Source organism: Brachyistius frenatus, unplaced genomic scaffold (assembly GCF_029030835.1).
Source record: "Brachyistius frenatus isolate BFR_SWC_R1_liver_20210118 unplaced genomic scaffold, ASM2903083v1 Contig_22, whole genome shotgun sequence".
In the NCBI taxonomy this organism is placed as follows: Eukaryota; Metazoa; Chordata; class Actinopteri; family Embiotocidae; genus Brachyistius; species Brachyistius frenatus.
In genome coordinates, this window is record NW_027210621.1 from 1,957,220 (window position 1) to 2,101,398 (window position 144,179).

Sequence of the window (144,179 nt, forward strand, 5' to 3'; positions counted from 1 at the left end):
TTTCACCCTTTATGCACACAGGGAATCAAGTCTGAATGTATGCATGGGTATAAATAGAAGAATTATTGAAGTATGAATCACCCAGTAGTGGGGATTCGTGCAGCAGCAGCAGCTTCACTGACACGTCACAGTCCATCTGTCTTCTAAACATTTTGGTGAATCGATTAAAAGGAAGTCACACCCATGATTTTCTTAATGAAGGATGAGGATTAATTCACTCTGCACAGGTGCAGTTTTGACAAAACTCAAAATGGCTGTCAGCATGACTAAAATAATGTATCCTTCACCCTGTTTTTGACTTTATTTTCAAAATGTGCACAATATGGAAATAAAATGTTGATGATTTTTGAGCAAAAAAAATCAAACAAAACTACTGCTCATTCACCAGGTTTCTGCATCAGCGAAGCAAAGCCTGCAGGTAGGCGGTCAGCTCAAGTTTGCTGCACTTACATGGCACACTGTTCTGTTCCTTTTGATCCTTTCTGTCCTTAAAAGACCTTGTAATATGCATTTGCAATTTAAAGTTTCATAGCAAGGATGTAGCAGCTGTGCTTTAGTTTGTTGCACCTAATTTGGTAGAGTTGTATTTGAGAATTTTCAGAGCAGGTTCAGCAACATCAGTGTCACTGACTCTTTAATGTAAGGCTATTATGTAATCACACATTCAGTTTTCACTCCCAAATGTAACTCGGGCCTGCTGATGGTTACTTTTTGTATTTAGACGTGTCTCCTCTCCACAGAATCAAAGGTTGTTCATTTTGGCCTCACAGTCGTGAAGTTGTCACTGACTAGATCCTGGGATGTTTTTTCTGATGATGTAGTTCTGAGCTTAAGGGGTTAATCTCTGCGGTGTGTTGAAGCCGTCAGTCCTCTGCCGACTCTTTTGCTGCAACATCACTCCACCTGATGGTAATACTAGTTACTACTGCTCATAGAGCATTTCACAAGCTATGCCTTTGCTCAGCATCCACCTGTAGGCTCTGAGTTTATGTTCCTCACGGGGGAGAGATTATTATCATCACTCCACTGCTGCTCTGGTCACTCTTGTTGTGGGAAGTTATGAGGTCAGAGGCTAAATGTCAAACATTGTACATATTCTGCATTCACACAACAGTTCCTTTCAAGCTAAGTTTCCTGACTGAATTAAATTAATACATGCATTACAGTCAGCAGTTTGGAGGACGACTATGGATGAACAGAAATGATCAAGGCATAAAACAAAAACTACATGTCAATGAATCCATTGATTGGTAAATAAATAAATATATAAACAAATAAAGAAAACAAATAAAGAAATAAGAAAAAATAAAATGTGCAGTGCAGTATTTGGGAAGAAGCAAAACAAGTATATTTTCAAAGAAACATCACAGCACACTATTTTGTTGATCTCTATCTGACCCAATAGTGAAGAAAAAAAAAACGTTTTTATCATCAATATCTATGTATAAACATAGACAAGGGGAAGTGACAAAACCTCTAAAAACATGATAATGGAAATTAAAATGAAGACACTAAATTGATATTTATGTTGTCTCCAAATTGTGAACTTCTTTAAATATGCTAAAAAAACAAACAAAAAAAACATCAACAAAAAAAACAAAAAAACAAAAAACATACTGTTACTCCAAGCACCACAACGCACCACAAAGCACCACAAAGCACAATGCCCCCATTTTTAACCCATTAGAGGACCTTTGTCATCACTTCTTTTTCCCTCCCCACATTTCTGGTCTACATCTTTCAACGCTGTCAGATAAAGTGCCCAAAACATTATATAAAATAACATACCAAATGTACCGAGCTATTTTCATGGATGTTCACTTGCCTGCTTTTGTACATGCAAATCATGTACAATGCAATTTCATTTGAGAGAATTGTATTTGAAGGTACTGCTTCATTAAATATTGTCTGGAATCACTAATCTGTATGACCCTGGTGAAGACCAGTAAATCAGCAGAAATTGGTTCTGTGTAATTGTCTTGCAGCTCATGAAACAGACCTTTTTCTTTTTCTACTTCCTCAGATTATAATTTTTTTGGATCACTGCACTCCGACTGAGGCAGAGCTTTATCCTTCTCTGCTTGTAATATCTAAAGTCATATCCTATTTGCCCAAGGCATGGTTTGAGATATATGACTCCTCTGGAAATAAAACAGAACAAATATCCATAGTTTATTCCTTTATTCAGTTACAAAAGCATGATGACTTCCTTTCAGGACACCTTGGTTAGAAAAAAAAAGTTTATTTCTCAAAAGTCTGATTCCTAATAGTTGTATTCTTTTAAATATATTATATATATATATATATTAAAACCATGAGCCCATTTATTGACCTTTGTTTGAATTTTAGAACTCAGTGACATCTTTTCTAAAGTTGAAAAAAGCAAAACATATAAACAATGATAATGTCTCTGGTAAACAAACTGTGATTTCCAGTAGTAAAATACGGTGAAAAAGAAAAACAACAAAGAAATATTCACATGGTGTTGAATTTCAAGCACTTAAAAAATACCAACAGGAAATGCTTTTTGAAACTGCAACAAATTGAAATAAAATAAACTCAAAACTGGCTTTAAACAACAATAGCGTCTACAGATTATTCAACAACAGAGTGTGTGTGTGTGTGTGTGTGTGTGTGTGTGTGTGTGTGTGTGTGTGTGTGTGTGTGTGTATGTGTTACTTTTTATACTCGTTAAAGTGCCCCTTTTCTGGCACCCCAACTGTCTTTTATAATACAAACATGGAGTGTCCAGTTTTTTTTTTTGAATTTTTTTTTTACAAATCTTGTTATGGCATATAAAACATATTTCCAAATGTAAAGCCTCCACTGAAGAGTGCTGTGCTGTGTACTAATCAATACATCATCAGCAAAAAGAAGACGCATATGAAGGAGGAAAGGAAAAGTATTCACGCAGCAGGGAACTAATCCTGGTACACTGAGGCATGATTAAAAGGAGATCAAACATTTTCACTGGGGAGGAGAAAAACCCTTGTATATACATAACAGGTGGAGATATGTATGGTTTCAGTAAACTCCGACTGCCCATGTTTCTTACTTGTATGACGCTGTAGAGGACAGAGAGGTCATACATTAGATTTGGTACCATCATATTTCTTTTTAAAGCAGAAACTCAGAGGAGAATGTGGAAGCAGAGGGTGAGTGCTGCCTTTGCACAGGCGCCTGGCCTTTGCTGGGAAATGAGAGGTCAGCCAAAGTGTGTGGTACATAATCTACAGCTGACCCCTGGCATCCAACAGCAGCAGAAAAATCCCATTTCAATCAACAACCTTCTCATCTCCTTCAAGTAAAATGACACCTTTGGAACGCTGTTAGACGTGGAGATATCAACCCCTATACGACGATGATGATGTTCAATGCATTTCAGGACATTTTGTTGTCACAAATTACTATAGTTTGCCATTTTGACACACCCAGTTCTCCCACAACCTGCTTCATCTGCTTAACCTTAAGGAGTTGCTATATTTTCTTGAAAAATCTCTGACAATCCAGGTACATGAAATTGCTGTACTCTGCAGTGGAATGTGTGCGTAGGTGGAAAGAGGAAAAGTGTCGGTTTGGTAAGAGGAAAATATGTTTGTGCTGGTAAAATGCACATAATGTACAGTTAACATAGCTTCTGGCTGTGATGTGAAACACTGTTATTGGTTTTTCATTTGCAGGTTACACTTTAAAGGATTCAGCTGGCAATACTCTGTATTTTTCTTATTGGCAATAATTCCGAGGAAAGGACCAAAACCAACAATGAATTGATCTTAAAAAGCATGTATTAGCTGTGTAGTTACAGTCAGATCTACTGTAAATGTAAAAAAAAAAAACACATTAGTGAGCCACAACGTTGCACAGGTTGACAATTTTCATTCAATACCAAAAAACAATGTCATTATTGTTTTAGGGTTAAAGTAACTACTTTTACTCAAGTACCTAACATATGTTAAATATGTTATATCAAAAGCCCTATTGACCCCTGACCTCTTCCATACACAGACTTTATCCCCCTTTGTGCCCCTGGGGATGAAAACGGGCTGCTCACACATGCGTGTGCTTTTCACATATTGGCGAGGCAAAATGGGACACTGACATGATACCCTTTAGTGGACTGATGGGTGTAGTACATGCTTTGGTGTGATACTGGGCTGGCAATGTAGATTGTCTTGACTTAATACCACACCGTCAGGCTATACAGAACATACTCACAAAACAAAACTCTACATCTGTGATCTTATTTTTAAATGTGTCTTTTTAGTAGGAATCAAGGGAACTGGGGCTGAGTGTCCCAGACAGGCGGGGGATTCAAAAGTACTGTAGGCTATCAAAATGATTTATACTCCCTAGAAAATGTGCAACAGACAACATATAAGTCCAGGAAAAACATCGTTGGGTGTTAATTATTGATAACGAGACCTTTGTCAAGACTGTCTTGATAAAATTTGACTGTAAGGTGTAAAGAACAAACAGCTCAAAAATTGCATTCACATTTATTGTTTTGCATACATACGCGACTACACCTTCTGTGTACCTACATCACATGAGTGAAAAAAGCACAGACTGGAGCAAAAATACTGAGATCATCCATGTAAAATAACCGAAACCATAAAATTGTGCGTTCATGTCTCAAAATTGAGCCTTAGACTGAGGAACCCATTCATTGTTGGTATTTCCTTTCATGGGAACTGTTGACAAAAAAAAGATTCAGCATGTCTTTTGATTTTAAATCACTGTTTTGTTTTCTGTTGCTGGCCCCTGACTTAAATAAATATACTGTAAATGACCCTGCTTACTGACAACATGGTCCAAGAAATGCAGAGTACATCAATAGTCATTTTGGGTTAAAAATAGTGAAATATTTTAGGATGGAATTTTCCTTTAAGGTCTGCATGTCAAACCCAGGCAGTTTGCCCTTTTTCATCTCTGCCCTCTACAGTCCAGAGCCTGCCACTCTGATTTCTGTTTATTTGACGTGATCTGAAAGGGAGAACTTTGCGGCCGAGTGATCGCCGTAACCTTGACTTCCAATACGCACAGATGACCGCAAATCTGTCAGTCACTTCATGTGTATCAATCCCGCCTCCTCCCTGCGCAAGCCAGCAACAGCATGCCGACGTTCCTTTTATAGGCCACGCACAATCTGCAGGGAATATGCCAAACTGGATAAATTGAGAGTGAATAGCTGCGCTGCCCATACCATTAAAAGTGAACAGAGCTGAAATAAATCACAGGAGTGAGTGAAATATGAAGCAAGAGCTCTAACAATAGTTTAAGGAATATTTTCTGCAGATTATATCTAAAATTGTCAATCTTCTTCTTAAACACGTCTGCAAATAGGCTGCCTTGTATATCAATGGATATGCTATGAATGTCACAACAGTAGAATACAGTGTAAGGTCACTCAGTACTATATATAGCCACAGAATAATGTCAGTATGTTTTCTCTCTTCTCCTTCTCACAACGTTCAGGGTGAGCATCTCTGAATCTGCCCACTAACTGTTTCTGTGATCACCAAGTACAACAGAAATCTCTTTCAGTTGGCCAATCAAATGACCCCCTAGCAACATGTGTGCGGTGTACTATGTGTGTGCATTTTGTCAGAATGGTCATGTGGCACCAAGACAAGGCATGATGTGTTGAATGAGGTGTAGCAGCAATGCATGTTTGTTGTTAATGGCTGATTTAAACAGCACTAAACTTCACTTGAAAATAAGTCGAATCAAACTACTTTTGACAAAACTCTCCGCGCTATTACAACAGTGTAAACCATACACTATGTCATTAAAAATTGCCGATGCTACACAGAGCACTTTGTCCTTCCAAAATGGAGTGTAAATGTGAGAGTGAAAGAGAGCGGGACTGTCCCCCCGAAAAACAATATGAAATCATCGTAGCAGTAACAAGTGGTTTGTCCTCCTAAGACACATCTGTGCAAAGACACGTTCCATCAGCCATCAGAAAGCATCTAGGTAGGTAGCAGTGGAGATGAAGATATTGCACACGCAGACTAACGTCAAACAGCTTCGTCGAAATGGCACAGCGCAGGCGTCACACTGAAGAATAAAGTTCGTTTTTTTCCCCACATAAATGAACACTGTAAAAAAATTCAAAAACACGCCCCGCTGACGGCTTCTTTATTGCAGCACATTTCCCTTCTTTTTTTCGCTATTTCTTTTTCGAACATCCACGTATTAAAAAAATGTTGCAAGTCTCTGTTTATAGTTAGTAAGGAGCGGTTTGAGAGTTTGTTTTGGCAGTAAGAGAAGTCTTGTTCGCGTTGACAGCCAGGAGGATGGATGGGTCAAACCGGACAGCCATGACCTTTGAATTTAAGAGAGTCTCGTGCTCCTCTTCTTCTGCCCCACCCTGCCTGTCCCCTCACCTCCAGCACAGTAACGCGGTGATCACATGCCAGAGGCACCCAGTCCCATGCTGGCGGTGTGGCTCATACAGGGCAGCGTCTGAACGGTCTTGGGGAAATCGTGGGTGAGGATTCGTCCGTTCTCTCCGCCGCTCCCGTTGCCACTCATCCTGGTCAGGGTGGAGCAGCGCATGGCGTCGTTGATGGATTGCTGTCAGAAAAAAAAAGGTTACAGTGAGTTTGCAGACCATATTTCAGTCAGTCGTGCATACATGAATTGCATCCTAATCAGAACAGAAGAGGCTGATGCAACAGTTAGAGCTAGCAGCAGTTAAGAGTTGTGTTCGCTAAAAGGTCTTTCAGAGCGGTATGCTGTTTCTCTGGCCTTTACTTAATTAATATATATACACTAGAGTGTGTTTATGTTACTTTCTGAATGTGGTTCTGACACGGCAAGTATTTCAGGAGCTGAGTGAGCTGTTGGGAGTCATAGGGTGCTGGTTTTTACCCTCTTTATCAGGGTCTGAGTGATATTCACGGGTGGTAAACCACGGTGCTGGCCATTGTGCTTCTGATGTCCAAATTTGTAACAGGAGGAGCAGAGCGAAGTGTGGGCAGTAAGACGGGAGCTGAGGCCTCACTCACTGGTTTAATAGCTCCATTCTCCAGTCTAGCACAATAAAAGCCACTGGGCTCGAAAGCTGACCTAATGGGATGCTCTCGTGTGTGTGTGTGTGTGTGTGTGTGTGTGTGTGTGTGTGTGTGTGCGTGTGTGCGTGTGTGTGCGTGCACATATGTGCCTCTTCGGCGTCTGCTCGCATCACTTATTCCAAAGCTGATTAAACTGGGTGAAGGGAGTGCAATCTGGAGCAACTGGTAAGTGTTGCACAGAGATTGGAAAATTACACCGGCCTCTAATTGGAACGGTGTTGTTGTTCCTTTCAAGCCAAACAGCATAAAGACACCGCTGGACTAATAGGCTCCTCGCCAGTCTCATCAGCATACTGATCAGGTGCCTCTTCACGGGCTGATTAAAACATAAGAGATTTGCGAAGAAGATCACTCTTTGTCTTTGCCCTGCCTTGCTGCTTTTTTTTTTTTTTTTATGTTTACATGAAGAGTATATCAGTGAGCCCAGAGGGGCTTTGATGTTGGAAGAACAAATCAAAGGTTGTTTGTTGTAAATTGATCCATGAAGCAGATGACTAACAGCTACGATATCACAGCTGCTGGAGGAGAACGCTCACATCTCCCAATAAAGTATAAAGCAACAAGTTTTTATACTTTCAGATCTCTGCACATAAAAACCATTTGAGTTAGACTGTTCTAGCTTAAAGCAGTGATGGAAGACATGCGAGCCGCACCAGGCCTGCCTTATGGTATAACATATAAACGATGTTCACCACAATGGGCCCTGCGTTTGCCAGACAGTCAGCGAAAACAGAGGAAGGAGCAGGGGAGAGCTTTGCTCAGAGCGACAGAGAGATGTACCACTGTGATTCAAATTGCCTTTACACCTGTGCTGCAAAGTAAAGTTCCTGAAAGGTGTGCAAAAGATTGTAATGCGTGTCGTAATGGGATTTAACAAGAGGTGTGTGAGGAACATTTTGTAGGCTGAAATAAAAAAAAGTGAAATGTGAACTTAAGCAGCAAAGAAAATGTGCATATTAAGATATACGGATAGTATAGTAACGTGTAATGCAAAGGCAAACTAATGCCATATGCCAACAATCCTGCCACATTATCACATGGAAATGTTATTATTATTTTTTAGAACTTCAGGCATAAAGGCAACTTTAAAAATCAAGTGATTCAACAACACTGCAGAGGATCGGTGACATAAAGACGAGGGAGCGGCAGAGGTAGAGAGAGGTACAGGAGAGCGTTTGCACTGCGGTGGAAGCCGTGAGAGGCCCTACTGTGACCACGGTTAGATGGGGGGGGGGGTGGAGAGGCAGATGTTGTCATCGTTATCATCATCATCATCATCATCATCATCATCATTATCATCATCATGGCTTGATCACAGCGTTTCCTACCCCGTGGCTGTGCTCTGCTCTTATATCTTAACAGTGTTGTTGGCGTACAGGCCGTAGCTCTGCAGCTCTGTGTAGGGGGCGCTAGCACCACTGTCTAAGGCTGAGCAGTGAAAGGCCTGAGCGGCTGAGGCGGCAGCGGCTCGCGCGGTGGACACCTTCATTCGGCGCGACTCAGTCCTGGACTTGTAGCAGAACTCCACCAGGGCCACCAGCATGGCCAGGCCGAGGCCTCCGATCAGGATGTAGAAGACCCCCGCCACGTTGCTGAGGCTCAGAGCACTCGTCTTGTCCTGGTGGGAGGAGGAGGAGGAGGGAGCAGAGCCAAGGGATGAGTGTAGATAGTGGCAACAAAACATGCACATGATGTCAAATTTGATTCACACACACACACACACACACACACACACACACACACACACACACACACACACACACACACACACACACACACACACACACACACACACACACACACACTGAAACAGATACAGTGTACACATTAGCTCAACTAATTCTACACACAGATAATGTAATACAAGTAAAGTAGAAGACAAGAGGACAAGACACACATAAAAACACACAACACACCCAAAACATTAATAAAACTATATTTTAGAGGCCTCTCTCACAAAGTGGGATTTACTATGAAATCTGGATAACTTTAAACTTAACTCTGTTAAGTTAAAAAAAAAAAAAAAAACCTGTATTGAAGCTCGTCGCTAACCATGCAGACCAAACTGGGTATTTTTGTCTAGCATCGACAAAAATACTGCATCCAAATAAAAATAGAGTCCAAAGAGCACAGGATCACTCTATTAGAAATGCTAGAGTTACTTTGTTTTATGACACCTGACATATTTCAATTATTAGTATTTTTAAGATTTGTAGTTAGTGTGTCTCTCAGGGCTTCTAACATAACAGTAGGAAGCAGACAGATTTGAGAATGCGAAGGTAGGACTCAAAGGGCAGCTTTAAGGTATATGCAATTCACGATTGGCACAGACTGCTGCAAACATCATTTAATATGAATACTGGGCTGCCATTAAAACTGCTCCTTCAACATTTAGCACACTCCACGATGTGCACTGATAAAAACTACATCTTAGAGATTTGTTAATACAGCATTCACAAAGCAGCCAGTACAGCAAGTAGTACAAGCTATTTATAAAACCTACTGCTGCATGTTAACTGCAACGGAGAGTGACTGTTTATATTGATGACTCAATCTATGACTGCAGGAACAGAGAAAATGAGATAACTATGTAAAACAGTGACTGATGTCATTTATGAAAGACATCCTGTCTGAACCCTAATGACCAACAGCGACATGCCTTTTCATTAAAAAAAAAAAAGGATGTTATTTCAGTGAAAATTAGCTCCTGATGATTTATTTAAGCTACATTCTGGTCTTTTTTGGATGTAACAAATCATCTTTGTGCAGTGACCTCTCAATAACAACAGAAGCAACATTAATGATACATTTGAATGTTTGGTTTTGTCTTTTATTTGATTCATGATGTATTTTTTTTGTCTTTATAAAAAAAGAAACAAACCTACTAATTTTCCACACCTATTCCAGAATAGTTAGCATTTTAAAATGCCAGCCATGTTATTTATCCCCATTTAATAACATGAATTAAGTGTATCCTCTATGTATAGCTTTTTATATTCTAGTTTGACTTCACCTGACATTACTTTGTGCTGTGTGAAATCAAATTTCCCTGCAGAGAACAGCAGTTTCACCCAGTAAATAGCTGTTTGTTTTAAACCTGACCTTGTGCATACACACATGCTCATTGCTGTGTTGAAGCTACTTAATGTCCAGTTTTCAGTGACCAGTTAAACAGATGGACTAATGTTACATTAGCTTACTAAAACCAGATACTAATTCAAAGAATGCTCGTCTATATTGAATTTATTTTGTGAGAAAGGCCTCAGATACTGAAATCAGACACTGATCTAAACTGTTTATGACTTATTTATACATTGCTTAAAATGTTACATTTATGTCTGTATGAAGTCAAAATACTCACTCACGTGACATTTTGTGAGGGAAGGGGGACAGGTAAAGTGCAGAAACACCCCACAACACATGCATTCATGCAGCAACAGCACAAACAAGTCTTTAGTTTGACATTGCTTCGTTTAATAGGTTATCTGTCTTTGTACCTACTTCCATTTACGCCTTCTAATCTGCAATATAATGGAATCATTAAGCTTAAGACTTACATAAATCTGTCAACCTAACAGGTTTAATGAGGATATCATTTCATGGAAATGTGTTTGGGGAACGTCTTTTTGTCACGTTAGATTAATGGAGAGCTGCAGTTCTATGTTCAATTACACTTTACTGTGCCTCTACTTGCATTTGAGCTCACAGTGACGGAGGACTTTTTTTTTTTTTTTTTTAACCAACAACTGAAATTCAGAAATTTATGTGTCCATTTGTTTAAATGAATAGTTTTCAACCCCAAAAGCCAAATTACAATGAAATACATTTAGTCTGTATATGAATCATTTATTTTATGTAAATTAGTTTTTTGGTAACAGGGAAAGTGTGTCAGACTATGTGCTGTGTAGAACTGAGAATCTGCTTGATTTTGCTCCAAACACAAAGACTAATTCTTCCTCTCTGGCTGATTTTTTTTTTGTTTATCACACAGCTGAATGTGCAAAGCTTCCAACAGTTCCTTCCTCCTGGCCAAATCCTGAGAAATGTTTTAGAATAAATGTGTGTGTGTGTGTGTGTGTGTGTGTGTGTGTGTGTGTGTGTGTGTGTGTGTGTGTGTGTGTGTGTGTGTGTGTGTGTGTGTGTGTGTGTGAGAGAAAACTTGCCACTTACAGTAAAAAAACAATTAAAACAAAAGGCAACTAATGAGGTGTCTTAGCCCTTCACACAGTAAGTAACTGTTCAGAGTAGGGAGTTAGAGTTGCTTGAGAGAATTTGGGAGTTTTTTAAGCAGAGGAGGAAACTGCTGCAAAATTTAAAAAAAAGCTGAGGCTGTGAGTAATGAACAGGAGAAGAATACCATCTTCATTTTCTTACTGAACGTCGGACGAGATACCACTCTCATTTCTTATTCTAAATAGAGACATGTTTGTTTATAACAATACAGGCTTATTGTCTTAACGTCAGTGAACTGGTGTTCTAATATATCTCTCTCTCTGTAACTCTCTGCTGTGAGGCTTTAGGTGTTGAGAGAGTTCAGAGAATACTCTCAGATTGTTTGTAATGTGTTCCCTGGAGACTCACTGAGCACTTCATAGCACATGGTTTGACACCTCTGCAGTAAACCATCAGTCAGTATAAGCAAAGGGAAGGAAGGTGAACAAAATCTTGACAGGATCAGAAAGCCACACAGCGGTAGAGGTATCTGAGCTAAAGAGACTAATCTTTTCTGTCAGGGGAAACTACTTCTTGAGTCTGTAGGTAGCAGACACTGCTAATGAATGCAGTGGCAGATGTGGAGTCGAGATGGCAGATTGACTGGGTTTGCATCCATACATGGATACTGTGAGGTTAGGGAGTTGGGGCGTGATTATTATAGAGGCCAGAATGAAAAGGTTGCAGCTCAACATGTTCAAAGAGTTCAGCAAAGTCCAAGTTCCTAATGTTTTCATCTGTCTCCCTCATGTCCTTCTGGGTTTCCTATTCTTTTCCTCGGGAAGGAGTTGTGTTCGAACAATCTACTTTCTGTCATATGTATTCTACTGTTCAAACACATGGTTATTATAACACTATCTGTGTGTGTGTGTTTGGAAATATATTTTAAAAGGATTAATTCTCCCTAGACGGTAACTGTACTCCATAAATGTATAACAAAATATTGAAACAATCCTAACTAATCCACCACAGAATATTTATTTATACACTGGCAATGAACAATAAATCTCTGACAACACAAACTCATCAATGGGTATAAATAGACACCAGATACTGGCTCAAATATTAAGACAGTGTTTCTGAAATTACATTTTAAAAAGTGGAGGTCATTTCACATTAGAGAACTGGATTTTTATGTAATCTCAATTGCAGATGTTTTCTGTGAATATTGCAAGGGGCTTCTGTGCTGCAGAGTGAGCTGTATTAAGTGAGCTTGTTTTGGTGTTGTTGGGCGAGTGAGTTTATAATAATCTCTCGGTACATACTTGCTCGCATCGATCAACCCCCGAGCCTAGTTTGATGGGAGAATATGAAACTTTTGTAAAAACAAAACAAAACGCTGCCAGATAACTACATTTATAAGAAATTCAACATATGTTTGCTTAATTCCTCAGACTCAATAGCAGGGACGCAGTCTGGGGATGTCTTTTTAAAGGCACACTCAACTGGTTGTACCATCTCTCCCTCACATCCGACTGTAGTTTTGCTTATGTGGTCATTCCTGGCAGGACAATTAACAGAAAATAAAAAAAATAAAATGTATGGACATTTTTTTATATGATAAATAAAGTCCATTTTAACTGTTTCATGAATGCATGTACTGCATTTTAATGAATAATGGGTTCAAGCAAGGCTTTAGGAAATAGTTCTTAACTTTTCATATGACTGGAATACATGTGCTGAGTGAGATCTGATCTCTTTTTCCTTTTCCTTTTTTATAGTTTTCTATTGAACTATAAAACAGGCATTCTGTGTCTGTTTGTTCTCCGAAGATTCTACCTGTCATCATTAAAACTGATAGAACTGCAAAACGTGTGTGTGTCTTTTGTATTTTCTTTTCTGAAACAACAGCAGTAGCCACTAATTGTCAGTAACAATTAGATGGATGTTTCACACTTACAATCACCTAATGTCTTGTAATACGGAGCAAAAGTCTGATAGTTATTACACTGAACTGGTATAACCGAATCAGTTTATTGATTTTAGGACCCTTCTTGTACATTACGTTCTAGCATTCCCAATAGTCTTTGTATTGACATTTGCGGTAGCTGTTAAATAGGCTCAATTTAACCTGTGGAAGTTGCAAAGGTGGAGTCAGTTTTAGACATGGTAAGTCCTTATGTCTGATTTGGAAGTGATCTCCACGCTTTGTTTTCACAGAATCCAATATGGATTGTGATCGTCATAAACCTTTTGGATACATGGGTAATCTATGATGGGAGAGATATTTACACCACACTCTTCACTTAGCCCACTGACAGATATAGCCTTTTACATTACTCAGGCTATCACACCCACTTCAAAATTAGTTTGCCCTATAGTGAATTTCCTAAGGCTAAACGAATGGGCATAAAGGATGAAGATTTCCAAACAGAAGCCCACAAACTTTTTGATCAGTTCCTGATGAGAGGATATCCATGAGATGTCTTGGATCAGCCATATGCAAAGACTCATGAGAAAAAAAGATGTGAACTTTTCATCAAACATATAAACCAGTTAAGACTGTATTTCCTGTATTTTTCTTAAAACTGATGACATTTAAAAAAAAAAAAAAAAAAATTGCATCTATTGCACCTATATTTATATGTAAATGTAACAAATATGATAAATAAAGTCCATTTGCCTACTTTGTAGCTTTTAGTGTTTCTCATTTAAAAAACATTTTTCACCTAAAAACAGGTGGGAGGCTCTCTTGTGATCGTCCTCTTATATTTGGACCAATACTGTAGCACCACTAGAGCCACGTGAGGTGTATTGATCAGTGTGATAGAGGCTGAGGGTTGGACTTGGGGCTGGTCTAGGATCAGGGCAGGGCAGGGCAGGGATGTGCTGGGAGGTGCTGTGAGGTGACAGATTTGGGTTGGAGACTGACCTTTCTTCTGGAGTCCTTGCTGCCACACTCCCCTTTATCGTACCACCATTTGTTTTTCAGTTTGTCTAAGACGGCTTGCTCATTGAGTTTCAATACCGCTAGGTTTACTGGGATCCTTCCAACCATAAGGAAATAACATAAATAACATATTATACCATGTTATTTATGTTATTAATACAGAAACACAGCAGCAAATACATACACACATTAATACTTGGGCTTGCTCATAGGTAACAAAAAACCACAACAAAAACAAAACCCATCACACACACCACACGCACGTGCACACACACACACACACACACACACACACACACACACACACACACACACACACACACACACACACACACACACACACACACACACACACACACACACACACACACACACACACACACACACACAAATATGTAGCATAAATAACATTAGAAACATCAGAATCAAAGTGATAGGCATTAATACTCCATCTAGCTTGGTTGGTTTGCTCCCTAAGGCAGTAGATGTGTATTACTATATCACTTTGGGTAACCGACACACTGCTTACACTCATTTATGCAACAACAATGTTTACATTGTAAAAAGAGAATTTGAAAACGGTCAGATTTCATATCTAGATCTAAAAAAAAATCTGCAGCCACAGAATATATGCATGCAGTTTTAAAACATTACTGAGCATGGAAGACATGGCTGGTTTAATTAGCAGGCACTTATCAATTTTAAATAATTATTACTCATTTTGTTAAAGCAGGGGAAATGATACAAAATTCCCCTCTCTGTGGATTTCACATTTGTCCCCTGCAGGCCAAATAATCGCCCCCCTCAGCGGCTCTCCTTTTGCTCTTCCACCCACCACAGAGAGATTAAGTGTTGCTGGAGTGGTAGTGCTGCGTGGGCCTGCCGGTTACCCCCATCCCCACCTCACCCCCACGCCCAGTGGTGGTGGGTTACCCGCAGGGTTTATCAAACTGGCTCTGACCTTGGAGTCCCCGCCCCCGCTGCCGCACTCTCCCTTGTCGTACCACCACTTGTTTTTCAATTTGTCCAAGAGGCCCTGCTCGTTCAGTTTTAACACTGCCAGGTTTACTGGGTTTCTTGAAAATAATATAAAACGGTAGCCATTAGGAGACACTACGGGACAGATATAAAGAGATTGGTCGTATGGTGGTGGTGATTATGACAACATTGACTTACAATTAGAAATGCTTCTGCATAGAGCTACTGATATGAAGCAGGAGCACTGGCTTTAGATGCACATGTTAGTTGTATACCGGCAATGGGCTGAAATGCTGAAAGCCCATACAGTAGTAGACTCAGGTTTTACCAAGCAGAGGTCTCAGAGGGAGGCAGAGCACACACGATAAATGGAGATGCCTTGGATGCGGAAGTCTGTCTACAGATGGTAATTTCCCTTCAGATGCACCACCAAACACATCGCTATGGTAACTGGCCAGTATTCAACGCCATAACAGGATCCTGTTGAATAGAAGCTCATGTTGAGGAAGTTATAACTATCAACAGAGACAGATGTCAACAGAATCTTTGACTGTTTGAGTGCCATTTTCACTTCCATAACAAATTTACTTTTTAAACCGGCTGAAAGGAAACTGTTTGACTGACTGCAGATGGAGTCCAAAGCATCTCCCCATGGGTTGCTCTCTCTCTCTCTCTACCTCTGTGAGTGTGTGTGTATTTCCTATAGCTGACTGACTGGGGACAAAAACTCTCTCCATCCACAAATCACAGAATGGGAGAATCTGCAATCAGAAGTTAAGATTAAGGTATTTGCCAAGTTGTTTTTCTTTTTTTCTCCTCAAACCATGCCAATTCTTCTGTACAGCAACAACTTAATTTGTTGAAATTCTGCCTTTCTTACCAGCAGACAGAGAAGAGTCTTTATTCCCAACCTTGAGTGCACAACACAGCTGTATGGAACACAGGTTTCCTCAGGGCTGGTAAAACCTCTGAATTCTTTCTCAGCCCAGTGGACTCAGACAAAAAGAAAGAAGTCAAGGCTTGTGGACATGGATGGTCATTGGATAGTTTGGTAAGATGAACAGATGTCAGGGAAGCTGTACTGGATGTTAGTAGGATGGGATAAACAGGCGAACATGGGTGTGGCTGGATGTCGTACATGTAAAAAATGAGGCAGGGAGCAGAATAATCATACAGATCACCAGACCGACTGTTCTTTGAAGACATCCTGAAAAATGAAGAGTCATTTAATTATCTTTGTTTTCAAAGATTTAATTTCAATCAGGCCTGCACTGCAATATATATATCAATGTCATAAACTGTCTACAAAATATCACTCTGATATCAACGATTCTAAAAATGAATCAGTGTCAAACTGTTCCACGTCTCCAGGAAACATTATACTGTGCATTTTGAATATAAGAGAGCACAGATGTCAGACCTGTATCAGATTTAATATCGTGAGCAAAAATACCTCATATCAATGCGTCCCTTATATTCAAATATTTTCATTAACAATGCATTGCAGGTATGATTGAACTCAACTCCTTGAATACATGGGTCATTCGCTCACATCTGATTCCAGGTAAGCAGTACAATTTGAAATTTTCCTCTTAAACCATTCAAATAATCTGAATTATTCAAATTGCCAGGCTTTAAGATTGCTCATCCAATCATGAATGTTCGTTATCTATTAATGAAACTCAGTATCAGACATATGTGAATGACATCAGTGGCAACCTGAGAATAACGTACATCACTCGGCTAAAAACAAATCAACACAAAGAGAGGGCGATAATGCGGGACATCCTCAGCAATTAAACGCACCATCCCACTGCTATGTTGTAGGTCTAAACCAATCAGACGACATGACTTGGTTGCAGATTAATTTCCTCATTTGTCTTATCACAAACAGAGTACTTACTGGATGTATGAAATCAAATTTGTGTGAAATTTAAAAAAGAGCATGTGAGTAAGGCCGAGGAAACATTTCCAGTCAACAGTCTGACCTCTGGCTGTCAACCCAGGTGGAAACCCGAGTGAATTATCAGCGAGTTTGAATTAAACTTTCCCATAATGGGTTCTTTCATTACAATGAATGAGGCCTATTAGAGATAAATTAAAAGCTTCAGATGCCACCAGCTTCTGCACTCTCTCTGCAGTTGCAGGAGGAACACAAACGAGAAGTTGGTTAAGGTGTTAATGCGATGTGAAATGACAGCTGCTGCTTTTGGGACATCGATGGCACAGGGACATCCAGAATGAATGATCATTTATGACATCAATTCATCAAATACAATCTGGCAAATATAAATTCAACTCTATTGACTTCACATTTAAGATGTGAGCCCTGACAAGAGTGGGCAAGTAGCTGTATGGGATGCAATTCTTTAAGTTGTATTCCTGCTTCAGGGGCCCTGTTGGTTTGTGAGTTACATGTTGTAGGTGTATCTGTGTGTGTTTGAGATGCATCAGTTTCAAAGCTGATCAACTGAACCACAAAAGCTCATAAAGAAAGTTTAGAATGTAATCGAAGGGCAGCAGGGAAACAAGTGTTGCTTAAAGAGGAAGAAACATCTCATAGTCCCACTTCACACTTCTGCTAGTGCTCACAAGTCAGCTATCTGCATATGCACACAAACAAAAGTGGCCTTTGCTGGTGGAAATGGGCACGATCAAGTTGTAAATGTGTGTGTGATGTATGCAAACTAGAAAAAGGCTTGATGGCGACTGGAAGTAATGTTATGTCTTCTATGTCTGATAAGAATGCATTGAAAATATGAAGAACAGAAAACTGATATATATTATGTTATTATGATAAAAACATGAATGAATAAATCAAAATGCATGAAATCTCACAAAAAAAGAAAATTATCAGTCCGAGCTCATGCAGGTGTTTAAATATGAGCAAATCCTAAAATCCAAAACCATGAACAAATAAACAGGTGACAGATGATGCTCATGCACAGGCTCCAATAACAGCAATAGAAGGCTTTTATCCAGCCACGCTGCAGTGGCAGGGCTTTACCTGAGGGGGGAGCCCTTGGGCGTGGCGATTCCATAACCTTTAGAGTCCAGGTTTCCGCCCACCTTCATGGTGTCACAGGGCTTCCTCTGCTCTATGTACTCATTCATAGTGGACTCTAGCAGGTAGGCATACTTGCCCTTGGACTTCCTGACTCTCATTACACCCTCGTCTGTCGTTTTGACAAACACGGACGGGTCGGCTGCCTTCATGTACGACCACATCTTCTCAAACACGGCGATCTTTGACCTCTGACAGACAGAATGGTTAACGAGAGAGGGATGGAAAAACAGGGAATAACACAGGATCAGTTTAAATTCCTTAATCATCCTTTCTTATCCTGTATGTTAAAGTTAAAATGGTATTGCACTTAACCTGTTTTAACTGTTTATGATCGGACTCTTCTGCAAAAGCCCTTTAGTGTATTTACATTCTGTAGTACATCTTTAGTTCGCAGTTTTTATTGTTAGTGGCAGAGTTTCCAGTGACTCGCAGGAAGTGATACATGTATGTAATCAAGGATTACTATTTTTAATTTCATCTCACTGGAATCAGATTTGCTGTTTACTGCTCCCTACCATAACAGAGCTCGACTTCCCACTGTTCCCACAATGAAAGTGTTCCATGGGAGGTTTTTGTTGTGAAGCAGATGCAGGGGACGCAATGGATTGGTCACAGATGTTTGCTTGAACAATGATTGCCAGAATAAATGTGTAGATTTTTTTTCCATACCCTGAAGAACTCTTTGGTGGAGCCGGCATCCAGCGTTCCATAGGCGATCTCTGTCTGCTTGGCCAGATCCTCGGCACTCTCTATAGGAGACACCATCCTCTCCACAGTCAGGAAGGCAGCCAGGTTGGCAGTATAGGACGAGATGATGATGAGGGTGAAGAACCACCAGACGCCTCCAACAATGCGGCCTGACAGAGAGCTAAAAGCAGAAGGACAGGATGTTGTTGGTTGGTCAAAGACCATATGTCATGATCATGTATATTAGAATCAATGACATAATGGAGAGGCTTGTAAAATAAATAGCAACAGTATTTTTTCTTCGTGGTCAATTTTGCACACAATCAAGAACAGCAATCTAAAAACCGTGTGATGTTCACACCATCCAAATGACCTACATTGCATCACACTCTCTCTGCACTCACACACTCTTCGTTCCACCAGGCTTGGAGAGCTTAGTCCAATCTGCTAAGGAAAGATAACCAGTTCCACAAAGGCATCCTCAGCTTCCTGCCTGCCAAATTAATCTCACTTTAAGAAAGTTGCCAATATGTTTCATGGAAGCATGTTCATTAATTGTTGGGGATTAATAGGCAGATGAGAACACTTAGCCACTGCTCTAATTGCACCTCCCCCCCCTAAATAAAAATAAAAATAAAAAAACAACTGTGAGCAAAATCCCCTAAGTCAAATCCCCATCTTTTCGCTCTGCGCGTCTCTTCACCTCAAGAGAAGCCAGCTTGAGCAACAACAGCAGAAATCATGTTGCGTTACATATCGGTCCCCGACAAGCGCCGAGGCACAGAGTGGCAGAGCTTACGCAATGAAAATGACACAAATCTGAAACAAAAAAGGCTTTCATGATTCACCTTTGTGCCGTCAAGCCAAATGGAGCATGAACATGAAGGCGAGATTAAGTATGGAGGAAAAAAATAAAAAGAGAGAGAAGCTAAAACATAATCATTTAAGATGCTTTTCAGATGACGGCTGGATGATGAAAGAGCAGCCGTGGAGCGAGCGGAGAGCAAACACCGAATGGATGCAGAGCCTTTGAAAATCAGTCGGGAGAATGCAGAGCTGTCTGCAGGGTATGTGTGGGTGGGTGTGTGTGTGTGTGTGTGTGTGTGTGTGTGTGTGTGTGTGTGTGTGTGTGTGTGTGTGTGTGTGTGTGTGTATATTTTGACTTGTTCACTGCTCACTGCTCAAACGGGAGTGGGGAAGGTTAAGCTTTGACTGCACTGAAAAAAAGCAATGTGAATTTCCAACCGCCTCAGTGAATATTTGGTGCTGCAACAACCAGCTCGTTGATTTCCTGCGTCAAAAGTCAAAACCGCTGAAATTCTTCAAACTATCATCTTATGCACACAACATGTTCATCCTCTGACCATCTTTACATAAAATTAGTTTAGGCCTACGGTACCGGTGTCATATATTTATGTAAACATTGACCAAGAAAAAACAACCAGTTACAGAGCAGCAGCGCTCCTCAGCATCCATACATAAAGTGCAATAATCTATTCCAAATTGCCTCAAACTACTACTTAATTGCAAGATAGTCTGCTTGTGGTGAAAATAAGTTCTGTGAAAAGAGGAAGGGCAACCAAAGAACACAGACAGCATTGGGGGAGAAAGAGAGTATGAGTGTGTAATGCTTTGCTGAAACCGTGATACACGTGAGGAAGAGGTGGATAGAGAGGGGGGAGAGAAAGAGAGAGGGGGATAGAAATGGCAGAGATGAAAAGTAAACTGGATAGTACCACCAGAGGCAGACAAACTCTTTAGCTCTGACTGCTGTTGGCCTCCAGAGATGGCAGTAAACAGCTGTCTAATCTTTCCTCTTCAGTCGCCTTGTTTTCTTTGCCTCTCTCTTCCCTTCCTCCAGTTTCTTTTTTCCCTTTCCCCTCCATCCACCCAACGTCTCTGCTGTGCTCCCTGCCTGTCTCTCCGTGTGCTGGGGGGCCTGACAGGGGTTTGTTTTGGGCCAAGACAACAATAGCCTACACCTTGGCACTGACACTGATGCATTCAACTGTGCATGCACACACAACCCACACCCACACACTTAGACGTACATGTGCATACGCTGCCTTCCTGAGAACGGTGGGACTGTGTGTGTGTGTGTGTGTGTGTGTGTGTGTGTGTGAGTTTGTCTCTGCAAGAGAACAACGGGGTCACCATTTGCTGTGTGACAGGGATGAAGGGAAAGGGGCTGTGTGTGTGTGTGTGTGTGTGTGTGTGTGTGTGTGTGTGTGTGTGTGTGTGTGTGTGTGTGTGTGTGTGTGTGTGTGTGTGTGTGTGCGTCTGCTTTGGGTCTCCGGCAGCAGTTGTCCTCCCTAGTTGAGCAGAGCGACTGGCAAACACAGACCTGTTTGTCTCCGTTTGTTTCTTTTTGAACTGCCTTCCTTTGAGCCTCTTTTCCGCTCCTCATACATTATTGCGCAGCAGCCAACCTTGGTGCCTCGGTGAAACATTAACTAAGCTGTCTTATTACAGTAAGGGAAATCTTCCAAGTAGCTCTGTAATTTAAAAGTCTTGTAAAGGCAACGATTAATCAATTATTCACTTAGCCTCTTTTATTGCATTGTGCAGAAAAGGAATGTTAATGGGGACAGGAAAAGCATTAGTTCACAAGAGTGATGCAGAAAGAAATACCATGTACCTGTGTATGTATATCATTAGTGCTGAAATGAATCATTGATTAATGGGATAGCCCGTTGACAGATATATGATTTAAAAGTAATTTTTCAAGTAAACACACCAAATAATTGACAATTAAAACCTATAAAAACATTTCTGTTTTCTATCATTATTATTTGAAATCTTGGAATAAATAATAAGAAAACTCCAGAGGAGGAAACCCTCAAATATATCAAAATAAACAATACGTAATTTAGCAAGGAAAAAGTAAAAAGGCTCCTTTCACAACTTTTTTGGTCCTTCAAACCGTTTTAGTTTGCTCCGAACCAAAATAACAGATGTGAAAGGTGCCTTGGACCACAGATCAAAATTCGGTCTGCCCAAGAGAGAAGGTCTCGGTCCAGGTTAAACTGAACCATTGGTCAGCAGGCTGCCGTCATTCATTAAACAGAAGCAGAAGAAAAATAACTGAAAGAGAGATAAAAAAAAAAAAAAAAAAAAAAGAGCCGCGGCAGCACACTGGGCAAGAAGGAGACAACACATTTTTTTATTTGGTCTGATGAAGAACTGAAATAACTTGAAAAAAATGTATAAAAAGGCACAAACTCTTTATTTTCTGGGAGAAAGTACTGGTAGTAATAATAATAGTATAGTAGCAAAAAAAAAAAGAAAACGTATCTGTTCATTAATACTTCTTAAAACAAAAAAAGCGGCCTGCTGAATAATAACACACTGAAAGCAGACACACGGCCGTCTATAAACCAGTAGGTGATGGCGACAGGACATAGTCATGCAGAGTTCTCTAGTGTGCTTGCAAAATGCAACAAGAAACCAGTTTTCAGATCAAATGTATTCAATGTAACAAAAACATGAACTTTGGTTCTGATTTTTGTCCAGACTTTTAGTTGTAAAAATGCCCTCAGTATGTGGCAGGGTTTGGGCTGAATGGCATTTTCAAAAATCCGTATCAAATATGCCAACCTGAATGAATATTAACCTTTGATGAATTTAGACTTGACATTAGTCTTTTGTGTATCCCTTAAAGACATTTTGCCTTTCAAAGTGTGGGAGTAACATGAAATGAGTGGACAGAGTGGAGAGATGTCATGCAATGAAGGACAACGTCAGGACTTCGAACGCTGCAATTACTCCTTATAGCCTAATCGGCCACCAGGACACCACAAGCTTTTAGCAAGAAAACAAAAGTAATATTTTCTCCCTCGAGCTTCTGGCTTTGAATGATGGGCTCCTGCAAACAAATAATATTCTTCCAAAGTTGGAACACCTTTTTCTCTTTGTTTGTCTGTGCTACTACTTGGAAGTGGGCGGGGCTTACAGGTGAAATGTGACCTTACGTATCTACCTGCACCAATCTAAAACAAGCAGATGAGATGAGTGTTTAATGTTAAACTATTAAACTCTTACTTCATCATGAATGAAAAGTGGAAAATCACGGAAAACAACACGGATCGGTTCGGCTCAGATCTAAAGCTTCATCGTTCACTATATGATCTCCACCCACAGCTCCCTGGGAATCTGCTGTCTCACTAAACTCTCATTAGAATTCCCCTGGCTGGCCTCCTCTTTTCGATATGGTAATTAGCAATGACTAATGACTTTAGCAAGTGTAAAAAATGAGCCTGTAATGGCCACATTACAATGGATTAGGAATTACAGAGGTTTAAATGAGAAAGAAAATGGTCTCTAATTATGGTGTGATTCTAAGACAAATCAGGGATGGAAAGGGAGTTTTCTGCTACACTGCTTTTTTTTTATGCTTCTTAAAAATTTGCGAGACAGCTGTATGTTCTTAATGAATGAGCACAGCCACTCCCGACACGTCTGGACAGATAAGACATTTGATTTAGTTTGTGCGAGTCAATAGAAAAGACAAAATGTAAATGACAGAGTAAAATTGGAACATGTGAGAAAAATAGCGTCCATAAGCCAAAATGTGTACAGATACAGCAGATATACTGTGCATACAGAGAGATATACACCCATGATAAACACTTACTACACAGTGTAATAACAGAATCCTAAGTGTTAATGAGTTTATGCTGACTAATTGGCCCCTGCTGTGGTGAACTGCCAGAAACTTCCTCAGCAAACACAGCTCACTAGATGTGAAAATTATAACAGAGGTATGAAGAAAAAAAAACATCACACCAGAGCATTATTTATATCGAGGTCACATTAAAGAGCATCCACTAATCAAACACCAAGAAGATACCCAATGTGTAACTTCCCTTAAACAAAACGTTTTCACCAAAATAAAAGTCATTATCATCTAAAATATATTAGCAACCAAATCAAGGGTTACTCCTCTAGCTTTATTCTAGAAGGGTATACAGACAGCACTCATCGTTTGTATTCTCACTTGGAGTATGTTACGTTTTAAAAACAGGCCGTGATAATTGAGGCGAAAAACATAGATCACCTTATTTGTTTGTGGCACATTTGGTTAAAATTATAGCAATTGTTTTTTTCATAATTTGCTCTCGTCATGATTTGAAGTTGTGGTTCAGCAAGACTGACATTATCGCACTCATATTTTGTCCATACAGCTCATCTGTATTCTACTGCTTTAACAGCCCTCTCAGTTTGCTGACTTATATTTTGTTAATTAGCCTTTCCTCGAATATATGCCATAGCTGATGAAACTTTAGTTAAGTTATTGATTCCCCAAAGTCTCCTCAAAACAAAGGGAAAAAAAACAAACTAAACATGCATAATAATATGGGCATGCCGGGATAATTAGCAAGAATAAAGTATTTATACATGACATTACCTTTTTATGTAATTCTGCCTCCATATAGGTCACTGTGTTCCTGGAAACCACATGCATAAGGACAATTTTCCTCTGCCACAGCTCCAAAACTGAACTCAGCTCAGAGCAGACATGCCAAATTGGTTTGATGTGCAACACATGAGGCTTTTAGTGCACACTGGGCGACAGAAAACAACAGACATCTTTTTGAAAATGCACTTGTCTGATGCTTTCTGTGTGTGCAACTTTCCACCTCTTCTTTCTGTCTCTCTCTGTCTCGATATGAGGCTCTGGGGAATGACTACATGCTACGGCCAATACTGCTGCAAAGTCCTAAGGTTACCTTTATCTTTTGTTTGCCTGCACGTTTGTGTTAATGGTCTCCTCGATTGTTAGTCTAAATTATTTCAGAGCGCTTTCATCTCCAAGGCTGAACCAACACGCAAGCTTTAAGCATGGAAGTAAAAAAAAAAAAAATGATTTATTAAAGCATCTCTCCCTCCCTCTCTCTCTTCCTCTAAAGGTCAGTATTACCATGCCACTGAGTTGAAAAGAGAATATTATGATAATTTTACCACCCTGAAGCAAACACGCCGCAAACTGGTGATTATACTCATTCAGTTACAGTATAGAACATTTTGACAAAAGCATTATGATTCAAAATGCTTTGTAATTGTTTATTTTATTAAGGAGCAGCTAAGTTATAAGCTGCTTTGCAACATATGGCTCTTTTTAACCGGATATGCGTGCAAAGAAAAACAGTATAGCCCGTAGCCATTCCAAGTGTTGGTGCAGAGGAATCAATACGATTGAGATACAACTGTAATCATTGTATCTATGGCTGTACAGGTGTTTGCTGAATGATATCCTGGATGCTGTTTCAGCCTCGTGAAACCTGAGACAAGTCAGTGCTGGCAAGCAGAGAGAGTGCTCGCTACGCGCCCACACACATACCCAAAGCCTCTTAGTCACTCCAGCAAGAAAACAGGAGGCCAAACAGAGATACAGCACAACTGTTCGCTGAAAATCAATACCATCAGAACACACAAACTGAAGAGTGCATCAAATCTGTTGCTATAATAGCACAAACAGGTGACATGTATGTGCATTCAAGTGCAGTTTCACACATCAGACACTTGATATGAAGCTGCACTGCACTGCAAAAAAAAAAAAAAAAAAAAAAATCTATCTCTTTATGGTTGCCATGGTAGCACACTCTGCACTCCAAACAGTACAGCCGAGCTGAGAGAGACTTTAGTCATCTCTCTTCTCCTCTTGTCTCTCTCTATAAGGCCATCCACCTCTATAGTAGGATACGATTGCCATTACAGAGAGAAAACTCTCATTAGGTCTCCTTTCAGCTCACGGGCTCACAGACACAAGCCTGACTGATAAGCAGTTAAGCATCGCATCTTTCCAGTCAAACGACTGGCAGTGTTTACGCTGGTCCAGGTAGATTTCCCATGTGGCTGAGGGGCTTGGTGTAAAATTCACGATTGCAAGAAATATATTCATATACAGTCACAGCTTGATTACAGCAAATAACCCTCTCTGCATCTGGAAACATACACTGTGTGCCTCTGAGTGACTGATGTGACAGAATATTCGCTTCTGAGGGGATGGTGTCTTTGTCTGTGTACAAAGTGTGATACCCCAGCGAGATCCTCAGGGAGTGTGTGTGTGTGTGTGTGTGTGTGTGTGTGTGTGTGTGTGTGTGCGTGCATGTATGATCAAAAGTTGCCTTCATGCGATCTCCACATAAATAAAACATACGTTTTTCCGTGAACTAAAGTGAACCGTCTCTTTATGAATAAATCATCTCTTCCAACCAAATTTCCCCCAGCCGTTTTACAGCAGCTCGCTAACTCCACAATTATGTAACTCGGTGGAGTGTAATACGATCTAATGTCTTGTTGTTTGTGACAGTAACGACAACAATAACGCAGTGTGACACCTGACTGATCCCTCTGCAAGATCGATCATTTTCTTGATCACAAGCATTCACTAGGTTCCTCCCTGAGAGCTTAGTTAGCAACTGAACAGTCGCTACTTATCATATAACATAGCAGATACCATTACAGTCATGCTTTTATCTGTATGTCTAAAGGGAAGGGTGTGGCTGCATTTTCTCACCCGAGTGCAGCAAACTGAAAAACATTGGGTGGTGTCCATCAATAAGAGAAGAAAAGTAAAAATGATTAAAGAGTACAAATAATTATAGTGCCAAGTCACAACCTACAGAGCTGTAAAAAGTCCATATTTCTGAATTCAGTGACATTCCATTTGTTCTGGGTGCATAAATGAATGTCAAGTTGAAGACAGCTCTAAAACTGAGCCGAGTGAGACACCCTCCCACAGTAAACAGCTTTGCTGTCCTTCTGTATTTGTCAAAGTTTCATGACCAGCCAGCACTAATGCAGTTGCAAGCAGGGACCATTTCAAAAGCTCTTTATGGTGCTGGGTTCAAGGACGTCTTTTTAAAACAGCCTCTTCGCAGGATTAAAATAAGACCAGCCTATACTGTAATAAAAAAAAAAAAAAAAAAAATACTTTTTTTGTATCAAATTTCTTTTAAAAAATGGGCAGCAATGATATAGTACAGTATCTTCAATAATGAACTAAAACATGCAAAACCACTGGTTAGGTCATTAAAGTTCCATAATTCTAACTTGTACCACCGACATTGCTGAGTATAATGACAGCTGTCACAGCCAGAGCTTGTCAGCTGATTCATGGATAAAAACGCCGACTCCTGTGAAAGACCTCTGAATTCGCAGTTGATGACTGAAGTGTGATGGAAGCTAAAGTTAATGGGACCCAGGCAGAAAGCCAACATCTTCACCAGATGACGGATGGTCCATGTCGGAAACAGCACTGTTTTGCTCTGTAGTTAATCCTGTAAGCATGGTGAGGAGAATGTAAAATGAGACTGTTAAATTGTTCTATTTTATTGCCTAACATGTTTGTATGTTTTCACTTCAAGTCATCCTCAAGATCAAAAATGCAAAGCTCAACAGGTCATCTGTGCCTCATTACAGCTGGTAACATACAAATTGTTTTCCAAGTCTAAGTCCTGCCAGACATTCATGAGATGTACTAACTCCTCAGGTAAACTAAATTTATATACATGCAGACACCCTCATTTTTGCCCTCTTCTGTTTAGCACTGCAAAAAGGAAAACAAGCATCAGCGTGTGACAAACAACTCAGTTTGAGAAATACTGACCCTTCCAGGTTACCATAATACACCACATACACGATCCGTTATTGAATGATTGTGACCGCCAGCCTGAGAAATTGCTGCTGTGGCAGGCAGGGCGTGAGTGACAGAACTGATTTATTTCAGTCTACAATCATGTAACGGGAGCAGCACAGGCACTGAGGAGTGGAGACAACTCCACAGGGCAATGCTGTTCAAACACACACACACTCTCACACACACATACAGACATCACACAGACATAAACGTCTCAAAACACATTCACTGGAGGAACATCATAAACCCATGCACTTTTTCTTCAAGTTCTCTTCCAATCTGGAGCTCCCTCTTGGTAAGGTTAAGGAAATTGATTCCGGGCCATATACGACATTGTCTCCTGCTAATGGTTGCTGCTTGTCCTATACCTTTATAGCTACTCTTACATTCAGCTAAAAGTCTTGAATACCAACTGTACATTTTCTCCCTTTTACTATGTTTTGTTTCGCTGTAAAATAGTCAGTTCCTCTCATGGTGAATGGAAAAACTTTCAAATCCAGATTTACACCACTATCCTGCAGCTGCTTCACAGCTAACGTATTCCTTTGGATTTTGAGAAGAAATGCAAATTCAAAGGAATTCATTGAAACAAAGATGTCACCTTATCCTTTAAAGAACCTTGCAGTGACAGTCAAGTTTGCAACCTTGTCAACATACCCATGTGGTGTTTTTGTGTGATGCTATAAGATATATCATGACAAAACCAAGCACTCAACTCTGGGGTCGAGCATTTCCACTTTGGACCTGCAGTCGACCGATGATAGTTTCAAAAGTAAAGATTTTGACCGAGAGGATTTCATGCATCACATACCTAAGGAACCAATTCTGATAATGTGGGCTGAAGCTTTTCACATCAAGCTGCTATGCTTGAGTTGCAGGGAAGCGGCAACCAACAGTGGCGTCAACAATTGGTTTGTCAACTGCCGTTAAGAGGCCTCAAGTCTGGATTTTGGTCATCGCCATTTTGCTATTTGGAGCCTAGAAGTGACCATATTTGGATGAGCTGGGGATGTGCGAACGGTAACTCTGACTCAATTTGATTGGGAAACCGAAAAATTCCCCCTCAAAAGGCCGAGGTTTGAGGCCTACTATCAAATTATTGATAGGATAAATTTCAAATGGACTGCCAGAAAACGAATAAGAAGGAGTGACTTTAGTGAACGACACCAAATTGACTTGTGGAAAAAATGTATTGACTGTGTATTTCATGAGAGAATTTGAATGGGAGTCTGCGGCGCCAGAGCCTTTTTTGAGCTAATCCCTAGTGGCCCTCGGTGGTATTAGCCACTTTATGGCGTAAGGTTTTTTTTTTTCTTAGAAAAAACTTTTACATGAAGAGTTTGAGGTTTAATCAAGGCTAGGGTAGGGACTTTATTGCACAATTTCATGAAATCTAAGCTCAAATTCACTAATTTTAAAGGCATTAATCATGTTTTAAAATCTGTGTGGATGTGGTTAGCTATTCTGATTGTGGCTTCAGAAGCTGGACGACTGGAGTACTTTCCAAAGCCAAACAAAAACACGTATAAAAAGGTAAAAAATACACTCTTAAATCTCCCAGTTTCTATGTTATTTTGTGTGTGCAACTGTTAAGCACAAGGGGCGATTCACCAGGTGAAACAGAAGGCATCACTGAAACAACAAAATGAGAGGGGGAGCTGCTGCACTTGATACATTCTCAGGCAGAAACAACCACTGGAAGAGGCAGAGAGATCTCTAAAGGATGGAGGGCAGACAGGAGGAATGAAAAGAGGTGATGGCAGAGGAAGTAAATGGGTGGACGATCGGATGGATGGGGTGGTGTTTGCGAGTATGTGTTTGTGTACGTGTGTGTCTACGTGAGGGGGTCACTCTCAGAGTCCACCTGTCTGCAGAGATAAACACAAGGAGGGCCCAACAGCACGGACTGGGGCTTATGGGAGGACCTGACTGACAGTGCTGACATTTAGAAAGAGCACAGTAAACAAGGTCTCACAGAGAATAAATAGCAGGTGGAGCAGTGTGACTAATACACACACAATGACGTACTGTACACATTAATGCATCACTTTGATTTATGAAAACAAGCATGATTAGACACACTCTATATGAGCATATACATGCATGCATACAGAGGTGTCTGTAAACCTTGACGCTGAGGTGCCTTTAGTCTGGGCTAATCAGATACTGTCAGGCAGCAGACAAAGAAAATAGCAATAAGTGCTTGCTTTCAATAGAACCAACCCATACACACACACACACACACACACACACACACACACACACACACACACACACACACACACACACACACACACACACACACACACACACACACACACACACACACACACACACACACACACACACACATGGAGACAGAGGCAGACGGGGAAATTAAACATGCATTCTGATTAATCCAGGACAGAGTGTGTTGTTTCTTGGCCTTTTGTCTCTGATTAAATGGAGAAGCATGAGGAGTGAAGTGCTTGGAGCTGGATGCACCTCTAGAACATTTTGTTCTCACCTTTTAGTGATAAAGGCACAGTGATGAGTGGTTTACAATTGTCCTGAAATGTCAAACTTCAAGAACTTAATGTCCTTTACATGTTTTTAATTCTACAATTATTCTCACATTAAGGAAAGCATGAACAAAAAGGGTTAAAGATGTGGAACCGCAACAGGCCTTTATATAAAGACACCTTAAAAGAAAGGCAGCTTGAGTCAATTTGGTCTAAGTTATGGTGCTATAATATCCATCTCATGGAAGTGTTTCTGATCTTAATGATAGTTCTATTAAAATTCATGACACCAAAATTTGTAAAAAAAAAAAAAAAAAAAAAAGTCGAATTAAATACTTGAAAATGGGTTAAAACAGAGTACAAAAATACAGGCAAAAGGAGGAAAAAAAAAAAAAAAAGAAAGTTGAGCAAGGGCACAAGAATGATCTCAAACCTTTTTGGATTGAAACAACCAACCTCCCAGTTGCAATGGTACACTGTGCGCATGTGAAACCCTACAAAACTGAATAAGTCGTGTTGCTTTCAACTGAAAAAACACAAGCAACAACATTACATGTCCTTTTAAATCTCGCAGAAGAACTCAGCGCTTTAGGAGATCAACATGCACCTCCGTGCGTAAATGCATGCTGTGCTAACTAGAGCAACTAGGTCACCCAAATTTTCAAGGGGAAGATGTTTCCTTCAGGGCAGTGTTCAGTGGGGTGAAACATTCACTGTGTTGGTTTTCAAGACACCAAGCAGACTCCACCATGCTGAGCGCTACACCGTGTACTACTGACATGCGTTTTTTAGGTTTTTGTTTTATTGTTCTGTCATACTGACTTCCAAAAAGTGTTACACTAAGACATAAATGGACAAAAAGAGTCACCTTGAAAGGACACTAAAAGACAAAGAAAGATATTTGACTCAAGTCCTTGGCAAATAGAAGCCGTTAAAGCTCCCAACCTCATTGAATACACAAAATAAATTCTGTTCTACCAGAAAACCTATTTTAATGAGAACAGACAAAAGGGCCAGTACATGTGTGCACATCAGTGTGAGTCTCAAATTACCTCAAGCAAAAAGTGTTGCTGTTACCAGGCAGATAAAACTCAATATTTTTATTGCTGTTATGTCACATCTCTTTTTATTGATACTAACTGAACTTCAACCTAATAGTTTTTGATTAAGACAAAATGTGCTGCACAGCTGATTAATTCTGCAGTCAGGGGAAGCATCAACAGAACTGCTGCAAGCACAACAATGATCTGTTTTGTCCTTTTAGTCACAGTCAGTGAAAGGTCTTGCAACAGCTGAGATCGCTCTCCCCCAAGCGAAACAAATGCAAATACTGTACAAATATGCATGAACTCATGTGTGGTCAAGCACACATACAGTAACATTCACACAAACATATTTGTTCAGCCACAAAACGCCACAGGGAAAAAACACTTTGAGGAAGCATGGTAACATTCTCTCTCTCTATTCTTCGGTGAAGTTCAAGGTAATCAATATATTGCAGCTGCATTTCCTGCCTATAAGAGAAGAACAGAGGCCTTATTGTGCATGAAGCACAACGGAGTCTTCAGAAAACAGTAAATGTCAGGTGAGGGCCTGTGGGAGGAGGGATCCAGTACCTACTATTGTACAGCTTAGCACCAATGTGCAGCATACAGGCCTGTAGCTACATAGAGATTGTTTCCCTTCTGATATTTGTGTAAAGTAAAGTGAAAAAACATCTTGTAAATGTCACAAAATGGAAGCCAGAGTGTTACACGTTGCTATAATTAATTTAATCTTTATCCACTCATTTCACTCTCATATAGTCCATGAAATATGGAGTTACAGCTGGGACACTGTTTGCTTTGGTAAATTATGTTTGTTCAATCTGTACAATGAAATTGCTGTTATTACGCTTTTATTTTTGCAAGATATGACATGTTCAATATGTGTCATGTTTCAAGCCAAAATACAGTTTGATATTTGCTGAGATCACTTCAACCTCACTCTCAAATGCAAGTACAGAGCTGTGGTAGATGTGATATTACAGCTTTACTTGACAGAGTTTGCAGTGCACCTGATTTTAGTTTATATTTTTAATGGAGTTGTACACAGAACATTTTGACATCTGAAGCAGCTCTTTGCAAATTTCTGCTGTTTGTACTATAACATCTAACCTACCGTAGATTAAAAAACATTTTAGTATATAAAAAACTGACATAGCCTGGGTGGCCTTAGCCGAGTAGTCCCAGCTAATCTAAAAATGGGCAAAAAGGTGAACCATGGGTGGAGTTGAGGCGGGCCGGGTTGGTGAAACCGGTGTGGAGGAGTCTTTGTCTGTATGGCTCTTGCTAGCAGTCTGTGACCTGAAGGCAGTGAGCTAACCCACCTGTCAATCAAAGCAGCCCCTCCCTTAATTTTGCATAACTTGAAGTCTTGATACAATTTAAACAGGTAGGTTTAAAAAAAAAAAAAAAAAAAAAAAACAGTTTACCGGGCGGTGAACTTGTGTATTTCTGCTGTAACATTGGCCATTTTAACACGATGGTCTATGGAGATTGAATACATTTTGGAACCAGCCTCAAGTAGCCATTTGAGGAACTGTTATTGGCACTTTGGCTTCATTTTTCAGGCCTGGAGTGTGCTGCTTTACATCAGTACTGTGTTCTTCTTCCCTTCCGTTTGTTGTTTCATGGTGGTTTGACAAACAGCTTTTGTTACCGCCAACTTCTGGTGGTAATAATGCATTGCTACCAAGCGCCGATACAAATACGGGAAATAAGACAATAGTTGCATAAACTATTTGAGGTTTTACTTTTTAATAGCTATTCAAAATCCATACTTTAGAGGTGTTTTTGGTGGATTTTTAACCTCAGAACTGAACCAGACTTAATGCTAACCTATGCTAACCATCCCCTGGTTCCAGATTTATTTTTTATTGTAGGCACAAGATTCATCTTTTCATCTAACTCAAAAAATATCAAAAACAGAATTTTTTTTTTCTTCAAAATGTCATTGTTTCTGTCAAGTTGTGTAACTGCTGAGGTTGAGTGCACATTAGTATTTATGGGCACAAGCAGCTTTTCAGTTTCCCATCAAAATCTGCTTACAGTTACCCTTTGAGGCAACAGCATCAGCCTCTCCATCCTCACAGTAGTTATTACAGTATAGGTACTTCAGACACAAAGGCAGCACCAATGCACCTATATATAATGTATATATAGCTTAATTTTTTAAAGAGACAAGAAGCTCTGTGATCTAACCTGTCTCTGTTGGTTCAGACCCTACAATGATAATACTGACATTATCATCTCATCTCCTCCTGCGAGTCCCTCTGGAAAGCTCAGAAAGTCGACCTCAGTGTCTCTAATTTCAGACACTTAATGAGATTTTTAATTGCTGACCTTTTGAGAATGGTTTCATACCAGAGCTCATGAGAGCACTTGAGGGGAGCCAACACATACCACTCAATACTCACACCAGGATCCTTCATATGAGTCTTTCAAAGGGTTGAAATGTACCCACTGATAGATCAATGTGGTGACTTATCACTAAACAGATCCAGACTGACAGAGACAGACTGATAAGATTTTGATTTGAAACTTGAAAAATAATGAAGCGAGCTAAAAACAACAACTTTTTATAGTCCTAGAAATTCATGGGATGTCTTTTTTTTCCCACCACACTAATTATCTGGAGGCAGGAGAAGATAAACACAACAGTCTGCAACATGACCACATCATAAACTCCCTCTGCTGCGCTTCATCAAACTTTTACCATCGCTCTGTATGACAAGTGACTGGTACAAAACAAAATCTCACTAAACAAAGCCCAACTGAGTTGAATAAGACAACAAGACTGCGCGTTAAAGCGTTGCTGTGCCTGACAGAAATATATAATACGTAGGTGGCGCTGAGTGCCTCTTTGTACCAACAAACAAAAGCAGAGACTCCAAGGACTATGGATGCACAGCTTAAAAATGTGTGGCTTCAGTTTCTTACCGTGGTGAGATATCGCAGCCCTGCTGCATGAAAGCGCCGAGTGAAAACCAAAGGGAATTGAAGATGCCAAACTCATTGGTCTGCTCAGGACTCTGCTGGTTGGTGTTCTGCTGCGTTGGTGTCTGGCCCTGCTGCACCCCGTTGGAGGCGGCCGCTTGGGTGGGAGTCTGTGGCTCAGCTCCCTCTTCATAGTCCTCAGCGTGCCACTCGTATGGGCTGAATCGACTGACGAGGAAGAGGACAACGCTGACGCCAATGTAGGCAAACACAATGCACATCCAGATCTCGTAAGCCAGTGGGTCCAGGAATGAAAACACGCCGGGTTTGGATTTGGTGGGTTTCTTGATCATGATGGAAATACCCAGGGACATGAAGGGCTTAGAGAAATCGATAACTTCTTCACGGACCAGCGTGATAGTGAGTGGCGCCACGGCCACATCTGCTTTCTGGGAGCACAAACACAGGCAGGCATGTAAACAGTATTCTAGTATTTCAACTGTTGTTTATGTTCTACAAAGAGTACCCATGAGAAAAATACATCTGGCAAAGATCTTATACTTGAAGCCAATATGTGCAGAAATCCTATACAGTGAACCCTCGCTATAACGCGGTTCACCTTTCACGGTCTCGCTGCTTCACGGATTTGCATCGTGCATTGTGTTCTGCATTCTGATTGGCTAAACAGTCTCTCCGCTTCTTCTCTACCTGTTTGTCAATAACGTTGCGGTTTAATATGTACACGTACGTAAAACAGCTTGCCAAATTAAAAATAATCGATGGTGGCATGTCGGTTTATAAGAATCTTTTTGCCCAGAAGAAAAAAGAGCGACAACAACTACCGATAACTATGTTCTTCTCTCGAAAAACCACACCTGCACCGCCGGCTTTAGAAGAAAGAACCGCTGCAGAGCGGAGTCAGGATGCAGCGGCTCAGTCAGAAGAGCAGTGAAATACACGAGTCACTATTTGTCCTACTGTACTTTGTATTTGTTTTCATAATCATTTTTCATTTCCTCCCGTTCTAATCCAATGACTCGGGTCGCAGTGGGGCGGTGCCGATCTCAGCAATTTGAAGCCTTCAGTTCGTATTGATGATTAAAATTATTATTTTACAGTACAGTAGTTATTTGTAAAAAAAAACATTTATACAGTACTTTTATTTGTTAAACAAATGCTTGGGCCTGTAAAAAGGTTTTGTTCTTTGGTTTCAATGTATTATGGAGTATTTCATTGTATAATAATTGTAAAAAAAAAAAAGGTTACTACTTCACGGATTTCACCTATCACGGTCTCTATTTGGAACGTAACCCCCGCGATAAACGAGGGTTCACTGTAATCACAAGTTTTCCCAATACCATACTGTAAAGTTTTGTTTCTCTATTGCCAGTGAAAACTGGTCAAATTCAGTCTTTTTTATACATACCACTAACTAAAGTCTAAAATACCCAGATTATATACAGCCTGGCCCTAAATACTGCTAAATATGAGGGGTAATGAAAAGGTTCAGGAACTGATCATGTTGCACGACTGGAGCACAGCACAGTGATGTGCACTGAGGAGAGGGAAACTATGACCTTTGTGAGTACATATTTCAAGTTACATCACTAATGCAAAACCAGCACCTGAGTTACACACGTTTTTGTGACCACTGACAATTTGCAATTTTACTTTGACCTTGAGTGGATAATGCGCATTAAATTGTGTATCAAACTCAGGAAATCAGCAACAAAGACTCTTGAACTGCTTCAGAAAATCTATGGCACTGAAGCAGAGAGCTGGCTGAGGTGTTTTAAGTGGTGTTCACAATTCAAGAGGAACAAAACATTGCTGTCGGAGACTGAAGAAGGTGTGTCAGGTCAGGAGCACAACCAGGTGGATTTTCTTTGACATTTGCAGGTTTTTGCTCCTTGAATTCATCCTTCAGGGTTTGAATGTCAACACTGAGTTAGCACAAATGATCTGAACTGTGGCGTGATGGTACCCGGGTTCTCCAAACACGACACCATGCCCCCTCAAAGTGCGTTGAAAATGTATACGTTTCTTGCATTCAACAACCAATAGCTTGAGGTCTATATCTTCCCCCTGGTCCATGCACATCACCGTGTTGTGCTCTGTTCGTGTGCAACAGGAACAGTCTCAGAACTTTTTGATCCACCCTCGTAAATAGGGTTATAACAAAGCAAAAATAAATAAATACAAAATCTCATTAATTAGCCTTGTCCTGTATAGATTTAGTATTTACAACAGATTTTTTTGGTTGTTGCAGTTTTGGTGTATTTTCCAGCTTTGAATAGGGAATAATGACAGAAAGAGCTCTGCTGACTTACCCCATACACCAGCTCTCCGACCATGCCATTCCACATCTTGGTTTCAGGATCTCTGGCTCCGTACTTGCCATCTGAGACAACCTTCAGTTTGTACTGGTAGCTCACATGCTTGGCTATCTCTGCAGCCAGCTCAACGATGTAGCCCTCGTACTTATCATTCCCTACGAGCTGCTCGTGGTTCTTCTTCAGCATCACATATGGAGACTCCTGTTGGATGTGGGGAAACCATGAGTAAAAAGTGATCTCTGTTTTATCGTCAATTTTACTTCAGTTACCTCTGTTGTCAAAAATCACTGAACAGTTTCTGAAGTAATTGAGCAAGTCACTGATGTGAAAACTAAATATATGCTGATGCACACCATTTCTCCACACAGGTTGTTGGGACTATAGGAGGCTAGCTTTTATACTGTAGCAGGACAATTTGTTGAGCTAATTAAGCCAGAGACAGTGTTATGGCTTCCAATAAAGCTTTAGCATGTAGTTAAGTTTAATAATACTATCGGAGAATTTAGAATGGATGTTATGGATGCATTTTATGCTCCACCGCCATTCATCTCATCTTTTTTTTTTATATATATATATTGTTCAGCTTTGGAAATGAAAGAAGAAAAACCTTATTGGGCACAAATATAATTGTTGGTGTGAAAGGCAAAGAAGAAAAGGTAATTCTGTGAAATTACAAGACATTATTTTGGCTTTGTTGCTTGAGGGTATCGTGTGTAATTCAAACACAAAAGGTGCCTAAGTATGATCATTACGGCAGCATAGCCACATTGAAAGGAGTGTTGAAAACAAGGAGCATGCAAGGAAGCACAGTAATTGGACAAGATCATTAAAGCTGATGTGAATTGAAGATGCACCTGTCTATATATGTGTGTGTGTGTGTGTGTGTGTGTGTGTGTGTGTGTGTGTGTGTGTGTGTGTGTGTGTGTGTGTGTGTGTGTGTGTGTGTGTGTGTGTGTGTGTGTGTGAGAGCCATGTAGACAGTAGACGGTGGAGCTGACAGCGCTTTCAATCCCGGCTGACCTGTGTTCCAGGGCCAGGCTGTTCTTCTTGTTATGCTGATATTTCAACATCTCACACTGATTGACTGGCCTGAGAAATTACAGCTGACTTGACACCCGGGGGCCCCGCTTCACTTTCAGGATTTCATACACAATTTCAGTCAGCTCACTATGAATGGTCGACCAGCACTTGGAAGGCCTCAATTCCCACAAGTTGTTATGTGTGCCTGTTTATAGCTAAGGCTTTGCTGAGCTGAGCAAATCCTGCCACCGTGTTTCATCAGGATCTATGGAGGGGAGGGGGTTCCCTCTGCGTGCTACAGTTATCTGTGTTCCCTCTGCGTGCTACAGTTATCTGTGTTCCCCTGCTCTTTATGGTTGAGGTGAAGCTAATCATTGTTACACATAACCTGGGGCCCACTGCTAGACAAATGGCACCCCAGGGAGACAGCGGAGAGTAAGGTCTGGCATGCAGCACTTTCACAGAGTATGCACTTGCACCTGACAGACACACACACACGTGAGCATGTGCCCGCACGCACATAGACATAGCATGGCATATAGTGGGTCCTCCACGACTCATTCTCATTGACCTCGAACAGTTCCACTGAGATCTGCTGTCAGTCAACCAATACAGACACAGATTTATGTTCAAGAGAGTGTGCAAACACACACAAAAGTATAAAAAAAAAAATACATGGGAATAACCGTGTTTAATGAGTTCCATCATTAGTCAAATTGTTGTTTTATTCCTCTTGGATCTGACTACAAGCTATATGATTCTCTTTTATATGCTATATGCTAATCCATTTTAATTCCTGTGGAGACTGAGGGCCATTAATAACAAACTTCTAAACTAAACCATAACATTTCATTCATGGACTGGTTTTAGTGTAAATCCACAATCATGAAGACATGAAGCTTTGATGCTCCATTAAACGCGCTCTGCTTTACTCCTCCAGATGTCCAGTCTCAGTCTGTGTGCACAGGCCTGGACAGCAGGCACTGTTAAGAACTAATGCGATTTCTTCAAATTGACAAAACAACAACCTCATTAAGCAACGAATCAGAGAACAAAAGTTAAAAAAGTGTAAAAAAAACCAAAAAAAACCTCTACACTCACACCTTATCTCTTCTCTAAGGTTCCAAGACAGAAAACCAATTTATCTTCCAAGAAAAGGGGACACTGATAGGAGATTATGTCAGAGTTATTTTGGGTCTGTACTCGGGAGGCTGCAACTTTTGGATTTAAGTAAGGATTTTCACCTGCTTTTATAATTAGATGTCAGTTAGACTACAAGTTATTTTTTTTTTTCATTTTATGCAAATAAATACTGTCCACCTGTACCAGCTTAGTCCTGTCAGGCAAATTGATATGCTACTTCATCGACACCTAATGTCATGATATAAATGTACTAACTTGAATTTATACTGGATGCTTACACTATTGATTACAATATTGTTACAGTAAAATATTCATACATGTAAATATGTGTGATGGTTAGTTTGCAATTATACTATGAACCCTCAGAGTAGCAGACGTAATATCAACAATTTTGTATCACTTTAAGCTAACTGTTTTAATCATGTTTCTCTTTTAAACATCCATTCTCATTAGTTAACTATTTCAAACATTCATTCAAATATAGCTTTTAGCAAAATGTTCAACTTCTCTACTTGTTTGGTAACTACTTATGACATATTCTCATTCGCAACATGTCATATTGACAAGTTGCAGCTGTCTCAAAATGTGAATCTATTTTTTTATCCAATTTAAATTTCAGGGTTTTTATTCTTCAGATAAGTCAATCTACTCTGCATCTTTCCAGGTACCCCTTTGGAAAAGTACTGTAAAAAGGACTGTTGCATGCTGGCAGACTGTTGGTGTACTTGTAGGTCGGATGTGTTCATGCATAATTCAAACAAGATTAAAAAGGTACAAAGTATGCAAATGTATCTATTTTTTGCATATCATCTTCCTAGGCTTTTTATTACCAACTTAAATAAGATATCAATAAATTGTGTATTCTATATAGCCTCTTCAATATTAGCTGAATGGATTGTATTAAAGTAAATGTTAAGATTTATTTAGATTGAACTACTGACTATTACAGCCATTTTGCATCAATTTGTTAACACTCAAGCAATTGTGTCTGTGAAGCGTGATGTAGTGGTCCTCAGAAATGTCCTATATCTTAATTTAAGGCTTCCCATCCCATCCCATCTCATTGGTAATGTGAGTAGATTGTTGTGTTCAGTTGTTTACAAGTGTTTACATGAATGACTGCACAGACTGAAGTGTGCCAAAGTGTTTTTTCTGTTATTCTACATTGTCTCTTGGCTCCATCACCTCCACCCAGCCGTTATCTGGTGAGTAGTGAATGCCACGAAAAGGAAGCACACAGCTGAAATCGTTTATCCCATTAATCCTCACAGTGGAACTCAGCGGCACACACACTCCCTTGTTACACCTGAAGTCTGCTGCATGATGTCTCATATTGGCTTGTGTTTTTAATTTTTAATTTTATTTACACATTTCTTCGATACATTGGGTGATACCTGCGTTCACTCCAACAAAATCACATGGCAGCAGTGGTGCCCAGAGATAAAAGATATTCCTACTTGAAAAATATATTAGAAGTACAAAAAAGACTGCAGACATGAGGTATTTTGTGATATAAAATTTTCAACAAGCTGCAGACACTGAGAACATCCTGTACCTGCAGGGATATACTGTCCTTACCATCTTTGTTATCCTCCACTATATTCCAGCCAAGTTATTGTCAGCTATGCTTCTCTCTTTTGAGAAAATGTCATGATAACCTGGCTGCTCTGAGAGTTGGTCAGATTGAACCCGTGCCTCCCTCCTCTCAAACCTAACCCACAGGCCTCAGCTCCTCCAGCTCTGTTATATAGGCCAGGAGACTCAATACAACCTCGACAAGTCATGTTGAACTGCCTGGTGGTGACATCTGAACCAAATAAAGAAGGGAGAAATGAAGGACACATTAACACAGCCTCAGAAATACTGCATGTGTTCTCCAGGCCCTCCGATGTATTTCCTAACTCCAAAGCTCTGAAGCTGCAGACTTCTGTAAGTATAAAGGTCCCTTGCCTGTTTCTTATTTATCTTGACATGATATCTGAGAATGTGTTGACACTGAGCATACTTTTAAACATACAGTAAATATGTACTGAACTAACCCTGCCAGTCATCAACACACTCTGTCAGCAGGACAAAGACAAAACTCTGCACTTCTATTGTAGTTGGCCAAATAAAGTTATCCTGATTCCAATTCTGAGCAGGCACCAGTCAGACAGGGAGAAAGTTAGCAGAATATAGCTGGGAAGGGAAGGACAGGAGCGAGATACAATCACAGATGTCTGCTGAATTATTTCAGGGGAGTGAACTTTGAGGAACTCTATCATAAAAGAAAATGAAAAATGTTACCCTGACTTTCCTCTCTCAGTCTCTCCCTTCCTTTCCCAAATCCCTCAACCTATGTTTTATTTAATTATTTTATTTTACTCAGCCTTACCAAGATAGTGGTGACTATGTATGTTCTGTTCTGTAGTCCGAAAGTCTCGTTGCTGCCTCTCACGAAGCTGGCCGTGGTCACGTACTTCTCATCTTCATTCCAGTAGCCGACCTAAGACGAAGACAATGTGTCACAAAGTCGTTATTTATGTGCTAAAAGTCACATTTTGACTTGAGTGAGAAATAAAAGTGAAAATTTGAAAACTTTTACTCATATAAATAGACTTAGATAGATTTATAGACTTAAATTGAAAATGTATTCATCATATTTCTTATGACTTAGAAATACTTAAATTCAAGAGAGATCCTATTAGTTGATTGAGCACATCCTACATGGCTGCAAAACATATAATTGTAATGTAATAGGATGTGTTTTAAAAAAAATTAAGGGATGCAAACAATACAAATTAAACTTTGACTTTGATTTTGCTCCCAATCCCTTTCCATGCATCTTCACCGTCATGTACGGCTCACTGAGCTACTCCTTCTCCTCACTGTACGGCCTCTCCAGTGCACCTTATTTTACGGCCTCTCCAGTGCACCTTATTTTACCACCAGTGGGATTTCTCTTCCTGCTCCAGTTTCCCTTTTCCTATGACTTCATACCTACTCATTAATGTGTATGATAAAAATATACAATCATTAAATTTTTCCACTTCACATGACATATATAGGGTATTATGAATTTAAAAGACTTAATAACAGTGGCAGTAGTGGGGTGAATCCTTGTCACGAATTAGCTTTTCATGCTCTGAGTACATGCATGACTTATCATGTGATCACTTGAGCGCTGCTGTAAAAGGTTACTCTTACACTTCACTGTGAGTGGTAGTAGGTTGCTTGTTAAATGTGTCTTTATCTTCAGTAAATACCTTTTTTTTTTAAACTCCTAAACTGACTCCTCAGAACATTCGTAATTCTTAGTTTGATAAAGATGGCCCAGACCTGACTTGGATTTGAACTGAGTAAAGTGTAAGGTTGTAAAAGGAGCAAATAAGAAGCTTGCAGGCAGAATTAAAAAAAATGTGTTCTTGAGCACAATAATAAATAAATAATAAACATCTGAAATTGCCATCTTACCTTCTTGGGTCCAGAGGGGGCCAGCTCCATGACACTAACAGTGTAGTTAGTTCTGCGGCCTTTCTCGTTGAACTGAATGTGACCGGTTAATCCATCGATACGGACCTGTAATGAAGTCACAGATAGAGAATAAGTAACTCAGAGGCACAGACTCGTCTGGCAGATGATTAAATAATGGTTATCATGAAGCACCATATTCAAATATGCCCTCTTCTTCATGTCTGTGCTAGCAGCAAGCATTTGAATGTCACGCTTACATGCAATGCATGTTAAGCCCGCATGTGTTTGTATAGTATTCATTTGTGAAAGTCCACAGTGCCGTAGGTCCCTGAGGAGGTGAATGACAGACGGTGTGCGTGTATGTGTACAGCGTGTTTGTCTTGGCTGTGTGATGGAATTAATTGAGCGAACACGGCGTCAATCTCCAGTCTTTCTGCAGGCAGATGGCTAGATTGACTGAGCAGGCCACTGCACAGCTACTCTGCAGACAGAGCCCCAGGCTGCACACACACACACACACACACACACACACACATGCAATTATATGTATGCCCTCACAGACACAGAGCATTCATTATACCCTCCATACTTCATATTAATAGTGTTCAAGAGTAAATAAAAAAAACATACTTGACTTTTAATTTGACTTATAATTGGCAACTGTATTCAGTCTTTTTAAGAACAGAATTAAAAAAATGCAACAAAAATAATTGCCCTTGTTCCTCGATACACGTGCATGTGTCCCCGTGAGATCAAGAAGTCTCACAGCCAGTCCTGCATTTCTATTTCCATTGCCAAATATTGCATTTCTAAACTCAATTGCTGATGTCATATTCCATGATGATCACGGCTGAGTGTTATTGCCCTGCAGGTTTTGTTTACTAGCCGTGATGTCACATTTGATACTGGGGAGCTCTCCTACGACTTAATGTGAACTTTACACGACAGAATGGGACCTAATTTGTTCAGCCAGCCCCGACTCAGGAGCTGTTAGGTAATGTGCCACTCAATAATGTATGTGTGTGTGGGGGTCTATGTATGTCCGTGTGTGCGTGTTTGTGTTAGCGTGTTTCTATCCATGTGTGCAGACCTGCTGCAAGGCTCTCTGGATGTCTATGCCCTGTCCCCAGGGAGCCGGCGGGTTGGCAAGACACTCTCCAGCATTGCCTCTGCGAGAGATGTCTATCCTCTGTCTCCTCAGATTCTGGAAGGCGGTGGACATGACTTTGACCCCGTCATATGTTAGAGCACCTGTGTACTGCAAAGAAAGAGCAGATAATTCAAGCAGAAGCAAGATTGATAAAAACAAGGAGAGAGTCAAAGCAGAAATGGAGGAATTTACGGTCATTATCAGCATTTCTATGACTTCCACAAGCCTTCAAATTTTAATTCAGTTCCATTTCATGTCATGGAATATGCAGCTTGTGTTTTATAGCACATCTAAAGGCATAATTTCTATTACTTCAATTTTCACTTAATTTCTTGACCCTGCAAACACAAATGCTTGGATTTGGAATCGATCTTATCTGTCTGGACTGTATAAATCAATAATAATTCAAGAGCAGATCTGAATCAGCAAACAAAGATAATATTGGTCCACCATATTTATTCAAGGTTCCTTTCATAACTTTTCCCAATATAGTACTGACAGTCACAAACACTCTAAATCAGGGGTCTTCAACATTTTTCAGGCCAAGGACCTCCAAACTGATAGAAAGATAGAGCAGGGACCCTCTACTATATATATTGGAAAAAATAGTGTTTTATACTAAACTGGGCCTAGTGCCATGTATAAACATACCTCGTTATTGTGCATTCAATACTAAGCTATTCAAATAATCCACAGGTTCATATATTCATGTTTTTATTTTAAACATGTGCAAAGTACAGTGAGTAGGGTGGCCGTGCCACTGCCATTTATAAACATACCTTGTCTACTGATACCAATGCCAATATCAACATTGTCTGTCAATTGCATGATAATCATGCATACAAGCTATTCAAATTGACATTTTTATTTTAAAGCTGGGGACTTAATAGGCTCTCGGTCAATCATGGGGAACCTGACAAAGCCAACATGTAACATGCAGCCTTGCGATTGGCACCACAGCGATAAGGGCGGGTCCTCCTCTTTGTGTGCAGGAGGCTTGGAGAGACAGGTCCAGGCTAGTCTCACGCTGTGAGTGAACCGGTGCCCAGCTTGGGGGAGCTCCTGCGTGTCGCTGAATGTCTGCATTTCTGACTGAACGATAACATATTCTGCCTCCATTTATCCATTCACTACAATATGTTGGATTCATGTTAATGTGTATTTAAAGACATTTAAATTTGTAGAAAAAAAAATGTGGGGGGAAAAATGTGGAAAAAAATATGAAAAATTGTCTAATCAACCAAAAAATTTCACGACCCCCTGCAGTACCTCCGCGGACCCCCTAGGAGTCGCAGACCCCCTGTTGAAGACCTCTGGTCTAAATGACAAGCCCCTGGACCAACAATTTGTCATATCTTTTTATATATCATGCTCTTTCCAAATTTCAATAAAGCCAGGACACTGAGATAAAGTGAAGTGGTATTACCTTGAGTCCACTCTTGGGCACTTTAGAGTCTTTATTATCAAACTCCATCCACTGCTGGACGACGCGGCTCACACTCGGCTCGGAGTTGTTGACGAGTTGGAAGCCGGTGATGTTGGCTCCGCCTTTCCTCAGGTCTGTCAGGTCGATGTCCAGGAAACCCTGAGACAGGAAGCCAGACAGTCATGAACTGAGGTATACAGGTATGAAAACACATTTATATTTATATGAATTAAAGTAGTATTTCCTGCATGTGCACAGAACATGATTATACAGAACCTTAGGAGGAATTTACTCAAACTTCTGGCCATGGATACTGAACCATGCTTGCCAAAAAAGATCAAAAGGAGCAAGAGACACAAAGACACAAAGTCCATTAAAGCAGATTTAAGGCCAACTAGACATTACATTCCAGTTCATGATCATGATTTATAGCTAGAGCGAAAACCCTTTATGTTGATATGGAAATTGTGATGATGAATCTAGTGAAGTGATTCGCAACCAGGGATTCCGGAGGTGAAAATGGGGGTTCATGGAGGGTAATGAGACTAACCTAAAGGGGAATTAGATGAGAAGTTACCAAATGTTTAGGCTTATGACCCCTTCTAACAAATCCAAGCCAACTTGTGAGTTATTAGAGGCTTGGAGAGTTTTTAGTATCCAGTATTTAACTCCCCGAAAAAAAGGTATACAACAGAAAGAAACATAAACAACGATGAACTTTATGAAGTAAATTGGTTTGCAGTTTTACTTGGAGGGGTTATTCCATTGAAAATACTTCATTGCTGTCTTTCCCGAGGGACAAGAGTAATGAGTAAGAAAATAGAAAACCTCATTTCATGGCAGGAGCAGTCTGGAACCAATCTGTGATAGACTGAGTCCTCATAGGCTACTGTTAACAATGGTTGGATCAAAACCTTACAGGCTACTGTGAACAATGCAAAGCATGCCTCAGGCAGAGTAGAATGGAGAGAGAAGAGATTTACTGTAATGGTATCTCCTACTTGTCTTTTTTTTCTCCTGACTATTATGTGGAGAAGGCTGTTTTTCAGCGAGGGAGAAAGGCAGAGAGTGGGAAAGGCAGTTTCAGTCTCTCAGCAGGCTGCCTGTCAGCGTGGGGAGAAGAAGAGGCAGACAAGTGGGACTGGGTGGGGGTAGAGACAGAGCAGCAGAGAAGATTTGTCTGTGATTCGTCTAAGGCTTAAAAGCAAAGTTTTGACTGATGAGAAGAAAAGGTGCCTCTCTGGATTGTCCCCTTCTCACCAGGCATCTCTCTGACAACACACGGCGATTCTATCTTTTCTCTTTATTCTCGGGTCTGATGTTATTTGTTTCATGCCATTTGAAGCTCGGGCTCTCTCTTTGCCACACGTCGGTCTCAAACTCTCACTTGTTTACTTTCTTTGATCAGTCGAAACAAATGAAGACAAATAAGGAGGACCGGCTGTTAACGAGACTAAAGTTCTCTTTTTTTAAGGGTAAGGTTGACGTGCAGCAAAGAGAAGGCTAGTTCAAGCGTCAGGAAACAACGGCAAGCAGAGCGGAGGAGCGGCACCGTCTCCCTAATGTACCTGTGTGTGTTGCCAGGAGTCCATATTTCTCAGCTGAGCAGACAGAGTTGTGTCTTTTGTTCTGCTCTGTGAATGAGCTAATGCTGTGCTGTGAGCTGAGGAGGTTACTATAGAAACTAGCCTTTGCTAACACGACACGGAGGGGGGGTTCTTCCAACAGATACTGTGACCACATCTCAGTACTTTTAGCTGTGAGCTGTAAGTATATTCAAACTATGCTCTGTTGAAATCCACACACAGGAGCAGTCGTATGTACAAGTACGTGAATTAGCAGGATTCAAATAAAGGTACAAGGACACAGAAAGAGTCACATTTTGCACAAACCTTTTAATGGTCCCTTTATAAATTACTGTGGCCACTTTGTGCATCAGCTGTTATTACTGTCTGAGCCTTATCATTTAAAATTAATGTTGGCAAACTGGCCAAACAAGAGAGACTGAGCCAATCTAAAACCCACAGCAGTGAGAAATTGTTGAAGCCAGCCGCTGCATATTAATGCTGTTATTACCATACCTTCTGTTGCTGTCACTTTGCTCTTCATTTAGTTGCATTTAGTAAGTGCTGGAGTGGTCTTCTTACCATTCGCACTGAGAAAATGGCAGCAGACACGGACAGCTAATGGATATGAGCTTCCATGCATTGACTGCCTGACCTTTTTCTGTCACTGAGTCTGTACAGATTTCTGTCTCTGACTGTCGCAGGCTTCCCTTTTGTGCTACTGTACTTTCTGCAGCTACAACAGTGAAAGAATACATGATGTGGCTGATGCGTTAAATGGGAGGGAGAATACGTAAAACCAGATAGTTATGAGGCAAACACAAGTCTATTAAATTGGCAATAAAGTAGTGGAAGTCCGGAATCATGTTATAAGCTACATTTAATTGCAAATCAAGGGAAATGAGTATGTGGAGAAGTATGTAGTACATGTTTAAAATAATCTAAATAGATAAAGGAAAGGCAGTGACATCATGATGATCCCTTACCAGGTTAGCCAGAATGTAGTGGTAGCTCTTTGCATTCTTTCCTTGCTCAACAATCTGCAAGACAAGAACAGAGGAGAGAAAATAAAATGCTTGTCGCACACCAGCAGAAGGTATGTGAGTGTGAGAGGGTGAGGGGAGGGTTCTGACAGGGTCTCAGCAGTATACCAGACACAGAGCAGTGCAGTGTTTGACCTTGTGCAGGCGGAAAGTAGGTTTACAGGAAATTAGAGCAAAGGGACTGGACTTTTAACACTCTACACACCGTAAAGGAATGATTAACTTTACAAATGTCAGCTTTAAGAAAAGGAGAGTTCAGGAGACAGATAAAAACAACTTTAAGTGAGATGTCCTTCCCTCTCCTCTCCTTTGGTGATGAATGGTATTGCTGAGAGGGCTGTTTCCTTAACCAGATACCCACTGTCACAAATACCCTCCTCACATAAACCAACCACTGATGCAATTCAAATGTTTACTATATTCATAATTTTTAAACACAAACAAAGGCAAACCTGAGCTGAACATTAAAAAGGGAATAAATAGGTAGCATTGCAGAAAAAAAAAACTATTAAATGAAGACAGAAAATAAATTCAAATGGCTTAGTAGATAATTATTGAATAATTAAATAAAACATTAACTCTTTAACTGAGGTAAATTACAAGTGACATGAGTCATCAATTTGCAAATATAATAATGTATACTGTGTTATATTTGCCCCTCCCCAATGTGCCTGTTCTTTCCTGCGTTTCCAGTATATTGTTTCCCTCTAATATCTAAATAATTCATAATGCTCTACTTCCCAGGATCTCTATCAAGGGCTAACAATATAATTAAATAATGAAGTCGGTCAGTGTTGAACTGAGCACAAGCCCCTCTCCCCCCGACACGTCGTCCCTCTCCTGCATGCACTGCCGTCATTCTCTAACTGTAGGCGTCCCAGGTCAGCCAAGCTACTGAGGGTCAGCAATTAGAGAGGTGGATCGTGTCATGCCAGAACTGGTTCATCATAAGAAGGAAAACAATTTCAAAAAGAAATCCCCAACTATAGCAGGTGGTAATTGTCTAGTCTGTGTCGGCCTAAATAAAGAGCTTAGTGTAGGGTACAAGCACAACAAATGTGGCTGTGTAAATGTGTCATCACAACAGTCACAAAAAATAATGCCAAGTGGGCAGCATTAGTTTAAAGCCATGCAGAATCTAATTAATAGCCTTAACACTGTGGATTAGTTGCTGGTTTCATTCTCTCCGCTCAGGCACTGTGGAATAAACTCAGCACATTTTTAACTCTTCTTTCTCTCTGTGAGCATTTTGCCTTGTGTATACTTTTGTGGAGTGTATTTTTGTGTGTGTTGTATGTGTGTGTGTCTAACGATGCTGTAGGTCATGACAGAAGGTGGCATTTGTTATTAATGGTGACCCAAGCACAAGGCGAGTCCTGCAGCCAAGCCTCGGGTTAGGAAAAACTAGAGGGAAGAAGGGGAGACGCGCAGCAGTGCTGACACCAATGAGGGGAAACACACGCAGTGTTACGGCCACAGTGGACTGTCATATGGAAAACTTTTGGCTGTGAATTGCTTTTTAATTATGCATGCATATTTGAAGAGTCATTCAGAGTTCAGGCCCGAGAGAACAGGTCACTTTTCTTCTCTCTGGCGGAAAACCCAGTAAAACATTTCTGTGGTCGTTTCTATCACATTAAACGTTCTCCGCGGAGGCTACGGCAACATTCAGCTTGTATGAAAAGTCACCCTCGGGACACTGTCGCTGACATTATCGTAAGGCAATCTGTGTACTGTATGAGATGAACACAGGTAGTGAGTTTATAGGGCAAAAACAGGCAGAGGTGTGTTGCACTTACGTGTGTGTGTGTGTGTGTGTGTGTGTGTGTGTGTGTGTGTGTGTGTGTGTGTGTGTGTGTGTGTGTGTGTGTGTGTGTGTGTGTGTGTGTGTGTGTGTGTGTGTGTGTGTGTGTGTGTGTGTGTGTGTGTGTTTGCCATTGTTTGGGTGCGGAGGCAAGGAGCTGATGTCGGTGATTGATGGTGGCCGTCTGAATGGAGAACTTCTCAGGCTGAGCTTCAGTAAACTGGTGAGAACTGATGCAATAACCTTAACTGTAGACACTGGGCCATCAATAACATTCACACAGTGCAGCGCTAGCCTACACATACAGATGGGGACTCTGTATGTGTGTGTGTGTGTGTGTGTGTGTGTGTGTGTGTGTGTGTGTGTGTGTGTGTGTGTGTGTGTGTGTGTGTGTGTGTGTGTGTGTGTGTGTGTGTGTGTGTGTGTGTGTGTGTGTTATGAACAGAAGTTCAAGTGTGTGTGCTTAGAAACAATGTGCTAAAACAGAAAATAACTATTAAATCTGACTGGAAAACTATGAATCATATAAGTGACATCAACAAGAAAAAATAATAACATCTTGTTGATTTTTCTCCCATGAATATGCCACTCTGTCTGCTGTGAGAAAGGCAGTAATAAACCACTTTGAATTCTTAAAAATAACTGGGGTCTTGATGTCAGACAGAGCTCATTTTTACCCGGCTACCGCTGATTTAGCTGGCTGAAAGAGGACTGTCTTTAGGAGATGTTATCAACTAGTCAATTTACGTTTGCTGTTTAACATGAGCTGGTTCACACTTGAATTTGTTTTGAACAATTCTCATTTTAAAATGAGAACCTGTAAAACGGTCTCATAAGTGAACTAAATTGCGGCATTCATGATGTCATGCTAAAAGACTGCATGTCCCACGCAAAATGTCACCATTACATGAGCTGATTAGTGATGACTCATGTAGACATGGGAATAACACAAGCAGTATTGCTCTGTTGTGGTGGTAGAGCTCGTTAGTTCTAGTGTTCTACGTACCGTATAAGAGAAAGATCACAGGTTTTTCAAATTGCATTTATTCACTATTGCAATAGAAATGGGCAAATGTAACGATATTTCTAGCAGCTGTTACTCTTTGAAACGCTCCTTTAGCCAAACGTTTTTAATCACAGGCCGGTGAGGCAAACACGCAAATGTTTACACTTCACGTTACATTATTCTTACATGTTTGTTTATGTGTTCTGGCTTCAAAAGACCGCAAAAAAAAAAGACCGAACCTTAGCACTCACGTACACCACTTCATCATGTGAAGAAATCCAGAGTTTGATAGGCCTGCCGTGCTTAGTTACGGTTGCTAAGTTGTGATTAGACAATCTACGTTTGGTGGAGGGGGTTGGTGAACAGTCAGTTGTGATCCCAAGATCCTTTTCCTTTCAATGGTCCTGAGGTGAGTAAGCAATGATCCTATCACACAGCTCCAAATGCCAATGACGTTTTATTTATATTTCCTATCCTTGATGCTCCAGGAGACTAAGCACCTCAGTGGGCCGACAACCAGCCCCCCACTCTCCATCTATAGCCCCTCCTTTCTTGCTCTGCCTTTCTCATTTGTTCTTCTGATTAAAATGTGTTCAGCCTTGTCCTGAAGTGTGTGTTTTTCAGATTTGATCAATATATTTTCTGAAAAGCTATTTAAACTTAAAACATACAAACTAAATACTCAATTAATGATTAGTTTGGAAATTCAGTCATAATGCAAAATGTCCTACGTGTATTATTTGCAATTTATACATACAATACATGACGTTTTTCTACAATTGGGTTATGAGGTCACTTTAAAAAAAAAAAAGTTGGAATCACCTTATACATTGCACCATACAGGAAGTGCATACTGCACTTTCTTTACAAAAATAGAAGTAAATCGTTTTACCTTTCTGAGTATGCCTGTGAGCCTCTCAGTCTCACAATCGATGATAATCTGTCCTTCCTTCCTCTTGTCCAAATCTTGAAACACTTTTAAGAAGGAGGCCTCTGTCATGGTCTCCACATTGACTGAGGTCACGAGCCAGTTCCTCTCTGCTGCTGTGTCCAGAACCTTCTGCAGCACCGACAGGCCTGAAAAAGAGAAGACGGATAATTCATATGTTTTGGGAACTGACTAAATTGGACAACAGAAACTGTGAGGTAACTGTGTGGGAATTTACAACAAAGATTCTGCAAAGAATGACTAGTTGATTTGCATCTACTGAGAGCCAACCCTGAGACATGAGTTATGTGCTGCTTAATCTCATACTCTGTGCAGTTAAATGAGGAGCTTGAAAACAAATTAAAAGAGCATGTAAACCAAACAGAAGGTGTACAGAAACCCAAAATTCTTAAGCGTATCTGTTTAAATCTCCCGTGTAGCTTCAGTGATAAAGTGTAACGAGTGGGACAGTCCATTAAGCACACTGACACGTACAGGTGCGCTTTTCCAGCTCGCACATCGCCAAGCTAAATAATCACAGCTTTCACGCTAACAAATAATCAGAGCGTGCATCATCACAGACGACACACTCAGCCAGCTTTACATCTTCCAAGCACCAATTATAGTGGAGCTACTCAATTACACTGTCACCAATACACTGCAGAGACACAGGTGCAACATAGAGATCCTGAATGCTGACAGTAAACCAATCAGATTCCTCTTAAGCTGGCAGCTGTAGTTGTCCCACAGAGTAAATAAAGTTGTTTCATGCACAGCAGACTGGCAGCCATTCCCAAATGAATTATAGCAATTACAAAATTTAGAAATGTAAACCAATACATGATGTAGTCGTATTTGCTTTTCTCGCACAAAGCTGGCAAACACTGTTAAAGCTACACATATGCAGCATGCTTGTTTGTTCGTGTTCATACAAAAATTTTAGGAGCAAACGCGCAAAAACACACAACTGGCTTATTCACGACACCAACACAGACCCTGTCACAAAAAGAACGAGAAATGCAGTCACAGCGTCGGAGATGATTGCTTGGCCTTATTAGAATACACAGCAGCTGCTCTCCAGGCAATTCATGTTGCTCAATGGACACCAGGCCGTTAAGAAATAAAAAGATGGATGGTGTTTCACCTCCGCATATGACCACAATACAGTACATGTAAATAAACCCGACGACCAGAAACATGTGAGGATGTTCAATGGGAACAATACACAGAGGTCGGTGAAGAACCACCAGAGAGGTACACGGGGATGTGTGGCACTTTTGATGGTGTCTCTGTCTTTTCACTGTTTCTCATGAGTGAATAACTGTAGAGATATTTCATCATTGGTTGTGAACAAAACCAGTCTTCAAATTGAGTAGAACCCTGGCGTCAGTAAAGGTTTCAGCACCATGGACAGCACCATTCAATATAACCGGTTTCAAATGGAAGCAGTGCACTTATCTGCATCTTTTTACGTCTTTCTTATTTTTTGGAATGATTTTCTTTATTTCCAAACATCCTTGTATTTATTTATTTGTTAATGTGACTCTACATTATGTACATCATGTTCCAGCTTTTAGGTATACAGCTGGGCAGCTCTCAAGACGGGCTAAAATTAGTGTTTGAATCTCACTAACGGTTGGTGTTGGGTATGTTCTGTGCTGTAATTCATTCCAGAGAGATCTGAAGTGACATTACTTGACATTAATATTATCAGTGTGGCTGCACACGTATATCTTTATACCTTAAGTTGATTTTTTTTTTTTTATTATTCCTCCCATTTTGTATGTGTTTGCATAAAAAAAATAAATAAAAAAAAACCTCTTCCCTTTTCAAATATACCTGATGCACCTATATAAATCAGAGCCAGACTGACAGGGAGGCTTGTAGGACTAGCCAAGGTAGAAATTGTCCTCCAAAGACATCCTGGAAGAGAATAATATCATAATGGTATCTGGCTGTCAAAAGCACCCTTTTGGCCGGAGGCGGTACATGGAGACGTGGGCACCAGGTAATAGAGAGTAAAGAAAATAACACTTGTGAAACCATTTCCTGAATATTGTTTATGATAGGTTTAATGGGCTATCAAATTTGTTTTCCCATTCTTGGTTTTTGGAAATAAAAATGAGAGGCACTTTTATTGGGGGAGGCAGTGCTGTAAGAGAGCAAGACAGATGTTGATAGAAAAAAATAAGGGTGTGCGTGTGTGTGTGTGTGTGTGTGTGTGTGTGTGTGTGTGTGTGTGTGTGTGTGTGTGTGTGTGTGTGTGTGTGTGTGTGTGTGTGTGTGTGTGTGTGTGTGTGTGTGTGTGTGTGTAGGGGAGCGGGGGGGGTTATTAAAGCTCCTGAGATAGGAAGAACGTCGTAATATATGTGATCTATTTGTATGTCCTTGTCCAGATCAGGTCATGGATTAAAACACTGGGTACACATGAAATATAAATACACATCTGCAACTAGAAATTTCTGCACTTTTGGCCTTTTCATAGGAATTATGACAAAGATGATATGCACACACACACACACACACACACACACACACACACACACACACACACACACACACACACACACACACACACACACACACACACACACACACACACACACACACACACACACACACACAATTCCTCTCAAATAAATATGACTTTTCTTAACAGCTTAAAATAACCCTGTAGAAAGGGTGACTGCCACATAGTATCCAGGCAACAGAGGACTACTGATATGGATTCCACCACTCACTCACGCAGGGGTGACACACACACACAGCCCAACAGTTTGTGAGTGGATAATGAAGGCATCACAGAAAATTAAAAAAAATCTGAGGGACATGTGTGGCCGTTACGGACATCGTGCATCAATGGGGCTCGAGATCAGTGCGAATCTCCACTGTCACTGCTCGATAGTGAGATAAATCTGTTTATTTCAAAATATAACAAAAACAGAAGTACACAAAAGTTGCAGTAAGCCGTAACACTTTACACAATTGCTTCAAATGTATTGTATCTAAAGCATGTTTGCTTTTGGTCACACACACAAAATACACCCACCATGGTCATGCTCCAAAACCCACAACACCTGGGACAGATGGCATGGCATTATGGGAAATTTAGAGCCATTTGGCTTTAGAGGAGAGGAGGAGGAGAAAACAGGAGGCTGACAGGTGTGCTACTATATTTTTGTCTGCCTATGCAGGAGTGTCATTAAAATGTTGAAATTGAACACTACAGCACCTCACCCCCCGCCGGAAGACGACTGACAAAGGAGCTGCAGCAACAGGGGTTACTGCTGAGGACTGCTCAATGAAAAGCTCAATCATTTCTTCCATTGTGTGATTTATCTGCTAGTCAGTGCAGGTCAATGTTTCATTTCTGCGTTCCTGTCTGTGAAAAGACGGTGGTCTAAAATAAATGTTCTAACGGCTGTGTGTTGCTGCACAATGGCTTTGATTGACCTCGCTGCTGTCGCCATGGCAATATGAAGACGACAAATAGGGGCTGGCTTGATGACTGGTACTGACTGACTGTCTTCATGTGCATGCACTATCAGGAAAATGCTATTTGAAAGAGAGCCCAAGGTGAAATTTTACATGTTGCAGTCAGAAAAGAATAAAGACGATGCAGCATTTACTGTCGTTTCTGTTTGAATAATCAGCTGGAAACCATTATAGCAAATGTTTTAGAGAATAACATACATTCCAGGTGTTCTTGCCCACTTCACAGTCACATCCTTTATAATGATGTAACAACGCTTATACATACAGTATGATTTGAGGTATAATACAGGGTGAATAAGTTTCATACCTGAGTCAGAGCTGTACATGTAGACGAACTTGGTCCATCCATAGTGGTCGATGACCCCCACCAGAGCGTCCTGGAGCTCAGGCCTCAGCTGGATGACAAACTGGTTGGCCGTCTCGATGGGGAAGGATGGTGTGACGAAGCAGACGTGCAGCGCTCCGCAAAAGGACATGAGCATGTTGACTGTCTTCCTGTCATACAGGCCAATGATGGCATACACACCTTTGGAGAACTGGGAGCAAACTGCGAGGAAGAGAAACAGAGAACAAGAAGAGGAGATGTGAGGAGGAGGTGTTAGTCTCTGAGCCTTTCCAATTAGATAGTGTTAGATAGTGGACAGTGCATACAGCGCCTTTCCACCCGCGAGGTACTTGTTGCTACTCGGCAGCACATCAAATGTTTGCAGAAGAAACTATAAATTATCATGAGCATGGTAGGATTTTCAACACTAGACATTTTAAACTTTATGAGTTTAACAGCATTGACCAGCACAACGTTCACAATCAATATGCCTCACTGCACAATATTCAATAAAAATAATAATAATCTGATTTACTGTAGTTGTTCCATTTGTGCTCCACTCTTACATTATGAGTAAACGGAACATCCGAAAACTCAAGAAAATAAATGTCCGATTAATCAATAAATACAAAACTCATTAAACTGAACTGAACCAAATCAAACTAAATACAATTAGAAATGTATTGACTTCATCACATTTTTGTTTTTATTGTCATGTATCATCTGTCAGACTTTGTGAAGTCTAACTATTAAAACCTAAGTCATCCACTCCGTCGCATGTTTATGCAAAGCTGACTTGTTGGTCCATCTATAGCCCAGCCGTCTGTGTGTTTTGCCTTCAGTGAGGGGTAGAGGAGGTGAAGGTTGATGAGGGAGTAGAGAGGTTAATCAATGCATCCCCAGGGTTCCATTGACATTTTACTAGCAGCAGGAGGCGGTTACCATTTCTCATTTGCTTTTCTCCCTCAGTCTCTCCAATTTTCTTCTCTCCATTTTTCTTTCTCTCATTGCCTGCATGTCACTCTGACTTCTTTCACATCCTCTATCTTCCAATAGCTAATTTATGTTCATAGTCTTCTCTTCGGAAGGTATATCCTCTCAGCAGAGCATGCTATCTTTGCACTCGCAGGTCTGGCCTGGGCTATTTTCTGCTGTGGCGATGGGTGGGCCTTACTTATCTCCGTATTTACCAAACAGATTGAAGTCGCTGCCTGTCCCCGCACGAGGGCCAGCTTGCTGCTATGGGGAGCTGAGGGAAAGACAGAGAGAGGATGGCCCGTGCCCAAAATGCCTAACCTGTCACAGACCTGCACCCTCCAGGCAGGCACGTGTGTGTGACGGAGATAGAGGGAGTGAGAAACTGAGAGTGAGAGAAAAATCAGCGGTATCACATAAAAAACACACCCACACACACACACACACACACACACACACACACACACACACACACACACACACACACACACACACAAACACACATGCAGCCTCTACTGCTCCAAAAGCCTGGTGACTCACCCTACTTAAAGCAAGCCCTGAAATAGACATTTTGCGCCTCGCCACACTGACTCAGTAACAGAACTATCTTTCCTTCATGGTCTGCACATGCTCATGCTAGTAAATGGACACTCTCTCAACTGCTGCTTTCCACTACCACACATTATATATCCCCTTACAATTTTGTAGGACCAATTTTCAGCGGTGTGCTCCATGTTCTGCCCGGATAGAAGGTAATGAGAGCTCGTTTGACTGTTTGTGCAGGGTGCCATTACTCTGTCTTACAGCAGGTTACCATGTTTCACCGAATACGAGTCATTTCTCATACCTACAGTGCGTCCGTTTAAAAAAAAAAAAATTGAGAGAAAAAAACAAAACATTCAGCCATGTGGCACAGACCTCCTGCTCCGTGCTTGGCAAGACAACCAGGTGCACGTCGAATATGACATGAGCACAACACAGAACATCAGTGTAACTCAGCAGTGTCAGTGCAGATAGCGGTCTAGAGCAGCTGCATATTGAGAGGGTTTGTGTGTGAGCAGCTTGTTAGTCCTGCTCCACATGTGTAATGACATTGGAGGCAGGGCTGAGAGACCTAAAGTGATCTTGAAGACCCCAGCAACACCTGTCCACCCTGGCACTCCATATCTCCTCACCACAGTTACAGCTGCCATGGTGGCAGGACTGAGGTTGCCTGGGCAACGGCCTGTTTCTCTGGCAGGGATTACAGTGGCTCAGAGCTGTGAAAGGACTTTTGGAAGATGGAGTGGGAATTGTGAGTGTTTGGACATTTTGTCATAATTAGGTTTCCCCTCAAGGAATTAGCAAATTTGCAAAACTGACTCGGCTTTACAAAATCCTAAAATAATTTCTGAAATAATGGAAGATTAGCAACACAGTTCCAGTGCATCACATTTTTGTCACTCATAACAAGTAAGGGATAATACTCAACAAGTACGTTCCATGATTGTAAATGATGACGGGGAGGCTTTGAGACCAGAGAAAAAGCTGTGGTCATTTTTATTTAGAAGCTATTAATCTTTTTTTTTGTAACATAGATCACCGTAGCTCCAAAATCTTTGCAAGGAGCTCAGCTGCTGACGTCTTTACAAACAGTATAATATAGGGGCAATCGTTTAGAAAGGAAAACACCTAGGATTTCATTAAAACTTTCCAGTTATGAGTTAACACATTTTTAGTTGCCATGGTATTAACTATAATAATTTCCAAACGTCACCAACACAATTCTTCCACATACTGTATGAATACAGATGCAGGAAAGCTCATTGGAAGTGTCTGAATGAACAACAAGTTGATTTGCATTTGGTTGTGGCTGAAGAGTTTGAAGGCCGCAGGAAAAGAGAAAAAAAACAACCTCCAATCCTAAAGGGGCTGATACACACACAGCAGGAGGAGCTGTCAGAAACAACTCGTGCAACTCACGTCTTCCCTGTTCTCTGTTTCCTGTGCCCTGCAGCTGTTCCTCTGCTTAGCGTGAGCCAAATATAAAATGACAGACGTGTCTGTGCTGGCTTCACAAAGAGGGCATGTTTGTGACAGTTGCTCCAGCATATGAAGCTGTGGATGACGGGAGGGCAACTAGGGGGGTGGTAGGTGACGCTGCATCCGTCATACTGCCCATAAATGTTGAAGTTTCAAATTTGGGTTTGAAATAACATTTAACATTAAACAGAATTTTCTAAGCATCAAACAGCAGTTTTTAAGTTTCAACGGATGAAAAAAATGTAATAATATTCAACCAATGTTTGGGAATTAAACACAGCAAAGCCTTTTATTTGAATTTGTGTTCAACAAGGGACTTCTTATCAAAGTGAGTCAATTAAACAGATTTTTATATTCATTATAACATAGGTCAATATCTGACAGATGTACCGGCAAATTGATGTTTAAGTCAAAGGTGTTAAGGTGTCCTTGTTCTTGCTTTCCAGCAGCTCCATATGAGCCTGTGTATAGGACTGCAGCATTACAGAGCGCCTCCTTTGTGTGGGTGTATGTGATTCTTTTTTCAATAGCTCTGCTTTGCTTGACATGTCAGAAAAAAAATAAAAATCAATGCAGTTGAATTGAATTGTACCGAGAGCACTCAAATGTATTTTTAGGTGGCTTCACACAACCAGGTCTGCAAGAATCAATACAAAGAAGGTCTTTTGAGCAGGATGGCAGATGCAAATCAGTAACAAATATACTTTGAACTCGCAGGTTTACTGCGACCACAATTTCTGATCAGGATGTTCTCTACATTATGTGTCTCTCCACAAACACACCCACACACACAGAAGGAACACAAGTGTTCTACTATTTTCCTCCCCTGGGACTTGCATGCTATTATACTGTGCAACATTAAGGTCAGCAGTGCAGAGGGAATTTCACAGCAGCAGGAGACTGAGTTCAGCTGGAGGAAGCATAACGATTGCAGGGTTCTTGTTTAGACATTCACAAAGGTGTTTCCATTTTTTTTAAATGGACTACTGAGGACTGACCTTCCAGGTGACTCCACAAAGTAGGTCACCTGATTAAAGTTGTTCATCTTATCCACTGATCCATCGAACAAAAAAAAAAAAACTATTTTCTGTGATACTTATTGTCAAACTCCACAGCCATCCGTTTTCAAACTGTATGAAATCATGTATTTTTCCCCTGGGCATCGCAGGACAAAGGCTGTGAACAGTGAGCTGCTAAATCCAGCCCAGCTTTCCTCCACCTCAGCTTAACCAAGCTCCATGGATTCCCTGAGTCACACACCAACTTCATACAGTGAACCTCAATCCTACAACTACAGTCAGGGTCGTCCATCCAATGTCACCTTTAGACCACAAGACCACAGCTTACCAATTAATGCCTGAAGTCAAATCTCCTTTCTTTTTCCATCAATACTGGTAGAAAAGGCACCAAAACCAGGGACATTATATTAAAAGACTGCAACTAAAATGTATTTTCAATCACCAAATAGTTTCTGGATCATTCAATTATAAATTTAGTCAATAAAATGTCAGAAATTATTGAAAAATGTATTCATAATCTACCACAGCCAATTTATCAACTTCAAAGTCTTGTGGGTTTCCAGGCAGTACTCCAAAATGGACACATTTAATGTATCATGGTATAAAGGAGGTTTGAGAAAGCAAAATCAGAGAATGCTTTTGGTTCTTTAGTCATGCTAATGAAGCATCAGTGGATGGAAATGGTGACAGTGACATAAATACCTCTGCAACTCTTGTATGGACAAATATCAAATTGTGCACAGCTATTCTGGGTCTCCTGAGGATGGCCCCCTAAAATGTTGGAGTTGTCCAAGCAGTCGGGCACAATTTCCCCTTCTCATAAACAAGTACCTGTACAATTAATGACTTCCCAACCTCAGCTGAACTTTGTGTTTAGTACAAATAAGTTAATGTTAGAATTCTTACACACTTGACAAAGATGGTGCAACAGCAAACATTTTGCCTGAGTAGCATGTGCTGCCAAATAATCTGTACAGGTGACTGTATTAACTTTAGCAAGTATGAGCCTGTAGGGTTAAAGCATCAGGGAACATTGTTGCATGAGAGAGGCAACCCAAGGTGATGTCACCCAGTGGTTTGCGAACTGCTGTTTTGAGGCCATGAGTCTGGCATTTTGGCCGTTGTCATCTTGTTTTTTTTGTGCCAGAAGTGAACACATTTGGACCAGAGGATGGAGCTGGAAAGGGTCAGAGACTGACAATGCAACTACATCCAACTATAATGGCAACCTGACCGCACCCCGTCTTGTCAAGTCAGATCAGGCACCCCCTCTCTTTAAGGCCTATTATCTGACCAAATATGGGTTCTGATCAGAAGGAGTGCATTTAGCGAAAGACACCATAATGATTTCAGCCACCGTGATGTATTCAGTGAGTACATCATATGAGAAGTTGACTCTTTTTGAATGTGAGTCTATTAGAGCACGAGGTTTTAGTGGCATTGCTCTTTAAGGCACTTCCAAACTCGCCTCACTTTTCAGACACAGAAAATACATACAATTTTATAAACAGTTTATGATTGCATGTCATTTCTTGCCATCTTCCTACAGCCAGTTCTGTAATAAAGACATACACGTCACAAGGTATGCTATTGTATGTTTTCTGAATTTAGTTTAAGGCGTCTTTCTGAAAGATGAGAGAGCTGACAGGAGCAGGAATGCTGCTGTCACATCAGGCAGTAATATACACCACGTCCACAAGGGTGAAGGGTCACTCAATCAACCGCAGAGCCCTCTGAGGGGGAGATAAACACAACTGACACCAGACACTGGAAGACGCACACAGTTATCTGCCACTCAGCCACCCATGGCTAATAACTGACAGATAATGTGTGTAATAAAAACAGTGAGCATGTTGTGGTCCCTCTGGTCCCATCCATCTTCCAGAGAACTAATCAGCTGCTAATAAAAGGCCGAGCATAAGAAGTCAATAACTGGTTCAGTCACACACACACGTGCGCACATACTACACAAGTATTCAGAAGGGTGCACATGCTCCATACACCCACCTCAACAATCCTCTCAATAAAAAAAATGCCTCGCTGGTTTTGACAAGGCAGCGTCTCACACAGCTTGTGCTTGTGAAGACTCCCTTAGGTGATGGGTGGGGGTGGCCTGCTCCGCGAGCCCTCCAACATAGCATGCCTCACACAGCGCAATTAATCTCCTTCTGTGCAGAGGACAGGGACCCATGGGACCATAACGCAGCACCAACCAGGATCTGCATGAAAGCCTCCAAACATGACTTAGTAGGAGGTTTTTTTTGTTTTTTGTTTTTTTACTGTGAGACCAATTTACTCTGGGATCTCCTGCCATACATTGAAATTGCTCTTGAAAAAATGATTCATGCCCACCAATACGTCCAGTGATAACGTGTTAATGTATGGGGAAGAGATGATTTCATCCATGTTTATTCTAGCGATACCAAGGCAAGAAATGCAAAATAGGTTTTAGAGGCTTTTAGGAGGGGACTGGGTTTTGCCTCACTGCCTTCCCACGTCTGCAGAGTACCTATATGCCCCATGGAGTCTTGCGCTCCAGGGACGTGCACTTGCTACTCCCTGGTATAAACAGCTTTAGCTCCTCAAGCTCAAGTGAGATTTACTGCCTGTGCCAGAGCAATAAAAAAGTGTTTATGTCACAGGTTGTTTCTGGTGTGTGTGGCAAAAAAGAAAGATGGAAGAAAGGAAGAGAAGACAGAAGAGAAAAAGTAATGGTTGAGACAAAGATAGAAAGGAGAAAATAATGGAGAAAACTGTGAATGAAGGCTGACTGGAAGACACTGATCTCACTGGGAAATAGCAGTGATCAGAGCTGCTGACCAACCAAACAGTTCTTAGATTTTAAGTCAGAGGTTTGGATACTCATCAGAGATTAAGTGAGTTGAAAAGGGTTAAACAAATGTTAATATGGATGAACTAAAAAGCTAATTTTGGAAATGTAAGTGACGGCAGACAGAAGGCCAAGAAACGGAGGCATTAGTGCCTGAGAGGGGAGATGACAGGGAGAATGCTGGGACCAAAGAGAACAGATGCCAGCCCAGCAGTGGGAAACACAGGGACCACACAGTGAAATCTAGATCTCTTCTATTTCCTCTAAGTAATAAAACAATGGCGCCGCATCGCCTCATTAAATGGGTAATCAAGGGTGTGAGAGCACTCCCCTCCGCTCCGAACATCTCTCTCCCTCCTTGTGTCTCACTCTCTAACCCTCTCATACTAGGCTATTGTCTCGCCTCCTCACTGTTTCTCACCATGTTTCCAATCTGGTTTGCTGCAGAGTCCTGCTGCCTGCTGAATAAATGCTTACCTGGGCAACGGGTCAGAAACACAGCCCAGACCAACTCCTGTCAGGGGGTATGGAAACTCCAATTATCTCCTTAGCAATCATCCCTCCGCAATTATCTCCCCATCTGCGTATTAGTGTCGACAGGTGCATAGGGACGATCCCGCTCACACATGTTCATTTCTCTGACGGAGGAAGTGATGAAGGTGAAGGTGGATAAGCAGAGCAAGAAGATCCAAACACACAACCTGCATGCTGATTCATTAGAAACCTCTGTATAAATTAGCAACTGTCTTCAACAAATTCCAGGCGAGCTACTGGGAAATCAAAGTGTTCATTGTAGACATGAACACAATTCATGAAAATGCCATTATTTTTGTAACTTTTTTTCTTACAAGTCACCAATGCTGCACAAAGGAACAACTTCTATGGCAAATTATGTTTCTGATGAATCAATTCATTCAAAAGTGGTACAAATGTAAGAGGAAAATGAACATCAAAATCCCCCAGTCCTCAAGGTGATGAACCACCATATTCAACCAATAGTTTAAAACTAAAAGATACTCTTCAAAATAATTAAACGCAGAAACTTTAATGGTTTTAAAAGCCAGGCTCAGTAAACATTTGACACTTTTACTTTAAAAATGAATAATGTATTATTATAGTCAGTACATTTTTTGGTAGTTAACTAATTGAGCAATCATCTGGAACTAACAGTTCATGGAGTACCAGGCACCCATGGGTAATACACCCCCTATGTTAGTGTACCTATATTTATATTGAGCTATTGATCTTTGGCATGCAGTAGATCCGTTTCAAAATCAATTCAGAAAGTGTTCATGGACACAATGACTAGACACAATTCATTCAACTCAGGAGTTTGGCAGATGGGGTCTATTTTTTTAGCCTTTGAAAAAAAGAACAGCAGAACTGAACTTAATTACAATTTGTAATAAGGATAATGTTGTGGCCTAAGCTGCAAACATTAACCTTTGTGGGTAAATTACTATCTATTAGGGATGTCACAAGAACTGAGACTTGGGTGCAAGTCAATTCCGAAAACATAACAGTACATGTTTTTCTTGGGTAGTTAAAGTACCTAAGGTACCATAGATGCCAAAGGCACTGGAGACACTAGGAAGTGATAACATCTGGAATGGCAGCAGCAAGTGTAAGTGCAGCAACAGGTGCTGCAACATCTGGAAAAGTGACCCAAAATAAGTTGTGCATTAAGATATTTTGCATTTGAGTCGGATGATCAGGGACGAGTTGACCAAAAAACAGAATGCAAATGGTGTTACAGAGTATTTTGAGTGAAAGGAGGATACACCTCAAACTTATCTAATTATTACAATCAGGTGTAAGAGTTTTACGTGATAAATTTATAATAACATTACGTCATGTTACCAATACTGTTTGCATCTGTTGTAGTAATGCTTCAAGCAAAAGATTAGCTTGTGTAGGCTAATGTTGTGACAGCTCATAATATGAGTTGGGTGCTGCTTATAACATTTAGTAGGCCATCACCATTACTTTTCAGTCAAAATATAATGTTGTGCATGCACAGTTGTGTGTGTTTACAGTAAAATAAATTATTTTTTAATCAAATTTGGTATTAGGAGTCGTGGAATCTAGAATGTCTTTGGTATTGGTTTCAATTATGAATTTTTTTGTATTTTGAAATCCCGACTATCTACAGTAGTAATACTAATGCAGCACATCAATAATCATGAACTACATTGTTTTGTGGGTTTACTTTACAAAAGTCCCTTTCAGGACTGAGACATTCAGTATTGACTGGCATAGTGACTTACTTAATTATATTAACATGTTCAGTGATACTGATATTTAATTGATGATATGCCAAACCAAAATTAAATCCAGTATCACTGATGTGTAACATTATAGCCACAGAGGTTAATGCACCCACAGATACACAGGGAAAGACACCACACTATGTCAAAACCTGAGTAAACAAACTTTGATCATCTCATTATATTGCCATAATCCTAATATAGTTTGTATTTTTTTTTCCTTTTTTTTTTTTTTTTTTGCTTTTCCAACTTTGAGCAACTGTTGACAGTCTGGAGTCAAAGGAAGTAATACATTTAGTACCAGCCTTGTGTGTTACCGAAAGAGCAGTTGCACTATGTCACAATGTTTAATATGCTTGTAGGCTTTGTTCCTCATTAAAGTAAACAGAAGCTCCTGAGATGTACCGTATGACAAAAACAGGGACTTCACTTCTGTCTTTGCTGCAAAAACATGACAGCTGCCATCGCGAGGCGTGTGTCCCCGCACGCCGCAGCGCAAATCCTGGTCCTCATCCCGGAACACATTGTTCTCTAATTGCCAGCCCCAGACGTCTCAGCTCAGACCTCCACGTCCCAGTTACCGTTACCTCCAGAGACGGCAGATTTGTTTTAAATACTTGGTGAGCTTGTATGAATACAGAAGAGGATTCGGACGAGGCTTAGGAAGACAAGAAGGACAACAAATAGAAAACAGAACGGACACAGGATCTGTGTGTTCATGGGCTATAAGAGATGTGGGATACAGACGGGTTTCTTGTCTTCACAACAGAATTCCTAAACGTCAAAGCACTGGGTAAGTCATTGCGGTTACTTTTATGTGGCGAGTGGTTCATAGAAAATGGCTGTATTAGGGTGCGAGATTAAATTACATTTCTGTCTTCATTCTTCACCGTGACACGTGTGCGCATTCCCTTTGCCTTTCTTTTACAAAGCAACAAAATCACACAAAGCACACAGAAACAATCTCTGTCCGCCTTCTGCTCCACACTCTATCACTCTGCTGCTTGGGGAGCAGTTTTGGCTGATCTACATTGATTGCTATGGGCCATTCCCTTTCCTTGGCATTCTGGAGCAAAAAAAATAAAAAATCCAAGCCTTCTCATTCATCAAACCAGCACCTGCCAGATGCTTGCCCAAGAGAACTGCCGTCAGTTTCTTGTCCTTTTTTTTGTTTTTGTGTTTGTCCTCCCAATTCTTTCTGTTTTGTCCTGGACAAATAACTGCCATGTCCAAAACAGTCAGGAGGGAGCGGAGATCTGCCACTCGTATGTCTTTTTCAATAACGTATTGAACACTCGGAAATCCCTATGAACATGCAGGCACAGTGGAAGTCAGTTACCACAGCTGAACCTCAATGACTGACACAGTAGCAACACAATAAAATACAACACCCCAGAGCTGGACTGACACCGGCCACGGGGCCTAAAATTGCAGTTTAACACCCCCCTCTCTCTCTCTAACACACACACACACACACACACACACACACTCTCTCTCACACACACACACACACACACACACACACACACACACACACACACACACACACACACACACACACACACACACACACACACACACACACACACACACACATTTAATGATTTCACAGCAACTGAGGAACTCTTTTTCTGGGGTGTTGTTTTCCCCTGAAGGGGAAACAAGTGGAGCAAATGGGGTGAAAAGATAGAAATACAAAAAAAGAAAGACTTTTTTAGCTTCTCCAGGCAGACCCTATAGAAAGCGGAGTATTTTGAAGCGTTACAGTGCTTAACAGAGTCAGTTCAATTCTCTTTTTTCTGCCGGGTTATTATTACATATTTATGCTCATGAGTCCATGGAGTGATAGCTTTAGATGCGCTGCATTGAATAATACATTAAATGCATCTGCTCAAGCTCTGTCTCTTGTTAGCTATTGTGTGTGCGCAAGTGTGCGACCACGAAATTTCACAAAGCAGTCTCACATGCTCACACACATTTCTATTTGGTAGTCAGACCATGATACTACACTGATGGGGGAAACTTGAGCCAGGTACATATTGCAGTAGACGCACACCTTAGAAAACACAACATGATGGCAACTGTTTCCTCACGCATAGAGGATGGCTCCTCATCTTTGCACTGTCGGTTATTTTTATAGTTTTGTCTGACATTTTGGTTGTGATGACATCATTCTTTAGTTATTTAGCTACACTGTTACAACAAAATCTGATGGGGGTAAATAACAAAGCGGTTTGACAAGCCTATAGTTTAACTGGGATATACAAAACAGTTGTTCCAAACATGAGAGGGCGACATAGAAGGATGATTGCTGGAAGAGGAAAAAAAATCGAGAAAAAGAAAAAAATGTCCTTCTTTGGCTGAACTGGTCGTAACCCACCAACAAGATGATGAATTGACAATAAGTCACAATTAAACAATTTGTTTGCCATTTAGGAGCAGTGTGTACAATTTAGTGGTATCTAGTAGCTTCCATGGAGGCAGGCAATGTTGTGCTCCCTATGTAGATATGAAAAGCTCATTCTAAAGTAATGGTAACACAACAATCCTTAGTTTCAGGTGATTATACAGAAGTGAAGACATAACTATTAATATTATATTCCATTTGTGTCAATAGATCCTCCTAAATCCCACACAATGAACCTTGAAGGGGTCACAAGCCTAGAGGGTCGGGAACTATAAAATATTTAGCTATATTTTAAGGTACGGCTTAAAGTAAATACATGAGTCCACATGTTAAAATTGGAATCAGGCACCCAGTGTGGGTTTTCAGTTTTCCTCTGTACTTTCTTTCATAGTTTGAGTTAACTTGTTGTGTTTATAAGCTGGTCTAAAAGCTCAGGTTTCTTCCCCTGTCACGGGGGGTTCTGTAGTTGTATTAATTATCAAAAAGTGATTCCTACCATCAAATACAGTTCAACCTTGCATGACCACACTACAAACTGCAGCATCGCTATGCTCTGTGTGACTATCGATACCTCTCACCGGTTACATCGTGTCCTGGTGCTTTGCAAAATGCGGGGTGTTTGCTCCGAGGGAAAATATGACTGCAACCATATCACCAATAAACACATCCAATGACATGTAAGTATAGTTGTGTTTACACAAATATTTTTCAGTGAGCCTCACTGATATTACAGCCCATTACCAACGATACCAAGTGATTTACCAGCCCTGGACTTGACCTCTCCCTGTACACTCTCTCTTTGACATAGACCTACAGGCATCCCAACATTTGACAGTAATTCATATCTGTCCTCTAGGTGTGCGCGTAGGAAAGCGCACCCTACCCCCGCCCCCATGTGTGCTCTATTGATCGGCTGGGCAGGCCGATCGGCCGTGCAAGTGCTCAGTTCATTGATCATCGTTGCCTCATGGATCCTCTTTTACTGACCCTCAGAGACCCAAGGAAATACTGCCGTCTACATCACAGTGACAACACAAATTGTCTTTTCCATGAACACTAATTAGTCTTAATGAAAGGTTTATCATAAGGATGGCTGAACTGGACACAAAATCAAATGTAAGTTAGTGACTCGTGAAACTAAACATACATCTAATGTTAAATCCCACAGTCGGTAATGTCACATTTTATTGCTAAATGCAATATTCTGCAAACAGATTTTTATTTTTTTTTTTTTTTTTAAACCAAAAATAGGCAAAGCTTAGCCTAAATCTCCACACACGTAGGACATCAAAGAGATCGTATAGGCGTGAGCCTGCAGGGGCTTTGACATGAAGCTTGTGAATCAGTGACGTCCGTATTCTAAATCAAGTCAATAGCAGATTATGGTAATGTGATATCTAACTGAGGGGAACGGTGACTAATATTCTCTGTGTGCACACAACATCCCTGGCAGTTATTTTCAACCACTGGAAACATGTAAAATGAACCAGTCCAGCCACTGCAACCATGTACACACAGGCACATATAGAAATGGTCTATAATAAAAAAAAATAATAATAAAAAAAAAATGCTAATTCTACCACTGTTTCACTTGGTTTAGTCCACCAAAGTAAGACATAAGAGAGAAAAATGCAAATTAGTTCCAGTAACGTGCCTCACATTATGCAGAGTGTTGCCATCGTCATTACTATCCTGATGACTCCACAGGAGGGAAATAAAATGAATCACTTTGCCATAAGCCGATCATTGTTTTTATCTATTATGGTTGTTCTTATCTCTCCTCATTGTTTTCTTTTTCACCTTTGCCCTACTTCGCCCAACATCAGCCATCCGCCCTAATTCTCCTACTCTTTAGGCAGGTGCCAGTGAGTGAGTGAGTGTGTGTGTGTGTGTGTGTGTGTGTGTGTGTGTGTGTGTGTGTGTGTGTGTGTGTGTGTGTGTGTGTGTGTGTGTGTGTGTGTGTGTGTGTGTGTGTGTGTGTGTGTGTGTGTGTGTGTGTGGTAGGAGGACTTTCTTCTGGAGGAAGTGGCCAGTCATAAGAGCCAGCTGATGAGTATCACCCTCATCCGGAGCTCCATTCATCCCAGTGCACAAGGGCCTATTCACCCTGTTGCTTTTCACACTCGTGGACCCCCAAGAGCCCCGGGGACGTTCCAACACTCACACACACTTACAGAGGTGAACTGTCAGTCACTCAAGACATCCTACACAGATGCCAGAATGTGCACCCAGATGCAGACACCCACATATGCACACACACACACACACACACACACACACACACACACACACACACACACACACACACACACACACACACACACACACACACACACACACACACACACGCATGCTAAATAGAAACCCAGGAAAAGGCTGCTTTTCACATCTGACTCATTATAAACAAGCCCTGGAGGCCTTCGTTTTTCCTTACAAACATGTCTCTATAGCCTCCACATCCAAATACTCTTTTAGAACAAGTGACACACAGCAGGGAGAGGTGTCATAATCATTTTTGTCATCCCCCTCCGCCGTGAATCTTTTTGACACGCTTGTACCACAGCCCACCACCATACACATGGACTGCAGTGATGTGCGTGACATGAGCAAAAATAAAAGATGTCAAATTTGAGCATGGAAGCCTGGGAAGGGTGACTGGATAGAAAGAACACACAAAGGGGAATATGTGGATAGAGCTGACAGTGACTGGATCAAGTTAAACTTGAGTAAAATCTGAATATTGGCTGTGATTCTTGATCAAAAAATTGGTTTCAAGTAGTTTTTGGAAAACTTTAAAATAGATCAGGCTATTTGATGTTTGTGGGTATTCAAAGTATTTATTTTAAAAGGAAAATGAGATACTTTTTAATCAGCTTTTGGAAGCAAATCTACCAATTAACTTTATGAAAAGATGGAAAAGCCGTTAACAGAAAGTCGGCCATGGTGCACATTTGAGATGTTATTTAACAGTCTACAGTACATTCTGCTGTCTCTCAAGTGAATGCATGCTGTGACAGAGACATGAATGTACGCCACCACCACCACCCGCCTTCCTGCTGCCAAAGACTCCATGTTTGATCCACAGGAGAATTCCCTGCAAACACTCACCAGCAGCCGACCCTCATATTCACATCCAGAGCAGATGACAGTCTCATTTATGAGGGCATCCCGGGTGTGTTTACATTTCATTACACATCTCTGCCTGGCTCTCTGTACTAAACGGCTGAGGGGTTGGGTGGGTGATAGTTGAGGTGTCGGCTGGGAACTTCAAATATCCTCAACAGCTCGTGTTGTATTTTTTAAGACATCTCTGGAAAGGATGTCATATGGAAAGGTAGCAGCAAATAATAGATCTGCACTACACTCTGACAGTCAAGGATAAATGTCCTTTTAGTAGTGGTGTTCAGCATTCAGCAGCAGCCAACCCTGCACGTCTATAAATCTACATGAGTGCTGTTACACGTACTGCTTTTTATTTCCAATCCAATTCTGGGCTCATAACTGAATCTCATAAGAATACTACAACGACATCACATTAAGACCCTGAGTCAGAATGTCATTATGCCTGTATTTTGTGTCTGCGTCATTTTTTTTCTCACATTTGTTTATATCACTGGCTCCACGCAAACCAGTGGAAATGGAATAAAGATGAGTTTTTGGAAATGCAGCTACTGATGTCTGAAAGTAGTAATCAAACGTCTGTCGCTGCTGCGAAGTCACACACCTGGCAGAGAGACAGCCAGACCCAGTTGTCAAAGGGTATCTCCTGGAAGTGTGCGACTTTGCCATAGTGAGCGGGAGGGAGCTACAGGCACATATGGAGGAATCGAGGATTGAATGGAATGAGAAAAACACAGCTGAAAAGCCTCAAGGGCGACAAAATCTTGTCAAAATACAAAGGAGGGATAAGTGCAGGGCTAACAAAGAAGAAACAATTTCGACTGACATTTCTTTTGTAGAGCTCAGACATGCAGCTATTGTTTGTAATAACACACAATATCACCCACAGGAGAATGCTTCCTCAGTGCTTGGACCAGGGACTTTTAAACTTCCCTTTTTGACCATAAATCTTGCATGCCATTGTCAACATTTTATTATCTTCATTTTAAATGTTGCCACAAATATCCCTCACATTAATTAATGGAAGATATACGCAGGTTTGTCTCTTGTTCATAATAATAATAAAACATCTGAAAGATCAAACAGAAGTCCTGAAAGTTGAAACATTTATTTTACGTGCATACATGTGTGCGCGTGTCTTTGTAAAGGTTTTAGGGTGGGAGGGTTTAAAAAAAAAAAAAAAAAAAATTGGATTGTGCTCCGTGGCTAATTAGAAATGCATTTAGAGTCGTTTTTCCTCTTTGTTTGCATCGCGTTGAGCCCTGATCTGCGCGCTGCCTCTTTGTTTCCTACCTCAGTATAAAGACGGAAAGGCGCACTGGGATCACTGGCAGCCGTTTTAAAATCGACATAGTTGTAAAAAAAAAAAAAACTGATGTTATATGACTATATAGGAGCGCTGATGCAGTGGTTGGTGTACAATTACCGTGGCTTCCCCGGAGCGCAAATCACGCTGCATTCATGCAGAGGAAAATAGAAGTCCTTCGCGGTCCCACGCAACAGTTAATAAGATAAACTACCAACACACGATTTGCAGCAGGCCTATAAAATGTGCCATTATAGCCTACACATGCTTTTTTTTCCAACCAGAGGAGTTCCGAGTGTTCTTTACAAAGTCGATCAACAGATTGAAAGGAAGAGGAAACATGCCGAACTTGCAACATAAAAGGCAAATATAATCTGTTTCCAGTGGGATGATACTTACAGGCATATGTCATGGAGAAGCTGTTCCCCATTTTGACCATATCCACCTGCGGCACCAGTTTGGGGATGTCCTGGTGGTGAGAGAGGGCGAACCGAAAAACCTCATATTCGTGTGATTCGATCGGGAACAATCCTCCTGTTGAGCAGCAAAGAAGCAGGAGTTATTTTTGGACACACTGGACCCGAGGACAAATCAGGAAAGACAAACACAAATTAAAAAAAAAAAAAAAGACACTCAAGCTAAAGTTATAGGTTTAAGTGCTGCGACAAAAGGTGTAATGCGTTGTGCGCCATTCTCACCTATATTGATGTTACTTGGAAAACTTGAGCTTGAACCCAAGCACATCCCCAGTAAACTGGTGTAGAGGATGGTGAAGCTTCGCTGCATATTTCCTTTTGCATTGGCGAAGGGAAAAAGAGCCGGAATCCAAGCATAGGTTTGTCCGGGTGTGAAGTTAAATCCCCCGCTTCTCCTCCACTCCGATCGCCTCCCGTTAGAGCAGCATTTGCACCGACATGGATTCAACAGCGAGACAATTATCGCAATGGCGAGAGGAGGCACCTTTCTCTCTCTTCTGTTCCCTCTGTCTGCTGATGCTCTCGTCCTTGGTTGCTGCTGTATGAGACGGAGAATGACTTCAGCATTAGCCGCACTGCAAAAAATATGCCCGTCTTGAAAAGCTGTTGAGTCTTAATGACAATTTGGAAATTATTTCTGAACCCTAAAACAAGGTACCCTCCTCACACACAATACTGCGAGATGACTTCACTTGTTTTGTTGTTTAGAGGAATATTTGACTCTTTTAAAAGAAATATTTCGAAACAAGTGTCTCTGCAACAAGACTGAATATCGTGCACAATGCTCAAAAAGGAAACGACCTATCGATAAATGAAGAAACTTCCCTGCCTGTTTTTCCACTGATAACAAGAAGTGTCAATATTTCACCCTATTGAAGGATCTCACCTCTGAAAAAGAAAATGGACATTTTCACACTCATTAGCTAGATAAGGACCTGCGGGATGAATATTTTTTGCAGTGTGCACCTTCAGAGCGCACACACAGGTCCCCATAGAGACGAACGGGATTTTATGGTTAGCCGTGTATCTGGCTTCACTGCAAAACGTATCTCTATTATATGCACAGAATATCTATATTGTCTACAGCCTCTTTCATGATCATGTTTTTTTTTTTTTTTTTTGTACTTCTAGATGTGTTATTTGAAGGAAAGGGTTTTTTACCTCTGATTTTTTTTTTTAAGTGATTTTAAGGATTGGGATACATAAATATGAATAGTTTTGTAGATCTGTACGTTGTGAAACTATGACCTTATGATTCCAAAAAGTGTCTTTTAAATTGTTTAAAGGTTTACACAAAAATGTACATTTTCTTTTCTTTTGAGTTCATCTGTCTCCCTCAAAGTATATCTCAGGAACACCTCGATGGAATTTCTTGAAATATGGCACACAAGAAGGACTCAAGGATGAACTAATTTGATTCTGGTGGTCAAAAGGCAAAAGTCAAGGTTTGTGCATCCTCACAAAACACAGTGGTGGTCAAAACGTAAGAATGAATGTGCTAATTATGACTAAATGTGGCACAAATGAGTAAGATGTGGAGCATACAATGAAGTGATGCAGTTTTATATCCAAAAGGTCAAAGATTAACTTCACTATTAAATCATAATGTTCCGCAAAAACACTTTTCAGGCCATTATTCAACACTAAAACTCAGGAACAGAAGGAACGATTTTGACCATATTTCACATTTTGGTCAGATACTGAAGTGGTGACACTTATCTTGGGTGTCCACCTTGAAACTGTGGTGACTGTATAAATATGTTGTGCTGTGTGGTTGAATATGTGTGTGAAGCTTCCACGTTTCAGAATTTGTAACGTCATTGCAGCAGCAGCTATATGTTAAGCCTTTTCCACTGTGATAGCTTCAACATAGTGGTTTATCAGAGTCACTTTAAATTTCATGAAAGTTTAAACATATTATGAGTCTGGTCAGATATGGAAGTAAACTTCACTGGTTGGTGGAGGTACAGAAACGTGATGTGGTAATTCTAGTTTAAGGATGTAACATTAAAACGAGGCCAAAACATAGGCTACAGTGTTAGGCATGACTGAAGAAAAGCTATTATAGCTTTGATACAAATTCCCACATTTCTCGAGGCTATTATGAACTTCAACTATTTGAGACAATTTTTCAGATAAACATTGGCGAGCGAAATGCTCCTAAAAGTGGAAATTCAGGGCAAACTCAGTATACTGATGAAAATCATGCAAAATGACAGAAAATCTCAAGAACAGCTTCTGGTGAGGCTGTTTTCTCAACTTCCAAAATCAGAAAGTGTAATCTCTGAAGTCATCATTCCCAATATATAAAACAAATTTAAGAAATCCACAACATTGTTTTCTACTTCATTTTAGGACAGTTCTGTTTTGGCAATTTAATCACAGTTAATACACAGTATTTGCATTAAAATGGACTAAAATACAGCGGTACAACATCATAAAGACGTCATGTGTTTTAACAGAGTACAATACACTTAATACATATAAAGGCAACAGAAAAGCTGGCTATATATAGTCCAAATGAACAAATTGTAGTGTTGTCTCTATTTGCTTGTCATTGATTGACATGTTACTTTAAACTGTTCTAATACAGTATTTTAATGAAATGTGCATAAAGCAACAAAGACCAAATATAATTTGCTTGCTTTTCAAATCCACCTTTGATTTCAACTTTTGCAGTTTGCTTAGTTGGTGTGCAGGATTATAAATTAAAAACAGCTAATTGATATTACTGCACTTTGCTTTTCACCTGAGAAATGTGTCCGGAACCGCTGGGAGCTTTATGCTCATGGCTGTTTGAATTACTGGTAGGTTTTTCACTGTTGGAAGTTTTAGAAGAGAGAAAACACACTCTGGGAAATGGACTTAATATTACCAGGATTTATTCTTTAAACTGGCTGGGTTTAATATGAAATTTTACAATTCTGAGTGAGAACGAGGACTTTTGCTTTGTGTGCTTCACCCACCCTCTCACACTGTGCAGGACTGGCAAGCAGCTGATAAGTGGGGTTATGATTTAAGCCATGTATTTACAGCCAGCTAAAGCCAATTATTTCCTGGAAAAGAGGTACATCCCCCATGTTTTATACAGACTGCAAAATGAACCAACACTGGTGATATTCACGAGATTGCCTGCAAACAACTACGATGCCCTGGTGATTGTTCAGAAAATGAAGTGGTAAATGTTGCCTTTGATACTATTTGGATTAGAGCTCATTTATCACACCAAATAAGGGTATTTTCCTAAGTTCAAATCATCTCCTCTGTTATTGTTTCTATAACACGAAGGCTGGCGCCAACATATTTCACCCAGAAAATGAAATTTAGAAGATTAGAAGCTTATGAATGAATTGAAATTCCAGTGTTTCCCGTTGAGCAGAAACATTTCATATAATAAGAGAAAAACCTGTGACCGACTACCCTCTGGCTGCGCCTCACATACTTGAATGCAGGAAGTAAAAGGTTTTCTAATTTATGAATGATAGATGTCCTACAGATACAAGGATACAGATACATTTTTCTTGCCTTTGTTCAAAATTATGAGGGGTTACCTCCAACAAAAATGGCTAGGCAAGCTTTCATTACAATACTGTCTTGGCATTTTATTCTCCACATGCAGGAAGACATTTGATTCATGCATATTTTCCAGCCTGTTTCATAGTGTTTATTTCAGTGTTTCTGTGTCCTTTGTGTGCTTGTGTTTGCCTGCCGTGCCCCACGTGTAATGAATGCCATGCAGCCTTGTTTAAAATCCTGATGAATGCAAACAGAATCTTAGAATAGCATTCGTAACGATGGCTAAATATTCTATGGTGCTAAGTAGAGGAATAACAATCACAGATGCAATCTCTTGTTTTTCTAGGTTAAAAATACCCTCGCCATCAGATGTAACGGAAAGAAGGAAATGCAGTGTCTTCTTGTTCCTAAAGATGTCTTCATCACAGATCATAATGTGAGTTTCTGTCTGGGGTTTTTAATAGAAGTCTATGTGAAGAGTATAATGAGGCTAATCCGTCAAAATCCGCCATTTCCACTCCAGTTTGAGTGTGATGGAGGGGAAAAAAAAAAAAAACTCCCTGCATGTTATTCAGATAATTGAGCCCCCCTCTTGTGCTGTCAAGTGCTTGTGTACGTCAAAGTGCTGGATGCAGAACTATAAGAAGTATTTTGAAGGAGGTAATGAGGAAACAAAATATGTCAAATAGGTTCAGGAGTAGAGGTGACTTAACAAAATAATGTCAACCTGACTTAGACCGGCTCACCCGGGACCAAAGGAACGATTAACAATGAGGACAAAAACACTGGTAAGATGTTAGAAAAGCATATAGATGGATGACATGGCAGAAAAGTTTAAGTTGAGCTATGACTTTTATGACTTATTTGGTAGAATTAATGGACAACTCAAGTCAATATTTGATTAAATACAACTCTATGACTCTCATAGTAGTAAAAACAAGTATAATCAAACTCAAATGTGTGGCTCCTATAGAGTTTTTTTTTTAGGGTCTTTTTTCATTTACTTGTTTTGGTTTAATTGTCTCCATACTTTCTTCATGGGTAGCATATAGCAAACTTGTAAGCATTGTATATCATCAAGGAAGCTAAAGATGTTTTCTTCTAACATGCAAGGGAAGCAAAACAGAGCCAAAAGGCTAACAAATATTAATGTACTGTGATTACCAGGCATTTGGCCACAAACACAACTCCAAATGAATGCAATGTGGCTCCATGTTTGCTGTTTGTAAAAGGCCCCTGTATGCCAATGGTTCATTCATGAGCAAGTAGAAAGTTCTGACTGCCAAGTGGTAAAACATAGGTGTAAGAATATCTTAACAAGAAAGTGAGACATTTTTGAGAGCCAAGTGAAGGAGATTTAACAATGCTTGGCATGGCAGCGTTTGTTCTTAAAGGAAGTAATGTACTTGCTCCAAAAATTAAGGTGAAATAGCCAAACTTGGTTAGACATAGCCTACCTCGATGTGTCAAATGTTAAAAAAATGTCAGTCTATCAAAATGTGTAGAAATGTAGTGCACAAATGTAGTATACAAACCCTATGTTGGTTTATATGGATTATGACAAGGCTGTTTGCTGCTTTTCTGTATTCTGACAGCAGACATAGAGCAGATTTTCTAGGGGATGTCATGTTGCCTGTTTGTGAACCCTCTCAGCTAAAAGTGGTATGTTCCCAAATAGGAACTTTCCCAATTTCGAGCTGCCTGAATGCACGATTACACGTTAACCACAATAGCTTAATAAGCCAGGGGTAGAGGGAAGGCTGTGCACCCATCTTTTATCTTTTAATGTTTTTATGGCCCCAAGTACTCAGAACTAATCAGAACTTTAATGGATTGCATGTAAAAAAAAGAAAAGAAAATCACCTTTATCTATAACCTTAGCCATGATTTTAGTAATAGTGACATCAAACAAGCTCCCATTGCAACAGAGACCTGAATTAATGAAGCAAAACTGTCCTCATTTTGGATATTCAGTCATGTGAAAACATAAGTACATCCCATGGAAACTGTTGACTATTTTTTGCATATTTGAACAAGAAACCTCATGATTCTCTTTGAAATAGTGCATCCAAGGTGACATACTCAAACAAATGACATGTAAAATTGACATTTTATAGTCATAAAAGATCAGTTAAATGGAAAAATTAAGTATATTTATCAGACCTTCAAACCCAAAAGATTAGAATCACATTTTGGGTTCCAAGAATTGGAACCTGCCTTATTTAAACCTCGTACATCGAATGTCCGGTGTTCTCTTTGCTATGAAGTGTGTGATGTCATCATGACAAAATCGTCTCTCGGGTCTTTTGAAAAAAGGCTGCAGGTGTCTGTGAGTCTGGCAAGGAACTTAACAATATTACCAAATTAGTTGAAATATCTCTCTCACCTGTAGGGAAATTCCAGTTCATCCAGGTCTGAGTGCCCCAGCAAGTGCAGCCCAGGAGCCAACTGTTTGATGCAAAAAGAAGTCTCCAAGAACCTCAAACATTCATCACAGGATCTGCAGGTAACTCTTGCAACTGATAGTGTAAAAATGTATGTGTCTACAATCATAAAGAGACTGTAGAAAATGTACTTGCATGGGAAGTGTGCCGTGAAAAAGCCTTTGCTGTCCAAAAAGAATATTAGAGCAAAGCCAATAAACTCCAAAGCCGAGTTTGCCAAAGAATCCAGGCAAAGACTTTGGCCTTTTGCTTTTTCCACAGAATACTTTTACACCTGTTGATATTTTTGTTGAATAAATGTTTCCTTGTGGTGTTGTTCAAGTATACAAACGTTATCTGCAGGCACTGTTTCAAGGAAAATCAAATGTTCACCAATCAAAATATGCCAAAAAAAAAAAAAAAAAAAAGCCAAAAAACTCCACTTTTCATCTGGCTGTATTTTTCTGTTTAATCAGTTCAGTTGTTTTATTTTACTCATTTTTATTCTTTATATTTTTTGACAATCAATTCCACAATTTTCCTGCATGATGGTGTAAAAGTTTCTACTCAGAAAAATGTTGAATAATTATGTATTTATTATTTTTTATTTTTTTTTATTTTCCTGGTCTGAAAATAGTGAAAAATCTGAAAGTCCTAATGTTAAGACATTAACACATCCCTGCTTTGTTAACACTGGGATTTTGTTAGTAGTAACAGCAGTTAACAATATATCCAGTATTGTAAATGTCTCACTGGTAAAACATTGCACATTCTCTCTCTCTCTCTCTCTCTCTCTCTCTCTCTCTCTCTCTCTCTCTCTCTCTCTCTCTCTCTCTCTCTCTCTCTCTCTCTCTCTCTCTCTCTCTCTCTCTCTCTCTCTCTCTCTCTTCCTTTTTGTAAACATGATTCAATTTTTTAAATCTGGGTGAGTGTCTTAGCCTGGTACCAGACCAAAATTCACTTTATGAGTGGACATAATTACAATGAAAACTAAAGCTGTGAGCAATTGGCGGGCAGAGATAGGCTACTGATCTCTATGTAAATAAAGAAAGATAAAATAAGAGTCATAAAGATTTTAATTAGAAATTTTGCCAATCCTATGAGAACAAAACATGTATCAAAACAGGAAAACATGACCAACTGAGCCTGCTATTGTTTCCTAAAAAAGCACAATGTATAAAGTACGGGGTGAAAAATTGTCCTTTCTCTCAATGTGATCTAGCAGTTGTGCAGCAGTGATTGGTCTTTATGTCACACATAGAACATAGTAATGGATTATGAGGGTGTTGGATTGCTATTCGCCTTATCTCCAGACTTGATTACAGCGCCTGTTGACTGACTGACAGACACTTTGGAAGTACACCAGCCTTGGACAAATGCCTGGCATTAGCACAGAATCAATAGGAGGCAGACTGGCCTGGAATCAGTGCAACGCTTGATTTCTGCTCTGCACCTTAATTGGGATGAGTTATTGACATGTAGCTTAATTAGTTTCCCCCATAATTGATTTAGCAGGTCTGCCCCAAAAAAAGTGTGCCTTTAAGAAGTCGGAGAACTCTGGGGCTTCTGAAAATTCTTACAACTTCAAAGTTGGGCAAAAGTTGACATGCCATATGTTGAATTTTTTTTATGGGAACTTACCAAACAGCATCGTCAAATAATTTTACATGTGCCACATTTTTTAAGGCAGCCATCTTAATTCATTTCCAACTTTTAAGTGAAAAGCAAACATGATGGTCTCACCGATTCTATGCAATTTTCAAGTATTTACAAAATAACTTTTATCTAAGAAAACAAATGAATTAAAAGTAGGGTGCATACTGTCTACATGCCAGGCTATAGTAGCACAATGAACTTAGTGGAAATCGATGGATGCCAGTGCAAGGAAGAGAAGATTTAAATTTAAAAAAAATGTGTTGCAGTATTGTCGTGAGTGAGGTACATCATGGAATAACAGTAGTACGGTCCGTTAAGGCTCTCTCTAACTTAGGGCAGTTTTCAGTTACGGAATTATGGAAAGGCACTGCAGATGGTCACACTTAATATTTGTAACATTCAGCCTCACATACCGAGAGAGGCTGCTTATGCACAAAGAACCCAGTCAATCAGATAATGCCTATTATCAAACAGGCATAGAGTGCAAAGAGAAAACCATTAAGCGGCGTCAGGAATAAACATGCTCCCCCGTCTTCCCTTTTATTGCTATTCAGGTGTTCTCTCTCTCTCTCTCTCTCTCTCTCTCTCCTCGCTCTCGTATGCTACCTGCATAATTGCCTTTCCCCTCCACTGGCCGCAGGGGAAGTGGAGCTCTCACAACGTTACCGTGGTAATACTGATTGATGGAGTCGATACTCGTGCAGTTCCAGAACATCGAGCATCGCCGCACACAGACATGACAAATTCCAGGGAACAAATTATAATAGCCTGCATTATGATTAATCCCCTCTGGGGAAATATAAATATTGTGAATACCTATGAACTCGTGGAGGACATAGAGCTTTACAATAGGACAAGACTGAGGGGACTTTTGTATCCATTGTCTGACAGTACAGATGTGAGGAAGGATGACAAAGAGGGAATTCATGGCTCGGGGTGCCTCACAATGCGTGAAAAGGAAGTAAATGATCAATCAGCCGCATTTGAAATGTAGATTCTTTTTTTGTGTGTGACATGATTAGGTATTATTCTGTCTCCAAATTCTTAGAAATGATTTTCACTCTTCTCTTCCTGATTAATCACAACACACTGAGCTCGGAGGAAATGGTAGAATAGCTGTAGTTGTTATCACGGTCATGACAGTAATTCAACCTAAAGACGGTGCATCAACGTCAAAACCTAAGTGTCTGTAACACATCAGTTTACAGCTTGCTCATTTACGGTCATGATGGCTGACTGGCCGGATGTTTATCACCATCCATGAGATAAAAACACAACACGTGTCGTATATCAAGCTATAGAAAGCCAGGTCGCCGTCAGCTCATTGAATAAACACCTGTTTGTTTACATGTAAAGAAGCTCAGGAGAGAAATGTTAAATGTTAAAGCATTTGTAATTGCTGCTAAAAGACTTGTTAACGAATGTTTTGCAATGATGTTGCCTAATTACCTCATCACTGTCTGAAGATGTGCAACAGTCAAAGTTCACCAAAATACCTGCAACAGCCACCGGGTGTTTTGTGCGTTGCGGTTGCCATTCATGTGATTGTGAATTTAATGAAGAGACTTCTGTTTAACTGAACAAATTAAACTACTTGTTTTTTCCATAATTACTCTCGTGAAAAAGATAAGCGTGTCTTGTTTTTCCACATAAAACCTTTTACTCCCTCCACCATCTGTGCAAGAAACATCCACTATACACCGAGTGAAAAATAAATCACATTATTTGCTCAAGTATCTCTTTCTTTACGAGTGTTTGTTGCACATTAACTAATCGTGGCAGAGATACATTTCAGGTGAATGTGCTGAGTTGATACGTCACTGTCTCACTGTGCAACAGTTTTGAATATCCATCAATCAAAGCAAATTAGCGCATTGGCGGCTAACAGGGTCAGCTCCAATGAGATCAGGCATAATTATAAGGACAGAGCAAGAAAAATAAATGATTAACAGGACCTGGAGCTGCAAATTTTACTGGCCAGTGCGTACTAGAGAACTGCTTCATGAGTACCATTTTAGACTAATGACCGCATACAATAATTGTAATCTTGGTTACTTTGCCAGAAGGAGAAAAGGGAGAGTAAAAATAGTGTTGAAAATGTTAACATTAGTTTTTTTTTAGACAGTGGAATCTAATTATTACACACATCTGGGATCAGTGACCTGAAAATGAAGAAGGAGCATTTGCGTAGGCCTTGAAAATCCCCATTAATAAAATGAAAGGCAGAATTTAGGTGCAATCTAATTCATTTTACGATCAGGAAATCCCTATAAAACCTTTGAGCTTGTTTGAATAACCACTTCACAGCTCACACACAGACTTCAATATCATGGCTCATGTGTTTCAGTATACATTGCAGGCAGTGGAGGTGACAGCTCCTTCCCATGAAAGCAATCATGTATCACATATTTGCCCTGGGAAATCAGTGTTGGTCCAATCAATTTGGACATTTGTGTGTGTGTGTGTGTTTATCTCAGCATCTCCAGCGTTTACTGGTACAGCTGCATGAGGTACAGTGAGCTTGTTAAATCAGCAACTCTAATGATCTTAATTTCTGCTGGTACCGTCTGACTGACTTGATTCTTGCAGCGATAGCTGGAGAAAGGAGCAGAGGTGGAAAGGTCAGATGAGAAGTCATGGATGAGAGACAAAAGGAGAGTTACAAAAGCCAATAAAAAAAAACAGAACCTAGGAATTTCAACAAGTAAGACGTATAAACTCTCTCACACACTCCCCTATTCACAACAAAAATTTCTAAGTAAGCAGGGTAAACACTTTATTATTATTTGAAACATGTCAAACCATACAGAAAAAAATCACACTTGCTGGTAGCCTGTCAAACATTGAAACCTCTCTTCCGCGGTGCACATCCCTCTGCTTTGATCACAGTAGAGGGAATATTGACAGCTACAGTATTCCCCCTCAGGTGTCCTACGGTTCGGGTGGAGAGTTATGATTTAGTAGTGAGCCTGATAGATAGCGGTCTGCTATTGAATTGCTCAAGATGTGCAAATCAGACAAGTGTGATTAATGCAGGTGAACATGCCCACCGTTACTGGGTCAGCAAACCAGGTCACACACATGGACACACTACAAATACCAACACAAACATGCTGGGATGTTCACTTTCTTGTGAGTGTCACTGCTAAAGAATAAATGTTACTGGAGCTAACTGATATTTTCCTTTATCCTTTTTAATTTTTTTTTAATTTTGATTAAGAACAATGGGATAAAAGGTCCTGTAGAATGTATGTTAAAGTGTGCATGACAGCTCATGGCACTGTGCCTTCAAAAAAGACCACTCTCATTACTAATGTGGTAATGTGCATGTGCTGCTGGATGGATTTTGTTACCTTTGGACAGAGCCATGCAAGCGTGGTGTCTGCTATTTCCACTCGCACTGCCAATCAGTGGAAGCTATGCTAACTGGTGATGGCTCCAGCTTTATGTATATTTACATTAATTCCGTTACTCTGATGGCACCTGTGTTTACTGGTGGTGACAGTGAGTGTGATTTAACACTAAAGTAAACTCTTGTTGCACAGCTACTTTGTCAGAAATACAGTGCAACTAAACTTTCTTATTTCAATAAATACATCATTAATATATGCAACTGCAATCAGGTGTTACATTTCTCACGGGGCAAATAATTGTCCCTACATCAGAGGACTGTAAAATGTCCTAATTGTCTGAGGACTTGCAGGTTTGCAATCTATTGCCACATCAGCTCTTCATCTAGCAAATAAAACATTTTAGTAAGGATGACAGTTTCCTGTGACTGTTTCACAATACAAGACCCTGTGTTTCACTACTTTTAATTTATAGTAGCAGCAGTAGGAAATGTTCAGTTTGCATTAGCAGTAATTTCATATATGTATTGTACAATGCTGCATCATATCCTAGGTACTCCTGATGCACGTGAAGCCATTTCTCATTCAGCCCAGGAAGGGAAAACTCCACAATGCCAAAGTATTTAGAGAGACTGTGAAACCATAATTTCTAGGTTCCCTTCCAGGTGAAAGATCCCAAATTCACATTTGTATAATATTTTTTAAATATCGCCTTTCTCAGCAGTTTCACTGAATAATCAATATTTGAAATGATGTAGTATCACTGTTACATATTTGTGTTTTTTTTTAGCAGTCTTTAACACTTGATTTTCCATAAGCCCTTGACTTTTGAGGCCTACATGTCTCGGTAAAAGAGGAGAGTCCATGGGCGAGAGGATATTAGAAGGATGCATATTGTTTTTAGACAGAAAATATTACATGTTAAAATGGGGCTGTGGTGAATTTAATGGATATGGATGAAAAATAAATATGCCACTAATGACAGCCATAGTTTCTTCTGTGCTCACAAAGCTCTCATGATGGTTTAATTTTGTTAAAATCTGTAAGATTTCAATAGCAAGTTCTGTATTTAATGTTTATATTGGAATATGGGAAGTAATCCTCAGAATCATGCTTCCTTATTTCAGGATGATCAATATAAGAAATGCTGAATGAGAGATTTCCTGGAGTTGCAGAAGTTGGCTCGTTACTTATACTTATTACTTATACTGTCAATACAAGAAATTCCTATTACTAAAAATGCTGACCATAAATAGTATCAAAAACAACATTTTACTGAATTATATATGAGTGGTTTGATCTTGTATTTTATGGCAAGAAAGTGTATTTTCCAAAATGTCTCAGTATTCATTTAAAATAGCACAGTAACACATTATCCACACATAAATATTCAATAAAATCACTAAATATATTAATAATCATGGATTTACTTGTGTAATTCTGTGTGTTACTTGTAAGTAAGTAAATTGAGCCCTTGAATATCTAGTCCTCACACAATTCCCCTGGTTTAAACTTCAGCAAAACCAATTAAGCTCCTCCACGAGGTAACAAGTCCAGAATATTGATGTAATGTACTGCGAGATGCTGAACAGGCCACGGTAGCAGCAGTGGGAATTGTTTGGCGCAAACAACGATTAAATGTAGCTCAGTCCTTATAAAGTCACCAGAAAAGGGTTTGTGTGAAGGTTTGTGAAGGTCACAGTACATTCTGTCTGCTAAGAAATCAATTTCCTTTTGAGCTAAAATGTCCTCTGTGTTTTATTGACCCATATCTTTCAAGTCGCCAACCCTGTTCTCCGGTCACCCCCGAGTCTTAGTGCCAACAACATTGACCACTGAACGAGTATAGCCTATACATCCATTTGCATGTGCACATTCATATGAGCTGCATGCTTAAGAGTTCACCGTGAGTAGTTCTTTCATTTTGTGTGTGGATGCCCATTTGTGTGTGCATGTGTGTGTGTCAGACTGCAGACTTTGTGCCTTGCATTGAAGGACAGGGAAGGAGGGACGGGGAGCCAATCTGTTCCTCTGCAGATTAACTCTCTCATTCCAGACCCCTTTTCACTGAAACATCCACTATCTCCAGCGTCTGCCCCCACCCCCCACCCCTCTCCTCCTCCTCCTCCATCACTCTCTCCAGTACCTTCCTTACTGTTTCTGTATACTCTCTGTCTCTCTCGTTCTCCGTCAATCAGGCTACCTGCACAGGCTGCTGTGTGTTTGTGTGGGAGAGTGAGGAATCTGTAGCTGTGGAGGTGGTGCAGAGATCCATCCCCGTTTTGAGAGTATAGGCTCAACTTTGAAAAGCTGCTGTATTCAGTAGGGGACAGACTGAAACTGAGTCCCCTGGCTGAGAAAAGAGGGAAGTATGGACTGGTTTTGGCCCCGGTTGCTGTGAGAAAAACTGCTTAAATCTCCCTTCATTCACTGAATGAAAGTTAATGGGTGAGGAGAACAATGTTTCTTGTCCAATTAACCGAGCAGCCAGCCGCTTCCTGGCTACTCTGTGAGAGTGTACATGGGTTATAGGAGAGAGAGAGGGAGACGATGAGAAAGAGACAGAGAGAATAAGGACTTGTGAAGGAATGAACAACACACCGTTATGACCCCTGGGAGCTCCTCGCATCTCCTCCTCACCCCGAGTCAGGTTAGAACAAGAGAGAGGAGGAGAGAGGGAAGGGTGAAGTATGAATAGAGCAACCTTGAGTGGAAGTGGTGGTGGTAGCAGATGAAGAGAGAACGGAAACCCTGTGGGGTACTGCTACCTCACCCACACAGTGCTCTGTTTTAGGTTTTTAAGTCTGTCCTTCTGTAATTGAATTCTGTGCTGAAAACACTAAACGGGAAAGAGATAGGAAGGCTTGGACAGGTTCGGGGGAAGAGTGTTGCAGATAGTGCAATTTTCGGGGGGGGGGGGGGGGTTGGCTGATGCTGTGAAACAGTGAGGGTGCTAGCACTCTGTGTGCTTTCATTAGCACTCTAAATGCTAATGAATAAGTTCATAGCTTTGAAGATGCAGCTATGTTAAATATGCATGGGTTATCCAACACAGTACATAGAGTGTGAAAAAGGGGTGAAAGTGGAAGGGAGTGAGAGATACAGTAAAAAAATGGAACGGGGGAAAGAAGGAGGCGAGAAGAAAGGAGGAGGAAACCCTTTCTCCTTCCCTCTCATCGCATTTCCTGTCTGCTTCTCATCTCTTGTCTCCACTTTCCTTTTTTCACATCATCTCATCGTTCCTCTTTTCTATTCCTTCCTTTTCTTAATCTGTCCCTCACGTCCCCCTGCTTTCCTCTCCTTACTCTCATCTCCTCCCCTCTAAAATAATATTATTTCTCTGTTATGAAAATCAAACCTTCATCAGGGAAATACTTTAAGAAAACTGGTCAAATGTGAATCGCCACCTTAATTGTGGCAAATAAGAGTTAGCGTGAATTCTCATAGTGTTCTCATCTGCCCTGCTCCCCGCAGGAACAGATGCAGAGTCAGTCATTAGTGTTAAGTCAAAAGACATTAAGCCAAGCTGCTTGTGGTGCAGTAATGACCCTGCAGTTTGAAGCGATGACAACAGCAACAAGGGACAAATCTCTGTCGAGAACTGTTTTATTTTCTTCCTCCCTACAGGAAGGAGAAGTGTGATGTTTGGTCTGGGGAAGCATTACACAAACACACCACATTCACATCTAGACACACACTCAGCTAACACTGGTAATACAAAAACAGACAATACACAACACATTAAGAGAATCTGCATTTTCTGCACGTTTGAGGCCTCTCATACTTTGATGTTTGAACTTTACAACACAAATTGAATAAATGCATGTATAATGCAAGTTAATTGACCATTACAGTATGCTGGTCATTAACAGGTTAATGGCTTCCATTAATGCCTTCGCAAAATTGACAGGGGGAACGGAGGAGCTTCTTCAATTTGATTTCCAATTAATATGTATGAGTAGGCCTGTGAGAGAGAGATGATATGAAGACACATTATGGGAGCTGAGCAGAGGTGACAAAGCTATCTGATGGCCTGGCTTTAAGAGGAAGTGGCCGTACTATTAATGGTCGCACCACCAATACAGGAGAGAAAGGACGGAGGCAAGGTAAAACAAGTGTACCTGTGTAGCACCATTTAACAACAAAGAAATTCAAAGTAGTTTATATCAAGTTTGAATTACATATTATGTTTTGTTTTTGTGAACTTTTGTTTTTATTTTGTTATCTCAAGTATACTTCCTACAGTACAAGTTCAACAGTTACAAAGTAGGGAGGGGGGGGGGAACCCTGACGTGATAAAGTCACGTGAGAGTGGAACAAAAGAAAGTGGCACCAGAGAAGAAGCTTTTGGTGTGTCCATGGTCGCTAGTGAACAGAGCTCTGTGTCATAAAGGAGACACTCTCAGCTCTGAATAATATGATGAGTGTGCATTCAGAGTTTCAGGTGAATGATCGCAGCCTGGCCATGCCAAGCAGTTTGTAAAAGTACTAAAATTCACACAATGTGAATGAGGATTACCTCAGTTTGGATAAAAAAACATTACATACCAAAATTAATTGCTCATTCAACGCACGACCTGGCAATCATGTTAAGTGGCCCGAGCCAAAAACATCCACAATGTTGCATGACCAACAGGTGGATGCTGGGTCTGGATAATTGATACAGGCTTAATGCTGAAAATGCTCACAGAACATCCAGGAGTGACTTCTAAGTTCACTAAGTTCAGTGACGGGTGAACCACCAACCTGCTGCATTTGATAAAGTTTGAGGAGTGCAGTGGGGCCAAGAGGCTGAATGGACTGGTCATAGAAATAGAGTAAAAGAGATGAAAGAGGAGAATGAAAATTACAGCTCAGTGTAGTATAATATATAAATAAACAGCCTCAGAATTAATTAAACAAAGGGCAGAGAAAAAAATCCCCAATTTCAACAACAGCTTTTTTTTTCTTAACTTCCTGAAACTTCAGCACTGACTTTTGATCAGAAGTCCAATTATTTGTTGTTTTTATGTTTGTCTAATAAACGTTGATGTTCAATACTCCGGTTGCTTGTATATGGAGCCAATCTGGGTGTCGTACAGACACGTATTTTCCATAACCAGTGGAAACCAGTGGGAGCATTTCAATTTAAAACAGAAGAGGCCCAAAAACGGAGCCAAGGGGAGCTCCATATGTCATTTTTTAACGTTAATATGTGTGAATAGTGGATGAAAAAATAGTTCCTTTTCTTTAAATAGAATAGCTGGGGCAGAAAGTCCTACCTACTTTTCTGTCTTGGATATAATATGTTGGAGGGAAGGAGGATGTGGTGGTGGGGCTTGGTTTGACTCAGCTGCAGGAGGGACTGATTGGGGGAGTAGCTCAGGGAATGGCTTAATTAGCCCCAGCTGAATCAAATCCCTGATTTCCCCTCTCTTCTCTACATAAGAACCCCAGCAGGTCACCAGAGGGCACTACGGAGGACACTGAGTAGCAGGATGGCTGCTGGACAGACGTGCAAAGAGAGCTCGGATGCTACGCAGACGAGCACACAGAAATTGTGTATTTATATATTGTATATTTGTGGCCAGAGGAATACAATACCTTGGAAACCGTACTTCAGCTGGCTGTTGTCGTTCGTGCTGGGAGAACCCACCGATGATAGCAAGATGCCTGTCACAGAAGGCGAGGAAGGAGTAGGTAGAAATGAAGATGACGCTAAAAGCATGGCATGCAGATTTCAGGAAATACTGTACGGTGCACAAAGCTGGATAGGTGACTGCTGAAATGTGCTGATGGCAAGCATGAGAGCCGGAGAATCCAGGGAAGTTGGATGAAAGGTTTAAAAGTTGAGTGGAATTTGCATACGTAGGCAGTGGGTGCAAAATAAGACCCTACATTTCAGCATAAATCCCATGGAGTGTGTCATTTTGCTGTGGGAATACTTTGATGTCAAGAACGTAGTGCTCATTGTAACATAGTCTATGTAAATGGTAACAACACTGGAGCATCTACTTTCTGTTGCCATGCATTGATATGGATGTTAATGACCAGCTATTCGTCTACTCACAGTTGACAGCATTAAAGCACATTACTCCTCCATCTGTACCACTGCTTTCTTTATGAATTATGCTGTTTAAATGGGTTCCCTCCTTTAAAAGAGCTCTGGGCAGGGTCTGTGGAGAGGCATCTAATGGCAGCTAAATGAATTCATGCCCAGATAAGGCGTAGGCTGCAAACACAGCAAAGCAACAACAGCTGTCAGAGATAGAGAGGGAAGCAGCGAGAGAGGGAGTAACAGAAGAGGAGAGAGCAGAAAGGGACCAGAGATGGAGAGAAGTACAAAGATGTAAAAACAAATGGAGCGTGTGAGCGGAAAATGAGAAAAGCTCTGTGCTGTGCTATCCAGCTTCTCAACAAGTGAGGAGGTGTGTGGGAGCGAATAGAACAGAGAGTGACATTAGTTGTGAGAAAATCTATTGATTGCCGCAGCAGCCATTATTCTCTAAGTCAAGAGACTAAAACAAATAAAGGAGGGGGTTTGATGGATGGTATTTGATGTGAATTGGAATTTCTCCTCCCGGGGGTCATTGATTTGTGTTGGATGGTGTTCACATTTGGTCATTAATATTTTTTTTTTTTTTTTTTTTTTTTTTTACAGAAGAACAAAACAAAACATGTTTTTGAACGTGCTATCCATTTACCAGTGGCCTTTAACACTGATGCTAGAGCTACTGTCACTGTCTGTTAAGCCTAATAGGAGGGGGGAGGAGAGCAAGGCAAAAATAGAGATGAAATCCATTCATTTCTTCCTGGAAAGATGTGTACTTTTCAAAACTGCTGCTGACATGCAGTCATGCTTTAGCCCAGAGCGAGCAGAATGCTGAAGGGGGAGAGAAAGGGAGGCAGAACATGTACCAACAAATGGGGGGGGGGGATTGGCAGCTCAGTGGTGGAATGGAGGGGAGGGAAGCATTTATGTATGATGGATGAGAGGTGGAGAGGGTTGCAGACTGTCAGATGTTGCCTTTATCTCTCTTATGCGTTTTTGATAGGTAGAGTGAGGGAAGGTTGGAGGGTGGAGGGCTGAGCGATGATGGAAGGCAGCAATGGGAAATTATGGGGGGTATGGGTGATGAAGAAAAGGAGGAGGGGATGCTATCACTTGTATTACCTGGCAGAATGTTGCCAGTACCTCCGCTCATCTTTAATGAGGCCAGGAGGAGCATTATGCAGATGAGTTTTAATGGAGCATGGACAACTGCCCCGATGCAGGGTCACCAATCACCACGTCTCCTTCCTCCTCTTTGTCTTTGCATCTAACCCTCTCTTTCCCTGTCCGCCTCATCGTCCAATTTGTTTGTGCCCTTACCTTCCCCCTCTTCTTTCTAATTTTCTCCCTTACTCCCAAACCTCCCCCCATAAACACATCCTCGTGTTTGCCTCATCATCCCATTTTCCTTTTCAGAAAACGAGACTGTGTCATTGATCGTCACTTCAGACATGCTGGCTGATCAGAAGATGAATAGAGCCCTCATGATGTAAAGATGACATTCATTGCAGAAAGCATGCTTTAAACTAGCATCTGGTGAGGAGAGGGAAGGAGAAACAGAGGAAACACAAGCAATGAAGAAAGGGAAATTAAATACAGGGAGACGTGTAAGATTCTGTTGACGTCAGAATGAATTTTGAGGGCCATTCCTGAATGATGGCTCATCAAGCTTCAATCAGCGCGTCATATCTAATTGCTTTTAATTCGGTTCCTATGGAAACTGCAGTTCTTTTTTAAGCTGCTGAGGGGGGATATTTCATCACCTTTTCTCTTGGGGGTTGGTGCCACCATTACATGCACGGTTTGGATGAACACTCCTCTGCAGACAGATAAGCTCACTGGCCCTCAGAGGAAAAGCACCAGAGACCAGAAGAAGATATGCGAGCAGAGAGTGGGATAAAAGTATTTCATTTCATACACATGGAAATATCGAATGCATAACCCGCTGTCACATGAGACAACAGCGATCAGAAAAAAGAGAATGAATATGCATTTGTGTGTGGACAGACATACTGCATACGTACTTATAAACACACATTTTCACACAGAAAGACACAATTGTGTGGCAAATCCTCTTTGGTTGACAAAAAGCTGACTTTTTTTATCCAGCTGCTGCACAATAACAATTTCAGTTGCAGTTATGCATCTATCGAGGAGTCTTTCACTGGTCAGATCTTGAAGCTACAAAATAACATGATTACTGCAATAAAACTGTTTACCTCATTAAATGTTACATAATAACAGTTGGCAGGTGTAAGTCGTGGGTTTGTAAGTGCAGATGTTTTAGATTCCCCTGCCTCTCCGCAAACTCATCTTGTACATTTTTCTTTCATTTGCCTACCACAAAGCATTTTATAGTTATGGATCCATCCCCGAAAGTGATAGGATAAATGTTTACTGGTAATTTGAACATGTCTGATAAAAAGAAAAACGCTTCATTTCAAGATAAGAAATTGGAAAGAAGACTTTATTCTTAACATTTAACATTTACCCTTGTTCATCTTCAGAAGTGACAAAATCATAGTGAGTAATGTAGGTTTAATTACAATGTTCTCCCTGAAGCCCTGAAGCAATTTTTTTTTGCAAATTAATATGTCTAGTGGGGTGTAAAATGTCAGTGTGGTAGGCCCATTACAGTAATTTACAGTATGCGAGACTCATTAACAAATATATTTTGTAATTATATGTATTTTATACACAACAGCATAACATTGTGTTAACTGTAATGTAATGTTCATAGCTTTTATGTTGGCTGATATTGGTCTAGGCAGTTGTGGTCTCAGTAGAGGTGAAGAGGATCCTTGGTGGTTTTTGGGTAAACAGTGATTGTATCTGTATCCTGTTTTAGCAGTGCTCCTGGCTTAAGATTCCCTCTCCACAAATTATGCATTGCTCCCTAAATCATTTGTAGTTAACAGAGTAATGAGGCTGATACTTAGCTGGATTATGAATTTCTTAATAGAATTCTTCTCTATTTATTGCTACCTTAGTGCTTACTCGAGTTTAGTCTAGTCTAACGGTGTCAACCACCACAGAGCCTGTCAAATTCAAGAAATTTCAATAAAAGAGTTATCTAATGGTAGTTCAGTCGAGCATTCAGTCCTTTTGCAAATAAACAAAGACATACTGTACGTTGATCATTGTGGCTTGAAAAAGAAAAGCCACTTCCCTACAGACATACTTTACTATGTTGCAAAAAAACAGCATCACAGAAGCAGAAGGCAATCCCTCATTGTTGCAGCCCTCCCTGCCCTCGGACACTCCAGCCTGAGAGGGTCATTGGTCGCTGTACAGGGACGCTTCATTTAATTTGAGTCTCCCATGTGCTTTCAGTATCTAAGCCACTGAGACTAGTGACGAAGGAGGACACACAAGGGCTTTCTAGTCTGAGCCCAATTCTAGATTTCTGATTTCTTGGTATTTGCAGACACCCTTCCGTTTAGACAAGAGAACATTTCTGCTGTTTCACTTGAAATCTGGGAACTACTACATGATGATACTGATTAATGTACCCCAATAACTAATGTTTTGGTACCTAAGAAATAGGAGATGTGAAACATTTCAGGATTACTATTTGCCTTGCACCACTGGTGGACAGATACACTTTAAAATCACTTTTTGAATTTTGTCCTCTTCTTTCTATTTTAAAGTGTGTGACCACAGTGCTTTAACATATATAGCCCCTCAACCCGGAAGCCCTCATGACCAGGATAGAAGAATGAGCAATGTTCTAGATAGACACTTGGGATATGGGTGCACCTAAGCAACTTCTCTGGTTGTCAAGCACCTCCTCGATCATGATGTCATGTTGGCAGCTCACTATGAATTTACCTGACTAATTTACTCAAATACCAAATTTCAAGAACATTTCTGTACCAGTTTAATAATATAGTTGAGCTTTTAAAGCCACTGACAAGACATCAAAACCCCCTCATTGCTGGGATGACAGAATTTAAAGGGCATGAGCTACACTTCCATATATCTGGTGGGCAACTGAACACTGCTCCCTGACATCGTTGATAGACTTTCACTGCTGTTTAGATTGCTCTCTGTGCTACATCATCTACTTACCAAGTGATGTCCACAATTTGAAAGACCAACTGGGCTTCTTTGTTCTCGTTCTTTGCTGTTTCAAACTGGAAATGTTAGTTGCATACACTGCTTATAATGATCAATGCCTGTGGTGTGATTGTTTTCACAAGACTGATTCTGCCTTCTAAATTAGTTCCACTTGCGAAAATTATATTATCACTCCTTCGAGGCAGTTATTGGTTATCTGTTCCTGCTCGGCATACAGAAATACAGTATGCTCCAAGGGGCAGATAACCTCTTTTATAAACACATGTTTAGTTACAGTGTCATTTTAAACACACAAACGTGCTCTTACATCCTTCCTCTATTATGACTCTCTGTTTCTCTTTGTATTTGTCTTTCTTTCATTCTTTCTTTCGCTCTATGTGAAACCATTGGCAGACAGCTGTTTAGATAAGCTGAGGTTTAAATTCCCCTTAGCCCCTCATCATGGCTCGTTGCCTTACCAAGGTCAAGAGAGTGCTTTGCAAAATGTACAGCATTTTATCGGCATAGGACACAGGCCTGTGGGCTAGAATTTACTGGCAAAGCTTATTAAGCCCTGTACTGTTTTTGATGACAGGCCATGAATACGTTTAATGTTGTTTGTGCTGAAGCTCTTACCACACAGACCTGAGGATCATTAGAGTCTAATCTTTAGCTCCTAATCTGCCCGTTCTAGAATGAACTAGCCTTGCTAGCTAGCTATGTCTGCATCCAAGCACATCCTCAGCCTTGACTTGGCTTCTTCTAACCTATCCCAAGGCTTAGCCTTGTCCTGGACTTAAAAGATCAAAAGCACCATTCTTCCTCCCTTCTTCGTGAAGAGAAAAATAAATTCAAATGCACACAAATATACAATTCCTAGTGCAACACCCAAATTAGTTTACTTACCAACTGCATGTACTAGTTCCCAGTCCCTGTAGCTGAAGCCAGCACATGAACATTATTTGAAGCCATGGCGGTAATTGCTGGTTTTACAGGGCCAATCAAAAGGGGGGTTAATATAATGGAAATTAAAAACAAGACTGTGTCTTTGATGTCTGTTTTCTAAGCCTGACAAAAGGGAGTGAAGGTTAAAGCCCAATGAGGGCAGTCTTTTAACAAGAGGCTCTTTAAAAATCAGGTGCAGCAAACTCAAGGAAATATAACACCAAGCAGGACAGACAGGATAAATACTGCATTACAATTTAAAAAGCCACACAGCCTTTGAAAAAACAGAAGCTCAACAATATTTATTCAGTTGGAGGTCAGAGTTTGAGGCTGGGGTGATTTTTGTGAAATGATTTTACTTCGATAACATTAATTAACCAGCATTACTACTATATCACTGGCGTCAATCATATCACACCCAGTCGCCATTACATCAACATCTACATTGTCACATTCATAATAACTATTAATTAATCCACTCTCTGACTTTACCCTCCCATTAGTAGACTGAGGCTAGTAAGTAAGTGTGATGAGTCTACAGAGGATCCATGACTGTACAGTGCAAGAGTTGAAAAAAAGGAAGGAAACATAGCACAAAGAGTAGATCCAATCGAGGGGTAAAGATTATGAGCCTGGAGGGCTTGAAATGGACAAGACAACAAAGCTTTTGGAAGGATAGAGCAGGGTTGGGTCATGATTTTAAAATGTTCAATTAGTCATTTATCAAAAAAACATTGACTTTTATGCGACCAATGTTTTGTCTACAAAAATTTTTTTTTTCTTGTTTTTGCCCATACCTATTATAACATGTTTTTACTGCCTGAAGGTGGAGGTAATGCACTAAAATGCTATTTGTCAGCTGCAACAAAAGAATAAGATGTTCATTTCAGGTGCCAGTAAAAACCTGTGTGGAACTGAACGATTAGATACTACAGAGAAACATACAAAAGACTTCTACAATCTTCAAAAGTTGTGTGTGGAACTACTTAAAAAAAAAAAAAAAAAAAAAAAAAAAAAAACAAGAGGTGCAGTGCAAACAATATATAAGTAGCATAATAACAATAATAGTAGTCAAATAGTTCCAACTGAATATCAAATAGTATTTTTGCTTAATGTGGCCATCAAGTAGAGACATCTTAGTATAGAAAATGACCTGCTGTTACCAGAGTTCAAAGAGTTTATCCTCTCTAAAGAAACTACTTTTTCTACTACACCTTTCATGTTTTCAGTTTATTAGATTCACACCTGTGTCGATGTTGTTAGATTACTAAAATCAGTCTAAGCTTGTCTTTCCTCTGTTTAAATGATCCGTCTCACTAAGGTTCCTTTGATCTTCCATTATTAATGCAACATTTTTAAAATCCAAGTTATGGCTGTGGTCAGTCAACAATGCTGCATATCAGTGATATTTTAAATAGTAAAACCCCTTTACAATTATTTATTAATATGTATTGGATGGACAGTGAATTTGAATGTAATACAAATTTAATTGTACAGTGGACATGTAATAACACAGAATCTAATTGAACATATTGATTAAAACTTGAGATGATGAAATAGGAATCTCTGAATCACAGCTAACCTACAGGTACATTTTTCATGAATGCTTTTTTAGCTCTACTTTTCAACAGCTATATATTCTGTGCATATATTATACCCTAAAAAAACAGATTATTCCATGGATATTATCTAAGTAATAACAAAATAAAACCCAATCTTCTGGAAACAACAACAACAACAACAAAAGGGGCTTCTAAGCCTGACACTTTCCTTGTGTTTGTATACTTAAAGTGCATCATCGTATGAATAACCCCCACAGTACAGTAATTCTGTTGGACTTTAAATCACATTCTGCCCATCCACTTAGCCCAGCTCCATTGCTTTTGTTGCATTAATATGAGGCAACAGGGCTGAAGGTGCATACATCAATTAACATGGTGAGGACAGGTTCCAAGAGTTGCTGGTAAGTTCACAGGTTCAGCCAAACAGCGCTTATCTCCAGCTGGCAGCTGGACGTCGCAGAAATAACTCAAATGAATACCTATGGCTGTTGCGTGATAATAGCTGCACTCTTGTCACGATGGGAGACTTCTCACCTCCTTAACCCTGTATATTTGCTTCTCCTCTGCCAGCTGCTGGCGTTATAGAGGAGGTAAAATTTATATTGTCTGTCATCACCTGTCCTTCATCCCACCCCTCATCAATCATATCAGACTCTACTCTTCTCATTAGGTGGAATTATTTCCACCAGAAGCCCAAAGTTATTTGTCTGCTGTACTCTATTGCACACCTCACTGCAGTGTCACACACCCACGACTCAAAGTCATGCTGGTGCTCCAGACACTGGAGTTCTGGAAGAGCTTTCATTAAGCAACCGGAATGCGACCCCTCAGGAAGAAAGACAGCTTGGTGACTCATAGCCAAACTCAGTCTGTCATGTTATTTGACTGGACGAAAGGATTTCAATTCAGTCACTTCTAGACATGAATTCTCCCCCACAGTATAGCAAAGAACTTTGAAAAGCTACAGATGACAAGTCAGCCTACTCTCTGTTGCTGAGCTTCTTAAAGTTTCTGTGGCAGGGTCTTTGAATGGCCATGATCTGCCCTTCTATTCAACATTTGGTCCAGAGCACTTTATCTCAACAAACACCATCCAGACTGCAATAAAAAATTGGAATTGATCAAAAATGCTCCTGAGAATTTGGGTTCTGATAACTTCTTGACCTTTTATCTACTGTAGCGGAAATGTCTAGTCCAAACTGACCGACACTCTTACTTTCTTGTGGATGAATCCCATGGTCTAAATATAGTAAATCTGTGAGGTATAAAGTATATTCAAATCCCTTAAATCTGTGGTTTAAGCTTCAAGTAAATTTAACCCCAGAGTTCGGGTAAAAAAAAAAATTCTAAAGTTCTACATGTAGTTGACTCTCTAACAAAAATTCCATAGTAGCACATTTGATCAACTTCTGTCCTTTATTCACTTTTTATGACTAAATATACAGGCCCGGTAACATATTACGGAGATAATGTAATTGACTTGCAACCATTCCTCAAGTGATGTATGAATCTGTGATCAAATTTATCAATTGACCCAGGATGTATCTTTTTCATTTTATTTCAATGGCAGCTCTGGTTGTACAGTATGTTCTTAAGCCCATTTATCACAAATGCCCCACTGATTTAAATGCCAGAGATGCCATCAGAACTAATCTCTGCTTACCAGTGATGCTGCTAAATCAAGAAATACATAAAAAATATATGATTAAAAGAAATATGGGTTTACTGTTTTTTACGTAAAGTATTCTGTTTACCCATGCTGTTCTTCTACGTGACTAGCATCAAAGTGATATTAGTTGGATAATGTGGATATCCTCCTCTACTCTCCAGCACTTTGTTTACATCTTGACACAAACACACACAAGGCCAGTCATGATTGTTGCTGGTGATCCAGTTCAATGACTATTAGGAGTCGTAATGTGTTGTTGCCTTGTGATGCCTTGTTCTGTTCCTGTGCTAACAATAAACAACTGGGCTTACGAACCTGACGGTGGGAAGACAGATTATCTTAAGTAATTCACTTTTGTCAACCTATCCCATGAAAGGAAATCAACACAAGAGCTGTTCACTTCTTTAACTTGAAGACTTTTTGCCCATGAGTCACAATAAATTCATCCACAGAAGGAGTAAATAATGCATAATTTTACCATAGCAGACCAATAACCAAAACTTTGTACTTTAGTTCCCAGTTCAAAACAGTCAGCCTTAAGGTCTCTATTGTTTATATCCCTCAAGGAATTTTCATATTCCCCCTACCTAAAAAACCTAACTTAAGAACAAGGACAAACAAACAATCACTTAGGGTTGAGATTTAGTGGAGCTGGGAGCTGAGCTCTCTTGCAAATACTCATAGGCTACAATGTTAATTTGGCAGGGAGATCTATACAAACAGTATCTAATAATTGAAAGTAAAACAACCTTTATCTCAAGCTGGACCTTTATGCATCCACTCAGTTAATTCTCTGTCTGAAACAATGTATTTTAGCTCATGTCTCTTTAAGACCCCTCTCTCTAAAAGCCCCCTTTCTTGTGATTGGTTAACTTCCAAGAAGCTTGCCGAATGCAGCACCCCTGCTTCCTTTTGCGATTGTGGAAAATAAAACTCTAAACCATCTAAGGTCCTTTCTTATTCTTGATTTGGAGTGACAACCTCTTAAATCAAAACAAATTGCAGGCACAACAGGTTCCTGCAAATGTTTCAAAATAAAAGCCTTGTTAAGGAATACAAGTTTTCTGCCTAATGAAAAGCTATAGAAAGCTTTTAATTCATAATGGATACAGGAAGTATTATAGTAAGTTTGTATCAACATGTAATGCAGTAACTTTAACAGGACAAACAGGAGAAGATCAAACAAGGCTTGGAGTTGATATCGTGACTAAATCAATACAGTGACAATATGACAACTTTGACCAGTCAATTTGTTCTTATTGGATCTGTTGCTTGACCAATACTTCAGAGATAACAGGATCTTCAAGCCCTTAAAAAATGCAAATGGATTTCAACTGGGTCAAGAGAACTGTGAACACTTTATTTCCGCACGTGGAAGAAAATAAGGGGCAAATTGTGTGCTCAGGCAGCACTACACCGATGGTCAAAATTAAAGCATGTCCACGATAATAATGCTAACATGCTGGGTTTAGCAGATATAATGTAATATCATGTATTGCTACATGAAAAGCCAAGGGTCATTTAAGTTGCCACAATTCATCATTCAGTGTCTCTAAACAATTTCCCCGCAATCTATTCAATAGTTGTGTAGATTCACTGTAATCCACAAATATAAAGCAGGAAGATGTTTTTTAGAAAACATAAACAATGGTGAAAGCGGACTTGAAAATGAATGTCAACTAAGGCTGATTGCACACATTCTGGAGCGTGGCCAGCAAACACATACAGCCAAGGTAGACAGCAAACAATTAGACATCCTTAATCCTTGTGATTACAAACAGCTTATTTGTCTTTGATCAGAATGGAACAATCGGGGACGTGAAACCAAAGTACAGTTATTTAATTCATCTTTGCCAAAATGCTTCCGTGTAATCAGTATCAATCTCTATGATACATTCACAAACCATAGGTAACAGCATCATCGTCTGTGAGCAAAGGGGACCATTTGACTGCCCTAGTGTTTTTCTCTTCTACCTGATTTGACCCAGACTAAACTGCATACGACCCAGCCTAAGTAAATCTGACGGTGATGGAAGCTGGATGACACCCTGCTCTCAGTTTGTGCTGACTCTCCACGGTTTCACCCAGCAGCCTATCCCACAGACCCCGTGACCTGAACTGACCATCTGAAATTTACCCTGCCTAAAAGCCTCCATTACACGACTCTGAAGCGTGGCTGCAGCCAGGAAGGTAAAGCTGTGACTAATGCTATTTCATGCACGACGGTAGTCTATGCAGCTGAATTTACAGTGCCACATGTAAAAAAAAAATTACAAAAAAAAAAAAAGGCAGGGAAAAGACAAACACTTCCAGCAACAGAGCAGACACAGACAGACAGAAGAGAAGGCTGAGCAGACAAAGAGGTTTTACCACGCCAGACCAAATTATTGAACTCCATTTGCAGTATTATCACTGTAGATTAACATTTTTATGAGTGCATGAAATTACCCATGAACATCTATTGCATTGCAATACAATGAGGCACACAAGGTCCATTCTGTGGATAGAGAAGCACAGTATACAGAGGCAGCTTTTCCACATTATCTGGTGTTGAGGAGAGAGTTCTCATGAGTCAGGTGCAGGCAGTAAAAAAACTTAAGTGGCCCTTTAAAAGACACTGGTCACAATGTAGAAGTATCAGACTTATATCAAGGTCACCTCTACAAATATAGAACAAGCTCAGAGAGTAGCTAGTCACACCCACAAAAAGTTCACTGCGTGTTTTACATCTTTACCAATAAATCCAGTGTAACCGAAGACCCCTCTGCCCTGTCCTTTTGTTGGGTGTAAAATACTACAATACTCCAACAAACTTAAAACTGCTTGGACCAGCACTCCTGCTAATGAATGAAGCGATTTCCATTCAACTCTTCATTTACTGGTCTCTTTACTTTGGCAGCTCTCACTCCTTGGAGAACACTGGCTTGACAATATGTATAAAATGTATTCCCTGTGGCTCTACTGGAGTGCTGCTGTGTAAAATTGCCCAACTTATCTTGATCACTGTTCCAGAGCACAGCTTTACAGGGTGATGAGAGGATCGCCAGCCAGAATGGAGTTTGGTGAGGGTTTTTAATCTTATAGCACATGTGGAGGGATACACTGCATCGGCAGCCTGAGTCTTAAGTACGCCACAATGCTTCTTGATAACCGTGTTGCTACATTAACAACAAGGATGAACGTGTATCCTTCTCCCACACGAGACCCTGAACACACAGGCAGAAATACATCTGCCAGCCATCTGAGGCTTGTAAACATAGACAACAAGTACAAATATATGCTTACTTAAATAACCAACTTGTTTGCAAAAGAGGAAAAGAGAGTGTGGAGATAAATCATGAGTTTGAAACCTTTTTCTTCTTAAATATGACCTAAAACTTAACCCTTGTGTTGCCCTTGGGTCAAAATGACCCGCAGCTGTGTTCAACCAAGTTCTATTTTATTTTCATATTTTTTGGGATCATTGGTGACAAGGAGGCTGTGAGGGTTTCTTTAAAGAATGATGACCAATGATCCCAAAAAATATAAAAATATAGAAATAAAATAGAACTTGGTTGAACACAGCTGCGGGTCATTTTGACCCAAGGACAACACGAGGGTTAATTTGGTAATTTTTGCAACTATTGATGAACTAAACAGATCTGCGGCACGGATGGGTTCTGATTTTTTTTCCAGTCTTATCTTTTTCAGTATTTTAACGATGAGCTGCAACTGAAGTTAAGGCTTCAGCAGCCTGAGTGAGCTGAATCAAGAAAATAGAAGGTGTGATCCAAAATTCTGAAACTGTTCCTGTTGCACACAAATGATGCGCAGCACAGTGATGTGCACGGAGCTGGGGGAAACAATAACTTTTATGAGTAGGCTTGTTAAGTTAGGTTGCTTGATCAACGTCAGCACCAGTGTTGCATATTTTTTTAGGACTACTGGTACGTGTGTGTCTGCAATTTCACAGACCTGAAACAAGTGAAATTTTGTGTCAAACTCGTAAAATCAGCAATGGAGACTCCTGAAACGCTTCAGAAAGCCTACAGCAATAAAGTACTGGGCTAGATGTTTTACATTTCTCCAGTTCCCAGGTGTTTTTAGTTTTTTTTTTCCTACATTTGTGGGGTTGTGCAACATGCATTGTTTCCCCAGGTTCAGACTTTCAACACCCAGTTCTACTCTGACGTGCTGAGGCGTCGGAGGAAAAACATTCATCAAAAATGACAGGAACCGCAGTATCAACACGTCAGCGTACTCGCTCACAGTGTGTCAAAAACATGCAAGTTTCTCACCCGCACAATGGATTCTCCCAACCTGCCCCTTCTTTCTGTTTCCCAAAATGAAGTTTAACCTGAAGGGTTGTCTCCACTGTGGAGGAAATCCAGTGCGAATAGCAGATGGTGCTTGACACGTTTTCAGGAAGTGTTCTGATTGTGGCAGGAGTACTGGGAGCGGTACATCGCTGCATAAGAAGGGATAGCAAAAACAGCAAAAACAACAACTCCATTTGGTTACCTAAAACTCCTAAAGCCTCATTGTAGCTGAATTTTGGAACATATTTCTGTACACAATGCTTAATTGGTAAAAAAAAAAAAAAAAAAAAAGAATAAAATATTTGAATGCTGCTGAATTGTGCAATAAAGTTTCAGTGGATCACAGGATCAATTTAGCAAACAAAGAGTGTAAACAGAGCGCCGGCCAACAACAACATCTTATGTTGCAAGATGCCTTCATTCTTGCATGTTTTCCAGCAATGCCCCATGACCAGTGTCACTTGTGATTTATGATTATTTTAGCCTTACCACATCACTATCAATCACTGTCAACACAATTACTGGCCATTGCTTTCCGTTGTGTGTGGCTTTTCCCCTTCAGTTCAAATGTTTTTTTTTCTTGGTATGGTGCACAATGCATTGCAGATCAACATCACCAACCTTGATTATGTTTCTGAAAAGCAGCTGCATCCACCTAAATTGTTTTTATATATTTTATTTGCATAGTTAGCCAGCAGTGTGTGCAGAAAGACTAGATAGATACAAACCTTCCGTTGCTCCTGCTGTCAGGAAGAGGCAAGGCTCTTTTGTTAAATGCCTCAATGTTGACAAGTATTATGACTGTGAGCAGAATTGAAAAGCCAAGGAGACAGATTTCATTCAGCGCACACTGATGACTCAGCCTCGGTGAATTGAATTCTGACACACACTTGAAACAGTTTAAAGCTACAGAAAATATAACTACAACGCTGTCTTCATGTATCCATTATGTTTGAAAGGACCTTGGCATGGCACAAGACAGAACAGCTGTCGTCAGCTTGGCGGAGAGCTTCAGATAGTGGTAAACAATCAGATACATCATTAAAGAACAGACGCAGAGACCAATAAATTACAGTGAACCTGGCCACGGAATTATAACTTAAAGGCATCACAGGATAAAAAAAAAAAAAAATCAGAATAAGAAACAACTATTTGTCCATGGTGCTGACTTATGAAATGTAAGCAATAACTTCACTTCCACAGGCTTTTTGATCAGAAAAAGCTTGGCTGTATCAGTAGACACAGACACACATACAACTGGGGAACCAGGAAGAGATGGATGAGCTGACAGAGCAGGACTACTCTTAAGGTCAGGACTGTAGATAACTCTACATCTTTCATTATCTGGTCTTTTTGTATTTCATTCTTTCTACCTGATCCTTTTCTTCCTGTGATTCCCTCAATGCTCAGACTGTTTTCTCCAGGATCAAGCACTTCTGGCACACAAGTTTGACAGGGTGTATTAAGGCAATTAATGTATGGGTATAATCAGCACGATATATTACGCCTAACCACATGTGGTAATAAGGGCAGTGATTAAGCCATATAAGACATTAATTAACACATACCCTACAAAACTCCTGGGATCTATGAATTTCAACTAGATCAGTATTACAAAGCACTGAAAGTTAGTTCAAGAAAATCATTTCCACTCTTTAAAATGCACATTTATCCACGGCGGTGCGAAACAGATCATGCAGTTAGTGGTGTCCCATTCAAAGTTTCTCAAGTACAAAGTACAGTATATGCTTGAGTTATTGCAATCACAAATATGTAACTCGGCTTGAGCTAAATGCTAACATCAGCACGCTAACATGCTCACGTGACAATTTTAACACCACCATCTTAATTTAAAGTGTTAGAATGCTAACACCTGCTAATTAGCACTCGATGATGCAAGTTAGATAAAAACGGCAGGGGATCACCAAAGTTACAATGCATCCTGATGTGGAACATGAACTTGTGTACCAAGGTTTATAGCAATACAGATGTACAAATACTATACCAATTTCAATACAAAACATGTCTGTAAAACAATATTTCAGCTTAGAATAAGGTGTTGAACGAATCAACCAACGTAGTTATCAGTAGATGTGATCGATAGCTTATTGACAGCATGCATGGGAAACCTTTTTCTATTTTTTATCAGTTTGATATGTGTTTTTTGTAGAAATGTACGGTAGACTCCACAACAGCATCATAACTCCCTCACACAGAAATCATGATACCGTGTCTAAGTGATTCTCCACAAGATGCCAACCTGAGCTGAGTCCTTCCTGCTGATGCATCACATGCTCTCCTCGACACCACTGATCACAGCTGACTGGTTGGCTTACCGCTCAACCCTAAACTCCATGTTGGGATTGAATTGGCTGGCATCAAAGACAGGCTGCATCACCTCAAGACATGGCCCCGCATCGGAATGGCTACCATTTGTGTAACATCCTCGCTGCTTCCTCCCAAGCTCAGAAAGAGGCTGGGTGGGGGTCGGGTTGGAGGGAAAAAGTGTGGGCTGACGGGGTGAGGATAAAGGTAGGATGGATAGATGCTGCTGCCAGGACCTGTCAGCGGTGACAAATAGATGTTGCAAAGATGAAGCAAGTAAGACATTAGAGAACAGTGATGTGGTGAATCACCGGTATGAGCGTGAATGTGTGTGTGTGTGTGTGTGTGTGTGTGTGTGTGTGTGTGTGTGTGTGTGTGTGTGTGTGTGTGGACCTGTGCATGTTTTATATGTGCCTGTCTGTGTGCTTTAGTGACCGTGTGGGTGAATGTGAATGAAAGAGAAAGTGTGTGTGTTTGTGTGTCCCCAGCTGCAAGGTGCCAACCCTGACAGCGGCCCTCCAAGATGGGAGAGTGCTGGGAAATTGATTTAGGTGGTGTCTGAGGGCGACAGAGATGAATCTGTGTGTCTGATTACAGGAGAAAAATAGCAAACACCATGAGATAGAAGTGGCAGAACAAAGGATACCAGAGGAGAAAGGTAGCGAAGGGTAGAGACGCAGAGAGACAGCAGATAAAGAGGGGGGGGAAACAATTTTCCAGATATGCAAATGAATGAACAAATTAGAAAAAAATGAAAAGCTATCAGTGTTTGGCACATTACCTAGTAACATCTTCAATTATACATGTTTTTTTCTCAATAACAACAAGCAAAACGTGGTTTATGTTTGACACGAGTGGTTAGGTTGGGTCCTGTCCTATGTTATAGGTTTTGATTCATAGTTCAGCACCAGACAGCTGTATTGTATGTGACCAGGCTGTATTTCACTTTAATTAGAGTCTCCACTGTAACTGCTTCACTTTATTTTGTCACATGGTGACAATAGACAATACCTTGCAGATACAGTGGGTACGGAAAGTATTCAGACCCCTTTAAATTTTTCACTCTTTGTTTCATTGCAGCCATTTGCTAAAATCAAAAAAGTTCATTTTATTTCTCATTAACGTACACTCAGCACCCCATCGTGATAGAAAAAAACAGAAATGTAGAAATTTGTGCAAATTTATTAAAAAAGAAAAACTGAAATATCACATGGTCATAAGTATTCAGACCCTTTGCTGTGACACTCATATTTAACTCACATGCTGTCCATTTCTTCTGCTCCTCCTTGAGATGGTTCTACTCCTTCATTGGAGTCCAGCTGTGTTTAATTAAACTGATTGGACTTGATTAGGAAAGGCACACACCTGTCTATATAAGACCTTACAGCTCACAGTGCATGTCAGAGCAAATGAGAATCATGAGGTCAAAGGAACTGTCCAAGGAGCTCAGAGACAGAATTGTGGCAAGGCACAGATCCGGCCGTGGTTACAAAATAATTTCTGCAGCACTCAAGGTTCCTAAGAGCACAGTGGCCTCCATAATCCTTAAATGGAAGAAGTTTGGGACGACCAGAACTCTTCCTAGACCTGGCCGTCCAGCCAAACTGAGCAATCGTGGGAGAAGAGCCTTGGTGAGAGAGGTAAAGAAGAACCCAAAGATCACTGTGGCTGAGCTCCAGAGATGCAGTAGGGAGATGGGAGAAAGTTCCACAAAGTCAACTATCACTGCAGCCCTCCACCAGTCGGGGCTTTATGGCAGAGTGGCCCGACGGAAGCCTCTCCTCAGTGCAAGACATATGAAAGCCCGCATAGAGTTTGACAAAAAACACATGAAGGACTCCCAGACTATGAGAAATAAGATTCTCTGGTCTGATGAGAGCAAGATTGAACTTTTTGGCGTTAATTCTAAGTGGTATGTGTGGAGAAAACCAGGCACTGCTCATCACCTGCACAATACAATCCCAACAGTGAAACATGGTGGTGGCAGCATCATGCTATGGGGGTGTTTTTCAGCTGCAGGGACAGGACGACTGGTTGCAATTGAAGGAAAGATGAATGCGGCCAAGTACAGAGATATCCTGGAAGAAAACCTCTTCCAGAGTGCTCTGGACCTCAGACTGGGCCGAAGGTTCACCTTCCAACAAGACAATGACCCTAAGCACACAGCTAAAATAACAAAGGAGTGGCTTCGGAACAACTCTGTGACCATTCTTGACTGGCCCAGCCAGAGCCCTGACCTAAACCCAATTGAGCATCTCTGGAGAGACCTGAAAATGGCTGTCCACCAACGTTCACCATCCAACCTGACGGAACTGGAGAGGATCTGCAAGGAAGAATGGCAGAGGATCCCCAAATCCAGGTGTGAAAAGCTTGTTGCATCATTCCCAAGAAGACTCATGGCTGTACGAGCTCAAAAGGGTGCTTCTGCTCAATACTGAGCAAAGGGTCTGAATACTTATGACCATGTGATATTTCAGTTTTTCTTTTTTAATAAATTTGCACAAATTTCTACATTTCTGTTTTTTTCTGTCAAGATGGGGTGCTGAGTGTACATTAATGAGAAATAAAATGAACTTTTTTGATTTTAGCAAATGGCTGCAATGAAACAAAGAGTGAAAAATTTAAAGGGGTCTGAATACTTTCCGTACCCACTGTATATAACTGACGTTACATGGTAAATTCAATTAACCATTTCTATCACACTTTGTGATAAGGAGTGGTGATCATAGTGAGCAGGTTCACATGATATGACTTTGTTAGATATGTGCTACTGAAAAAGAGTAGACTTTATGGGACGCGCTCCATTTGCACACACCAGGAGCAGTCTCAGAACATTTTGATCGTGCCTTGTATGAGAAGGTTTGTATATACAATTGACAGCATAACTGTAGAAAAGAAGCTCTGTGGATCTGCACTCGATTGCTCTTCATCAAACTCCTGGATGTGTGAGACATGCACTGCAATTAAAATTCATGAACTGAACTTGAATTATGAGCTGAATGTGAAAATACAAAAAAAGTAACATTTTCTGTGAGGATCAAATACATTTCAGTGTTTGGTTTCAGAGCCATTGGTTTCATTGCAAATATTCAAGTTCCAATATAAATGGTTCAAATTCAGTTTATACTGACACATATTTCTGCCCATAAAACTGCTTCAACTTCCTCAATGTTGTCATCACCATCAACAGTCTCTACCATGACCAGAGACTTGTAGGAAACCTAAGTAGAGAAGGTAAACAATTACACTTATTTGCTTCCTACATTGCATACCCATTGCTACCAAACATTAGTTGTTATTTTTGAGGATGCGTACGTCAGCTAATGGTGTAGCTTCATCACCTCTGCACACAGCTGCTGTAGGTACAGTTACTTGACTATGGAGCTACTTTAAAATGTGATTGAAGTATACACTTTCAGACACTCTTTTTACATGATCCCTCCTTTTTTTTACAGGATCTTAAGTAATTGGACAACCTACTGAAAAGCAGTTTCATGGTGTGGCCTGTTCCCTCGTTATCTCATGACAAATTAAGGAGATGAAAGGTCTGGTGTTGATGTTGAATTTGTATTCAGTAGCTATTACTCTCAACATGTGGTCCAAAGAGCTGTTGATGCGAGTGAAGGAAGTTGACATATAGACTGAAAACACACAAAAACCTATTGGACAGATAGTAGAAAATTTAGGAGTGACATTGGATGACAACTAAAGTGGATGATTGCAGAGGTCTTTCCCACGATGAAAAAACTTCAAACACATTCTGATTGCTTCATTTGAAAGCCATTGTGTTGAAGTATAGAGGCTAAATTATTCAAATGGTGTCACTGTGTAAATACTTACGAACCTGACAGTGTTTGAACCATTTGGTTTGACCATCTTCACTACCAGGATAAGACATTTGAAGTGCTGCTTCTGTGCAGTCACTAGAACTAGTGTTAGCATTAAGCTCGGTCTTGATGGTCAGTGAATACGTTCAACGTGTCACCTGACTGCTTAAAACCTAACATAGTGTTTTAAATTACTACAAATAAATACAGAGCATGTGATATGTTTGCGTGGGGTGTTTGACAGAGCTGTGTTAAAGATAGTAATGTAATGTAATTTTTTTTTTTTAATGAATAATAAAAAAAACAATTCAGAATACTCTAATACTGACTTCAATCTCATGTCATATTTGCACTACACATACAGAGCTTTTTATTTTATTTCTCTCCAGAGTTTCCTTTGTTTTAAACATCACGGATTATTCAAAAATTAATTTTCCATCTAGCATCTTATCTGGCAAGCAAGAGTGTCAGCAGATGCGCCGCGCTTCTACCCACAAATAAACATATGGTCCTATCCAGAGAAGTGCACTTGTATGAATATGAATTCAATTCCACCATGGAATAAGCCTCCTCAGGAGAGGCCCATTTAACTTGAGTGAATACTGATGACATGCATTAAAATGATTTAGCCCATAACTTAGGGTGCTAAGGGAGTGAAATGAAAGATGGCCACCATTTTAATATTATAATCACACTGTTGCTTCTAACAGGCAATTTTAGCCATCTGATTGTACTTTTATTGTGATGTCCTGTTGGTTTGTCAATATTATATCCACCCTCTTTTATTCTGTTCCCACATCATCACTTACTCGCGCTGTCTTTCAATGTATTTCTTGCTCTTTATGATCTAATGCCTTTTAAAGTGGAGCAGTTATTAAGTTAATAACGTACAGTAAATCATATCTGGATTGATTTCTGGTGTTGTGTCTCTTCCTTTTCAATAACCCCTCTATATGCTTTATATTTATTTAATCTCCTTTTCTTCATCTCAATCTACAGAATAACTTGATTTTAAATATACAAATGATTAACAAGTCTAAACCACACAGCTTTACGTTTACAGATTTATGTTCATACGATTGCATTTTGATTCATCTTTAACTGAAATAAAGCAAAACCCATGACTTTTTCCTATTTTGCAGTGACCTAGTGATACAGTGCCTGAAATAAAGTGTGTGAACATTCATTAAGGTTCGATTTACTCCCAGACAAACGCCCTGGTGACTAATAATACATCAACTTAGTTGTCAGAGGTTTTTAGTTTGTTATTGGTGGGGTGTATCCCTTTTTCGCACTTATCATGTTGCTCACATACACATGATGAATCTATTCCCTTGTTTCTGTGGTCAGCTTGGCCGAGGCCGCATCTCTTTCCTTTCTTAGCCCCAGGCAACCCATCTGGGGACACGTCTGTTGGCCCTGGGGTCTGTTTGGATCAGCCAGAGCTACTCAAACCCGCTGGGTTAGTTGGGACATCACGTGTTCTCAAACTGTCAATACACATGTACATACCTAAATGCATGCACTTACATCCTTTGTTTAAGATAATGTAAAGCAATGGCCATTTATATGGCACCATTGTAACATATTGAAGTATTACATTTTTTCGAGACATTAAAATGGCTCATCCAGCAGGATAGGAATTTATTATTGTATCATTTCTATTAAAAACGTGATGCTGGTTTTGCTGTGGGGAATACTAGAAAAAAGGATGAGCTTGTATTCAGTACATAAAGGCATGGCCATGCCATTTACCAACCTTTAAATCTGGGGATGAAAGCTGTAGGCTGATCTGTGAAAAGCCAGCTGTTGACAAAGAACAGATTGACAGTCACATTCCAGCCGCTGAGAGGAGCCATAAGTAGACAACATGTAAACTACAGCAATCAAAAGGCTGCATCACGTAAAACTTGCTGTAATGGGCTCCATATCACTAATAATGTGGCTTTGACAACTGTGGCAAATAAATTAAAAGTCTCATTTACCAAATAATACAGCATCTATGGATGTAGCCCTCTGGCATTACTTCATATCAGGAGCCATGTGTCGGCAACTTGTGAAAAGGCCTGTACATCGCAGCAAAGGTCAAAGAGTATCTGGACATACATGCCATTACCTGGAAAATGAAGCGAGAAATCGTTAATCCAAGCTGATGACTAGAGAGATGATATGAGGATTATTGGAGCTCAAGGCTTCCATTTTTTTTTTTTTATTAACATGAAAATGGCGAGCGAGCAGTACATTTTACCTTGTTCCACTCAACAAATCAAAGCATTCTGAGATCTAAAGAGGTACATTTGATTGTTTTTAAGAACCCACAGCCAGATAATAAGATGTCAGCTAAATCGGAAAACATTGAAAGAACAAAAAGCGGTCGGTACAGCTTTCTCTGAATTCAGTGTTAGCACTAAATCACAGAAAAACAGAGGAAACGTAGAGACACACGTGGCTGTGTTCACTTTGTTAATGCTCACATAAAGCGGAGAGAAAAACAAAGGTGAGAGAACCAGTTTCAGAGTAACAATGGGCTCTGTGACGTAGCTGAGTTATAAATACTGTGTTCCAAAGGCCATATTGACATTTAGGTGCTGATTTATCTGAGAGTCTGGCTCTGGTTTATGAGGTCTTCACTGCTGTTCACAGGCAGATGTGAGGTTATCAAATGCTCCCTCCGCTGGCATTGTGAGAAAGTCGTGTGTAATGGGCACCACTTGTTTACTTTTTTGGCTCGCACAATGGAGGGGTAGATACTGTAATAGCATATGCGATAAGTCCAACAGTCATAATGAAAGCAGTCACGTTGCAAAGAGAAGGAGTGATTTAGACGCATGCTTCATTTTCTGCATAGACAATAGCAGGTGACTAACAGCTAAGGTGGATGGACACAAGTAGCTACTGGCTGAATCATTAGTATAAAGGATAAGAGATGGCAACAGAAATGATTAGATTCTTAAATCAAAGTCAATGGTGCAAGCCTGTGTGGACGGGCAGATACTAGTCGAGCACTAAGACCCAGGCAGGAAGGGAGGAGAGAGGCTATAAAAGGAGGCAGGAAGCTCACCTGGGCCACTTACCTGCACACCTGAGCTGAAGCTGAGGCCCGCCTTCATTTGGTGGTGATTTTGGTGGGCTCCCTTTGTTTTAAAAGATTTGTTGAAAAACATGGTTTTAGTAGTGAACAAATATCAAGATGAACTGTGTCTTTTAGCTCTTTAGATAATGTCAGGAGTTCAGTTTTGTCCTCCGTTTTGCCCCCGATCACCTCTCCTCCTGTGTCCCCTGTCTTTGTCTGTGGCCACGCCACTCACCTCCCGTGGCCACGCCCCTCACCAGTCCCAGCAGATGCAGCCACTCACCCCTGATCACCACCTGCAGGTGTGCTGCATCTCCCTGATCACCTCCCCAGACTATATGTACCCTGCCCCTGCACAACTCTGGTTGTCGGTGCATTTTTGTTAGCCCCCCGTCCGTCTTCCGTCTGCTCCCCGTCAGCTCTCTGTCAGTCCTGTTCCTGTTCCCGTTCCTCCGGCCTCTGTGTCTCCTGCGGATATCCCGGTCAAAATCACCAGTCGGTGGAGTTGCCCTCCCGCTTGGAGGATTGTTGACGCCGTCCCTTCCGCTGGTCTGCCGGCTGCGCTGTTACCCGTGTCCCCCTGGAGCTGTCGGTTGAGTTGCCCTCCCGACTGGACGTAAAGTGGACACGCTCGGTGCCACGTTTTGGTTTGTAGTTTTTTCGTTTGTTTTTTGGGACAATAAAGACAGTATTTTTGGAACTTATACCTCGAGTCTGTGTGCTTGCATTTGGGTCCTGGAAAAATACACCCACCTCATAACAGATAAAATAAAAGATGTGTTAATCAATTGTTATTTTTAACATATTAACTTGGCCTTTTTTTTTTTTTTTTAATAAATAGTCTCCAGGCACCTGCATGTTTCCAACTGAAGGGAAGGGCTTTGTTTCAGGCCTGGAAGGTATTTGCTTTTGTTTCCACTCTGTACATAGTTTGTCAAATGTGGTTGTGACGTTTCTTTTGTATATTAATTTTTGTTTGTTTCCTTAGTTCTTTTACCAGATACTTCTGAGAAGCCAGCCACTGTTCTTTTTTCCACCATTTGTTAGGTTTTAGTTTGTTTTAATACAAAATTGTTTGGGCTGATTTTTCTGTTTAATTTCTTTCCAGTGTGGCTGTGGTTGGGCTGCCAGGGAGAACAAAATGGTGGCAGGCTATATGCATGTCTTGTTTGAGTTTCTTTAAGTTTCGTCATTTTGTAGTGCTGTTAAATTGTTTGGTTTAGCTCCAATTAATTTGTTTGCAGTGGTGTTTATTTGTTGTACATCTCATTTACCACCAGCCTCCCCGACAGTGCAGTTTGGACCCACATTCCTTAATTCTTTGGTTGTTAATTTATGGTTTATTTTATTTTTGTATTAAACAGTTATTTCAACCCCTTAATTATGCCCTGTGTTTAGTTGGATTATCCAGTCAACTGGAGATACATTTTATTTGTTATAATGTAATAAAGCTCACATCTTTGTTTGTCAGTCTCAAGTTCCAGTTTATTCTGGCTCCTGTATATTATCACCTGGTCACACCTGTATACAGTAATGTGCAGGAAGACATCAACTAGGACACCCAAGGTGCATTTAGGCAAGTTACATCCAGACAACAGTGAACCGAAATGGACCAGCAATGGCAGGGGATGCTAAAGAGCGCCCATTTTTTTCCTAATTGATCATATAACCTGTATTATATAAATTTACTTTTGGACTCAGGCTCAATTTGGGGTATATTTGGAATCTAAGGTTGAGTATTTGGGTTCAACTGCAAGCTAAGAACCATATTATTTAAAAAAACAACAACTTTTGAATTGACAATTCAAAAGTAGGGAAACATTTCTGGAACCAAAGGTTTCTCCCACTTTACGATTGTATGGTTCTGATTTGCAGTTCTTACTCTCTTCTTCATAGTAACACCGCACAAAGCTCATGGATATTTAGTTTTTTAGACCTGCCTGCTGTCTCAGAAACAAAGCCTAAATAATCAGAGGAGGGTAACTGGTGGCTATAACATAAACTGATGGGATTATTGCATCATCTGTGGGAGTTCTGTTTGTGTTCAGTGAAATGAAGAAAATCGTTTCAAGAAAAAAATTTAAATGGCAATTCAAAATGAAAATAAGCACTCCCAGAATCAGCAGCCAATCCTCTATCCAACTAAGAGAAAACTGGAAATGCCAGCTTGTTATCACATTCACATGTCTGGCCAATAAAGATGATTCCACTACAAAACAAAATTGTAGCCATGACTGTAGAAAATAATTCAAATATGAATGTTGTTGCAAAGAAGCTATAAATGAAAAAAAAAAAACAGATGCTTCACACACATCTTCAACAGAACAGAAGATCTATGCAATCATAACAGTTTCAAGAAGGACACAAAAGATTAGTGTCACCAATTCAGTATCGAACTAAAATTTTAAATACGGTCAAGATCTCCTCTCTTCCTCCTAGAGGACATTGCTTTGACATCGCTGAAATAGTGACCTTCAACTTTGACCACCAAAATCCAAAATCCAAATTTGCAATAATTCCATCAACCCTTGGGCAGACGGACAGACAAACAACCTTTAAACACCTCTTGCCACGACTGTCGCAGGTGCAGAGGCATAACAAACCAAGTAAGATGACTCCAACCTACTTCTAATGGACTCTATTGCAGTCCCATATACCTCTCTTTTGTTAAATGTTGTGACTTAGAATGGATCACTACTGAAATCATAATCCATTTTATGCTACAACACCTTCAGTCTTTGTAATGTTTGATGGCTGAAATCAAGCACAGCACTCCCACAATGCAGCGGCTGTGTGCACAGTTTGATTTTGACATCTTGACTTCATCACATGTCTGCACTTGACAATGCAAGCTATCGCCATTGTCAGCAAGGTCACAGAGTTCTGTTTTGAGAGAAGTTTGCCTCCAGCCACAACTCCACAGTGCCTCATGCTGTGTTTACTCTCTCTTCCCCTTCTCTCTGGCTTGTCTTCATTATACTGCCAAGAAGCATATGGCTATGTGCTGACATAGTAATTATATACATTTCCACCCCCATCTTTTATTTTCACTCGCAGCCTTTTCATGGTGACTTGTATGTAACCCAACACAACAGGTATTCATGCTGCAAGTCTGCATCAAAAACAATCGTACAATTCGAGAACTACGTAGCTTCCAGAGTGGTTCAACACCATCAAGGCTATTATGCACTGATTTCAATCAGCCTAATATTTACCTTTTGCTAATTAAAAGAAAGAATGAACATGTTGGAATTCTGAACTGTCAGTATAGATTGTGTTTTTTTTTCTTGTAACCACTACTTAGGTTCTAAAATTATAATTATGAAGGTTAACTGATATTAAGATGCACATTGAAAAATAGGACGACTAATTTTCAAAATTTAAAACATCCAAATGTACATTTTTGCAAAGTAATACAAATATAGCCATACTGTGTTATATGTTGACTTCCATGTGTTAAATAAGCAGAGAGCCATCCAGAAGGTGGTGAATTATTCACTATGTGGTTGGCAGGAAGCCTGGATGGCGATGAAAGTCCTGGCTTCCACCCCAGGAGGGATGAGAGCTGGGAGGGAAACAAATCGCCGACCCGAACCTCTACCACTCCAAGCAGTGAGCTAGCTAAGCCTAGTTAGTGGTCTAACAGCAGTTTGTTCATTAACAGTCCCTTGCTTGGTGACAACATGCAGTCAGTGTCAATTAGACAGTCGCTGCAGAACAGGTGCAAAAGCATAATTTGAAGCGCAGTGATTAGATGCACAACGCAGTTGCTATCGCGTCCTGTACCTGATGGTGGGCAGAAAATAAATGATTCAAAGCTCTGCTAGTGTACTGTAGCAACATATGTGGAGATAAAGACTTTTGAAGCACTTCCGTTCAAATCATTGCCTTCCTCTAAATGGACATCATATCATGTTAAAGAAGTGTGATTATAGCAGCTGATGATAGCTTTTAGAAGAACACACATTTATTAATACCCGCAATAAATAGTGGAGACGGTCAAGTAGTTTATGTGACTATCCTCTTGTGTGATTAAAATTGTGAGCTGTGTTGAAAATTAGATTCTGCGAATCAAAAAAGAAAAACATACAAGGATGACTACAACTGCCAAGATGTCCTGTTCATTTAAAAAAAAAAAAAAAAATAGACTCTGTACAAAGTACAGACTTTGTCACCAGATGAGGTACCTTTAAAGTTAGACGTGCAGAGCAAAGATGATAGCTGGACATGCTTCTTACCAGCTTTGTCCAAAGCAAGGGTTTTGGACATTGGCGTTCAAGACGAGTGAGTCGCTCTCTCTTTCTGCATTTGTGTGTAACGTCTGGTGATGGGAGGGTGGTATCAAATTGTGTTTTTGCTTAAACCTCCCATCCCTATTAAATGGAAGATTATTAGGGCCCGAGCACCGAGAATCGGTGCGAAAGCCTTATTGTATTTCGTAAAGATGTTGGTCGTTAGTCGTCGTTCTTCTTCTTACGTAAAGTGATTTGCCTTTTTGGAGGCTTTATCATATTCAAAAACTCATGAAAGTGAATAAACATATGTCTCCCGGCGAAACATTTCGTATTCTGGTGGAGTCGCGAGTGGGCGCGGCCAAATGGCTCAAGAGCGCCCCCTATAGAGATGCCCCGGCGGCCACATTTACCTAAATTCACCAAATCCGGTGGACACGTGTATCGCACCTAGACGCACAAAAAAGTTACATTGCACCGTTACGTCAACTCGACAGGAAGTCCACCATTTTGAATTTAGTCGCCATTTTGGGCGATTCTGACACGCTGTTCTTTGTCGAACTAGTCCTAGGGATTTTGTCAGACCGACTTGAATTTAGGTTCTATAGATAGTTAACATGTTTGGGATTAAAAGTTATCAAAATAATTCGTTTTCGTCGATGTGTGTGCCCATAAGAGGCGGCCATTTTGAGCGTCTCGCCATGAAACTACGAGTTGCTTTAAATCTTATGTACATGGACCGACCTTCTCCAAACATCACAGGTATGATAACAGCTCCGCCCTCACGAAACCTCACGAGACGTGTGACATACGTCCGGCGTGGTGTGATGATACATCTTATATGTGTTATGTGAGTGGGCGTGGCCAAACGGCTCGCTCGCGCCCCCTAAACTGCATCCCCGGCACCTAGTTTCCCCTACATGCACCAACCTTTTTGGATATGTTTATAACACCGAGATGTACAAAAAAGTCTCTTGGCAGCATGACCTCCACTAAACAGGAAGTCCGCCAATTTGAATTTAGTCACCTTTTTTATCTATTCGCACGTGTTGTATTTTAACAAACTCCTACATATTTACATGCACCGACCTGAAATTTCCTCTGTCCTATCTTAACACCTGGGAGATGAAAATTTGTTAAAACAATTTGTTTTCGGCGATCGGCGTGCCCGTGGTATGGCGGCCAATTTGAGCATCTCGCCATGAAACTACAAGTGACTGTAACTTTTATGTTCATATTTTCCGATCTTCCTCAAACATTACATCTTTGATAACAGTCCCACCCTGAAGACACCTGTATGGTAATATTCGCTCATATTCGTAGCGCCCCCTGCTGGAGACAGGAAACGAGACAAAAATGTGGTCTTTAAGCGGGGATATGCAGGCCCTCGCGCGCTGCATGTCAGGGAGCCGGCGGCCCCAAACCGCTGGATCCCTGATGCGCACGTGCACCATGCGAGGGCCTGCATACCACTGCTTGCAGTTTTAATTAAGATTGTACTTTTGTTCAGAGCTTTGAAAGATTCAAAAATCACAAAGCTTGAGTTGCATATCGATTCATACTCTTTAGACAAATACAATGTAAATGTAAACTTGGATGTGCATTTGCAGGGACCCAGGGACAGATGGGTGAACAGTGTCTTTCCGTGCTGACAGCTGGTTCCTGCAAATGACAGTGTCTCCAACAGTTTACCTATTTAAACCCTCCCCCTTATATACGGTCTCCTCCACATCTGCTTTTGTTACTTCACGTGGAGTGACACTCTTGCTAAGTGTGAGTAGGTAAAAGGGATAGCTTCTTTCACTTTATAATTACATGGCTGCTGTACAAAGCATGCATTGATCATTTCATTTTGATATTTCTTTTTGTTTCTTTTTGTCGAGGCAATAGTCCATCCCTGAAGCCTTTGAATAAAACGTACCGCCTGTTGGCATGAAAAGTGGAAATGTTTGTTGTTTCCTCACAGTAGCAATGCTGGGAGCTTGAATTCAGTCAGCTACAATGACTCCAAACGTGATGTTTTCATAATCGGGAAAAAAGGTAATACAACATGCACAGAAATATTACAAACCACTGATGCAGCTTAATCCACTTTTCAACAGTCCATCCCGATGCTCATTATGTTACAGCCAATCAGAGCTTTGCCAAAATATGGCTAAATACATTGCTCCCGTGTCATGCTGTTGCAATCGTGGATGTTCTAAAGTAGTTTGGTAACTCTTTGGAACATATTGAGCATACAGATGGACAGCAGAAAGGGGATTATACTGCAGAAGGCTTTTGAGAAGACTCTGTGAATGTATTTTTTTTTTTTTTTTTTTTTTTTACCACTGTGGAGCTTGTTAACATGGATATCCATATAGGTGACTGATTTAAAAAAAAAAAGGAATACTTGCAGAAGGTACATAACTACTTTAATTCTTACCCCTTTTTCTTAAGAAGTTTGACGCATAACTTGCAGCATTACTGTTTGAGTTCGATCTTTATTTTCAATTCATAAGCATTTTCTGAGCTTCATTCTAAACTACAGTCAGATTTAAGACATATGTTTCTTTCTCTGTGCTTTTCTGTGAAAATATGCAAAAACTGACAACAATGAGGATCAATTGTAGGTCACCACATGAGAATAAACCTTCTCTTAAATCTCAGACAACATGCAGTCACACACCTACATTTAAACATATGTATCCCACAACATCTCAGTCACACACACATCCACACACATTAAGCCTTAACCCTCACAGAGAATCTAATCATCACCAGTTGAAACATGTAGTTCACCTCCTTTGGGTAAGAGAAAACCTCCCTTAATAAGAATGTCTCTATAATGAGATTTTTCTGATGGATCTTCAACGTTGAGACTGACCTTGTTCGGCACCTTACCCTCATTTAAACCACAAATTCATCTGCACGATCAAAACGGAAGATTTTTAATTAAATGTGTGATAGCAAAATTGGAAAAGTTATCTTGGTATTTTTTAATTTTCCCCTTTGAGCTCAAATTCCATTATCTTTGTCTCAACAACTGTCAATGCATCAAGATTTCACCTCATGTGACAGCACTTTAATACTGTCTTTAGAGCGACTGACTGCTGCTACGGTGAGGAAATTAAATGCTCAAAGCATCTTTCTATAATCCCAAAAGTGTAGCGACAGTTAAATAAACTGCACCGTTCTGCCCTCACAGAGGCATTGTTTTTTATCACTGAACCAGAAAAAAAAGCATGAGTATGACATTTTCTACATTGTTAACAAGCCCGACTACATGGCATCGCCTTTGGCAAGAATTGTCCTTTGTGTCTACACAAGGCAGTCCAAGGCCTATGTACTATACATCAGCTCCTGATATAAACCTTAATTCAGAGCCAGAGGGGGATAATGCAGCTGTTTGCATAAACATTAACATTTCAGTGGCAAAAAAGAGGACTGTATTATTGTTATACTGTCAAATAGTGTCAATGGAAATCATGTTTAAATTATGCTGCATCTTTCTGTGTAAAATGTGTCCAATATAATCAGATCATACAACTGCCTATGTTTGTATGGGAACATTTTACTTGAAGGGATATGACTGACATGACACCGTCATAACCATGTCGCCACACCTGCCATGAACATGTCCTTGTGATTGTTTCTGACTGTTATCATGAAGTATAATTATGTGTCAGTCTGTGTATTATGTCATTTTTAATTCACTGTGCACATAGTCAACATAGAAGGAATGTGTTTTACATTTGTTCATAATCTACTTTCATTATTCAGTCATGTATAAGAGATGATTAACACCAGTAGGCCTCCACATGGTTCATCCTACTATTCCTTTTTCTCTCATTTCCATGTCGTCTCCTGCTGCCTGCTGCCCTCCACAGCATGTAAATCTCACCTGTAAATATTTCATCAGAGTCGCACAGAGTCCCCCCCCCCCTTTTCTGGTGAGGTTAATAGAATTTGGAGTGTGTCGTTGCCATCAGGATCTGACTAATTAAATCAGGTGAGGGAATCGTGTGGTATACACTCGCGCTCGCCTGCTTACCTACTGCCACACTTTCCAAAGACACCTGAGGAAGAGACGAAGAGGAGTTGGCCTGATGATTGATGGGAGAGAAAATCCCAAATTGCTCTAAAATAGATTTAAGGCTGTTTTGTCACTGAGCTGATCGTTTGATGAGATTACCTCGACTAATGGCTTTAACTAGTAATTTGGACAAGAGTGTCTACTTTTTTGTCATTGTTTGCAAAGATATTAGATAGCTGCACTGAAGTCCAGATACAATTGATGATCTAAAAGCCGCTCATCACTCCTATTGAGCTGTGGAGAAAACATTGATTTGCATGTGACAGTGATTTATGCACTGCAATAAAACGCAGCAACACACTGGGTATTAATCCTGCTTTTGGGTTTGAATTACAAGTTCTGCAAACTATTATATGTCCTCAGTGAACACATTTAGGAATATTAAATAAACAACTTACAAATGTGTAATGTTTTCCCTGTGTACTTTGATACTTGTGAAAATTATTCGTTGGGAGGGCTAGCAAAGTGGGAGAGTATTATAGGATCTATTATCATCAGCTCTGATGGTGTGATTTCAGCCCAGAAGTGATTGCATGGAATGTTTTGTTAGTTCTTTCACAGTAAATTCACAGACCAGACAACTAACATCAAGATGAGGATTTTCAACACCATGGTAAAGCATGTCTTACTCAATGGAGAAAAGACCTGCGGATGGGTGGATGGGTGAATGGGTGGGAGGGAAGCTGTGGCTCAGTCGGTAGAGTGGGTTGCGCACTAATCGGAAGGTTGGTGGCTTGATCCCCAGTTCCTCCTGTCCACATGCCTAAGTGTCCTTGAGCAAGACACTGAACCCTAAATTGCTCCCGATGGTGTACCATCGGTATGTTGCAACTCACTTTGGATAAAAGCGTCAGCTGAATGAAATGTAGTTGATAGATAGATAGATTTCACAGTAAAATAGAAAAACCACAGATTTGTTTTTACATTAAACTCATATATGAGGGGGTTGAAGATTACAAGCTCATTGATGCTACATTAGACTCCAAATGAACCCTAATCATGCAGCAATCAGCTGTGACATCACCCACTGGTTTGCAAATTGCCGTTCTGAAGCCTTGAGTTCGGCATATCGGTCGTCACCATTTTGCGGTTTTAGAGCCAGAAGGGACCATATTTGGATGATTTGGGGATGAGGGAGCAGTGAAGCTTACTCAATCTGATTAGGGAACCCGGGGACACTCAGCCTGCCCACTTATAGCGGAAACCTGACTGCACCACAAGCACATTAATCAAAGGAACACTGGGGGATTATTTTCAGATGGACCACCGGAAAACTAATGAGAAGCAGTAACTTTAGCGAATAACATCATAATGACTTGTGAAAAAATTAACTGACTTTGTATTTCATGAGAAGAGTTGAATGGGGGTCTATGGAGCCAGAGCCTGTTTGAAGCCAAGCCCTGGGGGCACTCCGTGGTATTGCACTTCCACATTGGCCTAACTTCTCAGACCTGGAAGCTACGTCCACATTTATAAAAGAGTCTATGACCCAAATCTTCAACCAAACTACATTGTGGGTGATGGGGATGTCAGATTCTGACATGGTGGAAGAATACACAGAGAAAGAAGACAATATATCATTGTGAAATGAGTGCAACCTAAATTATGTAAAAAACACATTAAGCATGAAACATAAAATTCCGCCAGATAACTATGATATAAGACAAAACAGACAGTTATTTAAGACTGATAAGAGGAATATCCCCATCCTCCATAAATTATCGAGAGATTGGTCATCTTATCAAGGCTACCAGAGGTTAGGGAAATGAGAAGAGGGAAAAATTCTTGAGGGAGTAATCTGGCTGTTTCATTTTAGCAGGAATAATCCAAAAGAGACCGTTTTAATTTCCAGATGCCCCACAGCGGTGACCCAAAATTAATTGTTCCTTTTGCTACAGAGGGAGACCCCTTGGGACAGACAAGGGAACAAAGAAAAAAAAAACATCCTAGGTAATTACACAAGTGTAGAGCACGTTTCAATGGAGTGGGACTCTTGGTGGCCATGGATTATGTGAGTTTAATGGAAGAGAGAGCTGACCTGAGGCTAAGCAGGAGAGAATTAGAGTGTTGACATACAGGACTGCTGAGGCAGAGAAGGCTCTCTCAAATCAGTAGTGGCAGCAGCGCAAGCCAATTAAGTATGTGTCTTTCAAAGAAACGCCATTCATTGTTTGGTGATGGTGTTAAAACGTGTTAATGTTGCAAATAAAGGCTGGTATTAAGAGCAGATTGTCCTCCCCCCATAAAATGTGTGTGGACTCTGTTGAATATGTACATAAAACAAAGAAAATACTGGTGCTGTTAAAACATATATTTAAGGTAGATGGCCACGTAAACAATAACAAAATTCAGTTCAATAACACGGATAAGACATAGCTTTATGTATCGAGTTGAACCACAGCAAAAAGGGAAAACTGAAAACCTAACGTTTATGTCATCTGCCAAAACAACAGAATAGCCCACAGCAGGAACTTTCCCAAGAGCCCGGAAACCATTTCAGGATCCTAACCCGTGTTTCAAGGGGGAGAAGCAGGGATTAAATTTAGACTCCCAGACAAAGTTTCTGGTACCAAAATAGCACAGACATATTTTAACTAAGAAGAAACCACCGTACAACACCCATCAGATCATTGCCGCTTTGAAGATGGGCGGTATGGAATTTTCAGTCTCTCTTTCAACCTATGCTCCTTTACATCTACCAATTACATCTACTCAAACATCATACCAAAACAATTAAAAAACAACAACTGATGACTGCATTGTTGTTGTACTGCTTAGTACAGAGAATGCTAACTGCTTAGAATATTAGAGGATTGTGTGCCCAACATTTAATGCTTCGTAGGTTTGTGCAAACAAAAACAAAAATACCCAAAAATGACTATTAATTTCTGAATTTAGTTCCTTTATAGAACATAAAACTACTTGAGCGAAAAGATTGTTGTTCATTTTCGACAGTCACAAAATGTTAACAACCCAGCAATTAATGTCATCCTTTTGGGACCCTTTTGATGAAACCACATTTTCCTCTCACGCATTTAATGTCGAGTTAAACACGCTGAAAGAACAAATAAGAATGCCACAGTATCTGCACATTAAGCCCATTCTCATAAAGAAAACAACTATAATGTTTGATTGTGGAAGGATGTTAAAACAACATACAGTTTATTAATATGGTATAGTGGTAGTAGTTACGACAACGGAGACAAGTGTCACCGTCTTCCCTCCTTGCGTGAACAAACAGGCACCATCACACAGCACGCTGCTTGGCATCGCTCACTAAGGCACGTTAATGAAGGTCAGTGGGCCATTTCACACCCGTGGCTGCTTCCACTGGGCTCTCACCCACCTGATAACCTCTTCACTCCTCCTCAACCCTCAGACAGGAATTCAGATGACCGAGCATAAAGAGCATAGAGGTTCATGCTCGGTTGAGTTTGAGGGTGGCTGGATGCATCAAACACAGGACTTTCATCCAGGTGTTGGTGTTCCATGTGAAACCAAAAGTGAAACGTTGACTTAGTTTAACTTACATTATTACGTTACTTCCGTAATTTAACTAGCAGTTATTTCAAATCAAACCATGACCTTTTCTAAACCTAACCAAGTAGTTTTGGTACCTAAACATAATGGAACAACACAGACATCGGGCAAATATCATATTTTTGATGAAACACCTTGATTTTGATATTGCAATGATATTGTAGGGATAATTATGGGTGATTTCACAAACTACTTACATAATGAGATTTTTGATAAATAATCATCACAAATGTGGATACAATGACAGGAAAATAATGGAAAAGCTAGAGCAGTCTGGTAAATTCAGAAAATTACATCAATTTACTGTAATGTGGCCTATAAAACCAGGAAAAGGCAACTTATGTCATATCATGGTATTACAATGTCCAAAATCTAGATGAATATATGATAAAATATTGACATATTGTCTAGCCCTACCTAAAAAAAAAAACAGACTGTGAACTTCTCACAACTTTGACCACATGTTGATGACACAGGTCAAGTATATTGCTGGCACTGTCTAATCATTAAGTTACCTATGCTGTGGTTTAGGTGTGAGGATGTGTTCGTCTAGTAGAGGGACGTCATATATATTGTTTTGGGGATCAGTTGAAATTGCCTTGTTTGGTCGTTTCAGAATGATGTGTTGGCACATGTCAAGCCTTTGTGGTAAAATAAATCTATCCATATGCTACTACTGTGAAACACTACAATAACTGGACTACTTTCCAATAAGTCCTCCAAATCATACAACAAAATACATTTTTTTCATTGCTTTCCAAAACAACCCGTTTAAGTCATTTGATCTCACGTCTCTTCAGTGTGTCGTGGCTTCCTAAATATATTAACTATCACAGCTATAAGAATGATTCATCTGACTTCTTCCTGATCTTACAGTGCTACTGTTAATTACAATTAGGAAAGGATTGTGGTCAAGGTTAATAGAAGCAACATTAATCGTTATTTGTCAGTAGGAAACAGCAAACAAACAGCAGTTCTACACACTAGCACTGAGAAGTAACATTAATGCTAAATCATCAGTAACATTGGATTAGCAATCAGGGAGATTTTAGTGTGACTTTGTCTGGATTTAATTCCCACACGGCCCTGCTGTTTCTCCTCACTGTTCTGAGAAGGGCCTGGTGGAAACTGAACTAGTACATAGTAGTCATCTCCTCTTTCTCTTATTGCTCTTGTAATAAAAGCCGCCATCATTGGAGTAACATATCTCCCCCATTTCATATACGCACACAGCCTACTTCATCAGATTTACTGTGCCGGTAGCTTCCAAAGTCAGCCACTGTGGGACCATCGAGGGAAGAGTTTCTGCATTGTGTGTTTGTGCATGCCTGCATATTTGTGTGAGTGGTGGGGACTCGACATTTATTGCCTCTGAGTATTACTGTTTTTTTAGGACCTCTCGTGGAGGCTGTAATGCACTGGTGATTTGTTTAGCTAATACATTTCTTCCCCCTTTCTCATCATTCTTATTTCATGATAATGTTGTGTGCTTGCCTGATTTCATGCAAAGCCACACCTGGGAGCAGGGAAAGGCTCTCCGACGCTGGTATGAATTAAAAATTTGTTGCGGTTTGGTGAACATATTTGCTCTTGGTGAATTTTAGCAGCATCTAAACAAAAAAAGAAAAGAAAAAAAAAACATATCTCAGTGTATATTCCGGTTTTCTGTCAATAAATAACATAGTGCATCCTCTTAGTCTCCAGTGAGCTAAACTCTTTGTTGTGGCAGAGGAGAGGGTGCTACAAGCTCACCTATCGTGCCTTAGCTTGAGGCTTTCGGAGATGCTCTATTGTCTTTTAGTAAATCCTTGAAGAGCACATGAATCCAGAGCTGTCACTGTAGCTAAATCAAACACACCCTGCTCAACGCCCTCTCCCTGAGGTGATGTGAAGTAAAGAAAAGGTCAAGCCTGTGTTAATAGCTTACAAATCTCTGTCTCAAAACCTTGAGTGAAATACAGTCTCGTAATAGGAGGAACTGGGGTGTGCAGACTGTCTCAGGATTCCCTCAATGAGCTCCTTTTATTACATCAGGTCAGAACAAGATATAGTTAAAGAGAATGCAGTGGACATCCCCTGCTGCAATGCTAATCCTCAGATAACAAGTTAGTGGTAGTGACACACCATTACGCCATTGAGAACTCATTACTTTCCATATCTCCATTTACATCTGAATTATACCAATTAGGGGAACATAGCAATTCTGCCACTTCCGAACCATTACAAATGAATTAACATCATCTGATTGCATTGAAGCGTGTGAAAATCTATACTGTCAGGGTTCCAATAAAATAAATACCGAGCATTAGTAAAGCTATAGACCCTAATCTTATAACTGTGGTGCCCCTGACAATAGCACACAGGCTACATTAAGAAAAGGCTTTTGTGACAGCTATCCATCCATAATACTGACAAGTTTATTACCTTCACCAAGGAGGTTGTATTTTCCTGTGGGGTTAGTTTGTTTATCTGTTTGTCAGCAAGATTATGAAACAACTAAAGGCATGATTTCCATACAATTCGGTGGAAAGGTGTAGCATCGAACAAGGAAGAACACATTACATTTTGGAGCAGATCCAAACCATGGGGCGGGTCCACGAATCATTTTTCACTTTCATTGACATATTTCACATTTCATTGTGATACAGGGCATTCGACCTGCTAAATTCCATACATATCAATATATAACACTCAATATTGAAAAAAAAAACATAGGCCATACCAGAAATATGATGTCTCCACATCAGAACCTAATGGGTACCATCTATCCTGTGGTCATTATGGAGCACCGGTACAACAGATGAGGTGTGAGGCTTTAGCTTAGCACAACTATATTTTGACATCAATCAGTGCTTAATTTTACATCCAGAAACTTGTACTGTTTAATGGTTGTAGCTGCAAATTTGTATCTCATAGATGACTATTCTCAATAATATATACAGTATCTTCGACTTTTACTTTCTACTTAAAGTCAATTCTCATACCAATTCTACTCCCGCTAAACTTTCAATAAATGAACAGTGCAGCTCTACTTAAGTAGGATAACGTTGTACTTTTGTGTCAATGTTTGTTATTTACAGATGGCTGCGTCGCCCAATTTTAGCTGTCCATCTATTGTAAAGTGTTTATTAATCTTTCTAAAATCCATTAAAAAAAATGTTTTTAATAGTCAAACCTGCACAGTGAAACTTTCCTGCTCTCAACATTTCCTACCGGAGAAATAGAAAATTAAAGCTAAAATAAAGTGGCCTCATTCATTTCATAATGTCTTAGCTTATTAGCAGGAAGAGAACTTCCTCGGTGGCTGCAGCTCATATTAACCTGACAGGATAATGTGAGGCAGGGAGTCGTCACAGAGCCTTCAAGGAGGCCAGTCTGAGGGTGGAGGAGGAGTGAAGAGGGTATCAGGTTGGTGAGAGCCCAATGGAAGCAGCCACGAGTGTGAAATGACCCGCTGACCTTCATTACTGTGTCTCGGCGAGCGATTCCAAGCAGCGTGCTGTGTGATAGTGCCTGTTTGCCCACGCAAGGAGGGAAGACGGTGATAAATTGCATGGTGGAAAGAAGATAAGTTTGTTATTAAAGCTGTTAAAATCAAAAGAAGGAAAGAGAGAAGAGCGAGGGAGGAGGAAAGAAGATTAAACACCAACCAAGAAAAACACATTTCATACTGTGAAAAAGTGACAGTGACATGTCTACCACTTGCCTCATTAGCGGATGATGTAAATGGGCTAGTGAAACCATTTTGGTGTCAGACCATTTGCGCAGCAGGCAGAGAGTTTTTCTGAAGGTATGCTTATGTATACAAAAGACATAAATGAGAGAACAGCCTTCATTTTCTTTGCTGTGAAACATAGCCGAGATAAAAGGAAAGGTGTATGTGTGACTGTGAGTGTGTCTACTTTGACCCAAGAGACTCCTCTGAAGCAATGAGGTTTGAGAAAGAATAAAAACTTCATTAGATCCACAAGCAGTAAGGCCTGTGGTGTGCTAAGCAGGAAGAACAGAATTAACCGCAGAAATCATGAGAATCTCCTTCAATCTCATTTCACCATACTTGCCAACACACTTTTTTTTTTTCCCAGGTTTTACTGTATTTTAAGGCCATCCCCGAGCATGGCTTGGAAGTTTTCGTGTTTCAGTCACCCTCTCATGCATGTTCTGTTGGTTGACAACAGTCATACAAGAGAGCCAATTAGAACAAATGGAAATGTCAAACTTGTTAAGGTGTATTGATTAATTAATGAAGTCAACTCTAAGCTTATTTTTGACCCACTATCATTAGCCCCATTAAAGTTTCTGCATTACGCATCAACACAAATGCAACACTTCCTGTATTAGTTTCCAATTAAAGGCCCCTATAGCGTTTCAGTAGACAAAAAAATGTGTATTTCTTAACACGGCTTTTATCGTGAAACATTTGCAGGGAACTGTTGTGACTGAAATTGGATAATAACACTAAAAAAGAGGTTAACTAAAAGGCTAGGAATAATATTTTTTTCCAATTGAAGCGCAAATGTGTTGTTTAAAGAAATGACTGGGCCTTCCACCTACAGATAAGCCTACCCTACACTGTGTTTACATGTCTAACTTAGAGTGAAATCTGTAATCAGATATACAACATACATTTGAAAGGTCATTTCCTTCTGAATGCAAACGTTCTCCTGTCAGATTCTTTCAACTTCATGTTATTGATTGATTTATGCTTGTGCTTCAGCACTTGTAACATGTTTTTTGAAATTGCATCATTTGTTGGTTACATATGTTTACCATGTTTTATACATTTAAAAACTATACGCAAGATGGAAACATTAGCAGCAGATCAGTGGACTGTAGAAATAACAGTAGCAACTGTGATGTCTCCCGTATCTTACTGAAAGCTTTAATTTGGGCTTATCACGTCCTGCCATCTTCACAGTTACTGTAGCTATGAAATCAAAATTTAGGCTGATATGTATGGGTCTGGGTGGAGTTGGGTGTGATATATCAGTAGCTTGTCTACGAAGCAAGCATACCCATGTTAAGACATTCTTTGACTACATATTTTAAGAGAGATAATGGGATTTTTTTTTCGCCACTTTCTTGCAACTGCATAAATTTTCCCTTCTGGTGCTTTTTGGATGTATTTGGGGAAAAAACGGATCCCATAAATTATCCAATCACACAGTCACGTAAATGTTAATACATGGCCCAAATGGGGTATGGTATAATCCAGCTATGATGAAGCATTTAATTAATTGATGCACCCACTTTTCCTAACCTGAAGCTCAGTTATCTGAAAAAAAAATCTAAATGCAGTATGTGACATCAATATAATGTAAACTGCCGAATCATTTACGAGACTTGGACATTGTGCTGATAACGGTCCTATGGACGAATGTTTTGCCACCTTTTGTACATTTAGTAAACTGATTGGCTGATTACTCTTCTACTCCTCTTCGTCAGCATGCAGCCTTTTTCAACTCTACCAAGGAAGTTTTGTTTTCACTGTTATGTTTGTTTGTCTATTTGTCAGCAGGATTGCGGAAAAACTACTGATGCAAATTTCATGGAACTTGGTGGAAAGGTGTAACATGAGCTACGGAAGAACACATAAAATTTTAGAGCAGGTCTGAATCACAGGGTAAGTCCAAAACACTTTTTTTTTTTTTTTACTTTCATCAGCATTACAAAATGGTGCATTTGACCAACTAAGGGCCACACATCTTCCAGTACATGTAATGATGTTCAATATTCACAATACTTAAGCTATTCCAAAAATGTGATACATGTTACAATCTACATTTATGGGTACCAGTAATACTTTTCAATACACATGTAGTTGCTCAAACCTAATCCAGAAAGCAGTTGTTTAGGAACACTCAAGAGACGGTGGTTCAATAAGGGAGAAGCAGAACTGGTGCAGCAGCTGAGATGTGAGGCTGCATCTGGCACAAGCCTATTTTGACATCATTCTAATAGTTTTGGAAATATATTCAGATATATAAAGTGGTTGCAGCTGCAGATTTGCATATCATGGTAGAGTGAACTATTGGCCTTGGCAGAGGTCTGTGATCTCTGACTGCCCTTGTAGTTTTCTATGAAATGGGATGGTTGGTCTTGGCTCCACATACCGGACAATACTTCTTGAAAAGCCTGGGTTCAATAGTTCAAAGCCTTTCATGAATGTCTGGTAACATGAAACACTAAATACATCAGTAAAACAAAAACACAATAACCCCAAATGCAAAGTACAAACCAATAGCGGTGCAGTATAAGTTCCAAGAGGGTCAGATTCTTTGGTGGGTACAAGTTTGAGTGTGTGAAAAATGTCCAAGTTCATCACTATGAGGGAAAACTCTGTATGTATGCGTGTGTCTCTGTGAATATATGCATGTACATGAGGCTTTTTTTTATTTCTATGAAAATCAAAGAAACACGTGTTGAGATTGTGCTGCAATCCCAGCCAACACTTCTATCTGATGGATAGCCTGCACCCTTGGCTTGCCCTCAGCCTCTCTGCCAGTCAGCAGAACTCAGATCAGATCCTTTTAGTAGAGAAACAAAGAGATGTCTTCCACCGATTATGGGTAAAACATTTTTTTTCTTTTCATACCCAATTCTCATCTGATGAAGCTAGATTCCTTTGGGCATTAACTCTGACAAAGCAATCTGTATTTATTATTCAGTGGGAAATAACCCCTTTGACTTTGAACAAGTCTCTCGTGAAGCCTTTACTTTTCCACACATACACCATACAACTCGTAAACACCATCCGAGTGGTGTGACATTCTGACAAACAGCGCTATTTGGAAAACAATGCACACACAGAGCAATAGACCGACGTTTACCTCCTCACTACCATTGAGCTGTCAAAGCAGCCATCATCCCATGCTAAGCATTTCTCCCCATTAAGAAATCATGAACCATCTGCCTGCTCAGCTGAAACTGTACATGATGTGAGGAATGCCTATCATGTAATGCCTAATTAATGAGGCACTGTGTACTTGCCAAGGAATCACACCACCACAGACATGCAATATTATGCAAATGTTCCCCGTTTCTGTGAGATTGGAAGTTTGGGACGGTTGTGAGTGCCAGGTTTGAACGGACTGCAGGACTGGATCCTACTTAAAGCTGAATTGTAGAGGAGGCAAAGGATAAATGATTTTCAAAAGCAGAGAAGGTGTTATGTTGAGATATTTTATAAAACAGTTTGATTGATGACACTCTGGGAGATGACAGTGAGTGACACAGCAATTCTGCACCAAAACATGTTGTGGAGAATCCACTGGGGACGGTGGTTTGTCCTCCAAGAAACAAGAAGAACTGTCCAACACTCTAGTTAGATAGAGCAGTCAAATATTATGTTAAGCGGACTGATTCTTCACATATATTAGTAGTGATTATATCTGCCAGAGACAATTAATGGAGGCAACATCTACACAAAACAAAACACACACAGGTTAGCCTCAAGTACAGGATGTAGAAGGGTTGGTATGAACCTGCCATTGCCCGGGTAGTTCTTCTACTATCTGTCTTACCATTTTCAAAATACCTGACACAACAGGAAACAACAACAACCTCTGAGCATCAACTTACATGCCGAAAATGGAAAGTATTGTTGAAGATTTGAATAATTTATTAAGGCAAAAGGGGATTTTGCCCATTTAAATGGCAAAGTGTGCCTGCACTTGTGCAAATAATACATTAAGACTGTCTATCTATGAAGCAGGTAGTATTCTGCAGTGACACTCATGCTATGTGGGATAAACTAACACGGGGTGCCCGCAACACTTAATGAAATAAAACGCAGCCAGTGTACTTGAAACAACAATAAACAGGAACACATATTAGTGATTAACTAGACAAGATCTCAACTCTGAGGGGGTGTGGCAGGATAGTCCAAGTGAGCCCGGCCTTTGGAACACCGTCTCTGCATCCTCAGGTTAGTGCCACCCAAGACAATTCAAACAGACCAACGAGGTTTTATACCATCTAACATAATGACACGAGTGCCGAATATAATTAGGGAGGCTAAAGTTTAAGACATTAACAGTCCATGAAAATGAACTTAATTAATATTAACCAGCAGATGTGACAAGGACTTACAAACACTACTTCATTAAAGCTGCAGAGATATCTGCCTGATGTGAATTTGTTGTTGATACTAAATAACAAAAATATTTATACAGTACATTTTCTCACTCAAATAAGTCTGATAAAACAAGACTAAGACTCTACAAACATAGAAGCAGCTCTGTGAGGCTGCACCTAGCACACACAGTGGTGCTTTGAGCTTACACTCCAGCTTTACAGGTTAGGATGAATTTTGATGAACATGTGAACGTCTGTCCAAAAATGTCAATCTTTCCAATACTTCTTGAGATAAAAAAAATAGGTCGCCACTAGCAGACTATCTGACAGGCTGACATGGTGATGTAAAAATTGTAATAGCCAGCCACTGTACCTGACTTGCACTGCAACTACAATTACATTGATAACTGGAAAAACCCACAAACCCAACACCAAATTTCTTGCTTAAAAAATACAATTTTATTTACAGAGAAATTCTACACAGCAAGAAGCAGAGAATTCAGCAAAATATCTTGGTAGGTTGTGTTGTGTAGATGATATCGAGGAAACTGGCAGAAACATTTGACTTCTCCTTCAAAAGAAAGTGGGATAACAAAGTTTTGAGGGCAATTGTAATAAACAAGTTCAAGGAAACAAGTTCTTTTCCCTTGTGCCCTTAGTACATAGAGAGAATACACTGACAGACAATCTGATTTCCTCCCACACGTGCACACAGACACACGCACACACCAAGTTAATGCCGGCTGCAACGAGCCTCTCAGGAAAGAAATAGTCAGCTCGGTGAGAAGCAATGAGAGCTCCCTTTGGTCGCCATAGCATTACTGATGATTGATGTGATTAATAAAGCTGTTGTCATGGCGCCCTCTACGTCTCTGAATGCAGGCCAAAAGACAGAGGGGGAGAGAGAAAGAGGAATCGGCAGAGATCGAGACTCTAAAGGCACTCGTATCTAATGACTGTGATTTATCTTTTTACAGCGCTGGGACAAACCTCACTCATCAGATTATGATTTTACACACCACGTCACATCCTCTATCTGGTATTACTGTCTTCACGGTGCAACTGAGCCACAGCACTGTCACTGTTGACTCTGTGAAATCAAGTCTTACCAATCTGGCTAATCAATTCATGCATGGGATATTTGCTCAAGTAATTAATTTAGAGTTCTTTTGCCTTCGGGTATGAGAATTTCCTAGGACATCGAGTCAACGTTCTTTACTTTTTACTACCTGTTGTCTCAGAGCTTCAATTTGGTTCCACCAATGTATGTTGGAGTGCAAGAAATAGAGTGAAGGGTTTGGGTCAGGATCCCTGCAGTGGATTTTCCCCGCTTTTCTCTGTTCAGCAGAGCATTTTCATTGAATTTTGATATTCTGTTGGAATTTGATTAGAGTAGTACAAAATGTACCAAAACAGAGAAAGCTTCAGCTCACGTTTACACTAATTTAATTCATTTGTAATTCCTGAAGCAGCCTTTTTGAAAAAAAAAATGACAAATTTCTGGGGTATACTATAAATATCAAATGCATATGTAGTAGCAGCAGTTGAACTACAAATGTGATTCTGAATTAAATTGTATATTTTTTGATAAGAAATGTAAAATGTAGTTTTTTTTAAGTCTTTTTTAAGACTAAATCCAGTATTCACTATGCTTTTCACAGTTTCACAACACTAATAAGAGTGGTGACAGTGAGCCAAAACAGCATGCATAGTCACACATAGTTATTCCTCAAAATATTTGCTAGATGGGAAGACACCACTCCAGTGTTAAATAAAAGTTCATTATGAAGCTGGAGACTGCAGCCTGTTAGCTGTCAGTTGGCGTTAGCTTAGTTTAGCAAAAAGATTTGAAACAGAGGGACACAGCTAACGTGGCACTGTCAAGGAGTAACAAAGTCCACCTCGTCTGTGTCAGACATCATTCATTCACTATACAGTCAAATGCACTCTACAGTGAATCTATGAAATTAAATGTATTAGTGTGAAAACTACCATTGTGAGAAATGTTAATCAAAAGTAATCTATGTGTCTAAAATCTTAATGTACAGAATGAATGACTGATGAAAAGATGCTGGACACAGCCTGGTAACCAGGCAACATCCAGGTGCAAATAAGACTCCAGGAAAAAATGAATATATATATATATATATATATATATATATATTCCAGCAAATAGCCTCATAAAACCACAGTGTTTATATACAAATTTGGTTTTCAGCTGTTTATTTATGCTAAAATAAGCTGACATGCTCCTGTCCTTGGCTACATGATAAGAGTACATGAGAGTGCTATAATCATCATATCTCTTGGTTAAAAAGGAACAAGTGTACAACATATTTCCCCAAGAGGTTAAACAATTAAAGGCGGAGGATGGTTAAAGGAATAGTTTCCACAGGTTATCTAAGAAATGGTAAAGACCACTAAAAACACAAGTGTTAAATCTATAACATTATATTTATATACATTTTGAATTACTATTCTTGTCAAGAAACAGATTGTTCCTGTAAAATAGACTGCTGTGTAATGTTATGTTCTCGGGCTGTATTTATAGTCACTTTTCTCATTACAAATGAACATGGTTTACTCCTGGAAGCTAATCCAAACGTTTCAGTTTAATTTCTGCTGTGTACTGTTGGCGACCATCAGTGTAATATTTCTTTCATACCTTAGCTCTGGCTTGCTCAATATACTGCTCTAATACCTGCGAGGGGCTTTTGTTGTAATTAATGTTTAACGGAGTAAATAATACAATCCTTTAATCAAGAAAAATGTCTAAAAGCAAATAGAAAGTCTTACTTGACTGAGCAAGGTGAAATTGAAGCGTTTTCCAATTTGGTTTGTATGTTCTTTGACATTTCAAAAACTTGGCAATACGTTTTTCGTCAGCTGCAATTTCAATGGCTCAGGAGACCGAATACTAATAACTTTGTAAAGCGTGTCTCTTACAACTCTTTGGTTTGATCGATATGGGTTTGCCTTCATGTCTCAACAGCAGCGAGCCAAGGGAGATAACGTCATTATGCCTCATAAATGGTGGCGTGCAGTGTAATTAAGTGGGAAAATTACTGAGAGGTCACCTCACACCTGGTGGAGCTGAATAGCTGAGATAATGATGGGACTGTTTTCGCTTTGATCTCAGCTGCCTGTTCATGTGCTCCCGGTGTGATTTTGGTTGAACGCTGAGAGAAGCCAACTGTTGTGGTTTTGGCCGGAAGCTGAAGGCTGTCACCTGATTCACAAAGCCAAAGTCATTTCCCTTATATCCCTTATTTAGTTTGTCGGTGACCTGTCAGTTTTGCTAGCGATCATTCTATAGACAATGGTGTATTTCAATCAGAGCAGGGAGGCTTCACTTTCCCTATTTCTATCCCTTATACCTTTCCCTTAACACATACTCTCTCTCTCATTTATTAAAGTTTCTTCCTTGTGTTTAGAAAGAGAGGAAGCCTTTGTCGATTACATGAATAAATTGATTTGAAAGCACATTGGAGATGACTGTGACTGCTGAGCTGGGAAATTAACAAAGGTGTGCTGTTGTATTGCCACAGACGGTGGGTTGACAAGGCGCCTTTGTCTCCCCTGCCAATTCACCACCGAATCAAATGAAAAACATCCTGCACATGTGCAATAAGATATAAAAAAACACAAGATGAGGAAATATCTCTGCAGTTCGTTAAATCCTACCTGTAGAAAAATACTGTATCTATTTGCCGCATTATAAACTCAAATTACATTGATAGTAGTCTTTCTGTGAATTCACCCTGATATTAGAGGTTTTTATTGTATTACCAAGGCGATGATAACTCACTGCGGAGGTCGCGGAGGACAGGAATATTGTTGCTGCTGCAATCGTGACACAAACCAAATCAGACGTGGCCCTAGGGGAGGAATTGTGAGGCCCGAGGTCCACCTGGCTGTGAATGTAGGCCACTGGGTGAGAAAGAGGGGTATTCTCAGAGTGCCCTCATCCTCCCAATGCCGGGAAGTAGTCCTAACCGTCGGCGATTATTACAGGCATGATAGGCTCTGCCCCTCTGCTCTGACATCTTAATATTACATGAAACTGTTAGGGATGACAATGAGCCGTGGGCGAGAGCGAGACATTGAGATTTTTTTTTTTTTTCTCCTCTGCAAGATTCCCTTTTTTTTTTTTTTTTTTTGCCCCTCCATCCTTGCCATCAACTTTAAATAACTCATGGCCTCATTATCCAAATAGGCAGGGGGAAGCACAGAGTAGCATATAATTCATTTGATTTTGGTGAATTTATTTCATGTTGTTTCCACAGATTATAGAGTATAGTACACTTCTATCCACAGTATTCCACAAGTGATTCCATAAAATCCACAGTCCTTTGTCTGTTTAAGACAGACGCCATTTTGCAAATTGACCATCCCTTCTTCTTCCCAGAATTAATCTGTCTTCTTTTTTGTTCCTCAAGAGAAAATGAGAAATTATATGTCACAAAAACAGTTTTCCGATTCTGTTTTAATGTCGGTCAAAAGGTATTTAACCTGTGAGGTGTGTCTGATTGTTGGTGAGATCACCGACAAAGTTGAAGCTGCATCAGTGACAGAAAACTCATGGAGGCAATTAAAACCCTCTGCTCTGGATTGCTGAAACTTGCATGAAAAATCATACTCTTTCTCATAACTCAGTCAAACACACTGGTGCAAATTTTCCAAGTTGTCTTTTTGTGGTGGGGCTCAGTGTCTGACTTCTCATGACCTACTTCTGATTAATTAATGTTTGCCCAGTCTTCCACAGAGTCTACAACCTTCTGCTGCATAAACAGGTGCCTACACGTGCATTCGCTCCGACTCTACACAACAATCAGAATTTCTTACCGTCTCTCGCTCTCCCTGCCGTTCTATCTCCTGCATAATCTCCCCCTTCTCCACCACCTTCCTCCTTTTCCCCCTGCAGATTCTCAATTCATCCCTCCAAGGACACATCCACCAGGTCATTATCGTCTTCCTGCTGGCATAAATTTGAAGCATATCTACACAGACTGCCTCCAAACATAAATGCACAAATGCGCCCTTATTTGGCCAAGGGCGTGTGTGTGTGTGGTGAAGTCAAGTGAAGCCGAATTGATGGTCATTTCCATCTTGGAACCTGTGAGCCTCTGTCACAAAATTGGAAGCACAAACAAGCGAACGCACGTGTTTTTTTTAATGTATTTATTTATTTATTTTTGGCCGTGCTGTCCATCTGAGAAGGCTCTCAGGGGCAATCACATAAAGACCTGTGAGAGAGGGGAGCGAGCAAAAGGCGTCAGGGTGGTGGCTTATGACAGTGACACAAAAGCACTAGTGTTTAGTGAAGGGGTTGTATCATACATTAGGCTGCTGCTGCATTGGCCTGCCACTGAGCTGAGGTAACCATGGCAACAGGCTGCTGGGAGACAGTGGAGTGAGAGTCAGCATGCTGGAGTCAGTGGGCCTTCAGCTTTTGAACACCAAGAGAGATTAGCTCAGAGCAAAACCCTAAACCCCGCACTACACGCAGCCCATTGACAGGTATTGATGTTGGAGGAAGTGGAAAGCGAGAGCGGTGGGAATACGCAAAGTTTTTTAGGCAAGGATCCAGCCAAATAGTTGACATCAAAGCACTTGTGCGAGTGCATCCTCCTAAATCCAGCGCTCATGGCAGTGTGAAATGTAAAAATTATGCACAGAGCATTGGGAGCAGCTGAGAACACAGATAGTACAGCAATGAAGATGAAATAACCTGTGATATGTCAGCAATCAGTGTAAATTGCATCATTTGTGAGCAGTGGATCAATCCCAGAGATTAATTACATTGTTAGGAGATGTGAAACTCATTGCCCTGATGTCTGCAGCAGATTGCTATGGCAATAGAAAACAATGAGCGCAAGGAAGATAAAAGGAGGAGAGTGGTGCTTACATAACAAACCAAGGGCAAGATGTGAGGAGGCTCAATGAGTTAAAGAGTGAAAAGGCACAGGAGAGAGAGGGCTGGAGGAACAAGGAGAAATAAATCGATAAAAAGAAATCTAGACGGGAGGTAGGAGAAGGAGAGATGAAGACGGATATCAGAAATGTACAGAAGTAAAAACAAGCAAGACACCGATTGATATCTAATCCTTCGAAGAGCTTTTAGCCGCGCGTAAGAGGTCAGGGATGCGGTAAAACATTATGAGATCTTTAGAGCAGAAACACAAAGCCGCGCGGACGGCGGGATGTTGTGGTAAATACTGGAGGAGAGATTATTTACTGACGCATCGTGTCGTGAAATAAACATGAGGAATCATCAGAGGGGTTCTCTTTACTCTCTTCCTTAATCCACCTACTCAAGTAGGACATGACACTCTCTCACCCCTCCCCACCCATCTCTCTCTCTCACTCTATGCAATTTGTGTATCCTCCCAAGAAGAGGATAAGGCTACAGTATATGTACCCGCTAATGCTGGTAAATCTGAGCACGCTGTTCACACAAACAATGTTTTCTGGCCAAAGTTTCTCACATTTTGAGGTCATTTTCTGAAAGTAGAAAACAGAACTATGATTCAATACATTCGTTTTCCCTTCTCTTAGGCTGTATTGCCATTGGCAGATAACAAAATGCGGCATCACTGTCACCATCTGGTATCACTCTTCATTCCTGTGAACCCACCTTTTAACAAGGCAGCATGGAGAGATTTTGTAATGCAGTGTGACACCTTCTTCCTCGTGTGCTTTTCTGTGTTACCACTTCAAACGCTCACTAAAATGAGGTTTATTTGATCCCTCGCAGGTGCCAAGAATTCAACGAGTTGTATCACTCTGCTGCTGGTGTTAGAGATACGACACAGTGGGAACACATTTTAGTCACGGTCGGTCAATCCTCCACTGAAATATAACTATACGGTATAACTACTGGATAGATTGCCGTGAACTTTTATTAAGGCATTCATGCTTCCATGTACATTCCCTGAACTGAAAGACCTTCGGTGCTCCCATGACTTTTCAGTGAGGGCACACTCACACTCCTCAATATATTGTAAAACATAAGTTCCCTGCATTTATTAGAGATTTAAAAAAAAAAATAATAATAATTTTTACTCATTTAATAATAGATCAAAAAAATGATGTGAATATGATTTTGTTTCAGGATTATTTTAGAATTGCACAAATTCATATACTATGTGTCTGCTGTTTTTTTCAGTCACATTTTAGAGGCAGAACTACCACATACCATAGTTCAAAAATATATATTGTTTGTGCTCCAGCAGCTAATCATAATAATCATGCAATCAACTGTGATATATGACAGTGGTGTGTCATTCTACAAAAAAAAAAAAAAACTGTTGCAGATGGCCGTGTGACGTGGTACACCCAGCGAATGAGCAATGGATTTGATTGTAGTAAACATGTGGCTGTATGAACATACATACATACATATATACACACACACACACACACACACACACACACACACACACACACACACACACACACACACACACACACACACACACACACACACACACACACACACACACACACACACACACACACACACACACACACACACACACACACACACACACACACACACACTTTGAGTATGACTCCATCGGGGATGCCAGAGGCTGTACCTACAGGCAAGAAAACTAGAGTAAGTCTCACTGAATCTATAGCCTGGAGCTGTTTTCAACATTCAAATACACTCATCATACTGATGCTACCTGCATTTCCCAAGCCAACACAGAGAAGGGAAAAAATGTACTATTTCAAAATCTGAAATTCATATATACAGTATATGATCCTGCTTTTTTCATAATTAATAGGGAGCTTTTAAAAATTTATAAAAAGTTACATAAAAAGCTATGCCTCTATCCTTTACATGCATGCTGGAAATCCTTTTAAAAGTATTGATTATTTAATTCATAATTACCTTCACTAATGGCTCTCTTTTTCTCCTCTTGCTCTGTCCAAGTCAAGCTGAGACATTTTTTAATTGCAGTTTTTTTATTTTTTTATTTTTGCAAACTCCAGTATAGTCCAGCCCCCAAGGAGCTGTACTTTCTTCTCCCCAAATATCAATCACTGGAATGAGATTGTCCCATTAAAAGAGCTTTAATAGGCCTAATCACTGAGGCGGGAGATGACTAGTGAATCAATTAAACAGATTTGTGTAAGAAGAGACACTGATGTGACTTCACATTTTGTACGTGAAGGCTTCTAAAGATGATTGACGGGCTTTTGTTTGTCACAAAAGTGTGCGGTTAGATTGGATTTCCCTGTTTAACAGCTAAAAAAAAAAAGCCATACTTTGGAAACAGTCAACCCAAAAATATTTGTTGTACTAAAACTATATGTAAGCATTATTTTACAAACCAAACAAGTACATTGAACTGTTAAGTGGTGTCATTATAAAAGTGTATCTCTGTGTGTGAACAACAATAATGAATGAATAAGACTCTCTCTCATTTTCCTCTTTCTTCTTACCTGTCTTATTTTGACACTTCAAGCTCTTTGTTTACCATAGTCTGACTTACCACTATTAACCTGCCATACTCTTTGCAGCGAGCTGCAGCCTGTCTCTATGGTGACAGCTATAGCTATAGTTAGGATTGGAACAAATTGGTCAAGACAATATATATATATATAGATGACATCAGCTCTTTTTTGTTTACTTTCAGATGCTATGATTACTTATTTAAGTACACCATTGCTATAACGACAGACTGGGTCGTTGCACTACCCAAAAATCAGACACCGCTAAGTAAAAATATTCATGCTGACTGTGCCTGTTCTGGTTTTTACTACACAAGAAAGGATACTAAATTTAAAACTGAATGTCACCAATGACAGACTTCACTGTTACAACAAGTTGTATTATGACAATAGAAGTAATCTAACCTGTGGCTGAGTGAATGCATCAGACTGATGCCTCTGCCGACTGCTGCCTGCAAATCACTTCTTTTACTGTGACAAGACAATTTCAACTCAATGTCCACTTGCTCGCTTTTCCAACCCAAGGTGGATGGAGTCGGCTAAGTTGTCTTGAAGATGAATGTGTTGACATGTGAGCGCCATCATGAACACTTTCAGGACGTCTCGTGGATAATTGATAAAATGCTGAGCAAGAAAATGCAATAGCAATAGAAATAATAGTATGACTAGTGTATGTTTGTTGTTGTTATTGTTGTTTGTCTTTTGTAGGTTTGATCTATGTTATACAGCCTCCTGATGTTTTCATTTGTCAATCAGATTAATTTGGCATCTATTTTCAGTCACTTCATGTCATTTAGAGTAGAACTGTAAACATCTTTGGAACATCTAAAGTGCATGATGCACAGTGCATGTAATCATGTGATCAGTGCCAGTTATTGTTCTTGACAGATCCCAACAGCGCATTTGCCAAGTAGTAGGAAATAATGCTTCTCTGCATTTTACTTTTCTTCAATTAGCTAGTCCTTATAAATATCAGAACTAACCTTAAGCCTGTGATGTACTTCTTTATCTGGATGTAGCCTACACAATAACACTCACACTGTCGTCTTTTTATAGTCAATCACTTTCCAGTGTCTCAAGATAACAATGTGCCAACAATGTGCGTGACCACATTTAATGTTAAGACCCAACACGTGTGTGCAGATGTGGATGCAATTTGCTGTTTAAACAACATGGGAGCTGGACAGGACAAGGACGACTGTCTCTGTCTCAAAGTAGCAAAGGCGCTTGTCCTGCTCTTGGCCTTGCTTTGTGACCAGTGTAAGATATATATTGTGCGTTCTTATGCTGACATCTGAAAAACAATGTCTCCATAAAAAAATACATATCAAAAATATAAAGGGCATGTGGCAGATAACGGGTATTTTAGGTAAGTGTATTCACTGTCTCTTTTTATTCCTAATGATTTCATTGTATTTTGGGCTTTCGTGGTTTTGCTGTAATCTGAGTGTTGCTTCAGTGATGTGTAAAAGTAATATGTATATATATATATATATATATATATATTTTTATTATTTATTGTTATTATCATCCATAATATGTCCTTCATACCTGATAACCATGGAAATAAGAAACTCTATCAAAAAGGAAACATATCCCATAAATGTCAATGTGGAAGATTATTTCAGTCAACTGAATATCAGATGTATACAGGTCACAGAAGACTTTGTATTTTGCTCCACCTCTGCTTCCACTCCAACATGGTTTTATCTCACTTGCAAACAATGGAACATATTTTGGCAATGGCCCACCTCAGTGAGGTCAGAGATCCCTGGTGCACATTGCATGGCTGTCTGTCTAGACCTACAACTTCACCTGCGTGGCTTTGGTTTAATTTTCTGCTTGGCCATGAGTGAAGAGGGGAGGACGGAGGAACAGGGGGAGTGGAGACAGCTGATGCATATTTCATCAAGGTATTGTGGACTGATGAGAAAGGTGCTGTGGCCTCACACTGCTGCTTTTCCTCTAATCCAGTAACCTTACACATTTGAAAACGATCTGACAAATTGTTTATTACAGTTCCAGCACATGTTTATTGCCGCTGCTGTCTTCGGCATTAGTCCTGCTGATAGACGCAAACAGTAGCTTATATCAAAGAAACGCACCAGCTCGGCCGTGCTCCACATGCTGGTGGAGAGACTGGTTGTAAATGTCAAAAGCTCACACAGCATCATGAATTATCCAGCAGTCATCTAGTCGCCGGGGGAAGGCAGCGCAATGTGTATAAAGTATGTGTATGAGTTAGGCAATAATACAGCACAATAAAACATACCATCAGTGTTGGGAAAGTCACTCCAAAATACCATTAATTACTCACCACTGCTTATCTAAAAACTTTATTTACTCAGCCAGTCATCATTACATTAGTGAGCACCACCGAAGTACCTTTAACAATTATAAATTGTCCACACCCACATGTAGAGTCATCTGTATTTTACATAAATAAAACAAGACAGTTTAACTATGCTTGCTGACCATTAGCAACCAGATGAATGTTAGTAATGGGGACAGAAAACAGCCCTCCAGAAGTGGCCTCACAGTGCAGCTGTCGGAGTTTATACATCCTCTACAAATTAAACGCAACCAGGTATTCCTGAATGTAGGCTTACCATGAGCTAACCTTTGCAACACAACAAGGTACATTAATTAATTAAGTTATCTTTACTTAATTAGCCATCTACCCCCATCTCCAGCCCCTGCACCATGCTAACGCGTACTGGGCTGCTGTTTCCACTGAACGCACAGAGTCAAAATGCACCTAAACCCATCGTTACACTCTTGGTATCACTGAATTTCAAATTCTACACTACGACACTTGTTAATTAAAAAAGTAATCATTTTTTTCAAAGCGTAACTGCTCAGCACTGAGTTCAATGTAAATGTGACTCTTTTAAATTGGGTTTTCAAGTATGAATTTGATGACAAGTGAAGATATTAAGGCTCACAGCAGCATGTTGAAAGTCTCAGTTTGCTAAAGAGGGTAGACTGACAGTAAAACAGTCTGTCCAACAAGTCTAAATGTAATGTACAAGTGGGGATAGTGGAGCAGCTATTTGGATAATCTCTCCTTTAAAAAAAAAAAAAAAGACAGAAATATAGTCGTGTAATAAATGAAAAGTACAAGAATTTGAAGGAGTTTAGACTCTTCTCACTTTCTCCCCTTCATGTGTCTGGTAACTTGCATGAAGTGGATGTGCTTACTAAATTGTCTCTCCTTCCATTGTAGGAAAGGAGATTTCAATTGTTGTCTGGAAATCTACCCAGCACTATATTTTAATCATACTGAGGTCCATAGAGGCATGTTCGCTTGACACCCAGTCACACTCAGTCAGGTTGTGACTTGCTTGTCCAACCATAGCTCGACCTCTGTGGTGTCAGAGGCTGGCGCACGGTGTCAAGCAGTAAACACACACCCAAGGGTCAAAACACCCCTCAGGAACCTAAAGGATGGCACCTGATGATACATGCAGGTTTCACAACAGTCTATGCCTTGTGGTCACAATATGATTTTATTTACCGCTTAAATGCCCTTTGTTTTTGCTGGGCAAGGCGCTCTTCCATAAGTGAACCTTTAGCATTTCTCAGCAGAGCAGACGGGCGGCTACATCTCGGTGCCACTGAGCAGCAGAAAGCTTCTTTTCCGGTTCGCCTGCTCCGTCCTCTGCTCCTCTGTGGGATTATGATCGCTTTGTGAGATGTCAACAGGAGTTAATGAATACCCCCCTTTCACAAAGCCCGGGTAATCCTGCCAACAAACCCCCCCCTCCCACCTCCCACCTCCCATTGATAAGATCTGCCATAATACCGGGAGGGACACCACTGGCATCCAGCTCTCTACTACAGAGGGGTTTTTCACGCTTTGATGCCTAAGCTGCATTGCTTTATTTCTTTATTTTGCAACACTCTGATGAAATTGGGTGCAGTTATTATTGGGGGATTTGTTGCTGGTGGCGGCAATGAAACAGTCTACCTTGTGCTTAATCTACCTTCCAGTCTACTAGTACTGCTTTTGTCTCATTTTATCATTGTTCCTTTCTTTTGTTCTCTCCCTCTGCATGTCCGTTTCTCCACCCTTCGCTCTCTCTGGTCCTCATCTCCTCCAAGGTTTGAACGTGTAATTGGCTGATGTCCTTCATATATTTCTTTTGTGTTGGGAAAATGCATTTTTCTATATCTGATAGAAAAATCTGAATTTGCATTTTAAAACATTGTGCACATTTCCACCAAAATTTGGGAGACATTAATTGGTCATTCTACAACACATCTTGAGATTCATCCTCCTTGACCCAGGAGGTCAGTTCAGCAAGACTTTAGTGTCAGCCTGTGCAAGACATTCATCTGAGTATCGTAAAGTTGGCTAACTCCCTTCAGATATGTTTCTCCTTGAATCAATAGGGCTATTGCACAGGAGAGGAATGTCCACCTGTTGGACAATTATAGAGCATATACACCTGTGGCATGTCAAAACAATAACTGAGAAATAAAAATGATCATAAAAAGGATAATAATCATACATACGCAACTGCTTTTATATGATATGTAATGAAAGCACGTAATTGGGCGCAGTCTGACAACTGCTTTTCTATGACAGTCGACAGCTGCAGACAACCTATAAAAACCAAGCTTTAAATATAAATGCAGTGACTTCTCACCAGAAATGAACAAACAAGTATTTGCGAACTGCAATAACAAACAGACATGTTATTTAGCCATAGGGCCAACATTTTTGTTGCTATCAGTAAATGCCAGCAAAACCCATTAGACCAACAGAAGAGTCACATCAGAAGGCGTCTGTAATGCTGCTGTATTTAATCTCTTCAGAGGAAGTTTAACTCACATGCTTCATATACATCATGATTACTTTTGTAAGTCTGTTTTCATCACACATTGTCCCTTTTAGCTTTTATCAATACTCCACTTATTTTTGGCACATAAACAATAACTCCATTGTTGTTGATGAATTGTATGTCACAATTAACCACTGACTGAATAATTGACTGCAACAAATGAAAATATCTGAAGTAGTTTTGTGATAGAGACAATACCTCGCAATTTTTTTTTTTTTTTTCTTAAATTCATTGCGGATTGAGTTTATGTTTTTAGAGTATATACCTCCTTCCATCTAGCCTCTCCTAGAATATCCCAAGGCGTCCCCCAGCCTGGATCTACACCGGGATCTCCTATCAGTTGGACGTGCCCAGAAAACCGTCAATGAAAGGTTCCCAGGAGGAATCCTAAATTAGATACCCGAACCACCTCAACTCTCTCCTTTCGACACAAAAGAGCAGCAGCTCTTCTCTGAGTTCCCTCCAAATATCAGAGCTCGTTACCCTGTCTTTAAGGCTAAGCTTGACCATCCAACGGAGGAAACTCATTTCAGTTGCTTGAATTCGTAATCTCATTCTTTCAGTTACCACCTAAACTTCATGATTACAGGTGAGGTTTGGAATGTATCAACTGGTTTACTGCTGACACTGCACTGAACTGCCTGTCAATATCCCGCTCCATCCTACCCTCACTCATAAACAAGACCACAAGATACTTGAACTCATTCACTTGGGCAGGCATTTTGTCTCAGCCCAGAAAGAGCAATCAAGATTTTTCAGAAGAGAACCATGAGAACTCAAACTTGGAAGTGACTCAACCCAGCCACTTCACACTCAACTGCAAACTGCCCAAGCACATGCTGAAGCCTATAGAACCACATCTTCTACAAATAGCAAAGAAGCAATCCTGAGACAACCAAAGTGGACATTGCTCCCACCCAGCTGCATCTCGAAATCTTGTCCATGAAATTGGAGGGACAACTGCCAAAAACAGTTACTTATTTAGGAATTAATGTCCCACAAAGTGCAGTAAGAATAAAAACAAAAAACAAATCCATATTTGGTATGACCCAGGTACAATTAAA

General features: G+C 40.3%; 1 protein-coding gene across 1 annotated transcript; it reads right to left on the minus strand.

The window, feature by feature from the left end:
* Positions 1-4,480: 4,480 nt before the first annotated feature.
* Positions 4,481-71,795, minus strand: gria1a (glutamate receptor, ionotropic, AMPA 1a). Its single transcript, XM_069696859.1, is given in 20 exon segments — positions 4,481-6,382; positions 6,384-6,416; positions 6,418-6,485; positions 6,488-6,524; positions 6,526-6,579; positions 8,563-8,697; positions 15,143-15,257; positions 18,167-18,414; positions 18,896-19,094; positions 34,036-34,481; positions 36,363-36,569; positions 40,906-41,016; positions 41,985-42,089; positions 43,075-43,242; positions 44,561-44,719; positions 47,112-47,165; positions 50,871-51,055; positions 54,709-54,948; positions 71,072-71,206; positions 71,371-71,795. Coding segments are annotated over 20 exon segments (2,940 nt in total). The 5' UTR covers positions 71,459-71,795; the 3' UTR covers positions 4,481-6,229.
* Between the last annotated feature and the right edge of the window lie 72,384 nt (positions 71,796-144,179).